At 37.0% G+C, this 109911-nt stretch overlaps 38 non-coding genes across 38 annotated transcripts; all 38 read right to left on the bottom strand.

Annotated features, from left to right (window-relative positions):
- Positions 1-4609: 4609 nt before the first annotated feature.
- Positions 4610-4683, bottom strand: TRNAI-AAU (transfer RNA isoleucine (anticodon AAU)). Its single transcript has one exon. It is a non-coding gene; the product is annotated as a tRNA-Ile (tRNA).
- Positions 4684-5514: 831 nt separating this feature from the next.
- On the bottom strand, positions 5515-5588 carry TRNAI-AAU (transfer RNA isoleucine (anticodon AAU)). The gene has a single exon. It is a non-coding gene; the product is annotated as a tRNA-Ile (tRNA).
- Positions 5589-8543: 2955 nt separating this feature from the next.
- TRNAI-AAU (transfer RNA isoleucine (anticodon AAU)) lies at positions 8544-8617 on the bottom strand. Its single transcript has one exon. It is a non-coding gene; the product is annotated as a tRNA-Ile (tRNA).
- An 824-nt stretch (positions 8618-9441) lies between these two features.
- TRNAI-AAU (transfer RNA isoleucine (anticodon AAU)) lies at positions 9442-9515 on the bottom strand. The gene has a single exon. It is a non-coding gene; the product is annotated as a tRNA-Ile (tRNA).
- Positions 9516-18014: 8499 nt separating this feature from the next.
- On the bottom strand, positions 18015-18088 carry TRNAI-AAU (transfer RNA isoleucine (anticodon AAU)). The gene has a single exon. It is a non-coding gene; the product is annotated as a tRNA-Ile (tRNA).
- Positions 18089-20762: 2674 nt separating this feature from the next.
- On the bottom strand, positions 20763-20836 carry TRNAI-AAU (transfer RNA isoleucine (anticodon AAU)). Its single transcript has one exon. It is a non-coding gene; the product is annotated as a tRNA-Ile (tRNA).
- Positions 20837-28032: 7196 nt separating this feature from the next.
- TRNAI-AAU (transfer RNA isoleucine (anticodon AAU)) lies at positions 28033-28106 on the bottom strand. The gene has a single exon. It is a non-coding gene; the product is annotated as a tRNA-Ile (tRNA).
- An 831-nt stretch (positions 28107-28937) lies between these two features.
- TRNAI-AAU (transfer RNA isoleucine (anticodon AAU)) lies at positions 28938-29011 on the bottom strand. Its single transcript has one exon. It is a non-coding gene; the product is annotated as a tRNA-Ile (tRNA).
- Positions 29012-31650: 2639 nt separating this feature from the next.
- TRNAI-AAU (transfer RNA isoleucine (anticodon AAU)) lies at positions 31651-31724 on the bottom strand. Its single transcript has one exon. It is a non-coding gene; the product is annotated as a tRNA-Ile (tRNA).
- Positions 31725-38004: 6280 nt separating this feature from the next.
- TRNAI-AAU (transfer RNA isoleucine (anticodon AAU)) lies at positions 38005-38078 on the bottom strand. Its single transcript has one exon. It is a non-coding gene; the product is annotated as a tRNA-Ile (tRNA).
- Positions 38079-38909: 831 nt separating this feature from the next.
- Positions 38910-38983, bottom strand: TRNAI-AAU (transfer RNA isoleucine (anticodon AAU)). The gene has a single exon. It is a non-coding gene; the product is annotated as a tRNA-Ile (tRNA).
- Positions 38984-41819: 2836 nt separating this feature from the next.
- On the bottom strand, positions 41820-41893 carry TRNAT-AGU (transfer RNA threonine (anticodon AGU)). Its single transcript has one exon. It is a non-coding gene; the product is annotated as a tRNA-Thr (tRNA).
- A 2815-nt stretch (positions 41894-44708) lies between these two features.
- TRNAT-AGU (transfer RNA threonine (anticodon AGU)) lies at positions 44709-44782 on the bottom strand. Its single transcript has one exon. It is a non-coding gene; the product is annotated as a tRNA-Thr (tRNA).
- An 831-nt stretch (positions 44783-45613) lies between these two features.
- On the bottom strand, positions 45614-45687 carry TRNAI-AAU (transfer RNA isoleucine (anticodon AAU)). The gene has a single exon. It is a non-coding gene; the product is annotated as a tRNA-Ile (tRNA).
- A 9465-nt stretch (positions 45688-55152) lies between these two features.
- TRNAI-AAU (transfer RNA isoleucine (anticodon AAU)) lies at positions 55153-55226 on the bottom strand. Its single transcript has one exon. It is a non-coding gene; the product is annotated as a tRNA-Ile (tRNA).
- Positions 55227-59816: 4590 nt separating this feature from the next.
- On the bottom strand, positions 59817-59890 carry TRNAI-AAU (transfer RNA isoleucine (anticodon AAU)). Its single transcript has one exon. It is a non-coding gene; the product is annotated as a tRNA-Ile (tRNA).
- A 1897-nt stretch (positions 59891-61787) lies between these two features.
- On the bottom strand, positions 61788-61861 carry TRNAI-AAU (transfer RNA isoleucine (anticodon AAU)). Its single transcript has one exon. It is a non-coding gene; the product is annotated as a tRNA-Ile (tRNA).
- A 2803-nt stretch (positions 61862-64664) lies between these two features.
- On the bottom strand, positions 64665-64738 carry TRNAI-AAU (transfer RNA isoleucine (anticodon AAU)). Its single transcript has one exon. It is a non-coding gene; the product is annotated as a tRNA-Ile (tRNA).
- Positions 64739-68434: 3696 nt separating this feature from the next.
- Positions 68435-68508, bottom strand: TRNAI-AAU (transfer RNA isoleucine (anticodon AAU)). The gene has a single exon. It is a non-coding gene; the product is annotated as a tRNA-Ile (tRNA).
- An 818-nt stretch (positions 68509-69326) lies between these two features.
- On the bottom strand, positions 69327-69400 carry TRNAI-AAU (transfer RNA isoleucine (anticodon AAU)). The gene has a single exon. It is a non-coding gene; the product is annotated as a tRNA-Ile (tRNA).
- Positions 69401-73097: 3697 nt separating this feature from the next.
- TRNAI-AAU (transfer RNA isoleucine (anticodon AAU)) lies at positions 73098-73171 on the bottom strand. Its single transcript has one exon. It is a non-coding gene; the product is annotated as a tRNA-Ile (tRNA).
- An 819-nt stretch (positions 73172-73990) lies between these two features.
- On the bottom strand, positions 73991-74064 carry TRNAI-AAU (transfer RNA isoleucine (anticodon AAU)). The gene has a single exon. It is a non-coding gene; the product is annotated as a tRNA-Ile (tRNA).
- A 1724-nt stretch (positions 74065-75788) lies between these two features.
- TRNAI-AAU (transfer RNA isoleucine (anticodon AAU)) lies at positions 75789-75862 on the bottom strand. The gene has a single exon. It is a non-coding gene; the product is annotated as a tRNA-Ile (tRNA).
- An 819-nt stretch (positions 75863-76681) lies between these two features.
- TRNAI-AAU (transfer RNA isoleucine (anticodon AAU)) lies at positions 76682-76755 on the bottom strand. The gene has a single exon. It is a non-coding gene; the product is annotated as a tRNA-Ile (tRNA).
- Positions 76756-78479: 1724 nt separating this feature from the next.
- TRNAI-AAU (transfer RNA isoleucine (anticodon AAU)) lies at positions 78480-78553 on the bottom strand. The gene has a single exon. It is a non-coding gene; the product is annotated as a tRNA-Ile (tRNA).
- A 3696-nt stretch (positions 78554-82249) lies between these two features.
- TRNAS-ACU (transfer RNA serine (anticodon ACU)) lies at positions 82250-82323 on the bottom strand. The gene has a single exon. It is a non-coding gene; the product is annotated as a tRNA-Ser (tRNA).
- Positions 82324-87064: 4741 nt separating this feature from the next.
- Positions 87065-87138, bottom strand: TRNAI-AAU (transfer RNA isoleucine (anticodon AAU)). The gene has a single exon. It is a non-coding gene; the product is annotated as a tRNA-Ile (tRNA).
- Positions 87139-89045: 1907 nt separating this feature from the next.
- Positions 89046-89119, bottom strand: TRNAS-ACU (transfer RNA serine (anticodon ACU)). The gene has a single exon. It is a non-coding gene; the product is annotated as a tRNA-Ser (tRNA).
- A 2797-nt stretch (positions 89120-91916) lies between these two features.
- On the bottom strand, positions 91917-91990 carry TRNAI-AAU (transfer RNA isoleucine (anticodon AAU)). The gene has a single exon. It is a non-coding gene; the product is annotated as a tRNA-Ile (tRNA).
- A 1887-nt stretch (positions 91991-93877) lies between these two features.
- Positions 93878-93951, bottom strand: TRNAI-AAU (transfer RNA isoleucine (anticodon AAU)). The gene has a single exon. It is a non-coding gene; the product is annotated as a tRNA-Ile (tRNA).
- Positions 93952-100340: 6389 nt separating this feature from the next.
- On the bottom strand, positions 100341-100414 carry TRNAI-AAU (transfer RNA isoleucine (anticodon AAU)). Its single transcript has one exon. It is a non-coding gene; the product is annotated as a tRNA-Ile (tRNA).
- Positions 100415-101244: 830 nt separating this feature from the next.
- TRNAI-AAU (transfer RNA isoleucine (anticodon AAU)) lies at positions 101245-101318 on the bottom strand. The gene has a single exon. It is a non-coding gene; the product is annotated as a tRNA-Ile (tRNA).
- An 820-nt stretch (positions 101319-102138) lies between these two features.
- On the bottom strand, positions 102139-102212 carry TRNAI-AAU (transfer RNA isoleucine (anticodon AAU)). The gene has a single exon. It is a non-coding gene; the product is annotated as a tRNA-Ile (tRNA).
- An 819-nt stretch (positions 102213-103031) lies between these two features.
- On the bottom strand, positions 103032-103105 carry TRNAI-AAU (transfer RNA isoleucine (anticodon AAU)). Its single transcript has one exon. It is a non-coding gene; the product is annotated as a tRNA-Ile (tRNA).
- A 1005-nt stretch (positions 103106-104110) lies between these two features.
- On the bottom strand, positions 104111-104184 carry TRNAI-AAU (transfer RNA isoleucine (anticodon AAU)). Its single transcript has one exon. It is a non-coding gene; the product is annotated as a tRNA-Ile (tRNA).
- An 820-nt stretch (positions 104185-105004) lies between these two features.
- TRNAI-AAU (transfer RNA isoleucine (anticodon AAU)) lies at positions 105005-105078 on the bottom strand. Its single transcript has one exon. It is a non-coding gene; the product is annotated as a tRNA-Ile (tRNA).
- Positions 105079-105897: 819 nt separating this feature from the next.
- Positions 105898-105971, bottom strand: TRNAI-AAU (transfer RNA isoleucine (anticodon AAU)). The gene has a single exon. It is a non-coding gene; the product is annotated as a tRNA-Ile (tRNA).
- A 1005-nt stretch (positions 105972-106976) lies between these two features.
- TRNAI-AAU (transfer RNA isoleucine (anticodon AAU)) lies at positions 106977-107050 on the bottom strand. Its single transcript has one exon. It is a non-coding gene; the product is annotated as a tRNA-Ile (tRNA).
- Between the last annotated feature and the right edge of the window lie 2861 nt (positions 107051-109911).

Raw genomic sequence — 109911 nt, 5'->3', positions numbered from 1 at the left:
GGCTCAGAAGGAAAGGACCACCATGTGGCCTACTGGGAATTTTCTGGTGCAAAGTCATGTATGCAGAAGCCCCTGAGGTACCAGTACAGTTGAAACCCCCGAGAAGTGACCCCGTTTTAAAAACGACACCCCTTAAGGAATTCATCTAGAGGTGTAGTGAGCATTTTGACCCCACAGGTATTGTGTAAAAGATAATGTGCAGCAGTTGGTGCAGAGTGAAATTTGCAATTTTCTATACATATATGCCAATTCAGTGTCCGATATATTGTGCCCAGCATGCGCCACCGAAGATATACACCTCATAAACTGTAATGTTGGCTCTCCCGGGTACGGCAACACCCTACATGTGGCTGTTATCAGCTGCCTGGGCACGCAGCAGGGCTCAGAGGGGAAAGATGAGGAGGGGTAAGCTGTGCGAAGTGGATCAGAGCGAGTAAAACTGGGGTAAATTAAAAATAAAGGGATGGATGATAAATTTGAAAACACTCTTTCATACAGAGCTCTGGTTTTTCGGGACACGCGTCACATTGATATATTGTGTCCTTCCTTATCCCCCTCTTATAGCAGACTCTGCACCTCTTTTGACTTTTTCCCTTCTTGCCAGTTTGGGGAACTTCCCCTAAAAAGTGTTGCCCTGGTACGATGCCTGTGGCCCCGCTTCCAGAAGTACTGTAAGGCTTCAGGACTTGATCTGACAAGTCCACCCCTCCCATGTACCTATTGTAGTCCAGGATGCAGTCTAGTTTGGGGGTCCCTGTACTGGTACCTTGTACAGGTACATGGGTACTGGTGTGGCATCTCCCTGGTCTTGTACTTGACCCACAATATGTTGCTGCTAGATTGTGCCCTGCTCTCACCCCTTCTGAGTGTTTGCCCAAGCAGAGTCGTAGGGAGGCCTCTCAGGTTTCTTCTAGCAGTGCCGCATGCCGCAGGACTTCTGGAAGCGAGGCAGTTGAAGAGTGGGACGCTGGTATAAAAATTATCCAGGTAGAGGTGGTAACCCTGGTCCAGCAGTGGGTGCACCAAATCCCACACAATTTTTGTATTAACTCCCAGTAAGGGGGGGCATTCTGGGGGCTGAGAACTGGTGTCCTTCCCTTCATATATCCTAAATCTGTAGGTATACCCTGATGCACTCTCGCAGCTTATACATCTTCACGCCATACCTTGCCCTCTTACCCGGCAGGTACTCGCGGAATTGAAGCCTCCCTTTCAAATGTACCAGGGATTCATCTATAGAAATACACTTCTCGGGGGTGAATGCTTGGGAAAACCGGGCACTGAAATGGTCTAATAGGGGTCTCCGTTTATACAAACGGTCAAAACTGGGGTCATCTCGGGGTGGGCACGGCTCATTATCAGTATAATGTAAGAAGCGAAGTATTGCCTCATTTTTATTTTATTTTTTAGTTTCCAGCTCAGTTCTGAAGTTGCTTTGAGGGGCCCATATATTAGACACCCTTATCAAACACCCCATTTCAGAAACTAGACCCCTCAAAGTATTCACAACAGCATTTAAAAAGTTTATTAACCCTTTAGGCGTTTCACAGGAATTTAGAGCAAAGTAGAGGTGACATTTAATTAATTTAATTTAATTTATTAGGCACCATGTCCGGTTTGAAGAGGTCTTGTGGTGCTAAAACAGTGGAAACCCCCCAAAAGTGACCCCTTTTTGGAAACTAGAGACCTTGAGGAATCCATTGCAGTTTTCTTGGGGTGCATGCGACTTTTTGATCAGTTTTTATTCTAATTTTAGGTGGCGTGGTGACTAAAAAAACAGCAATTTTACTATTGTTTTTTATTCAATTTTATTTACAGCGTTCACCGTGCGCTATAAATGACACATTCACTTTATTCTGCGGGGCGATACGATTACGGCGATACCAGATGTTTATAGTTTTATTTTATGTCTTATGGCGTTTGCACAATAAAATACATTTTGTAAAATATAATAAATTTTTTGTGTTACCTTATTCTAAGAGCCATAACTGTTTTATTTTTCCATCAGGAAAGTCGTGCGAGGACTTATTTTTTGCGTAACGAACTGTAGTTTTGATCAGTACCATTTTTAGGTACATGCGACGTTTTGATCTCTTTTTATTCCATTTTTTGGGAGGTGAAGTGACCAAACAATTGTGATTGTGGTACAGTTTATTATTATTTTCTCTTACGGCGTTCACCGCGCGGGATAAATAACGACATCGTTTTGTAGTTCAGGCCGTTACGGACGCGGCGATACCAATTATGTATAGTTTATTTGTTTATTTATATATTTTTATTAATAATAAAGAACTGATAAGGGAAAAAGGGGGACTTTTACTTTTATTACTTTTAAATCTTTTATTTTCTTATTTTTACACAACTTTTTTTTACTTTTTTACACTTTTTTTACTTTGTCCCACTAGGGGACATGAGGGCAGGAGGCTCTGATCGCTATTCTAATACACTGCACTACATGCCTAGTGCAGTGTATTAGAGCTGTCAGCTATTCGAATACAGCAAGCATAGTGGGTCCTGATTTTGTCGGGACCCACTAGGCTTCCGTCGATGGCGTAGCCAGAGTCCATTGTTAGGATTCTGGTTGCCATAGTAGCCATCACGGCCCGCTATCGTGTAGCAGGCCGGCGATGGCAGCTTAACCCCTAAGAAGCCGCGATCGCTATTGAACGCGGCTTCTAAGGGGTTAATCGGCGGGGACCACCGCGATCGGTCCCTGCACACTAAGCTGTGATAGCTTGCTGTCGGAAACAGCAGGTATCACAGCTCAGACACGCGCCGGGATTAAATGGCGCCGTGTTTACTCAGGTCAGTAATAGTACTGACCTGAGCGCGAACGTTCTACTTAGCAGGACGTACTATTACTGACCTGAGCGCGAAGGGGTTAAGGTTGAAATTGGACCTCTAAGATGATTTCATGCAACAAACTCTGCATTTCTATAAATCACCGGTTAGACCATACATGGAATATTGTGTACAGTTTTGAGCACCTGTGTATGAGAAGGACATTGCTGAACTAGAATGCGTGCAAAGAAGGGAAAGCAAGGTAATTAAAGGACCTCATCACAGACGGGGATTCTTTACTGTAAGAGCAGTTCGACGATTGAACTCTCTGCCACATTGATAAGTGTTTTTTTGAAAAATATAAAATTTCATCATATTTGTACCAGATTCTGGAGATGGAACTTTGATCCAGGAATTTATTCTAATAGCCATATTTGGAGTAAGGGAGGAATTTTTCCCCTAATGACAACATTGGAATGCACTCCAAGACAGTTTTTGCCTTCCTCTGGATCAACACGGCAGGTTTATAGGTTGAATTTGATGGACCTTTTTTCAATATTATCAACTATTCAACTCTGTAACAAGCATGTAACAAAAGTGAGCTTCCATGGCCCATACGGGGATCGAACCCATGACCTTGGCGTTATTAGCCCCACGCTCTAACCAACTGAGCTAACCGGCCACTTTTACACCAAAGATTCACGTCACGTCAGTAGAAAATACATGCAAACGTGTATTCATATTGATATCCTATTAACCTGAATAATAAAATAAACTTGCAATTTTTACTACTCAAAAAGCATTGGACAAATTGCTTTTGTGTTTTCCATTCCACCCCACAAAGAGTTTTCTTCAGTACATTATATGGTACATTAAATGCTGCCATTAAAAACAAGAACTTGTCTCGCTAAAAACAAGCCCTTATATGACTATGAGGACGGAAAAATAATAAAGTTATGACTATCGGAATACAAAGAGGCAAAATCAAGATATTATTTTTGTCCTTAAGGTTGAAATTGGACCTCTAAGATGATTTCATGCAACAAACTCTGCATTTCTATAAATCACCGGTTAGACCATACATGGAATATTGTGTACAGTTTTGAGCACCTGTGTATGAGAAGGACATTGCTGAACTAGAATGCGTGCAAAGAAGGGAAAGCAAGGTAATTAAAGGACCTCATCACAGACGGGGATTCTTTACTGTAAGAGCAGTTCGACGATTGAACTCTCTGCCACATTGAAAAGTGTTTTTTTGAAAATAATAAAGTTATGACTATCGGAATACAAAGAGGCAAAATCAAGATATTATTTTTGTCCTTAAGGTTGAAATTGGACCTCTAAGATGATTTCATGCAACAAACTCTGCATTTCTATAAATCACCGGTTACACCATACATGGAATATTGTGTACAGTTTTAAGCACCTGTGTATGAGAAGGACATTGCTGAACTAGAATGCGTGCAAAGAAGGGAAAGCAAGGTAATTAAAGGACCTCATCACAGACGGGGATTCTTTACTGTAAGAGCAGTTCAACGATTGAACTCTCTGCCACATTGAAAAGTGTTTTTTTGAAAAATATAAAATTTCATCATATTTGTACCAGATTCTGGAGATGGAACTTTGATCCAGGAATTTATTCTAATAGCCATATTTGGAGTAAGGGAGGAATTTTTCCCCTAATGACAACATTGGAATGCACTCCAAGACAGTTTTTGCCTTCCTCTGGATCAACACGGCAGGTTTATAGGTTGAATTTGATGGACCTTTTTTCAATATTATCAACTATTCAACTCTGTAACAAGCATGTAACAAAAGTGAGCTTCCATGGCCCGTACGGGGATCGAACCCGTGACCTTGGCGTTATTAGCACCACACTCTAACCAACTGAGCTAACCGGCCACTTTTACACCAAAGATTCACGTCACGTCAGTAGAAAATACATGCAAACGTGTATTCATATTGATATCCTATTAACCTGAATAATAAAATAAACTTGCAATTTTTACTACTCAAAAAGCATTGGACAAATTGCTTTTGTGTTTTCCATTCCACCCCACAAAGAGTTTTCTTTCAGTACATTATATGGTACATTAAATGCTGCCATTAAAAACAAGAACTTGTCTCGCTAAAAACAAGCCCTTATATGACTATGAGGACGGAAAAATAATAAAGTTATGACTATCGGAATACAAAGAGGCAAAATCAAGATATTATTTTTGTCCTTAAGGTTGAAATTGAACCTCTAAGATGATTTCATGCAACAAACTCTGCATTTCTATAAATCACCGGTTACACCATACATGGAATATTGTGTACAGTTTTGAGCACCTGTGTATGAGAAGGACATTGCTGAACTAGAATGCGTGCAAAGAAGGGAAAGCAAGGTAATTAAAGGACCTCATCACAGACGGGGATTCTTTACTGTAAGAGCAGTTCGACGATTGAACTCTCTGCCACATTGAAAAGTGTTTTTTTGAAAAATATAAAATTTCATCATATTTGTACCAGATTCTGGAGATGGAACTTTGATCCAGGAATTTATTCTAATAGCCATATTTGGAGTAAGGGAGGAATTTTTCCCCTAATGACAACATTGGAATGCACTCCAAGACAGTTTTTGCCTTCCTCTGGATCAACACGGCAGGTTTATAGGTTGAATTTGATGGACCTTTTTTCAATATTATCAACTATTCAACTCTGTAACAAGCATGTAACAAAAGTGAGCTTCCATGGCCCGTACGGGGATCGAACCCGTGACCTTGGCGTTATTAGCACCACACTCTAACCAACTGAGCTAACCGGCCACTTTTACACCAAAGATTCACGTCACGTCAGTAGAAAATACATGCAAACGTGTATTCATATTGATATCCTATTAACCTGAATAATAAAATAAACTTGCAATTTTTACTACTCAAAAAGCATTGGACAAATTGCTTTTGTGTTTTCCATTCCACCCCACAAAGAGTTTTCTTTCAGTACATTATATGGTACATTAAATGCTGCCATTAAAAACAAGAACTTGTCTCGCTAAAAACAAGCCCTTATATGACTATGAGGACGGAAAAATAATAAAGTTATGACTATCGGAATACAAAGAGGCAAAATCAAGATATTATTTTTGTCCTTAAGGTTGAAATTGAACCTCTAAGATGATTTCATGCAACAAACTCTGCATTTCTATAAATCACCGGTTACACCATACATGGAATATTGTGTACAGTTTTGAGCACCTGTGTATGAGAAGGACATTGCTGAACTAGAATGCGTGCAAAGAAGGGAAAGCAAGGTAATTAAAGGACCTCATCACAGACGGGGATTCTTTACTGTAAGAGCAGTTCGACGATTGAACTCTCTGCCACATTGAAAAGTGTTTTTTTGAAAAATATAAAATTTCATCATATTTGTACCAGATTCTGGAGATGGAACTTTGATCCAGGAATTTATTCTAATAGCCATATTTGGAGTAAGGGAGGAATTTTTCCCCTAATGACAACATTGGAATGCACTCCAAGACAGTTTTTGCCTTCCTCTGGATCAACACGGCAGGTTTATAGGTTGAATTTGATGGACCTTTTTTCAATATTATCAACTATTCAACTCTGTAACAAGCATGTAACAAAAGTGAGCTTCCATGGCCCATACGGGGATCGAACCCATGACCTTGGCGTTATTAGCCCCACGCTCTAACCAACTGAGCTAACCGGCCACTTTTACACCAAAGATTCACGTCACGTCAGTAGAAAATACATGCAAACGTGTATTCATATTGATATCCTATTAACCTGAATAATAAAATAAACTTGCAATTTTTACTACTCAAAAAGCATTGGACAAATTGCTTTTGTGTTTTCCATTCCACCCCACAAAGAGTTTTCTTCAGTACATTATATGGTACATTAAATGCTGCCATTAAAAACAAGAACTTGTCTCGCTAAAAACAAGCCCTTATATGACTATGAGGACGGAAAAATAATAAAGTTATGACTATCGGAATACAAAGAGGCAAAATCAAGATATTATTTTTGTCCTTAAGGTTGAAATTGAACCTCTAAGATGATTTCATGCAACAAACTCTGCATTTCTATAAATCACCGGTTACACCATACATGGAATATTGTGTACAGTTTTGAGCACCTGTGTATGAGAAGGACATTGCTGAACTAGAATGCGTGCAAAGAAGGGAAAGCAAGGTAATTAAAGGACCTCATCACAGACGGGGATTCTTTACTGTAAGAGCAGTTCGACGATTGAACTCTCTGCCACATTGAAAAGTGTTTTTTTGAAAAATATAAAATTTCATCATATTTGTACCAGATTCTGGAGATGGAACTTTGATCCAGGAATTTATTCTAATAGCCATATTTGGAGTAAGGGAGGAATTTTTCCCCTAATGACAACATTGGAATGCACTCCAAGACAGTTTTTGCCTTCCTCTGGATCAACACGGCAGGTTTATAGGTTGAATTTGATGGACCTTTTTTCAATATTATCAACTATTCAACTCTGTAACAAGCATGTAACAAAAGTGAGCTTCCATGGCCCATACGGGGATCGAACCCATGACCTTGGCGTTATTAGCCCCACGCTCTAACCAACTGAGCTAACCGGCCACTTTTACACCAAAGATTCACGTCACGTCAGTAGAAAATACATGCAAACGTGTATTCATATTGATATCCTATTAACCTGAATAATAAAATAAACTTGCAATTTTTACTACTCAAAAAGCATTGGACAAATTGCTTTTGTGTTTTCCATTCCACCCCACAAAGAGTTTTCTTCAGTACATTATATGGTACATTAAATGCTGCCATTAAAAACAAGAACTTGTCTCGCTAAAAACAAGCCCTTATATGACTATGAGGACGGAAAAATAATAAAGTTATGACTATCGGAATACAAAGAGGCAAAATCAAGATATTATTTTTGTCCTTAAGGTTGAAATTGGACCTCTAAGATGATTTCATGCAACAAACTCTGCATTTCTATAAATCACCGGTTAGACCATACATGGAATATTGTGTACAGTTTTGAGCACCTGTGTATGAGAAGGACATTGCTGAACTAGAATGCGTGCAAAGAAGGGAAAGCAAGGTAATTAAAGGACCTCATCACAGACGGGGATTCTTTACTGTAAGAGCAGTTCGACGATTGAACTCTCTGCCACATTGAAAAGTGTTTTTTTGAAAATAATAAAGTTATGACTATCGGAATACAAAGAGGCAAAATCAAGATATTATTTTTGTCCTTAAGGTTGAAATTGGACCTCTAAGATGATTTCATGCAACAAACTCTGCATTTCTATAAATCACCGGTTACACCATACATGGAATATTGTGTACAGTTTTAAGCACCTGTGTATGAGAAGGACATTGCTGAACTAGAATGCGTGCAAAGAAGGGAAAGCAAGGTAATTAAAGGACCTCATCACAGACGGGGATTCTTTACTGTAAGAGCAGTTCAACGATTGAACTCTCTGCCACATTGAAAAGTGTTTTTTTGAAAAATATAAAATTTCATCATATTTGTACCAGATTCTGGAGATGGAACTTTGATCCAGGAATTTATTCTAATAGCCATATTTGGAGTAAGGGAGGAATTTTTCCCCTAATGACAACTTTGGAATGCACTCCAAGACAGTTTTTGCCTTCCTCTGGATCAACACGGCAGGTTTATAGGTTGAATTTGATGGACCTTTTTTCAATATTATCAACTATTCAACTCTGTAACAAGCATGTAACAAAAGTGAGCTTCCATGGCCAGTACGGGGATCGAACCCGTGACCTTGGCGTTATTAGCACCACGCTCTAACCAACTGAGCTAACCGGCCACTTTTACACCAAAGATTCATGTCACGTCAGTAGAAAATACATGCAAACGTGTATTCATATTGATATCCTATTAACCTGAATAATAAAATAAACTTGAAATTTTTACTACTCAAAAAGCATTGGACAAATTGCTTTTGTGTTTTCCATTCCACCCCACAAAGAGTTTTCTTTCAGTACATTATATGGTACATTAAATGCTGCCATTAAAAACAAGAACTTGTCTCGCTAAAAACAAGCCCTTATATGACTATGAGGACGGAAAAATAATAAAGTTATGACTATCGGAATACAAAGAGGCAAAATCAAGATATTATTTTTGTCCTTAAGGTTGAAATTGGACCTCTAAGATGATTTCATGCAACAAACTCTGCATTTCTATAAATCACTGGTTAGACCATACATGGAATATTGTGTACAGTTTTGAGCACCTGTGTATGAGAAGGACATTGCTGAACTAGAATGCGTGCAAAGAAGGGAAAGCAAGGTAATTAAAGGACCTCATCACAGACGGGGATTCTTTACTGTAAGAGCAGTTCAACGATTGAACTCTCTGCCACTTTGAAAAGTGTTTTTTTGAAAAATATAATCATATTTGTACCAGATTCTGGAGATGGAACTTTGATCCAGGAATTTATTCTAATAGCCATATTTGGAGTAAGGGAGGAATTTTTCCCCTAATGACAACATTGGAATGCACTCCAAGACAGTTTTTGCCTTCCTCTGGATCAACACGGCAGGTTTATAGGTTGAATTTGATGGACCTTTTTTCAATATTATCAACTATTCAACTCTGTAACAAGCATGTAACAAAAGTGAGCTTCCATGGCCCGTACGGGGATCGAACCCGTGACCTTGGCGTTATTAGCACCACACTCTAACCAACTGAGCTAACCGGCCACTTTTACACCAAAGATTCACGTCACGTCAGTAGAAAATACATGCAAACGTGTATTCATATTGATATCCTATTAACCTGAATAATAAAATAAACTTGCAATTTTTACTACTCAAAAAGCATTGGACAAATTGCTTTTGTGTTTTCCATTCCACCCCACAAAGAGTTTTCTTTCAGTACATTATATGGTACATTAAATGCTGCCATTAAAAACAAGAACTTGTCTCGCTAAAAACAAGCCCTTATATGACTATGAGGACGGAAAAATAATAAAGTTATGACTATCGGAATACAAAGAGGCAAAATCAAGATATTATTTTTGTCCTTAAGGTTGAAATTGAACCTCTAAGATGATTTCATGCAACAAACTCTGCATTTCTATAAATCACCGGTTACACCATACATGGAATATTGTGTACAGTTTTGAGCACCTGTGTATGAGAAGGACATTGCTGAACTAGAATGCGTGCAAAGAAGGGAAAGCAAGGTAATTAAAGGACCTCATCACAGACGGGGATTCTTTACTGTAAGAGCAGTTCGACGATTGAACTCTCTGCCACATTGAAAAGTGTTTTTTTGAAAAATATAAAATTTCATCATATTTGTACCAGATTCTGGAGATGGAACTTTGATCCAGGAATTTATTCTAATAGCCATATTTGGAGTAAGGGAGGAATTTTTCCCCTAATGACAACATTGGAATGCACTCCAAGACAGTTTTTGCCTTCCTCTGGATCAACACGGCAGGTTTATAGGTTGAATTTGATGGACCTTTTTTCAATATTATCAACTTTTCAACTCTGTAACAAGCATGTAACAAAAGTGAGCTTCCATGGCCCATACGGGGATCGAACCCATGACCTTGGCGTTATTAGCCCCACGCTCTAACCAACTGAGCTAACCGGCCACTTTTACACCAAAGATTCACGTCACGTCAGTAGAAAATACATGCAAACGTGTATTCATATTGATATCCTATTAACCTGAATAATAAAATAAACTTGCAATTTTTACTACTCAAAAAGCATTGGACAAATTGCTTTTGTGTTTTCCATTCCACCCCACAAAGAGTTTTCTTCAGTACATTATATGGTACATTAAATGCTGCCATTAAAAACAAGAACTTGTCTCGCTAAAAACAAGCCCTTATATGACTATGAGGACGTAAAAATAATAAAGTTATGACTATCGGAATACAAAGAGGCAAAATCAAGATATTATTTTTGTCCTTAAGGTTGAAATTGGACCTCTAAGATGATTTCATGCAACAAACTCTGCATTTCTATAAATCACCGGTTAGACCATACATGGAATATTGTCTACAGTTTTGAGCACCTGTGTATGAGAAGGACATTGCTGAACTAGAATGCGTGCAAAGAAGGGAAAGCAAGGTAATTAAAGGACCTCATCACAGACGGGGATTCTTTACTGTAAGAGCAGTTCGACGATTGAACTCTCTGCCACATTGAAAAGTGTTTTTTTGAAAAATATAAAATTTCATCATATTTGTACCAGATTCTGGAGATGGAACTTTGATCCAGGAATTTATTCTAATAGCCATATTTGGAGTAAGGGAGGAATTTTTCCCCTAATGACAACATTGGAATGCACTCCAAGACAGTTTTTGCCTTCCTCTGGATCAACACGGCCACATTGAAAAGTGTTTTTTTGAAAAATATAAAATGTCATCATATTTGTACCAGATTCTGGAGATGGAACTTTGATCCAGGAATTTATTCTAATAGCCATATTTGGAGTAAGGGAGGAATTTTTCCCCTAATGACAACATTGGAATGCACTCCAAGACAGTTTTTGCCTTCCTCTGGATCAACACTGCAGGTTTATAGGTTGAATTTGATGGACCTTTTTTCAATATTATCAACTATTCAACTCTGTAACAAGCATGTAACAAGCATGTAACAAAAGTGAGCTTCCATGGCCCGTACGGGGATCGAACCCCTGACCTTGGCGTTATTAGCACCACGCTCTAACCACCTGAGCTAACCGGCCACTTTAACACCAAAGATTCACGTCACGTCAGTAGAAAATACATGCAAACGTGTATTCATATTGATATCCTATTAACCTGAATAATAAAATAAACTTGCAATTTTTACTACTCAAAAAGCATTGGACAAATTGCTTTTGTGTTTTCCATTCCACCCCACAAAGAGTTTTCTTTCAGTACATTATATGGTACATTAAATGCTGCCATTAAAAACAAGAACTTGTCTCGCTAAAAACAAGCCCTTATATGACTATGAGGACGGAAAAATAATAAAGTTATGACTATCGGAATACAAAGAGGCAAAATCAAGATACTATTTTTGTCCTTAAGGTTGAAATTGGACCTCTAAGATGATTTCATGCAACAAACTCTGCATTTCTATAAATCACCGGTTAGACCATACATGGAATATTGTGTACAGTTTTGAGCACCCGTGTATGAGAAGGACATTGCTGAACTAGAAAGCGTGCAAAGAAGGGAAAGCAAGGTAATTAAAAGACCTCATCACAGACGGGGATTCTTTACTGTAAGAGCAGTTCGACGATTGAACTCTCTGCCACATTGAAAAGTGTTTTTTTGAAAAATATAAAATTTCATCATATTTGTACCAGATTCTGGAGATGGAACTTTGATCCAGGAATTTATTCTAATAGCCATATTTGGAGTAAGGGAGGAATTTTTCCCCTAATGACAACATTGGAATGCACTCCAAGACAGTTTTTGCCTTCCTCTGGATCAACACGGCAGGTTTATAGGTTGAATTTGATGGACCTTTTTTCAATATTATCAACTATTCAACTCTGTAACAAGCATGTAACAAAAGTGAGCTTCCATGGCCCTTACGGGGATCGAACCCATGACCTTGGCGTTATTAGCCCCACGCTCTAACCAACTGAGCTAACCACCCACTTTTACACCAAAGATTCACGTCACGTCAGTAGAAAATACATGCAAACGTGTATTCATATTGATATCCTATTAACCTGAATAATAAAATAAACTTGCAATTTTTACTACTCAAAAAGCATTGGACAAATTGCTTTTGTGTTTTCCATTCCACCCCACAAAGAGTTTTCTTTCAGTACATTATATGGTACATTAAATGCTGCCATTAAAAACAAGAACTTGTCTCGCTAAAAACAAGCCCTTATATGACTATGAGGACGGAAAAATAATAAAGTTATGACTATCGGAATACAAAGAGGCAAAATCAAGATATTATTTTTGTCCTTAAGGTTGAAATTGGACCTCTAAGATGATTTCATGCAACAAACTCTGCATTTCTATAAATCACCGGTTAGACCATACATGGAATATTGTGTACAGTTTTGAGCACCTGTGTATGAGAAGGACATTGCTGAACTAGAATGCGTGCAAAGAAGGGAAAGCAAGGTAATTAAAGGACCTCATCACAGACGGGGATTCTTTACTGTAAGAGCAGTTCGACGATTGAACTCTCTGCCACATTGAAAAGTGTTTTTTTGAAAAATATAAAATGTCATCATATTTGTACCAGATTCTGGAGATGGAACTTTGATCCAGGAATTTATTCTAATAGCCATATTTGAAGTAAGGGAGGACTTTTTCCCCTAATGACAACATTGGAATGCACTCCAAGACAGTTTTTGCCTTCCTCTGGATCAACACGGCAGGTTTATAGGTTGAATTTGATGGACCTTTTTTCAATAATATCAACTATTCAACTCTGTAACAAGCATGTAACAAAAGTCAGCTTACATGGCACGTACGGGGATCGAACCCGTGACCTTGGCGTTATTAGCACCACGCTCTAACCAACTGAGCTAACCGACCACTTTTACACCAAAAATTCACGTCACGTCAGTAGAAAATACATGCAAACGTGTATTCATATTGATATCCTATTAACCTGAATAATAAAATAAACTTGCAATTTTTACTACTCAAAAAGCATTGGACAAATTGCTTTTGTGTTTTCCATTCCACCCCACAAAGAGTTTTCTTTCAGTACATTATATGGTACATTAAATGCTGCCATTAAAAACAAGAACTTGTCTCGCTAAAAACAAGCCCTTATATGACTATGAGGACGGAAAAATAATAAAGTTATGACTATCGGAATACAAAGAGGCAAAATCAAGATATTATTTTTGTCATTAAGGTTGAAATTAGACCTCTAAGATGATTTCATGCAACAAACTCTGCATTTCTATAAATCACCGGTTAGACCATACATGGAATATTGTGTACAGTTTTAAGCACCTGTGTATGAGAAGGACATTGCTGAACTAGAATGCGTGCAAAGAAGGGAAAGCAAGGTAATTAAAGGACCTCATCACAGACGGGGATTCTTTACTGTAAGAGAAGTTCGACGATTGAACTCACTGCCACATTGAAAAGTGTTTTTTTGAAAAATATAAAATGTCATCATATTTGTACCAGATTCTGGAGATGGAACTTTGATCCAGGAATTTATTCTAATAGCCATACTTGGAGTAAGGGAGGAATTTTTCCCCTAATGACAACATTGGAATGCACTCCAAGACAGTTTTTGCCTTCCTCTGGATCAACACGGCAGGTTTATAGGTTGAATTTGATGGACCTTTTTTCAATATTATCAACTATTCAACTCTGTAACAAGCACGTAACAAAAGTGAGCTTCCATGGCCCATACGGGGATCGAACCCATGACCTTGGCGTTATTAGCCCCACGCTCTAACCAACTGAGCTAACCGGCCACTTTTACACCAAAGATTCACGTCACGTCAGTAGAAAATACATGCAAACGTGTATTCATATTGATATCCTATTAACCTGAATAATAAAATAAACTTGCAATTTTTACTACTCAAAAAGCATTGGACAAATTGCTTTTGTGTTTTCCATTCCACCCCACAAAGAGTTTTCTTCAGTACATTATATGGTACATTAAATGCTGCCATTAAAAACAAGAACTTGTCTCGCTAAAAACAAGCCCTTATATGACTATGAGGACGTAAAAATAATAAAGTTATGACTATCGGAATACAAAGAGGCAAAATCAAGATATTATTTTTGTCCTTAAGGTTGAAATTGGACCTCTAAGATGATTTCATGCAACAAACTCTGCATTTCTATAAATCACCGGTTAGACCATACATGGAATATTGTCTACAGTTTTGAGCACCTGTGTATGAGAAGGACATTGCTGAACTAGAATGCGTGCAAAGAAGGGAAAGCAAGGTAATTAAAGGACCTCATCACAGACGGGGATTCTTTACTGTAAGAGCAGTTCGACGATTGAACTCTCTGCCACATTGAAAAGTGTTTTTTTGAAAAATATAAAATTTCATCATATTTGTACCAGATTCTGGAGATGGAACTTTGATCCAGGAATTTATTCTAATAGCCATATTTGGAGTAAGGGAGGAATTTTTCCCCTAATGACAACATTGGAATGCACTCCAAGTCAGTTTTTGCCTTCCTCTGGATCAACACGGCCACATTGAAAAGTGTTTTTTTGAAAAATATAAAATGTCATCATATTTGTACCAGATTCTGGAGATGGAACTTTGATCCAGGAATTTATTCTAATAGCCATATTTGGAGTAAGGGAGGAATTTTTCCCCTAATGACAACATTGGAATGCACTCCAAGACAGTTTTTGCCTTCCTCTGGATCAACACTGCAGGTTTATAGGTTGAATTTGATGGACCTTTTTTCAATATTATCAACTATTCAACTCTGTAACAAGCATGTAACAAGCATGTAACAAGCATGTAACAAGCATGTAACAAGCATGTAACAAAAGTGAGCTTCCATGGCCCGTACGGGGATCGAACCCCTGACCTTGGCGTTATTAGCACCACGCTCTAACCACCTGAGCTAACCGGCCACTTTAACACCAAAGATTCACGTCACGTCAGTAGAAAATACATGCAAACGTGTATTCATATTGATATCCTATTAACCTGAATAATAAAATAAACTTGCAATTTTTACTACTCAAAAAGCATTGGACAAATTGCTTTTGTGTTTTCCATTCCACCCCACAAAGAGTTTTCTTTCAGTACATTATATGGTACATTAAATGCTGCTATTAAAAACAAGAACTTGTCTCGCTAAAAACAAGCCCTTATATGACTATGAGGACGGAAAAATAATAAAGTTATGACTATCGGAATACAAAGAGGCAAAATCAAGATACTATTTTTGTCCTTAAGGTTGAAATTGGACCTCTAAGATGATTTCATGCAACAAACTCTGCATTTCTATAAATCACCGGTTAGACCATACATGGAATATTGTGTACAGTTTTGAGCACCCGTGTATGAGAAGGACATTGCTGAACTAGAAAGCGTGCAAAGAAGGGAAAGCAAGGTAATTAAAAGACCTCATCACAGACGGGGATTCTTTACTGTAAGAGCAGTTCGACGATTGAACTCTCTGCCACATTGAAAAGTGTTTTTTTGAAAAATATAAAATTTCATCATATTTGTACCAGATTCTGGAGATGGAACTTTGATCCAGGAATTTATTCTAATAGCCATATTTGGAGTAAGGGAGGAATTTTTCCCCTAATGACAACATTGGAATGCACTCCAAGACAGTTTTTGCCTTCCTCTGGATCAACACGGCAGGTTTATAGGTTGAATTTGATGGACCTTTTTTCAATATTATCAACTATTCAACTCTGTAACAAGCATGTAACAAAAGTGAGCTTCCATGGCCCATACGGGGATCGAACCCATGACCTTGGCGTTATTAGCCCCACGCTCTAACCAACTGAGCTAACCGGCCACTTTTACACCAAAGATTCACGTCACGTCAGTAGAAAATACATGCAAACGTGTATTCATATTGATATCCTATTAACCTGAATAATAAAATAAACTTGCAATTTTTACTACTCAAAAAGCATTGGACAAATTGCTTTTGTGTTTTCCATTCCACCCCACAAAGAGTTTTCTTCAGTACATTATATGGTACATTAAATGCTGCCATTAAAAACAAGAACTTGTCTCGCTAAAAACAAGCCCTTATATGACTATGAGGACGGAAAAATAATAAAGTTATGACTATCGGAATACAAAGAGGCAAAATCAAGATATTATTTTTGTCCTTAAGGTTGAAATTGGACCTCTAAGATGATTTCATGCAACAAACTCTGCATTTCTATAAATCACCGGTTAGACCATACATGGAATATTGTGTACAGTTTTGAGCACCTGTGTATGAGAAGGACATTGCTGAACTAGAATGCGTGCAAAGAAGGGAAAGCAAGGTAATTAAAGGACCTCATCACAGACGGGGATTCTTTACTGTAAGAGCAGTTCGACGATTGAACTCTCTGCCACATTGAAAAGTGTTTTTTTGAAAAATATAAAATGTCATCATATTTGTACCAGATTCTGGAGATGGAACTTTGATCCAGGAATTTATTCTAATAGCCATATTTGAAGTAAGGGAGGACTTTTTCCCCTAATGACAACATTGGAATGCACTCCAAGACAGTTTTTGCCTTCCTCTGGATCAACACGGCAGGTTTATAGGTTGAATTTGATGGACCTTTTTTCAATAATATCAACTATTCAACTCTGTAACAAGCATGTAACAAAAGTCAGCTTACATGGCACGTACGGGGATCGAACCCGTGACCTTGGCGTTATTAGCACCACGCTCTAACCAACTGAGCTAACCGACCACTTTTACACCAAAAATTCACGTCACGTCAGTAGAAAATACATGCAAACGTGTATTCATATTGATATCCTATTAACCTGAATAATAAAATAAACTTGCAATTTTTACTACTCAAAAAGCATTGGACAAATTGCTTTTGTGTTTTCCATTCCACCCCACAAAGAGTTTTCTTTCAGTACATTATATGGTACATTAAATGCTGCCATTAAAAACAAGAACTTGTCTCGCTAAAAACAAGCCCTTATATGACTATGAGGACGGAAAAATAATAAAGTTATGACTATCGGAATACAAAGAGGCAAAATCAAGATATTATTTTTGTCATTAAGGTTGAAATTAGACCTCTAAGATGATTTCATGCAACAAACTCTGCATTTCTATAAATCACCGGTTAGACCATACATGGAATATTGTGTACAGTTTTAAGCACCTGTGTATGAGAAGGACATTGCTGAACTAGAATGCGTGCAAAGAAGGGAAAGCAAGGTAATTAAAGGACCTCATCACAGACGGGGATTCTTTACTGTAAGAGAAGTTCGACGATTGAACTCACTGCCACATTGAAAAGTGTTTTTTTGAAAAATATAAAATGTCATCATATTTGTACCAGATTCTGGAGATGGAACTTTGATCCAGGAATTTATTCTAATAGCCATATTTGGAGTAAGGGAGGAATTTTTCCCCTAATGACAACATTGGAATGCACTCCAAGACAGTTTTTGCCTTCCTCTGGATCAACACGGCAGGTTTATAGGTTGAATTTGATGGACCTTTTTTCAATATTATCAACTATTCAACTCTGTAACAAGCACGTAACAAAAGTGAGCTTCCATGGCCAGTACGGGGATCGAACCCATGACCTTGGCGTTATTAGCCCCACGCTCTAACCAACTGAGCTAACCGGCCACTTTTACACCAAAAATTCACGCCACGTCAGTAGAAAATACATGCAAACGTGTAATCATATTGATATCCTATTAACCTGAATAATAAAATAAACTTGCAATTTTTACTACTCAAAAAGCATTGGACAAATTGCTTTTGTGTTTTCCATTCCACCCCACAAAGAGTTTTCTTTCAGTACATTATAGGGTACATTAAATGCTGCCATTAAAAACAAGAACTTGTCTCGCTAAAAACAAGCCCTTATATGACTATGAGGACGGAAAAATAATAAAGTTATGACTATCGGAATACAAAGAGGCAAAATCAAGATATTATTTTTGTCCTTAAGGTTGAAATTGGACCTCTAAGATGATTTCATGCAACAAACTCTGCATTTCTATAAATCACCGGTTAGATCATACATGGAATATTGTGTACAGTTTTGAGCACCTGTGTATGAGAAGGACATTGCTGAACTAGAATGCGTGCAAAGAAGGGAAAGCAAGGTAATTAAAGGACCTCATCACAGACGGGGATTCTTTACTGTAAGAGCAGTTCGACGATTGAACTCTCTGCCACATTGAAAAGTGTTTTTTTGAAAAATATAAAATGTCATCATATTTGTACCAGATTCTGGAGATGGAACTTTGATCCAGGAATTTATTCTAATAGCCATATTTGAAGTAAGGGAGGACTTTTTCCCCTAATGACAACATTGGAATGCACTCCAAGACAGTTTTTGCCTTCCTCTGGATCAACACGGCAGGTTTATAGGTTGAATTTGATGGACCTTTTTTCAATAATATCAACTATTCAACTCTGTAACAAGCATGTAACAAAAGTGAGCTTACATGGCACGTACGGGGATCGAACCCGTGACCTTGGTGTTATTAGCACCACGCTCTAACCAACTGAGCTAACCGGACACTTTTACACCAAAAATTCACGTCACGTCAGTAGAAAATACATGCAAACGTGTATTCATATTGATATCCTATTAACCTGAATAATAAAATAAACTTGCAATTTTTACTACTCAAAAAGCATTGGACAAATTGCTTTTGTGTTTTCCATTCCACCCCACAAAGAGTTTTCTTTCAGTACATTAAAGGGTACATTAAATGCTGCCATTAAAAACAAGAACTTGTCTCGCTAAAAACAAGCCCTTATATGACTATGAGGACGGAAAAATAATAAAGTTATGACTATCGGAATACAAAGAGGCAAAATCAAGATATTATTTTTGTCCTTAAGGTTGAAATTGGACCTCTAAGATGATTTCATGCAACAAACTCTGCATTTCTATAAATCACCGGTTAGATCATACATGGAATATTGTGTACAGTTTTGAGCACCTGTGTATGAGAAGGACATTGCTGAACTAGAATGCGTGCAAAGAAGGGAAAGCAAGGTAATTAAAGGACCTCATCACAGACGGGGATTCTTTACTGTAAGAGCAGTTCGACGATTGAACTCTCTGCCACATTGAAAAGTGTTTTTTTGAAAAATATAAAATGTCATCATATTTGTACCAGATTCTGGAGATGGAACTTTGATCCAGGAATTTATTCTAATAGCCATATTTGAAGTAAGGGAGGACTTTTTCCCCTAATGACAACATTGGAATGCACTCCAAGACAGTTTTTGCCTTCCTCTGGATCAACACGGCAGGTTTATAGGTTGAATTTGATGGACCTTTTTTCAATAATATCAACTATTCAACTCTGTAACAAGCATGTAACAAGCATGTAACAAGCATGTAACAAGCATGTAACAAAAGTGAGCTTCCATGGCCCGAACGGGGATCGAACCCGTGACCTTGGCGTTATTAGCACCACGCTCTAACCAACTGAGCTAACCGACCACTTTTACACCAAAGATTCACGTCACGTCAGTAGAAAATACATGCAAACGTGTATTCATATTGATATCCTATTAACCTGAATAATAAAATAAACTTGCAATTTTTACTACTCAAAAAGCATTGGACAAATTGCTTTTGTGTTTTCCATTCCACCCCACAAAGAGTTTTCTTTCAGTACATTATATGGTACATTAAATGCTGCCATTAAAAACAAGAACTTGTCTCGCTAAAAACAAGCCCTTATATGACTATGAGGACGGAAAAATAATAAAGTTATGACTATCGGAATACAAAGAGGCAAAATCAAGATATTATTTTTGTCATTAAGGTTGAAATTAGACCTCTAAGATGATTTCATGCAACAAACTCTGCATTTCTATAAATCACCGGTTAGACCATACATGGAATATTGTGTACAGTTTTAAGCACCTGTGTATGAGAAGGACATTGCTGAACTAGAATGCGTGCAAAGAAGGGAAAGCAAGGTAATTAAAGGACCTCATCACAGACGGGGATTCTTTACTGTAAGAGAAGTTCGACGATTGAACTCACTGCCACATTGAAAAGTGTTTTTTTGAAAAATATAAAATGTCATCATATTTGTACCAGATTCTGGAGATGGAACTTTGATCCAGGAATTTATTCTAATAGCCATATTTGGAGTAAGGGAGGAATTTTTCCCCTAATGACAACATTGGAATGCACTCCAAGACAGTTTTTGCCTTCCTCTGGATCAACACGGCAGGTTTATAGGTTGAATTTGATGGACCTTTTTTCAATATTATCAACTATTCAACTCTGTAACAAGCACGTAACAAAAGTGAGCTTCCATGGCCAGTACGGGGATCGAACCCATGACCTTGGCGTTATTAGCCCCACGCTCTAACCAACTGAGCTAACCGGCCACTTTTACACCAAAAATTCACGCCACGTCAGTAGAAAATACATGCAAACGTGTAATCATATTGATATCCTATTAACCTGAATAATAAAATAAACTTGCAATTTTTACTACTCAAAAAGCATTGGACAAATTGCTTTTGTGTTTTCCATTCCACCCCACAAAGAGTTTTCTTTCAGTACATTATAGGGTACATTAAATGCTGCCATTAAAAACAAGAACTTGTCTCGCTAAAAACAAGCCCTTATATGACTATGAGGACGGAAAAATAATAAAGTTATGACTATCGGAATACAAAGAGGCAAAATCAAGATATTATTTTTGTCCTTAAGGTTGAAATTGGACCTCTAAGATGATTTCATGCAACAAACTCTGCATTTCTATAAATCACCGGTTAGATCATACATGGAATATTGTGTACAGTTTTGAGCACCTGTGTATGAGAAGGACATTGCTGAACTAGAATGCGTGCAAAGAAGGGAAAGCAAGGTAATTAAAGGACCTCATCACAGACGGGGATTCTTTACTGTAAGAGCAGTTCGACGATTGAACTCTCTGCCACATTGAAAAGTGTTTTTTTGAAAAATATAAAATGTCATCATATTTGTACCAGATTCTGGAGATGGAACTTTGATCCAGGAATTTATTCTAATAGCCATATTTGAAGTAAGGGAGGACTTTTTCCCCTAATGACAACATTGGAATGCACTCCAAGACAGTTTTTGCCTTCCTCTGGATCAACACGGCAGGTTTATAGGTTGAATTTGATGGACCTTTTTTCAATAATATCAACTATTCAACTCTGTAACAAGCATGTAACAAAAGTGAGCTTACATGGCACGTACGGGGATCGAACCCGTGACCTTGGTGTTATTAGCACCACGCTCTAACCAACTGAGCTAACCGGACACTTTTACACCAAAAATTCACGTCACGTCAGTAGAAAATACATGCAAACGTGTATTCATATTGATATCCTATTAACCTGAATAATAAAATAAACTTGCAATTTTTACTACTCAAAAAGCATTGGACAAATTGCTTTTGTGTTTTCCATTCCACCCCACAAAGAGTTTTCTTTCAGTACATTAAAGGGTACATTAAATGCTGCCATTAAAAACAAGAACTTGTCTCGCTAAAAACAAGCCCTTATATGACTATGAGGACGGAAAAATAATAAAGTTATGACTATCGGAATACAAAGAGGCAAAATCAAGATATTATTTTTGTCCTTAAGGTTGAAATTGGACCTCTAAGATGATTTCATGCAACAAACTCTGCATTTCTATAAATCACCGGTTAGATCATACATGGAATATTGTGTACAGTTTTGAGCACCTGTGTATGAGAAGGACATTGCTGAACTAGAATGCGTGCAAAGAAGGGAAAGCAAGGTAATTAAAGGACCTCATCACAGACGGGGATTCTTTACTGTAAGAGCAGTTCGACGATTGAACTCTCTGCCACATTGAAAAGTGTTTTTTTGAAAAATATAAAATGTCATCATATTTGTACCAGATTCTGGAGATGGAACTTTGATCCAGGAATTTATTCTAATAGCCATATTTGAAGTAAGGGAGGACTTTTTCCCCTAATGACAACATTGGAATGCACTCCAAGACAGTTTTTGCCTTCCTCTGGATCAACACGGCAGGTTTATAGGTTGAATTTGATGGACCTTTTTTCAATAATATCAACTATTCAACTCTGTAACAAGCATGTAACAAGCATGTAACAAGCATGTAACAAGCATGTAACAAGCATGTAACAAGCATGTAACAAAAGTGAGCTTCCATGGCCCGAACGGGGATCGAACCCGTGACCTTGGCGTTATTAGCACCACGCTCTAACCAACTGAGCTAACCGGCCACTTTTACACCAGAGATTCACGTCACGTCAGTAGAAAATACATGCAAACGTGTATTCATATTGATATCCTATTAACCTGAATAATAAAATAAACTTGCAATTTTTACTACTCAAAAAGCATTGGACAAATTGCTTTTGTGTTTTCCATTCCACCCCACAAAGAGTTTTCTTTCAGTACATTATATGGTACATTAAATGCTGCCATTAAAAACAAGAACTTGTCTCGCTAAAAACAAGCCCTTATATGACTATGAGGACGGAAAAATAATAAAGTTATGACTATCGGAATACAAAGAGGCAAAATCAAGATATTATTTTTGTCCTTAAGGTTGAAATTGGACCTCTAAGATGATTTCATGCAACAAACTCTGCATTTCTATAAATCACCGGTTAGACCATACATGGAATATTGTGTACAGTTTTGAGCACCTGTGTATGAGAAGGACATTGCTGAACTAGAATGCGTGCAAAGAAGGGAAAGCAAGGTAATTAAAGGACCTCATCACAGACGGGGATTCTTTACTGTAAGAGCAGTTCGACGATTGAACTCTGCCACATTGAAAAGTGTTTTTTTGAAAAATATAAAATTTCATCATATTTGTACCAGATTCTGGAGATGGAACTTTGATCCAGGAATTTATTCTAATAGCCATATTTGGAGTAAGGGAGGAATTTTTCCCCTAATGACAACATTGGAATGCACTCCAAGACAGTTTTTGCCTTCCTCTGGATCAACACGGCAGGTTTATAGGTTGAATTTGATGGACCTTTTTTCAATATTATCAACTATTCAACTCTGTAACAAAAGTGAGCTTCCATGGCCCGTACAGGGATCGAACCCGTGACCTTGGCGTTATTAGCACCACGCTCTAACCAACTGAGCTAACCGGCCACTTTTACACCAACGATTCACGTCACATCAGTAGAAAATACATGCAAACGTGTATTCATATTGATATCCTATTAACCTGAATAATAAAATAAACTTGCAATTTTTACTACTCAAAAAGCATTGGACAAATTGCTTTTGTGTTTTCCATTCCACCCCACAAAGAGTTTTCTTTCAGTACATTATATGGTACATTAAATGCTGCCATTAAAAACAAGAACTTGTCTCGCTAAAAACAAGCCCTTATATGACTATGAGGACGGAAAAATAATAAAGTTATAACTATCGGAATACAAAGAGGCAAAATCAAGATATTATTTTTGTCCTTAAGGTTGAAATTGGACCTCTAAGATGATTTCATGCAACAAACTCTGCATTTCTATAAATCACCGGTTAGACCATACATGGAATATTGTGTACAGTTTTAAGCACCTGTGTATGAGAAGGACATTGCTGAACTAGAATGCGTGCAAAGAAGGGAAAGCAAGGTAATTAAAGGACCTCATCACAGACGGGGATTCTTTACTGTAAGAGAAGTTCGACGATTGAACTCTCTGCCACATTGAAAAGTGTTTTTTTGAAAAATATAAAATTTCATCATATTTGTACCAGATTCTGGAGATGGAACTTTGATCCAGGAATTTATTCTAATAGCCATATTTGGAGTAAGGGAGGAATTTTTCCCCTAATGACAATATTGGAATGCACTCCAAGACAGTTTTTGCCTTCCTCTGGATCAACACGGCAGGTTTATAGGTTGAATTTGATGGACCTTTTTTCAATATTATCAACTATTCAACTCTGTAACAAAAGTGAGCTTCCATGGCCCGTACGGGGATCGAACCCGTGACCTTGGCGTTATTAGCACCACGATCTAACCGAATGAGCTAACCGGCCACTTTAACACCAAAGATTCACGTCACGTCAGTAGAAAATACATGCAAACGTGTATTCATATTGATATCCTATTAACCTGAATAATAAAATAAACTTGCAATTTTTACTACTCAAAAAGCATTGGACAAATTGCTTTTGTGTTTTCCATTCCACCCCACAAAGAGTTTTCTTTCAGTACATTATATGGTACATTAAATGCTGCCATTAAAAACAAGAACTTGTCTCGCTAAAAACAAGCCCTTATATGACTATGAGGACGGAAAAATAATAAAGTTATGACTATCGGAATACAAAGAGGCAAAATGAAGATATTATTTTTGTCCTTAAGGTTGAAATTGGACCTCTAAGATGATTTCATGCAACAAACTCTGCATTTCTATAAATCACCGGTTAGACCATACATGGAATATTGTGTACAGTTTTAAGCACCTGTGTATGAGAAGGACATTGCTGAACTAGAATGCGTGCAAAGAAGGGAAAGCAAGGTAATTAAAGGACCTCATCACAGACGGGGATTCTTTACTGTAAGAGAAGTTCGACGATTGAACTCTCTGCCACATTGAAAAGTGTTTTTTTGAAAAATATAAAATTTCATCATATTTGTACCAGATTCTGGAGATGGAACTTTGATCCAGGAATTTATTCTAATAGCCATATTTGGAGTAAGGGAGGAATTTTTCCCCTAATGACAACATTGGAATGCACTCCAAGACAGTTTTTGCCTTCCTCTGGATCAACACGGCAGGTTTACAGGTTGAATTTGATGGACCTTTTTTCAATATTATCAACTATTCAACTCTGTAACAAGCATGTAACAAAAGTGAGCTTCCATGGCCCGTACAGGGATCGAACCCGTGACCTTAGCGTTATTAGCACCACGCTCTAACCAACTGAGCTAACCGACCACTTTTACACCAAAGATTCACGTCACGTCAGTAGAAAATACATGCAAACGTGTATTCATATTGATATCCTATTAACCTGAATAATAAAATAAACTTGCAATTTTTACTACTCAAAAAGCATTGGACAAATTGCTTTTGTGTTTTCCATTCCACCCCACAAAGAGTTTTCTTTCAGTACATTATATGGTACATTAAATGCTGCCATTAAAAACAAGAACTTGTCTCGCTAAAAACAAGCCCTTATATGACTATGAGGACGGAAAAATAATAAAGTTATGACTATCGGAATACAAAGAGGCAAAATCAAGATATTATTTTTGTCCTTAAGGTTGAAATTGGACCTCTAAGATGATTTCATGCAACAAACTCTGCATTTCTATAAATCACCGGTTAGACCATACATGGAATATTGTGTACAGTTTTAAGCACCTGTGTATGAGAAGGACATTGCTGAACTAGAATGCGTGCAAAGAAGGGAAAGCAAGGTAATTAAAGGACCTCATCACAGACGGGGATTCTTTACTGTAAGAGCAGTTCGACGATTGAACTCTCTGCCACATTGAAAAGTGTTTTTTTGAAAAATATAAAATTTCATCATATTACTACCAGATTCTGGAGATGGAACTTTGATCCAGGAATTTATTCTAATAGCCATATTTGGAGTAAGGGAGGAATTTTTCCCCTAATGACAACTTTGGAATGCACTCCAAGACAGTTTTTGCCTTCCTCTGGATCAACACGGCAGGTTTATATGTTGAATTTGATGGACCTTTTTTCAATATTATCAACTATTCAACTCTGTAACAAGCATGTAACAAAAGTGAGCTTCCATGGCCCATACGGGGATCAAACCCGTGACCTTGGCGTTATTAGCACCACGCTCTAACCAACTGAGCTAACCGGCCACTTTTACACCAAAGATTCACGTCACGTCAGTAGAAAATACATGCAAACGTGTATTCATATTGATATCCTATTAACCTGAATAATAAAATAAACTTGAAATTTTTACTACTCAAAAAGCATTGGACAAATTGCTTTTGTGTTTTCCATTCCACCCCACAAAGAGTTTTCTTTCAGTGCATTATATGGTACATTAAATGCTGCCATTAAAAACAAGAACTTGTCTCGCTAAAAACAAGCCCTTATATGACTATGAGGACGGAAAAATAATAAAGTTATGACTATCGGAATACAAAGAGGCAAAATCAAGATATTATTTTTATCCTTAAGGTTGAAATTGAACCTCTAAGATGATTTCATGCAACAAACTCTGCATTTCTATAAATCACCGGTTAGACCATACATGGAATATTGTGTACAGTTTCAAGCACCTGTGTATGAGAAGGACATTGCTGAACTAGAATGCGTGCAAAGAAGGGAAAGCAATGTAATTAAAGGACCTCATCACAGACGGGGATTCTTTACTGTAAGAGCAGTTCGACGATTGAACTCTCTGCCACATTGAAAAGTGTTTTTTTGAAAAATATAAAATTTCATCATATTTGTACCAGATTCTGGAGATGGAACTTTGATCCAGGAATTTATTCTAATAGCCATATTTGGAGTAAGGGAGGAATTTTTCCCCTAATGACAACATTGGAATGCACTCCAAGACAGTTTTTGCCTTCCTCTGGATCAACACGGCAGGTTTATAGGTTGAATTTGATGGACCTTTTTTCAATATTATCAACTATTCAACTCTGTAACAAAAGTGAGCTTACATTGCCCGTATGGGGATCGAACCCGTGACCTTGGCGTTATTAGCACCACGCTCTAACCAACTGAGCTAACCGGCCACTTTTACACCAAAGATTCACGTCACGTCAGTAGAAAATACATGCAAACGTGTATTCATATTGATATCCTATTAACCTGAATAATAAAATAAACTTGCAATTTTTACTACTCAAAAAGCATTGGACAAATTGCTTTTGTGTTTTCCATTCCACCCCACAAAGAGTTTTCTTCAGTACATTATATGGTACATTAAATGCTGCCATTAAAAACAAGAACTTGTCTCGCTAAAAACAAGCCCTTATATGACTATGAGGACGGAAAAATAATAAAGTTATGACTATCGGAATACAAAGAGGCAAAATCAAGATATTATTTTTGTCCTTAAGGTTGAAATTGGACCTCTAAGATGATTTCATGCAACAAACTCTGCATTTCTATAAATCACCGGTTAGACCATACATGGAATATTGTGTACAGTTTTGAGCACCTGTGTATGAGAAGGACATTGCTGAACTAGAATGCGTGCAAAGAAGGGAAAGCAAGGTAATTAAAGGACCTCATCACAGACGGGGATTCTTTACTGTAAGAGCAGTTCGACGATTGAACTCTCTGCCACATTGAAAAGTGTTTTTTTGAAAAATATAAAATTTCAACATATTTGTACCAGATTCTGGAGATGGAACTTTGATCCAGGAATTTATTCTAATAGCCATATTTGGAGTAAGGGAGGAATTTTTCCCCTAATGACAACATTGGAATGCACTCCAAGACAGTTTTTGCCTTCCTCTGGATCAACACGGCAGGTTTATAGGTTGAATTTGATGGACCTTTTTTCAATATTATCAACTATTCAACTCTGTAACAAGCATGTAACAAGCATGTAACAAAAGTGAGCTTCCATGGCCCGTACGGGGATCGAACCCGTGACCTTGGCGTTATTAGCACCACACTCTAACCAACTGAGCTAACCGGCCACTTTTACACCAAAGATTCACGTCACGTCAGTAGAAAATACATGCAAACGTGTATTCATATTGATATCCTATTAACCTGAATAATAAAATAAACTTGCAATTTTTACTACTCAAAAAGCATTGGACAAATTGCTTTTGTGTTTTCCATTCCACCCCACAAAGAGTTTTCTTCAGTACATTATATGGTACATTAAATGCTGCCATTAAAAACAAGAACTTGTCTCGCTAAAAACAAGCCCTTATATGACTATGAGGACGGAAAAATAATAAAGTTATGACTATCGGAATACAAAGAGGCAAAATGAAGATATTATTTTTGTCCTTAAGGTTGAAATTGGACCTCTAAGATGATTTCATGCAACAAACTCTGCATTTCTATAAATCACCGGTTAGACCATACATGGAATATTGTGTACAGTTTTAAGCACCTGTGTATGAGAAGGACATTGCTGAACTAGAATGCGTGCAAAGAAGGGAAAGCAAGGTAATTAAAGGACCTCATCACAGACGGGGATTCTTTACTGTAAGAGCAGTTCGACGATTGAACTCTCTGCCACATTGAAAAGTGTTTTTTTTGAAAAATATAAAATTTCATCATATTACTACCAGATTCTGGAGATGGAACTTTGATCCAGGAATTTATTCTAATAGCCATATTTGGAGTAAGGGAGGAATTTTTCCCCTAATGACAACTTTGGAATGCACTCCAAGACAGTTTTTGCCTTCCTCTGGATCAACACGGCAGGTTTATATGTTGAATTTGATGGACCTTTTTTCAATATTATCAACTATTCAACTCTGTAACAAGCATGTAACAAAAGTGAGCTTCCATGGCCCATACGGGGATCGAACCCGTGACCTTGGCGTTATTAGCACCACGCTCTACCCAACTGAGCTAACCGGCCACTTTTACACCAAAGATTCACGTCACGTCAGTAGAAAATACATGCAAACGTGTATTCATATTGATATCCTATTAACCTGAATAATAAAATAAACTTGCAATTTTTACTACTCAAAAAGCATTGGACAAATTGCTTTTGTGTTTTCCATTCCACCCCACAAAGAGTTTTCTTCAGTACATTATATGGTACATTAAATGCTGCCATTAAAAACAAGAACTTGTCTCGCTAAAAACAAGCCCTTATATGACTATGAGGACGGAAAAATAATAAAGTTATGACTATCGGAATACAAAGAGGCAAAATCAAGATACTATTTTTGTCCTTAAGGTTGAAATTGGACCTCTAAGATGATTTCATGCAACAAACTCTGCATTTCTATAAATCACCGGTTAGACCATACATGGAATATTGTGTACAGTTTTGAGCACCCGTGTATGAGAAGGACATTGCTGAACTAGAAAGCGTGCAAAGAAGGGAAAGCAAGGTAATTAAAAGACCTCATCACAGACGGGGATTCTTTACTGTAAGAGCAGTTCGACGATTGAACTCTCTGCCACATTGAAAAGTGTTTTTTTGAAAAATATAAAATTTCATCATATTTGTACCAGATTCTGGAGATGGAACTTTGATCCAGGAATTTATTCTAATAGCCATATTTGGAGTAAGGGAGGAATTTTTCCCCTAATGACAACATTGGAATGCACTCCAAGACAGTTTTTGCCTTCCTCTGGATCAACACGGCAGGTTTATAGGTTGAATTTGATGGACCTTTTTTCAATATTATCAACTATTCAACTCTGTAACAAGCATGTAACAAAAGTGAGCTTCCATGGCCCATACGGGGATCGAACCCATGACCTTGGCGTTATTAGCCCCACGCTCTAACCAACTGAGCTAACCGGCCACTTTTACACCAAAGATTCACGTCACGTCAGTAGAAAATACATGCAAACGTGTATTCATATTGATATCCTATTAACCTGAATAATAAAATAAACTTGCAATTTTTACTACTCAAAAAGCATTGGACAAATTGCTTTTGTGTTTTCCATTCCACCCCACAAAGAGTTTTCTTCAGTACATTATATGGTACATTAAATGCTGCCATTAAAAACAAGAACTTGTCTCGCTAAAAACAAGCCCTTATATGACTATGAGGACGGAAAAATAATAAAGTTATGACTATCGGAATACAAAGAGGCAAAATCAAGATATTATTTTTGTCCTTAAGGTTGAAATTGGACCTCTAAGATGATTTCATGCAACAAACTCTGCATTTCTATAAATCACCGGTTAGACCATACATGGAATATTGTGTACAGTTTTGAGCACCTGTGTATGAGAAGGACATTGCTGAACTAGAATGCGTGCAAAGAAGGGAAAGCAAGGTAATTAAAGGACCTCATCACAGACGGGGATTCTTTACTGTAAGAGCAGTTCGACGATTGAACTCTCTGCCACATTGAAAAGTGTTTTTTTGAAAAATATAAAATGTCATCATATTTGTACCAGATTCTGGAGATGGAACTTTGATCCAGGAATTTATTCTAATAGCCATATTTGAAGTAAGGGAGGACTTTTTCCCCTAATGACAACATTGGAATGCACTCCAAGACAGTTTTTGCCTTCCTCTGGATCAACACGGCAGGTTTATAGGTTGAATTTGATGGACCTTTTTTCAATAATATCAACTATTCAACTCTGTAACAAGCATGTAACAAAAGTCAGCTTACATGGCACGTACGGGGATCGAACCCGTGACCTTGGCGTTATTAGCACCACGCTCTAACCAACTGAGCTAACCGACCACTTTTACACCAAAAATTCACGTCACGTCAGTAGAAAATACATGCAAACGTGTATTCATATTGATATCCTATTAACCTGAATAATAAAATAAACTTGCAATTTTTACTACTCAAAAAGCATTGGACAAATTGCTTTTGTGTTTTCCATTCCACCCCACAAAGAGTTTTCTTTCAGTACATTATATGGTACATTAAATGCTGCCATTAAAAACAAGAACTTGTCTCGCTAAAAACAAGCCCTTATATGACTATGAGGACGGAAAAATAATAAAGTTATGACTATCGGAATACAAAGAGGCAAAATCAAGATATTATTTTTGTCATTAAGGTTGAAATTAGACCTCTAAGATGATTTCATGCAACAAACTCTGCATTTCTATAAATCACCGGTTAGACCATACATGGAATATTGTGTACAGTTTTAAGCACCTGTGTATGAGAAGGACATTGCTGAACTAGAATGCGTGCAAAGAAGGGAAAGCAAGGTAATTAAAGGACCTCATCACAGACGGGGATTCTTTACTGTAAGAGAAGTTCGACGATTGAACTCACTGCCACATTGAAAAGTGTTTTTTTGAAAAATATAAAATGTCATCATATTTGTACCAGATTCTGGAGATGGAACTTTGATCCAGGAATTTATTCTAATAGCCATATTTGGAGTAAGGGAGGAATTTTTCCCCTAATGACAACATTGGAATGCACTCCAAGACAGTTTTTGCCTTCCTCTGGATCAACACGGCAGGTTTATAGGTTGAATTTGATGGACCTTTTTTCAATATTATCAACTATTCAACTCTGTAACAAGCACGTAACAAAAGTGAGCTTCCATGGCCAGTACGGGGATCGAACCCATGACCTTGGCGTTATTAGCCCCACGCTCTAACCAACTGAGCTAACCGGCCACTTTTACACCAAAAATTCACGCCACGTCAGTAGAAAATACATGCAAACGTGTAATCATATTGATATCCTATTAACCTGAATAATAAAATAAACTTGCAATTTTTACTACTCAAAAAGCATTGGACAAATTGCTTTTGTGTTTTCCATTCCACCCCACAAAGAGTTTTCTTTCAGTACATTATAGGGTACATTAAATGCTGCCATTAAAAACAAGAACTTGTCTCGCTAAAAACAAGCCCTTATATGACTATGAGGACGGAAAAATAATAAAGTTATGACTATCGGAATACAAAGAGGCAAAATCAAGATATTATTTTTGTCCTTAAGGTTGAAATTGGACCTCTAAGATGATTTCATGCAACAAACTCTGCATTTCTATAAATCACCGGTTAGATCATACATGGAATATTGTGTACAGTTTTGAGCACCTGTGTATGAGAAGGACATTGCTGAACTAGAATGCGTGCAAAGAAGGGAAAGCAAGGTAATTAAAGGACCTCATCACAGACGGGGATTCTTTACTGTAAGAGCAGTTCGACGATTGAACTCTCTGCCACATTGAAAAGTGTTTTTTTGAAAAATATAAAATGTCATCATATTTGTACCAGATTCTGGAGATGGAACTTTGATCCAGGAATTTATTCTAATAGCCATATTTGAAGTAAGGGAGGACTTTTTCCCCTAATGACAACATTGGAATGCACTCCAAGACAGTTTTTGCCTTCCTCTGGATCAACACGGCAGGTTTATAGGTTGAATTTGATGGACCTTTTTTCAATAATATCAACTATTCAACTCTGTAACAAGCATGTAACAAGCATGTAACAAGCATGTAACAAGCATGTAACAAGCATGTAACAAAAGTGAGCTTCCATGGCCCGAACGGGGATCGAACCCGTGACCTTGGCGTTATTAGCACCACGCTCTAACCAACTGAGCTAACCGGCCACTTTTACACCAGAGATTCACGTCACGTCAGTAGAAAATACATGCAAACGTGTATTCATATTGATATCCTATTAACCTGAATAATAAAATAAACTTGCAATTTTTACTACTCAAAAAGCATTGGACAAATTGCTTTTGTGTTTTCCATTCCACCCCACAAAGAGTTTTCTTTCAGTACATTATATGGTACATTAAATGCTGCCATTAAAAACAAGAACTTGTCTCGCTAAAAACAAGCCCTTATATGACTATGAGGACGGAAAAATAATAAAGTTATGACTATCGGAATACAAAGAGGCAAAATCAAGATATTATTTTTGTCCTTAAGGTTGAAATTGGACCTCTAAGATGATTTCATGCAACAAACTCTGCATTTCTATAAATCACCGGTTAGACCATACATGGAATATTGTGTACAGTTTTGAGCACCTGTGTATGAGAAGGACATTGCTGAACTAGAATGCGTGCAAAGAAGGGAAAGCAAGGTAATTAAAGGACCTCATCACAGACGGGGATTCTTTACTGTAAGAGCAGTTCGACGATTGAACTCTGCCACATTGAAAAGTGTTTTTTTGAAAAATATAAAATTTCATCATATTTGTACCAGATTCTGGAGATGGAACTTTGATCCAGGAATTTATTCTAATAGCCATATTTGGAGTAAGGGAGGAATTTTTCCCCTAATGACAACATTGGAATGCACTCCAAGACAGTTTTTGCCTTCCTCTGGATCAACACGGCAGGTTTATAGGTTGAATTTGATGGACCTTTTTTCAATATTATCAACTATTCAACTCTGTAACAAAAGTGAGCTTCCATGGCCCGTACAGGGATCGAACCCGTGACCTTGGCGTTATTAGCACCACGCTCTAACCAACTGAGCTAACCGGCCACTTTTACACCAACGATTCACGTCACATCAGTAGAAAATACATGCAAACGTGTATTCATATTGATATCCTATTAACCTGAATAATAAAATAAACTTGCAATTTTTACTACTCAAAAAGCATTGGACAAATTGCTTTTGTGTTTTCCATTCCACCCCACAAAGAGTTTTCTTTCAGTACATTATATGGTACATTAAATGCTGCCATTAAAAACAAGAACTTGTCTCGCTAAAAACAAGCCCTTATATGACTATGAGGACGGAAAAATAATAAAGTTATAACTATCGGAATACAAAGAGGCAAAATCAAGATATTATTTTTGTCCTTAAGGTTGAAATTGGACCTCTAAGATGATTTCATGCAACAAACTCTGCATTTCTATAAATCACCGGTTAGACCATACATGGAATATTGTGTACAGTTTTAAGCACCTGTGTATGAGAAGGACATTGCTGAACTAGAATGCGTGCAAAGAAGGGAAAGCAAGGTAATTAAAGGACCTCATCACAGACGGGGATTCTTTACTGTAAGAGAAGTTCGACGATTGAACTCTCTGCCACATTGAAAAGTGTTTTTTTGAAAAATATAAAATTTCATCATATTTGTACCAGATTCTGGAGATGGAACTTTGATCCAGGAATTTATTCTAATAGCCATATTTGGAGTAAGGGAGGAATTTTTCCCCTAATGACAATATTGGAATGCACTCCAAGACAGTTTTTGCCTTCCTCTGGATCAACACGGCAGGTTTATAGGTTGAATTTGATGGACCTTTTTTCAATATTATCAACTATTCAACTCTGTAACAAAAGTGAGCTTCCATGGCCCGTACGGGGATCGAACCCGTGACCTTGGCGTTATTAGCACCACGATCTAACCGAATGAGCTAACCGGCCACTTTAACACCAAAGATTCACGTCACGTCAGTAGAAAATACATGCAAACGTGTATTCATATTGATATCCTATTAACCTGAATAATAAAATAAACTTGCAATTTTTACTACTCAAAAAGCATTGGACAAATTGCTTTTGTGTTTTCCATTCCACCCCACAAAGAGTTTTCTTTCAGTACATTATATGGTACATTAAATGCTGCCATTAAAAACAAGAACTTGTCTCGCTAAAAACAAGCCCTTATATGACTATGAGGACGGAAAAATAATAAAGTTATGACTATCGGAATACAAAGAGGCAAAATGAAGATATTATTTTTGTCCTTAAGGTTGAAATTGGACCTCTAAGATGATTTCATGCAACAAACTCTGCATTTCTATAAATCACCGGTTAGACCATACATGGAATATTGTGTACAGTTTTAAGCACCTGTGTATGAGAAGGACATTGCTGAACTAGAATGCGTGCAAAGAAGGGAAAGCAAGGTAATTAAAGGACCTCATCACAGACGGGGATTCTTTACTGTAAGAGAAGTTCGACGATTGAACTCTCTGCCACATTGAAAAGTGTTTTTTTGAAAAATATAAAATTTCATCATATTTGTACCAGATTCTGGAGATGGAACTTTGATCCAGGAATTTATTCTAATAGCCATATTTGGAGTAAGGGAGGAATTTTTCCCCTAATGACAACATTGGAATGCACTCCAAGACAGTTTTTGCCTTCCTCTGGATCAACACGGCAGGTTTACAGGTTGAATTTGATGGACCTTTTTTCAATATTATCAACTATTCAACTCTGTAACAAGCATGTAACAAAAGTGAGCTTCCATGGCCCGTACAGGGATCGAACCCGTGACCTTAGCGTTATTAGCACCACGCTCTAACCAACTGAGCTAACCGACCACTTTTACACCAAAGATTCACGTCACGTCAGTAGAAAATACATGCAAACGTGTATTCATATTGATATCCTATTAACCTGAATAATAAAATAAACTTGCAATTTTTACTACTCAAAAAGCATTGGACAAATTGCTTTTGTGTTTTCCATTCCACCCCACAAAGAGTTTTCTTTCAGTACATTATATGGTACATTAAATGCTGCCATTAAAAACAAGAACTTGTCTCGCTAAAAACAAGCCCTTATATGACTATGAGGACGGAAAAATAATAAAGTTATGACTATCGGAATACAAAGAGGCAAAATCAAGATATTATTTTTGTCCTTAAGGTTGAAATTGGACCTCTAAGATGATTTCATGCAACAAACTCTGCATTTCTATAAATCACCGGTTAGACCATACATGGAATATTGTGTACAGTTTTAAGCACCTGTGTATGAGAAGGACATTGCTGAACTAGAATGCGTGCAAAGAAGGGAAAGCAAGGTAATTAAAGGACCTCATCACAGACGGGGATTCTTTACTGTAAGAGCAGTTCGACGATTGAACTCTCTGCCACATTGAAAAGTGTTTTTTTGAAAAATATAAAATTTCATCATATTACTACCAGATTCTGGAGATGGAACTTTGATCCAGGAATTTATTCTAATAGCCATATTTGGAGTAAGGGAGGAATTTTTCCCCTAATGACAACTTTGGAATGCACTCCAAGACAGTTTTTGCCTTCCTCTGGATCAACACGGCAGGTTTATATGTTGAATTTGATGGACCTTTTTTCAATATTATCAACTATTCAACTCTGTAACAAGCATGTAACAAAAGTGAGCTTCCATGGCCCATACGGGGATCAAACCCGTGACCTTGGCGTTATTAGCACCACGCTCTAACCAACTGAGCTAACCGGCCACTTTTACACCAAAGATTCACGTCACGTCAGTAGAAAATACATGCAAACGTGTATTCATATTGATATCCTATTAACCTGAATAATAAAATAAACTTGAAATTTTTACTACTCAAAAAGCATTGGACAAATTGCTTTTGTGTTTTCCATTCCACCCCACAAAGAGTTTTCTTTCAGTGCATTATATGGTACATTAAATGCTGCCATTAAAAACAAGAACTTGTCTCGCTAAAAACAAGCCCTTATATGACTATGAGGACGGAAAAATAATAAAGTTATGACTATCGGAATACAAAGAGGCAAAATCAAGATATTATTTTTATCCTTAAGGTTGAAATTGAACCTCTAAGATGATTTCATGCAACAAACTCTGCATTTCTATAAATCACCGGTTAGACCATACATGGAATATTGTGTACAGTTTCAAGCACCTGTGTATGAGAAGGACATTGCTGAACTAGAATGCGTGCAAAGAAGGGAAAGCAATGTAATTAAAGGACCTCATCACAGACGGGGATTCTTTACTGTAAGAGCAGTTCGACGATTGAACTCTCTGCCACATTGAAAAGTGTTTTTTTGAAAAATATAAAATTTCATCATATTTGTACCAGATTCTGGAGATGGAACTTTGATCCAGGAATTTATTCTAATAGCCATATTTGGAGTAAGGGAGGAATTTTTCCCCTAATGACAACATTGGAATGCACTCCAAGACAGTTTTTGCCTTCCTCTGGATCAACACGGCAGGTTTATAGGTTGAATTTGATGGACCTTTTTTCAATATTATCAACTATTCAACTCTGTAACAAAAGTGAGCTTACATTGCCCATATGGGGATCGAACCCGTGACCTTGGCGTTATTAGCACCACGCTCTAACCAACTGAGCTAACCGGCCACTTTTACACCAAAGATTCACGTCACGTCAGTAGAAAATACATGCAAACGTGTATTCATATTGATATCCTATTAACCTGAATAATAAAATAAACTTGCAATTTTTACTACTCAAAAAGCATTGGACAAATTGCTTTTGTGTTTTCCATTCCACCCCACAAAGAGTTTTCTTCAGTACATTATATGGTACATTAAATGCTGCCATTAAAAACAAGAACTTGTCTCGCTAAAAACAAGCCCTTATATGACTATGAGGACGGAAAAATAATAAAGTTATGACTATCGGAATACAAAGAGGCAAAATCAAGATATTATTTTTGTCCTTAAGGTTGAAATTGGACCTCTAAGATGATTTCATGCAACAAACTCTGCATTTCTATAAATCACCGGTTAGACCATACATGGAATATTGTGTACAGTTTTGAGCACCTGTGTATGAGAAGGACATTGCTGAACTAGAATGCGTGCAAAGAAGGGAAAGCAAGGTAATTAAAGGACCTCATCACAGACGGGGATTCTTTACTGTAAGAGCAGTTCGACGATTGAACTCTCTGCCACATTGAAAAGTGTTTTTTTGAAAAATATAAAATTTCAACATATTTGTACCAGATTCTGGAGATGGAACTTTGATCCAGGAATTTATTCTAATAGCCATATTTGGAGTAAGGGAGGAATTTTTCCCCTAATGACCACATTGGAATGCACTCCAAGACAGTTTTTGCCTTCCTCTGGATCAACACGGCAGGTTTATAGGTTGAATTTGATGGACCTTTTTTCAATATTATCAACTATTCAACTCTGTAACAAGCATGTAACAAGCATGTAACAAAAGTGAGCTTCCATGGCCCGTACGGGGATCGAACCCGTGACCTTGGCGTTATTAGCACCACACTCTAACCAACTGAGCTAACCGGCCACTTTTACACCAAAGATTCACGTCACGTCAGTAGAAAATACATGCAAACGTGTATTCATATTGATATCCTATTAACCTGAATAATAAAATAAACTTGCAATTTTTACTACTCAAAAAGCATTGGACAAATTGCTTTTGTGTTTTCCATTCCACCCCACAAAGAGTTTTCTTCAGTACATTATATGGTACATTAAATGCTGCCATTAAAAACAAGAACTTGTCTCGCTAAAAACAAGCCCTTATATGACTATGAGGACGGAAAAATAATAAAGTTATGACTATCGGAATACAAAGAGGCAAAATGAAGATATTATTTTTGTCCTTAAGGTTGAAATTGGACCTCTAAGATGATTTCATGCAACAAACTCTGCATTTCTATAAATCACCGGTTAGACCATACATGGAATATTGTGTACAGTTTTAAGCACCTGTGTATGAGAAGGACATTGCTGAACTAGAATGCGTGCAAAGAAGGGAAAGCAAGGTAATTAAAGGACCTCATCACAGACGGGGATTCTTTACTGTAAGAGCAGTTCGACGATTGAACTCTCTGCCACATTGAAAAGTGTTTTTTTTGAAAAATATAAAATTTCATCATATTACTACCAGATTCTGGAGATGGAACTTTGATCCAGGAATTTATTCTAATAGCCATATTTGGAGTAAGGGAGGAATTTTTCCCCTAATGACAACTTTGGAATGCACTCCAAGACAGTTTTTGCCTTCCTCTGGATCAACACGGCAGGTTTATATGTTGAATTTGATGGACCTTTTTTCAATATTATCAACTATTCAACTCTGTAACAAGCATGTAACAAAAGTGAGCTTCCATGGCCCATACGGGGATCGAACCCGTGACCTTGGCGTTATTAGCACCACGCTCTACCCAACTGAGCTAACCGGCCACTTTTACACCAAAGATTCACGTCACGTCAGTAGAAAATACATGCAAACGTGTATTCATATTGATATCCTATTAACCTGAATAATAAAATAAACTTGCAATTTTTACTACTCAAAAAGCATTGGACAAATTGCTTTTGTGTTTTCCATTCCACCCCACAAAGAGTTTTCTTCAGTACATTATATGGTACATTAAATGCTGCCATTAAAAACAAGAACTTGTCTCGCTAAAAACAAGCCCTTATATGACTATGAGGACGGAAAAATAATAAAGTTATGACTATCGGAATACAAAGAGGCAAAATGAAGATATTATTTTTGTCCTTAAGGTTGAAATTGGACCTCTAAGATGATTTCATGCAACAAACTCTGCATTTCTATAAATCACCGGTTAGACCATACATGGAATATTGTGTACAGTTTTGAGCACCTGTGTATGAGAAAGACATTGCTGAACTAGAATGCGTGCAAAGAAGGGAAAGCAAGGTAATTAAAGGACCTCATCACAGACGGGGATTCTTTACTGTAAGAGAAGTTCGACGATTGAACTCTCTGCCACATTGAAAAGTGTCTTTTTGAAAAATATAAAATGTCCTCATATTTGTACCAGATTCTGGAGATGGAACTTTGATCCAGGAATTTATTCTAATAGCCATATTTGGAGTAAGGGAGGAATTTTTCCCCTAATGACAACATTGGAATGCACTCCAAGACAGTTTTTGCCTTCCTCTGGATCAACACAGCAGGTTTATAGGTTGAATTTGATGGACCTTTTTTCAATATTATCAACTATTCAACTCTGTAACAAGCATGTAACAAGCATGTAACAAAAGTGAGCTTCCACAGCCTGTACGGGGATCGAACCTGTGACCTTGGCGTTATTAGCACCACACTCTAACCAACTGAGCTAACCGGCCACTTTTACACCAAAGATTCACGTCACGTCAGTAGAAAATACATGCAAACGTGTATTCATATTGATATCCTATTAACCTGAATAATAAAATAAACTTGCAATTTTTACTACTCAAAAAGCATTGGACAAATTGCTTTTGTGTTTTCCATTCCACCCCACAAAGAGTTTTCTTCAGTACATTATATGGTACATTAAATGCTGCCATTAAAAACAAGAACTTGTCTCGCTAAAAACAAGCCCTTATATGACTATGAGGACGGAAAAATAATAAAGTTATGACTATCGGAATACAAAGAGGCAAAATCGAGATATTATTTTTGTCCTTAAGGTTGAAATTGGACCTCTAAGATGATTTCATGCAACAAACTCTGCATTTCTATAAATCACCGGTTAGACCATACATGGAATATTGTGTACAGTTTTGAGCACCTGTGTACGAGAAGGACATTGCTGAACTAGAATGCGTGCAAAGAAGGGAAAGCAAGGTAATTAAAGGACCTCATCACAGACGGGGATTCTTTACTGTAAGAGCAGTTCGACGATTGAACTCTCTGCCACATTGAAAAGTGTTTTTTTGAAAAATATAAAATTTCATCATATTTGTACCAGATTCTGGAGATGGAACTTTGATCCAGGAATTTATTCTAATAGCCATATTTGGAGTAAGGGAGGAATTTTTCCCCTAATGACAACATTGGAATGCACTCCAAGACAGTTTTTGCCTTCCTCTGGATCAACACGGCAGGTTTATAGGTTGAATTTGATGGACCTTTTTTCAATATTATCAACTATTCAACTCTGTAACAACCATGTAACAAAAGTGAGCTTCCATGGCCCGGACGGGGATTGAACTTGTGACCTTGGCGTTATTAGCACCACGCTCTAACCAACTGAGCTAACCGGCCACTTTTACACCAAAGATTCACGTCACGTCAGTAGAAAATACATGCAAACGTGTATTCATATTGATATCCTATTAACCTGAATAATAAAATAAACTTGCAATTTTTACTACTCAAAAAGCATTGGACAAATTGCTTTTGTGTTTTCCATTCCACCCCACAAAGAGTTTTCTTCAGTACATTATATGGTACATTAAATGCTGCCATTAAAAACAAGAACTTGTCTCGCTAAAAACAAGCCCTTATATGACTATGAGGACGGAAAAATAATAAAGTTATGACTATCGGAATACAAAGAGGCAAAATCAAGATATTATTTTTCAATTTCCACCCCACAAAGAGTTTTCTTTCAGTACATTATATGGTACATTAAATGCTGCCATTAAAAACAAGAACTTGTCTCGCTAAAAACAAGCCCTTATATGACTATGAGGACGGAAAAATAATAAAGTTATGACTATCGGAATACAAAGAGGCAAAATCAAGATATTATTTTTATCCTTAAGGTTGAAATTGAACCTCTAAGATGATTTCATGCAACAAACTCTGCATTTCTATAAATCACCGGTTAGACCATACATGGAATATTGTGTACTGTTTTAAGCACCTGTGTATGAGAAGGACATTGCTGAACTAGAATGCGTGCAAAGAAGGGAAAGCAAGGTAATTAAAGGACCTCATCACAGACGGGGATTCTTTACTGTAAGAGCAGTTCGACGATTGAACTCTCTGCCACATTGAAAAGTGTTTTTTTGAAAAATATAAAATTTCATCATATTTGTACCAGATTCTGGAGATGGAACTTTGATCCAGGAATTTATTCTAATAGCCATATTTGGAGTAAGGGAGGAATTTTTCCCCTAATGAGAAAATTGGAATGCACTCCAAGACAGTTTTTGCCTTCCTCTGGATCAACACGGCTGGTTTATAGGTTGAATTTGATGGACCTTTTTTCAATATTATCAACTATTCAACTCTGTAACAAGCATGTAACAAGCATGTAACAAAAGTGAGCTTCCATGGCCCGTACGGGGATCGAACCCGTGACCTTGGCGTTACTAGCACCACGCTCTAACCAACTGAGCTAACCGGCCACTTTTACACCAAAGATTCACGTCACGTCAGTAGAAAATACATGCAAACGTGTATTCATATTGATATCCTATTAACCTGAATAATAAAATAAACTTGCAATTTTTACTACTCAAAAAGCATTGGACAAATTGCTTTTGTGTTTTCCTTTCCACCCCACAAAGAGTTTTCTTTCAGTACATTATATGGTACATTAAATGCTGCCATTAAAAACAAGAACTTGTCTCGCTAAAAACAAGCCCTTATATGACTATGAGGACGGAAAAATAATAAAGTTATGACTATCGGAATACAAAGAGGCAAAATCAAGATATTATTTTTGTCCTTAAGGTTGAAATTGGACCTCTAAGATGATTTCATGCAACAAACTCTGCATTTCTATAAATCACCGGTTAGACCATACATGGAATATTGTGTACAGTTTTGAGCACCTGTGTATGAGAAAGACATTGCTGAACTAGAATGCGTGCAAAGAAGGGAAAGCAAGGTAATTAAAGGACCTCATCACAGACGGGGATTCTTTACTGTAAGAGAAGTTCGACGATTGAACTCTCTGCCACATTGAAAAGTGTCTTTTTGAAAAATATAAAATGTCCTCATATTTGTACCAGATTCTGGAGATGGAACTTTGATCCAGGAATTTATTCTAATAGCCATATTTGGAGTAAGGGAGGAATTTTTCCCCTAATGACAACATTGGAATGCACTCCAAGACAGTTTTTGCCTTCCTCTGGATCAACACAGCAGGTTTATAGGTTGAATTTGATGGACCTTTTTTCAATATTATCAACTATTCAACTCTGTAACAAGCATGTAACAAAAGTGAGCTTCCACGGCCTGTACGGGGATCGAACCTGTGACCTTGGCGTTATTAGCACCACACTCTAACCAACTGAGCTAACCGGCCACTTTTACACCAAAGATTCACGTCACGTCAGTAGAAAATACATGCAAACGTGTATTCATATTGATATCCTATTAACCTGAATAATAAAATAAACTTGCAATTTTTACTACTCAAAAAGCATTGGACAAATTGCTTTTGTGTTTTCCATTCCACCCCACAAAGAGTTTTCTTCAGTACATTATATGGTACATTAAATGCTGCCATTAAAAACAAGAACTTGTCTCGCTAAAAACAAGCCCTTATATGACTATGAGGACGGAAAAATAATAAAGTTATGACTATCGGAATACAAAGAGGCAAAATCAAGATATTATTTTTGTCCTTAAGGTTGAAATTGGACCTCTAAGATGATTTCATGCAACAAACTCTGCATTTCTATAAATCACCGGTTAGACCATACATGGAATATTGTGTACAGTTTTGAGCACCTGTGTATGAGAAGGACATTGCTGAACTAGAATGCGTGCAAAGAAGGGAAAGCAAGGTAATTAAAGGACCTCATCACAGACGGGGATTCTTTACTGTAAGAGCAGTTCGACGATTGAACTCTCTGCCACATTGAAAAGTGTTTTTTTGAAAAATATAAAATTTCATCATATTTGTACCAGATTCTGGAGATGGAACTTTGATCCAGGAATTTATTCTAATAGCCATATTTGGAGTAAGGGAGGAATTTTTCCCCTAATGACAACATTGGAATGCACTCCAAGACAGTTTTTGCCTTCCTCTGGATCAACACGGCAGGTTTATAGGTTGAATTTGATGGACCTTTTTTCAATATTATCAACTATTCAACTCTGTAACAACCATGTAACAAAAGTGAGCTTCCATGGCCCGGACGGGGATTGAACTCGTGACCTTGGCGTTATTAGCACCACGCTCTAACCAACTGAGCTAACCGGCCACTTTTACACCAAAGATTCACGTCACGTCAGTAGAAAATACATGCAAACGTGTATTCATATTGATATCCTATTAACCTGAATAATAAAATAAACTTGCAATTTTTACTACTCAAAAAGCATTGGACAAATTGCTTTTGTGTTTTCCATTCCACCCCACAAAGAGTTTTCTTCAGTACATTATATGGTACATTAAATGCTGCCATTAAAAACAAGAACTTGTCTCGCTAAAAACAAGCCCTTATATGACTATGAGGACGGAAAAATAATAAAGTTATGACTATCGGAATACAAAGAGGCAAAATCAAGATATTATTTTTCAATTTCCACCCCACAAAGAGTTTTCTTTCAGTACATTATATGGTACATTAAATGCTGCCATTAAAAACAAGAACTTGTCTCGCTAAAAACAAGCCCTTATATGACTATGAGGACGGAAAAATAATAAAGTTATGACTATCGGAATACAAAGAGGCAAAATCAAGATATTATTTTTATCCTTAAGGTTGAAATTGAACCTCTAAGATGATTTCATGCAACAAACTCTGCATTTCTATAAATCACCGGTTAGACCATACATGGAATATTGTGTACAGTTTTAAGCACCTGTGTATGAGAAGGACATTGCTGAACTAGAATGCGTGCAAAGAAGGGAAAGCAAGGTAATTAAAGGACCTCATCACAGACGGGGATTCTTTACTGTAAGAGCAGTTCGACGATTGAACTCTCTGCCACATTGAAAAGTGTTTTTTTGAAAAATATAAAATTTCATCATATTTGTACCAGATTCTGGAGATGGAACTTTGATCCAGGAATTTATTCTAATAGCCATATTTGGAGTAAGGGAGGAATTTTTCCCCTAATGAGAAAATTGGAATGCACTCCAAGACAGTTTTTGCCTTCCTCTGGATCAACACGGCTGGTTTATAGGTTGAATTTGATGGACCTTTTTTCAATATTATCAACTATTCAACTCTGTAACAAGCATGTAACAAAAGTGAGCTTCCATGGCCCGTACGGGGATCGAACCCGTGACCTTGGCGTTACTAGCACCACGCTCTAACCAACTGAGCTAACCGGCCACTTTTACACCAAAGATTCACGTCACGTCAGTAGAAAATACATGCAAACGTGTATTCATATTGATATCCTATTAACCTGAATAATAAAATAAACTTGCAATTTTTACTACTCAAAAAGCATTGGACAAATTGCTTTTGTGTTTTCCTTTCCACCCCACAAAGAGTTTTCTTTCAGTACATTATATGGTACATTAAATGCTGCCATTAAAAACAAGAACTTGTCTCGCTAAAAACAAGCCCTTATATGACTATGAGGACGGAAAAATAATAAAGTTATGACTATCGGAATACAAAGAGGCAAAATCAAGATATTATTTTTGTCCTTAAGGTTGAAATTGAACCTCTAAGATGATTTCATGCAACAAACTCTGCATTTCTATAAATCACCGGTTAGACCATACATGGAATATTGTGTACAGTTTTAAGCACCTGTGTATGAGAAGGACATTGCTGAACTAGAATGCGTGCAAAGAAGGGAAAGCAAGGTAATTAAAGGACCTCATCACAGACGGGGATTCTTTACTGTAAGAGCAGTTCGACGATTGAACTCTCTGCCACATTGAAAAGTGTTTTTTTGAAAAATATAAAATTTCATCATATTTGTACCAGATTCTGGAGATGGAACTTTGATCCAGGAATTTATTCTAATAGCCATATTTGGAGTAAGGGAGGAATTTTTCCCCTAATGACAACATTGGAATGCACTCCAAGACAGTTTTTGCCTTCCTCTGGATCAACACGGCAGGTTTATAGGTTGAATTTGATGGACCTTTTTTCAATATTATCAACTATTCAACTCTGTAACAAGCATGTAACAAAAGTGAGCTTCCATGGCCCGTACGGGGATCGAACCCGTGACCTTGGCGTTATTAGCACCACGCTCTAACCAACTGAGCTAACCGGCCACTTTTACACCAAAGATTCACGTCACGTCAGTAGAAAATACATGCAAACGTGTATTCATATTGATATCCTATTAACCTGAATAATAAAATAAACTTGCAATTTTTACTACTCAAAAAGCATTGGACAAATTGCTTTTGTGTTTTCCATTCCACCCCACAAAGAGTTTTCTTTCAGTACATTATATGGTACATTAAATGCTGCCATTAAAAACAAGAACTTGTCTCGCTAAAAACAAGCCCTTATATGACTATGAGGACGGAAAAATAATAAAGTTATGACTATCGGAATACAAAGAGGCAAAATCAAGATATTATTTTTCCATTCCACCCCACAAAGAGTTTTCTTTCAGTACATTATATGGTACATTAAATGCTGCCATTAAAAACAAGAACTTGTCTCGCTAAAAACAAGCCCTTATATGACTATGAGGACGGAAAAATAATAAAGTTATGACTATCAGAATACAAAGAGGCAAAATCAAGATATTATTTTTGTCCTTAAGGTTGAAATTGAACCTCTAAGATGATTTCATGCAACAAACTCTGCATTTCTATAAATCACCGGTTAGACCATACATGGAATATTGTGTACAGTTTTAAGCACCTGTGTATGAGAAGGACATTGCTGAACTAGAATGCGTGCAAAGAAGGGAAAGCAAGGTAATTAAAGGACCTCATCACAGACGGGGATTCTTTACTGTAAGAGCAGTTCGACGATTGAACTCTCTGCCACATTGAAAAGTGTTTTTTTGAAAAATATAAAATTTCATCATATTTGTACCAGATTCTGGAGATGGAACTTTGATCCAGGAATTTATTCTAATAGCCATATTTGGAGTAAGGGAGGAATTTTTCCCCTAATGAGAAAATTGGAATGCTTTCTGTGATCGCAATGAGGTCACTTTACGCCTTGATCTCCATGCAGGTTCAAATCAGGTGGGGGGGTGCGAGCTCGGAGAAGCAAAGACACACTGAGACGTTTCTCAAGGCAAAAATACTTCTGACTTTATTTGCAGAGACACAGAGTTTATATAGTAAAAATATCATATAATTACGTGCAGACACATATGAGTCATTTAGACATATACATTCTTGTGGTTTCTTTCCTCATTATTCTTATCTCTACATACATTGTTTCTTATTCCTTACATCTAATTTTTAATCCGGTGTTCTACCCATATCTATCTTGGCTGTACGCCCAGAACCCAAAAATGCTGGTAACAAACTCCCTAGTTCCTGGTAGTACACTCATAACATAATGAATTCGCAATTCCCAGTTTCAGCAGAACATCTGCAGATTATCACATTCCATAACCTTTCAATAATACCCAAAATATAGACTCGTTTATCCTTCTACCTTGAAGTAGTACATACATTACACTTATATCATTGATTATAGGTTGTTCTATACCATCACAATCCCTCCTTTTGTGATTTTACCAACACCTAAATTCCAATGCTACTTCTATCTCCTGATAGCAAGGCTTCGATCCATTTCTTCACTTGATTCACACAGGTATGTAGGTGGGGTAATCTCACAACACTCTTTCATCATAATATATAGGCCTCTGACTGAATGCTTCCCTTATCTTGCAAAATACATAACAATTGAAACATGTAAGCAATACAAATAATATCATTAAACAAATCAATGGTTGGAAAAGCACATGCAATATCTTAGTGGCAGTGGGAGAAAATCCTGTAAAAACGTCATACCAATGATGGGCACTGGCATCTTTTATTGCTGACAATAAATTTATTACTTCCCTAGCTGCTATTGTAGCCAATACTTTCACTTTACTTAGAGTTACATTATGGGCTGCTATCAATTTCTTTACGTCTTTAGACTTTTGTAACACTTGTTTTAACTCTTCCAGTGGCAAACTAAAATTTCCATAGGGCAAAGGTTCAGGTACCCATACAGTGGACATTATTTCTTCTAAAGTAGGCAGGAACACTATAGTTTGGTTCCCCCAAGTCAAATGCGTCACATTGTATAGACATCCTGAAAATGGTCCTGTGAGATTAAACTGGCTAAGGGTCTGCTTGTTGTTAGTTATTAAACATACATGCTGTGGACCTACTTCAATATAAACCTGTAGGTTAACTTCTGGGATTATAGTGAGTGCGCATACATTATCCTGGTGCTGCATTAGACAGGGTTCATATATCCCTGACTGTTCATTACATACATATCCTTGCTCTGTTAACTGGCACAAATCTATATTCCTTGTCTTATTTTGAGAATCTATGTGTGTTCCTTTCATTTCCAGGATACAATATTGTCCTAATAATGTCACCCAATCAATCATTACCATTGGCATAACAATAAATTTGCATAATAGAGTAGGATTTTTCACATGAAATGCTATTAGTCTTCCTGCACACCATTTAGGTGTACACTCAGTATACTCAGGCTGGAACAATAACCACGTATCATTTCTCTTTCCTATGGGCAGAATGTCTGTCCATTGCCTAACATGACTACTAAACAATTTATTCTTACAATTATTCATCTGTTCTTGTTGCCACATCGTTTTAAGCGTACATACTGTCCAATTTACTAAAGTTGATACATTCTGTAATGTTCTATATTCGGTTAGCATACTTTCATTAAAAACATTTAGAAACAGTTCATCTATAGCTAACCCTTTTTGCTGTAAGTGAAAGGTAGTAGGTAACCATGAGGCACCTATCCTTAATGCAGTAGATGTGTCATCTCCCACTGAGTTTAATTTGTTCATAACTGTTTCTAACTGTATACCATTCAATACTCCTAATCCCGTTCCTACCCCTCCTAATAGCGGGTCATACCATTCTCTTTTTTGTCTATGACAGCTGGGGGATTCAGGGAAGGAAATATTGAAGTGTACATTCTTTTTCTGCTGTTGGGTTACAGCGCTCTTACAAGTGTGTGGGATTCTTTCCAGACTTTGTACTGTTATATGTGGCTTAAAACTATCTCTTAAAATTATTATCAAGAATACAAAATATCTTCTATTTCTTATTTGGCTATTATTCATACATAATATAATCCCATCAGTTTCTTTTATTACAATCGTAGAGTTGAGCCTCTCCTTGTTGCATCTTTCATAAGTCTTATTTATCATTTCGTTTCTATTTTTCCTGGTTGTATATTTCTGTCGATACTGTAAATCTGGTTCATAACAACAAAGCAACAGCCCCGGCGTCTCTTCTTGTATGCTAATGTTGGCTGTTTTGTCTATGTGAAGGTACACAGTCCCTCCATGTGGTCCCTTCGGTTGTAGTCACATTTGTAGTATAACACGGGGCATTGGCCTTACAGGTGTAGTTACCCTGCTTTCTATCCACTGTGGCATTCGCCCACCCTGTCCTGAACTGTTCCAGTGATTCTGTACTGATTACGTGTACAGGAGTAGCAGTTCTGCCTTTTTGTATAAGAGCACACGCAACAACCGCCGCAACAACCACAAAGATCTTCATTCTTCTGGCTGAAGAACCTTTTTACAATGACTGGCGTGAATCCAGCTTGCCTTTCCTTCGAGCTTCACTGAGGTGCTTGTAACGAGTAAAACTTGAAAAGGACCATCAAACCGTGGCTCAAGGCTCTTCCTCACGTGTCTTTTGACAACGACCCAATCTCCTGGTTCTAGCTTATACGTCCCTTCAACTGAATCAGGACCTGGAATGGAAGCAAAGACTTGTGCATGCACCTTGGTCAATTGTTTGTTCAGCGTTGATACATAATCTGTTAGTCTACCATACTGCATTTGGAGCACCTGTGGAAAATAACATCCTAATCTGGGAGCCGACCCAAATAAGATCTCATATGGGCTGAGACCTGTTCTTTTTGTGGGCGTGTATCTTACTGAGAACAAGGCTAATGGTAGACACTCGGTCCATGGTTTCCCGGTTTCTACCATTGCTTTTTGGATTTTCAATTTGAGAGTCCCATTTAGTCTCTCAACCTTCCCACTGCTTTGTGGATGGTATGGTGTATGTAGGGCTTGACTTATGCCTAGAGCTGACAACACATGGTTCATGATTTCACCCGTAAAATGAGTTCCTCTGTCGCTCTCGATCACCTCTGGTACTCCATATCTGCACACCACCTCGTTGATCAGTTTCTTTGCTGTGGCTACGGCTGTAGCTTTGGTTACTGGAAAAGCTTCTGGCCATCCTGAAAAGAGATCAATACAAACAAGCACATACTCATAGGTACCGACTTTTGGTAATTGAATATAGTCTATCCGTAGTCTCTGGAATGGGTAAATTGGTCTGGGTGTGTGCTTCTGTGGTACTTTTACAGTTCTTCCAATATTATGTGTTGCACAGATCATGCATCCTTGTGTAAAACTGCTGGCCATCACACTAAACCCTGGAGCATACCACACCTTGTTTACCAAGTCCATCATTGCCGTTTTTGATTGGTGAGTCGCTCCATGTGTTATTTGGCCCATCATTGGGAACATTGTCTTAGGCAGGCACAGTTTATTCTGGCATTGCCAGAGGCCATCTTTTCGTAGCGTTGCTCCTTGGGCCGTCCACTTGTCTTTTTCTTCTTTTGTTGCTTGTCCTTGAAGTTTTTGCAGTAGTTCCGGGCTTACAGCTGGTCTTGTTTCCTCTGGATCGTTTATCTGAAATACGGCTGCTAACACGGGTAGCTTCTGTGCTGCTTGCTTTGCCGCTTCGTCTGCCAGGGCATTTCCTTTTGTCTCTGGTGAACTCACCTTAGTGTGAGCTTTTATCTTTATTACTACTGCTACTTCTGTGGGTAACATCAGGGTCTCCATCAAGTAGTTTACAAAGTCTGCATTCTTTACAGGTGTACCTGCAGAGGTCAAAAACTGTCTAGCCTTCCATATAGGGCCATAATCGTGTGCAATCCCAAATGCATACCGAGAGTCAGTGTATATATTTGCTGTCTTTCCTTCTGCATGTTGGCATGCTGCTGCCAGGGCCTTAAGCTCCGCTTCTTGTGCTGAGCGGGACGCTGGTAAGGAGGCTGCTTCTAGGACTACATCTTCGGTGGTTACTGCATATCCTGTAAGAAAAGATCCTTCTACAAAATACCTTGAACCATCCACAAAGAGTATTAGGTCTGGGTTTTGGAGTGGGGTATCTTTTACATGTGCGAACCCCACTGTTTCCTGGGCCATAAGGGCCATACAATCATGTTCATCAGTTTCAGACAAAAATTGTGACCATACTTTACCTACGTCTTCTCCCCCTTGCTCCAAAGGCAGTAAGGTAGCTGGGTTCAATGTAGTACAGCGGTATAAAGTAACCTGCTCAGAAAGAAGAAGTGCACAGGTTAATCTCAAATGTCTTGCAGTGGACAAATGCTTAGGTTGTACTTGAGTAAGAATAGCAGTAATATCATGTGGTGCAAAAACTTGGACTGGAAATGCCAGGACCAAATCTGAGGCCTTGTTTAACATTGAATTTACAGCAATGATAGCTCTCACACATGATGGGGAACCTCGGGCCACAGGGTCTAGTCTAGCTGAATAATATGCTACCGGGCGCTGCTGTGGTCCATGACTTTGTGTGAGAACTGCAGTGGCATGTCCATTTTGTTCAGTACAGTACAAAGTATATGCTTGCGTAGAGGTACTCCATGGATTGGTGTCACGAGCCGCTACCAAACACAACTCCTCCTCATTCAGCTGATAATCCAGAATACTTTGAGAATCTCACTTTTATCAGGTTCTGCAAATACTTGATTAATACAAAAACAAATAAAAATAAAACATCCCTAAAAACTTTACATCAAATTAACAATGTCCAGACAAGTTTTGTTTTGCCTTCTCCCTCATCTAAATCCATAAAAACTCGTGTGAGTGATGTCACATCGCCTCCTGTGTAACTTTGCTGGAGGGGGATGGTCTCTTACACATAAACCACAATTGTACCTGATCAGTTCCTTCACCCTTCCCCCCTTTGTGGACTCTGCGAGAGTGATGTAGCAGAGTTCAAAACTACATCTCAACATAACACTAATTTAACCCCCTGTAATGTACAACAGCCTGAAACAAAAATAACTTTTTCGTGACAAACATTTGATCTTTACAATAACATAACTCATGTGTGAAATCAAAAATAAAACAATTGTAGTTAGTTATTCAATAAAACAGAAAATATTATCTCTGATAACATTAATTACTGCAAACCAATAAACAGTATATAAAAATAAGGAACGGTGGGGGCACATACATTTTCAAAACCCCGTCTCTCACAGTATCTGTAGTTTAATACATCTGAATTAACATCAAAACACATGAAATCTGATCACATCATAGCACATAAATATCGTAACTTTTATAAACAACAGCGCTTGCGCAAAAGAGAAGAAATGTATTTCGGTTTGTAGACATTACTGATATATATATATCTCAGCAGTGCATATTGAGATCCCTTTGTCTCATCAGCCCTGCAGACTGCACCCAGTCAGCCCCCCTCCTCCTCCTCCCAAACACAGCACACTTTAGGGGGGAGGGAGGGGGGGGGGTCACTAACTCACAGCTTCTCACAACTTCTCACAACTTCTCACAATCTTAACACTTTCAATGCCGGCAAAACAACATACGTATCTGCAATCATTTATCACACCATTGTACAGGAATTATCTACGTTAATGTTTAACAGTACAATCTGTTGGCCACCATCTCTATATTATGATTACGTGTTGCTTCATCAGTGAACTAGACTGGAACTTCTGTAAATAGAAAAAACACTACAAATGACAAAATTAACAAGGTGATTATTTCATACTGATTTGGTTGGGCCGGGCGTGGCCACATCAGGGGCAGGGGGGGCAGCCTCTCCCATTGGAAACAGTGCGCAGGGGGTTTCCCACCAACAATGAGGACACACTCAACATGAGGTACGGACGCCATTACCGGGCGTCGGCTGGTCCTGTTCTCTAATACATACAATACCTTTCTTATTCCTAACTTCCTCTTCTGCAAATCCCTCTAAAGCACTTTTCATCAACTTTCTACCTTCCAACTTCCCTTTGTTCTCCAGTATACCTTTTGCCCAATCTGCGGCTTGGAGCCGCCCTCCTCTTTTTCCCTCTGCCAGTTTACATGCCTTGATCAGGGCAAACAACTGCACTCTGTGCAGAATGTATGACAGGATCAAGGGTCTCATCATATAAGACAGAGGTGTCTGGTGGTTTGGCTGTGAAGGACTGCTTATACATTATTACATTTATCACTTTTCCTGATTCAATCTACAAAATGACACAAAGTCATACAAAATATCTATATCAGCATTTAATGTTGTGTTCATTCATTTTAAAAACAAGATTACATTTCTTATCTCACTAGCAGCTGTTCTTCACCTCCCCCTTCTCTTGTCACACTAGTTAATTCTAAATTATACCATATGGGAATTTACTATAAGGTCATTTGCAACATTAAAACAACTACTACTTCTATAACTTCCTTTGCTTTAAACTTTACTTTATAAAATATGAATTTCCTCTGGCAACCTCCTTGTACTACTTCTTCTGACACTTTTCTCCATGCTTCTGCTTTCCCCTGTAACTTTTTATCTTTCAACCATCCACGTTTTGTGTCACAACATTCATTCCATTTTTCTGCGTCTAACCGTCCATGGGATTCTAGACCACATGCTTTCATTATTTTATTTTTTTTTCTTCGTTCCCTGCGTTGCCTTTTTACCTTCTCTTTCTGCTACTGCCTGTTTGGCGGTTTGTCCTTTGGGGTGCTCATCTCGTACTCTTGTTACAGATTTTAGCTACTGACAGATGAATTCCATTCTCATCTGTTTTAGACAGTTTCTAGTTTCCGTACTTACTCTTGTTACAGATTTTAGCTACTGACAGATGAATTCCATTCTCATCTGTTTTAGACAGTTTCTAGCTTCCGTACTTAATAGGGACACCAAGTTCAACATTGTTGCCTAGTTATAAGTGGTCGCCTATAGGCAGACCCTAAGTTATGTAGGGGGTAATTTTCCTGATAGGTGAATTCCTTTCTCACCTATTTTAGACAGTTACTTATCCCCTCGAAACTCCTTTTCAAATTCTACTCTGGCCAGAGAATTAAATTCCTTTTATAACTAGCTTACTTTCTTCTTATTCACTTTAAACACCACTCAAGGAGATATCCTCCACACCATAACAGTAATATGACAAATATTACTAATCCAAATAACAAGGCAAACGTAAAATCAAGCTATTCATTTGACATGCCGGATTATCGGATTGCAGAAAATTCTGGAATTTTGAGCTGAAAATCAGTGCATGATAATCCCCGCAAGTACTCCAATCGTGTACACACATTTTCGGTATTTTTCCGGATTATCAGATTGCACAAAATTTTCGATTTCCGGGCTTAAATTTAGCCTATCATAATCCCCGTAGTCACCTGAAGCATGTACACATGTTTCTGGTAATTTGCCGGATTATCGGAAGTTTTTTCCAAAAACAATTTCCTTATTCTAAAATGCATTTGTGACACAAAACTGGGTTTCTACAACATTCATACAAATACTGCCATGGAGATCAGGCACTTTATCCTGAGGGTAGGATTACATATAGACTTGACCAGATTTTTACACTAAAAACACCCTCATGTGGCCCCTCTATTCCTCAGGAGTACTACCGGGAAGGTGACCTACCAGACAGGAAGGTGCAGAGCAGAGTTTGTAAGAATTAAGTCTTCTTACCTTGCTGCAGCTGTGGTCTGCACGTTCCTTCGTCCGGGAGGTCGCCATTCAAGTCCCGGGAGATCCCCTAGGTGGGGTGCCGTCCTTCTGGTCAAGTCCCTGTTCGGGCGCCAATTTCTGTGATCGCAATGAGGTCACTTTACGCCTTGATCTCCATGCAGGTTCAAATCAGGTGGGGGGGGTGCGAGCTCGGAGAAGCAAAGACACACTGAGACGTTTCTCAAGGCAAAAATACTTCTGACTTTATTTGCAGAGACACAGAGTTTATATAGTAAAAATATCATATAATTACATGCAGACACATATGAGTCATTTAGACATATACATTCTTGTGGTTTCTTTCCTCATTATTCTTATCTCTACATACATTGTTTCTTATTCCTTACATCTAATTTTTAATCCGGTGTTCTACCCATATCTATCTTGGCTGTACGCCCAGAACCCAAAAATGCTGGTAACAAACTCCCTAGTTCCTGGTAGTACACTCATAACATAATGAATTCGCAATTCCCAGTTTCAGCAGAACATCTGCAGATTATCACATTCCATAACCTTTCAATAATACCCAAAATATAGACTCGTTTATCCTTCTACCTTGAAGTAGTACATACATTACACTTATATCATTGATTATAGGTTGTTCTATACCATCACAACTCCAAGACAGTTTTTGCCTTCCTCTGGATCAACACGGCAGGTTTATAGGTTGAATTTGATGGACCTTTTTTCAATATTATCAACTATTCAACTCTGTAACAAGCATGTAACAAAAGTGAGCTTCCATGGCCCGTACGGGGATCGAACCCGTGACCTTGGCGTTATTAGCACCACGCTCTAACCAACTGAGCTAACCGGCCACTTTTACACCAAAGATTCACGTCACGTCAGTAGAAAATACATGCAAACGTGTATTCATATTGATATCCTATTAACCTGAATAATAAAATAAACTTGCAATTTTTACTACTCAAAAAGCATTGGACAAATTGCTTTTGTGTTTTCCATTCCACCCCACAAAGAGTTTTCTTTCAGTACATTATATGGTACATTAAATGCTGCCATTAAAAACAAGAACTTGTCTCGCTAAAAACAAGCCCTTATATGACTATGAGGACGGAAAAATAATAAAGTTATGACTATCGGAATACAAAGAGGCAAAATCAAGATATTATTTTTATCCTTAAGGTTGAAATTGAACCTCTAAGATGATTTCATGCAACAAACTCTGCATTTCTATAAATCACCGGTTAGACCATACATGGAATATTGTGTACAGTTTCAAGCACCTGTGTATGAGAAGGACATTGCTGAACTAGAATGCGTGCAAAGAAGGGAAAGCAAGGTAATTAAAGGACCTCATCACAGACGGGGATTCTTTACTGTAAGAGCAGTTCGACGATTGAACTCTCTGCCACATTGAAAAGTGTTTTTTTGAAAAATATAAAATTTCATCATATTTGTACCAGATTCTGGAGATGGAACTTTGATCCAGGAATTTATTCTAATAGCCATATTTGGAGTAAGGGAGGAATTTTTCCCCTAATGACAACATTGGAATGCACTCAAAGACAGTTTTTGCCTTCCTCTGGATCAACACGGCAGGTTTATAGGTTGAATTTGATGGACCTTTTTTCAATATTATCAACTATTCAACTCTGTAACAAAAGTGAGCTTCCATGGCCCATACGGGGATCGAACACGTGACCTTGGCATTATTAGCACCACGCTCTAACCAACTGAGCTAACCAGCCACATTTACACCAAAGATTCACGTCACGTCAGTAGAAAATACATGCAAACGTGTATTCATATTGATATCCTATTAACCTGAATAATAAAATAAACTTGCAATTTTTACTACTCAAAAAGCATTGGACAAATTGCTTTTGTGTTTTCCATTCCACCCCACAAAGAGTTTTCTTCAGTACATTATATGGTACATTAAATGCAGCCATTAAAAACAAGAACTTGTCTTGCTAAAAACAAGCCCTTATATGACTATGAGGACGGAAAAATAATAAAGTTATGACTATCGGAATACATAGAGGCAAAATCAAGATATTATTTTTCCATTCCACCCCACAAAGAGTTTTCTTTCAGTACATTATATGGTACATTAAATGCTGCCATTAAAAACAAGAACTTGTCTCGCTAAAAACAAGCCCTTATATGACTATGAGGACGGAAAAATAATAAAGTTATGACTATCAGAATACAAAGAGGCAAAATCAAGATATTATTTTTGTCCTTAAGGTTGAAATTGAACCTCTAAGATGATTTCATGCAACAAACTCTGCATTTCTATAAATCACCGGTTAGACCATACATGGAATATTGTGTACAGTTTTAAGCACCTGTGTATGAGAAGGACATTGCTGAACTAGAATGCGTGCAAAGAAGGGAAAGCAAGGTAATTAAAGGACCTCATCACAGACGGGGATTCTTTACTGTAAGAGCAGTTCGACGATTGAACTCTCTGCCACATTGAAAAGTGTTTTTTTGAAAAATATAAAAGTTCATCATATTTGTACCAGATTCTGGAGATGGAATTTTGATCCAGGAATTTATTCTAATAGCCATATTTGGAGTAAGGGAGGAATTTTTCCCCTAATGACAACATTGGAATGCACTCCAAGACAGTTTTTGCCTTCCTCTGGATCAACACGGCAGGTTTATAGGTTGAATTTGATGGACCTTTTTTCAATATTATCAACTATTCAACTCTGTAACAAGCATGTAACAAAAGTGAGCTTCCATGGCCCGTACGGGATCGAACCCGTGACCTTGGCGTTATTAGCACCACGCTCTAACCAACTGAGCTAACCGGCCACATTTACACCAAAGATTCACGTCACGTCAGTAGAAAATACATGCAAACGTGTATTCATATTGATATCCTATTAACCTGAATAATAAAATAAACTTGCAATTTTTACTACTCAAAAAGCATTGGACAAATTGCTTTTGTGTTTTCCATTCCACCCCACAAAGAGTTTTCTTTCAGTACATTATATGGTACATTAAATGCTGCCATTAAAAACAAGAACTTGTCTCGCTAAAAACAAGCCCTTATATGACTATGAGGACGGAAAAATAATAAAGTTATGACTATCGGAATACAAAGAGGCAAAATCAAGATATTATTTTTATCCTTAAGGTTGAAATTGAACCTCTAAGATGATTTCATGCAACAAACTCTGCATTTCTATAAATCACCGGTTAGACCATACATGGAATATTGTGTACAGTTTCAAGCACCTGTGTATGAGAAGGACATTGCTGAACTAGAATGCGTGCAAAGAAGGGAAAGCAAGGTAATTAAAGGACCTCATCACAGACGGGGATTCTTTACTGTAAGAGCAGTTCGACGATTGAACTCTCTGCCACATTGAAAAGTGTTTTTTTGAAAAATATAAAATTTCATCATATTTGTACCAGATTCTGGAGATGGAACTTTGATCCAGGAATTTATTCTAATAGCCATATTTGGAGTAAGGGAGGAATTTTTCCCCTAATGACAACATTGGAATGCACTCCAAGACAGTTTTTGCCTTCCTCTGGATCAACACGGCAGGTTTATAGGTTGAATTTGATGGACCTTTTTTCAATATTATCAACTATTCAACTCTGTAACAAAAGTGAGCTTACATTGCCCGTATGGGGATCGAACCCGTGACCTTGGCGTTATTAGCACCACTCTCTAACAAACTGAGCTAACCGGCCACTTTTACACCAAAGATTCACGTCACGTCAGTAGAAAATACATGCAAACGTGTATTCATATTGATATCCTATTAACCTGAATAATAAAATAAACTTGCAATTTTTACTACTCAAAAAGCATTGGACAAATTGCTTTTGTGTTTTCCATTCCACCCCACAAAGAGTTTTCTTCAGTACATTATATGGTACATTAAATGCTGCCATTAAAAACAAGAACTTGTCTCGCTAAAAACAAGCCCTTATATGACTATGAGGACGGAAAAATAATAAAGTTATGACTATCGGAATACAAAGAGGAAAAATCAAGATATTATTTTTGTCCTTAAGGTTGAAATTGGACCTCTAAGATGATTTCATGCAACAAACTCTGCATTTCTATAAATCACCGGTTAGACCATACATGGAATATTGTGTACAGTTTTGAGCACCTGTGTATGAGAAGGACATTGCTGAACTAGAATGCGTGCAAAGAAGGGAAAGCAAGGTAATTAAAGGACCTCATCACAGACGGGGATTCTTTACTGTAAGAGCAGTTCGACGATTGAACTCTCTGCCACATTGAAAAGTGTTTTTTGGAAAAATATAAAATTTCAACATATTTGTACCAGATTCTGGAGATGGAACTTTGATCCAGGAATTTATTCTAATAGCCATATTTGGAGTAAGGGAGGAATTTTTCCCCTAATGACAACATTGGAATGCACTCCAAGACAGTTTTTGCCTTCCTCTGGATCAACACGGCAGGTTTATAGGTTGAATTTGATGGACCTTTTTTCAATATTATCAACTATTCAACTCTGTAACAAGCATGTAACAAAAGTGAGCTTCCATGGCCCGTACGGGGATCGAAGCCGTGACCTTGGCGTTATTAGCACCACGCTCTAACCAACTGAGCTAACCGGCAACTTTTACACCAAAGATTCACGTCACGTCAGTAGAAAATACATGCAAACGTGTATTCATATTGATATCCTATTAACCTGAATAATAAAATAAACTTGCAATTTTTACTACTCAAAAAGCATTGGACAAATTGCTTTTGTGTTTTCCATTCCACCCCACAAAGAGTTTTCTTTCAGTACATTATATGGTACATTAAATGCTGCCATTAAAAACAAGAACTTGTCTCGCTAAAAACAAGCCCTTATATGACTATGAGGACGGAAAAATAATAAAGTTATGACTATCAGAATACAAAGAGGCAAAATCAAGATATTATTTGTGTCCTTAAGGTTGAAATTGAACCTCTAAGATGATTTCATGCAACAAACTCTGCATTTCTATAAATCACCGGTTAGACCATACATGGAATATTGTGTACAGTTTTAAGCACCTGTGTATGAGAAGGACATTGCTGAACTAGAATGCGTGCAAAGACGGGAAAGCAAGGTAATTAAAGGACCTCATCACAGACGGGGATTCTTTACTGTAAGAGCAGTTCGACGATTGAACTCTCTGCCACATTGAAAAGTGTTTTTTTGAAAAATATAAAATTTCATCATATTTGTACCAGATTCTGGAGATGGAACTTTGATCCAGGAATTTATTCTAATAGCCATATTTGGAGTAAGGGAGGAATTTTTCCCCTAATGACAACATTGGAATGCACTCCAAGACAGTTTTTGCCTTCCTCTGGATCAACACGGCAGGTTTATAGGTTGAATTTGATGGACCTTTTTTCAATATTATCAACTATTCAACTCTGTAACAAAAGTGAGCTTCCATGGCCCATACGGGGATCGAACCCGTGACCTTGGCGTTATTAGCACCACGCTCTAACCAACTGAGCTAATCGGCCACTTTTACACCAAAGATTCACGTCACGCAGTAGAAAATACATGCAAACGTGTATTCATATTGATATCCTATTAACCTGAATAATAAAATAAACTTGCAATTTTTACTACTCAAAAAGCATTGGACAAATTGCTTTTGTGTTTTCCATTCCACCCCACAAAGAGTTTTCTTCAGTACATTATATGGTACATTAAATGCTGCCATTAAAAACAAGAACTTGTCTCGCTAAAAACAAGCCCTTATATGACTATGAGGACGGAAAAATAATAAAGTTATGACTATCGGAATACAAAGAGGCAAAATCAAGATATTATTTTTGTCCTTAAGGTTGAAATTGGACCTCTAAGATGATTTCATGCAACAAACTCTGCATTTCTATAAATCACCGGTTAGACCATACATGGAATATTGTGTACAGTTTCAAGCACCTGTGTATGAGAAGGACATTGCTGAACTAGAATGCGTGCAAAGAAGGGAAAGCAAGGTAATTAAAGGACCTCATCACAGACGAGGATTCTTTACTGTAAGAGCAGTTCGACGATTGAACTCTCTGCCACATTGAAAAGTGTTTTTTTGAAAAATATAAAATTTCATCATATTTGTACCAGATTCTGGAGATGGAACTTTGATCCAGGAATTTATTCTAATAGCCATATTTGGAGTAAGGGAGGAATTTTTCCCCTAATGACAACATTGGAATGCACTCCAAGACAGTTTTTGCCTTCCTCTGGATCAACACGGCAGGTTTATAGGTTGAATTTGATGGACCTTTTTTCAATATTATCAACTATTCAACTCTGTAACAAAAGTGAGCTTTCATGGCCCGTACAGGGATCGAACCCGTGACCTTGGCGTTATTAGCACCACGCTCTAACCAACTGAGCTAACCAGCCACTTTTACACCAAAGATTCACGTCACGTCAGTAGAAAATACATGCAAACGTGTATTCATATTGATATCCTATTAACCTGAATAATAAAATAAACTTGCAATTTTTACTACTCAAAAAGCATTGGACAAATTGCTTTTGTGTTTTCCATTCCACCCCACAAAGAGTTTTCTTCAGTACATTATATGGTACATTAAATGCTGCCATTAAAAACAAGAACTTGTCTCGCTAAAAACAAGCCCTTATATGACTATGAGGACGGAAAAATAATAAAGTTATGACTATCGGAATACAAAGAGGCAAAATCAAAATATTATTTTTCCATTCCACCCCACAAAGAGTTTTCTTTCAGTACATTATATGGTACATTAAATGCTGCCATTAAAAACAAGAACTTGTCTCGCTAAAAACAAGCCCTTATATGACTATGAGGACGGAAAAATAATAAAGTTATGACTATCAGAATACAAAGAGGCAAAATCAAGATATTATTTTTGTCCTTAAGGTTGAAATTGAACCTCTAAGATGATTTCATGCAACAAACTCTGCATTTCTATAAATCACCGGTTAGACCATACATGGAATATTGTGTACAGTTTTAAGCACCTGTGTATGAGAAGGACATTGCTGAACTAGAATGCGTGCAAAGAAGGGAAAGCAAGGTAATTAAAGGACCTCATCACAGACGGGGATTCTTTACTGTAAGAGCAGTTCGACGATTGAACTCTCTGCCACATTGAAAAGTGTTTTTTTGAAAAATATAAAATTTCATCATATTTGTACCAGATTCTGGAGATGGAACTTTGATCCAGGAATTTATTCTAATAGCCATATTTGGAGTAAGGGAGGAATTTTTCCCCTAATGACAACATTGGAATGCACTCCAAGACAGTTTTTGCCTTCCTCTGGATCAACACGGCAGGTTTATAGGTTGAATTTGATGGACCTTTTTTCAATATTATCAACTATTCAACTCTGTAACAAGCATGTAACAAAAGTGAGCTTCCATGGCCCGTACGGGGATCGAACCCGTGACCTTGGCGTTATTAGCACCACGCTCTAACCAACTGAGCTAACCGGCCACTTTTACACCAAAGATTCACGTCACGTCAGTAGAAAATACATGCAAACGTGTATTCATATTGATATCCTATTAACCTGAATAATAAAATAAACTTGCAATTTTTACTACTCAAAAAGCATTGGACAAATTGCTTTTGTGTTTTCCATTCCACCCCACAAAGAGTTTTCTTTCAGTACATTATATGGTACATTAAATGCTGCCATTAAAAACAAGAACTTGTCTCGCTAAAAACAAGCCCTTATATGACTATGAGGACGGAAAAATAATAAAGTTATGACTATCGGAATACAAAGAGGCAAAATCAAGATATTATTTTTATCCTTAAGGTTGAAATTGAACCTCTAAGATGATTTCATGCAACAAACTCTGCATTTCTATAAATCACCGGTTAGACCATACATGGAATATTGTGTACAGTTTCAAGCACCTGTGTATGAGAAGGACATTGCTGAACTAGAATGCGTGCAAAGAAGGGAAAGCAAGGTAATTAAAGGACCTCATCACAGACGGGGATTCTTTACTGTAAGAGCAGTTCGACGATTGAACTCTCTGCCACATTGAAAAGTGTTTTTTTGAAAAATATAAAATTTCATCATATTTGTACCAGATTCTGGAGATGGAACTTTGATCCAGGAATTTATTCTAATAGCCATATTTGGAGTAAGGGAGGAATTTTTCCCCTAATGACAACATTGGAATGCACTCCAAGACAGTTTTTGCCTTCCTCTGGATCAACACGGCAGGTTTATAGGTTGAATTTGATGGACCTTTTTTCAATATTATCAACTATTCAACTCTGTAACAAAAGTGAGCTTCCATGGCCCATACGGGGATCGAACACGTGACCTTGGCGTTATTAGCACCCCGCTCTAACCAACTGAGCTAACCAGCCACATCTACACCTAAGATTCACGTCAGGTCAGTAGAAAATACATGCAAACGTGTATTCATATTGATATCCTATTAACCTGAATAATAAAATAAACTTGCAATTTTTACTACTCAAAAAGCATTGGACAAATTGCTTTTGTGTTTTCCATTCCACCCCACAAAGAGTTTTCTTCAGTACATTATATGGTACATTAAATGTAGCCATTAAAAACAAGAACTTGTCTCGCTAAAAACAAGCCCTTATATGACTATGAGGACGGAAAAATAATAAAGTTATGACTATCGGAATACATAGAGGCAAAATCAAGATATTATTTTTCCATTCCACCCCACAAAGAGTTTTCTTTCAGTACATTATATGGTACATTAAATGCTGCCATTAAAAACAAGAACTTGTCTCGCTAAAAACAAGCCCTTATATGACTATGAGGACGGAAAAATAATAAAGTTATGACTATCAGAATACAAAGAGGCAAAATCAAGATATTATTTTTGTCCTTAAGGTTGAAATTGAACCTCTAAGATGATTTCATGCAACAAACTCTGCATTTCTATAAATCACCGGTTAGACCATACATGGAATATTGTGTACAGTTTTAAGCACCTGTGTATGAGAAGGACATTGCTGAACTAGAATGCGTGCAAAGAAGGGAAAGCAAGGTAATTAAAGGACCTCATCACAGACGGGGATTCTTTACTGTAAGAGCAGTTCGACGATTGAACTCTCTGCCACATTGAAAAGTGTTTTTTTGAAAAATATAAAATTTCATCATATTTGTACCAGATTCTGGAGATGGAACTTTGATCCAGGAATTTATTCTAATAGCCATATTTGGAGTAAGGGAGGAATTTTTCCCCTAATGACAACATTGGAATGCACTCCAAGACAGTTTTTGCCTTCCTCTGGATCAACACGGCAGGTTTATAGGTTGAATTTGATGGACCTTTCTTCAATATTATCAACTATTCAACTCTGTAACAAGCATGTAACAAAAGTGAGCTTCCATGGCCCGTACGGGATCGAACCCGTGACCTTGGCGTTATTAGCACCACGCTCTAACCAACTGAGCTAACCGGCCACATTTACACCAAAGATTCACGTCACGTCAGTAGAAAATACATGCAAACGTGTATTCATATTGATATCCTATTAACCTGAATAATAAAATAAACTTGCAATTTTTACTACTCAAAAAGCATTGGACAAATTGCTTTTGTGTTTTCCATTCCACCCCACAAAGAGTTTTCTTTCAGTACATTATATGGTACATTAAATGCTGCCATTAAAAACAAGAACTTGTCTCGCTAAAAACAAGCCCTTATATGACTATGAGGACGGAAAAATAATAAAGTTATGACTATCGGAATACAAAGAGGCAAAATCAAGATATTATTTTTGTCATTAAGGTTGAAATTAGACCTCTAAGATGATTTCATGCAACAAACTCTGCATTTCTATAAATCACCGGTTAGACCATACATGGAATATTGTGTACAGTTTTAAGCACCTGTGTATGAGAAGGACATTGCTGAACTAGAATGCGTGCAAAGAAGGGAAAGCAAGGTAATTAAAGGACCTCATCACAGACGGGGATTCTTTACTGTAAGAGAAGTTCGACGATTGAACTCACTGCCACATTGAAAAGTGTTTTTTTGAAAAATATAAAATGTCATCATATTTGTACCAGATTCTGGAGATGGAACTTTGATCCAGGAATTTATTCTAATAGCCATATTTGGAGTAAGGGAGGAATTTTTCCCCTAATGACAACATTGGAATGCACTCCAAGACAGTTTTTGCCTTCCTCTGGATCAACACGGCAGGTTTATAGGTTGAATTTGATGGACCTTTTTTCAATATTATCAACTATTCAACTCTGTAACAAGCATGTAACAAAAGTGAGCTTCCATGGCCCGTACGGGGATCGAACCCGTGACCTTGGCGTTATTAGCACCACGCTCTAACCAACTGAGCTAACCGGCCACTTTTACACCAAAGATTCACGTCACGTCAGTAGAAAATACATGCAAACGTGTATTCATATTGATATCCTATTAACCTGAATAATAAAATAAACTTGCAATTTTTACTACTCAAAAAGCATTGGACAAATTGCTTTTGTGTTTTCCATTCCACCCCACAAAGAGTTTTCTTTCAGTACATTATATGGTACATTAAATGCTGCCATTAAAAACAAGAACTTGTCTCGCTAAAAACAAGCCCTTATATGACTATGAGGACGGAAAAATAATAAAGTTATGACTATCGGAATACAAAGAGGCAAAATCAAGATATTATTTTTATCCTTAAGGTTGAAATTGAACCTCTAAGATGATTTCATGCAACAAACTCTGCATTTCTATAAATCACCGGTTAGACCATACATGGAATATTGTGTACAGTTTCAAGCACCTGTGTATGAGAAGGACATTGCTGAACTAGAATGCGTGCAAAGAAGGGAAAGCAAGGTAATTAAAGGACCTCATCACAGACGGGGATTCTTTACTGTAAGAGCAGTTCGACGATTGAACTCTCTGCCACATTGAAAAGTGTTTTTTTGAAAAATATAAAATTTCATCATATTTGTACCAGATTCTGGAGATGGAACTTTGATCCAGGAATTTATTCTAATAGCCATATTTGGAGTAAGGGAGGAATTTTTCCCCTAATGACAACATTGGAATGCACTCCAAGACAGTTTTTGCCTTCCTCTGGATCAACACGGCAGGTTTATAGGTTGAATTTGATGGACCTTTTTTCAATATTATCAACTATTCAACTCTGTAACAAAAGTGAGCTTCCATGGCCCATACGGGGATCGAACACGTGACCTTGGCGTTATTAGCACCCCGCTCTAACCAACTGAGCTAACCAGCCACATCTACACCTAAGATTCACGTCAGGTCAGTAGAAAATACATGCAAACGTGTATTCATATTGATATCCTATTAACCTGAATAATAAAATAAACTTGCAATTTTTACTACTCAAAAAGCATTGGACAAATTGCTTTTGTGTTTTCCATTCCACCCCACAAAGAGTTTTCTTCAGTACATTATATGGTACATTAAATGTAGCCATTAAAAACAAGAACTTGTCTCGCTAAAAACAAGCCCTTATATGACTATGAGGACGGAAAAATAATAAAGTTATGACTATCGGAATACATAGAGGCAAAATCAAGATATTATTTTTCCATTCCACCCCACAAAGAGTTTTCTTTCAGTACATTATATGGTACATTAAATGCTGCCATTAAAAACAAGAACTTGTCTCGCTAAAAACAAGCCCTTATATGACTATGAGGACGGAAAAATAATAAAGTTATGACTATCAGAATACAAAGAGGCAAAATCAAGATATTATTTTTGTCCTTAAGGTTGAAATTGAACCTCTAAGATGATTTCATGCAACAAACTCTGCATTTCTATAAATCACCGGTTAGACCATACATGGAATATTGTGTACAGTTTTAAGCACCTGTGTATGAGAAGGACATTGCTGAACTAGAATGCGTGCAAAGAAGGGAAAGCAAGGTAATTAAAGGACCTCATCACAGACGGGGATTCTTTACTGTAAGAGCAGTTCGACGATTGAACTCTCTGCCACATTGAAAAGTGTTTTTTTGAAAAATATAAAATTTCATCATATTTGTACCAGATTCTGGAGATGGAACTTTGATCCAGGAATTTATTCTAATAGCCATATTTGGAGTAAGGGAGGAATTTTTCCCCTAATGACAACATTGGAATGCACTCCAAGACAGTTTTTGCCTTCCTCTGGATCAACACGGCAGGTTTATAGGTTGAATTTGATGGACCTTTCTTCAATATTATCAACTATTCAACTCTGTAACAAGCATGTAACAAAAGTGAGCTTCCATGGCCCGTACGGGATCGAACCCGTGACCTTGGCGTTATTAGCACCACGCTCTAACCAACTGAGCTAACCGGCCACATTTACACCAAAGATTCACGTCACGTCAGTAGAAAATACATGCAAACGTGTATTCATATTGATATCCTATTAACCTGAATAATAAAATAAACTTGCAATTTTTACTACTCAAAAAGCATTGGACAAATTGCTTTTGTGTTTTCCATTCCACCCCACAAAGAGTTTTCTTTCAGTACATTATATGGTACATTAAATGCTGCCATTAAAAACAAGAACTTGTCTCGCTAAAAACAAGCCCTTATATGACTATGAGGACGGAAAAATAATAAAGTTATGACTATCGGAATACAAAGAGGCAAAATCAAGATATTATTTTTATCCTTAAGGTTGAAATTGAGCCTCTAAGATGATTTCATGCAACAAACTCTGCATTTCTATAAATCACCGGTTAGACCATACATGGAATATTGTGTACAGTTTCAAGCACCTGTGTATGAGAAGGACATTGCTGAACTAGAATGCGTGCAAAGAAGGGAAAGCAAGGTAATTAAAGGACCTCATCACAGACGGGGATTCTTTACTGTAAGAGCAGTTCGACGATTGAACTCTCTGCCACATTGAAAAGTGTTTTTTTGAAAAATATAAAATTTCATCATATTTGTACCAGATTCTGGAGATGGAACTTTGATCCAGGAATTTATTCTAATAGCCATATTTGGAGTAAGGGAGGAATTTTTCCCCTAATGACAAGATTGGAATGCACTCCAAGACAGTTTTTGCCTTCCTCTGGATCAACACGGCAGGTTTATAGGTTGAATTTGATGGACCTTTTTTCAATATTATCAACTATTCAACTCTGTAACAAAAGTGAGCTTACATTGCCCGTATGGGGATCGAACCCGTGACCTTGGCGTTATTAGCACCACGCTCTAACCAACTGAGCTAACCGGCCCCTTTTACACCAAAGATTCACGTCACGTCAGTAGAAAATACATGCAAACGTGTATTCATATTGATATCCTATTAACCTGAATAATAAAATAAACTTGCAATTTTTACTACTCAAAAAGCATTGGACAAATTGCTTTTGTGTTTTCCATTCCACCCCACAAAGAGTTTTCTTCAGTACATTATATGGTACATTAAATGCTGCCATTAAAAACAAGAACTTGTCTCGCTAAAAACAAGCCCTTATATGACTATGAGGACGGAAAAATAATAAAGTTATGACTATCGGAATACAAAGAGGCAAAATCAAGATATTATTTTTGTCCTTAAGGTTGAAATTGGACCTCTAAGATGATTTCATGCAACAAACTCTGCATTTCTATAAATCACCGGTTAGACCATACATGGAATATTGTGTACAGTTTTGAGCACCTGTGTATGAGAAGGACATTGCTGAACTAGAATGCGTGCAAAGAAGGGAAAGCAAGGTAATTAAAGGACCTCATCACAGACGGGGATTCTTTACTGTAAGAGCAGTTCGACGATTGAACTCTCTGCCACATTGAAAAGTGTTTTTTTGAAAAATATAAAATTTCAACATATTTGTACCAGATTCTGGAGATGGAACTTTGATCCAGGAATTTATTCTAATAGCCATATTTGGAGTAAGGGAGGAATTTTTCCCCTAATGACAACATTGGAATGCACTCCAAGACAGTTTTTGCCTTCCTCTGGATCAACACGGCAGGTTTATAGGTTGAATTTGATGGACCTTTTTTCAATATTATCAACTATTCAACTCTGTAACAAGCATGTAACAAAAGTGAGCTTCCATGGCCCATACGGGGATCGAACCCGTGACCTTGGCGTTATTAGCACCACGCTCTAACCAACTGAGCTAATCGGCCACTTTTACACCAAAGATTCACGTCACGCAGTAGAAAATACATGCAAACGTGTATTCATATTGATATCCTATTAACCTGAATAATAAAATAAACTTGCAATTTTTACTACTCAAAAAGCATTGGACAAATTGCTTTTGTGTTTTCCATTCCACCCCACAAAGAGTTTTCTTCAGTACATTATATGGTACATTAAATGCTGCCATTAAAAACAAGAACTTGTCTCGCTAAAAACAAGCCCTTATATGACTATGAGGACGGAAAAATAATAAAGTTATGACTATCGGAATACAAAGAGGCAAAATCAAGATATTATTTTTGTCCTTAAGGTTGAAATTGGACCTCTAAGATGATTTCATGCAACAAACTCTGCATTTCTATAAATCACCGGTTAGACCATACATGGAATATTGTGTACAGTTTCAAGCACCTGTGTATGAGAAGGACATTGCTGAACTAGAATGCGTGCAAAGAAGGGAAAGCAAGGTAATTAAAGGACCTCATCACAGACGAGGATTCTTTACTGTAAGAGCAGTTCGACGATTGAACTCTCTGCCACATTGAAAAGTGTTTTTTTGAAAAATATAAAATTTCATCATATTTGTACCAGATTCTGGAGATGGAACTTTGATCCAGGAATTTATTCTAATAGCCATATTTGGAGTAAGGGAGGAATTTTTCCCCTAATGACAACATTGGAATGCACTCCAAGACAGTTTTTGCCTTCCTCTGGATCAACACGGCAGGTTTATAGGTTGAATTTGATGGACCTTTTTTCAATATTATCAACTATTCAACTCTGTAACAAAAGTGAGCTTTCATGGCCCGTACGGGGATCGAACCCGTGACCTTGGCGTTATTAGCACCACGCTCTAACCAACTGAGCTAACCAGCCACTTTTACACCAAAGATTCACGTCACGTCAGTAGAAAATACATGCAAACGTGTATTCATATTGATATCCTATTAACCTGAATAATAAAATAAACTTGCAATTTTTACTACTCAAAAAGCATTGGACAAATTGCTTTTGTGTTTTCCATTCCACCCCACAAAGAGTTTTCTTCAGTACATTATATGGTACATTAAATGCTGCCATTAAAAACAAGAACTTGTCTCGCTAAAAACAAGCCCTTATATGACTATGAGGACGGAAAAATAATAAAGTTATGACTATCGGAATACAAAGAGGCAAAATCAAGATATTATTTTTCCATTCCACCCCACAAAGAGTTTTCTTTCAGTACATTATATGGTACATTAAATGCTGCCATTAAAAACAAGAACTTGTCTCGCTAAAAACAAGCCCTTATATGACTATGAGGACGGAAAAATAATAAAGTTATGACTATCAGAATACAAAGAGGCAAAATCAAGATATTATTTTTGTCCTTAAGGTTGAAATTGAACCTCTAAGATGATTTCATGCAACAAACTCTGCATTTCTATAAATCACCGGTTAGACCATACATGGAATATTGTGTACAGTTTTAAGCACCTGTGTATGAGAAGGACATTGCTGAACTAGAATGCGTGCAAAGAAGGGAAAGCAAGGTAATTAAAGGACCTCATCACAGACGGGGATTCTTTACTGTAAGAGCAGTTCGACGATTGAACTCTCTGCCACATTGAAAAGTGTTTTTTTGAAAAATATAAAATTTCATCATATTTGTACCAGATTCTGGAGATGGAACTTTGATCCAGGAATTTATTCTAATAGCCATATTTGGAGTAAGGGAGGAATTTTTCCCCTAATGAGAAAATTGGAATGCACTCCAAGACAGTTTTTGACTTCCTCTGGATCAACACGGCAGGTTTATAGGTTGAATTTGATGGACCTTTTTTCAATATTATCAACTATTCAACTCTGTAACAAGCATGTAACAAAAGTGAGCTTCCATGGCCCGTACGGGGATCGAACCTGTGACCTTGGCGTTATTAGCACCACGCTCTAACCAACTGAGCTAACCGGCCACTTTTACACCAAAGATTCACGTCACGTCAGTAGAAAATACATGCAAACGTGTATTCATATTGATATCCTATTAACCTGAATAATAAAATAAACTTGCAATTTTTACTACTCAAAAAGCATTGGACAAATTGCTTTTGTGTTTTCCATTCCACCCCACAAAGAGTTTTCTTTCAGTACATTATATGGTACATTAAATGCTGCCATTAAAAACAAGAACTTGTCTCGCTAAAAACAAGCCCTTATATGACTATGAGGACGGAAAAATAATAAAGTTATGACTATCGGAATACAAAGAGGCAAAATCAAGATATTATTTTTATCCTTAAGGTTGAAATTGAACCTCTAAGATGATTTCATGCAACAAACTCTGCATTTCTATAAATCACCGGTTAGACCATACATGGAATATTGTGTACAGTTTCAAGCACCTGTGTATGAGAAGGACATTGCTGAACTAGAATGCGTGCAAAGAAGGGAAAGCAAGGTAATTAAAGGACCTCATCACAGACGGGGATTCTTTACTGTAAGAGCAGTTCGACGATTGAACTCTCTGCCACATTGAAAAGTGTTTTTTTGAAAAATATAAAATTTCATCATATTTGTACCAGATTCTGGAGATGGAACTTTGATCCAGGAATTTATTCTAATAGCCATATTTGGAGTAAGGGAGGAATTTTTCCCCTAATGACAACATTGGAATGCACTCCAAGACAGTTTTTGCCTTCCTCTGGATCAACACGGCAGGTTTATAGGTTGAATTTGATGGACCTTTTTTCAATATTATCAACTATTCAACTCTGTAACAAAAATGAGCTTACATTGCCCGTATGGGGATCGAACCCGTGACCTTGGCATTATTAGCACCACGCTCTAACCAACTGAGCTAACCGGCCACTTTTACACCAAAGATTCACGTCACGTCAGTAGAAAATACATGCAAACGTGTATTCATATTGATATCCTATTAACCTGAATAATAAAATAAACTTGCAATTTTTACTACTCAAAAAGCATTGGACAAATTGCTTTTGTGTTTTCCATTCCACCCCACAAAGAGTTTTCTTCAGTAAATTATATGGTACATTAAATGCTGCCATTAAAAACAAGAACTTGTCTCGCTAAAAACAAGCCCTTATATGACTATGAGGATGGAAAAATAATAAAGTTATGACTATCGGAATACAAAGAGGCAAAATCAAGATATTATTTTTGTCCTTAAGGTTGAAATTGGACCTCTAAGATGATTTCATGCAACAAACTCTGCATTTCTATAAATCACCGGTTAGACCATACATGAAATATTGTGTACAGTTTTGAGCACCTGTGTATGAGAAGGACATTGCTGAACTAGAATGCATGCAAAGAAGGGAAAGCAAGGTAATTAAAGGACCTCATCACAGACGGGGATTCTTTACTGTAAGAGCAGTTCGACGATTGAACTCTCTGCCACATTGAAAAGTGTTTTTTTGGAAAATATAAAATTTCATCATATTTGTACCAGATTCTGGAGATGGAACTTTGATCCAGGAATTTATTCTAATAGCCATATTTTGAGTAAGGGAGGAATTTTTCCCCTAATGACAACATTGGAATGCACTCCAAGACAGTTTTTGCCTTCCTCTGGATCAACACGGCAGGTTTATAGGTTGAATTTGATGGACCTTTTTTCAATATTATCAACTATTCAACTCTGTAACAAGCATGTAACAAAAGTGAGCTTCCATGGCCCGTACGGGGAACGAACCCGAGACCTTGGCGTTATTAGCACCACGCTCTAACCAACTGAGCTAACCGGCCACTTTTACACCAAAGATTCACGTCACGTCAGTAGAAAATACATGCAAACGTGTATTCATATTGATATCCTATTAACCTGAATAATAAAATAAACTTGCAATTTTTACTACTCAAAAAGCATTGGACAAATTGCTTTTGTGTTTTCCATTCCACCCCACAAAGAGTTTTCTTTCAGTACATTATATGGTACATTAAATGCTGCCATTAAAAACAAGAACTTGTCTCGCTAAAAACAAGCCCTTATATGACTATGAGGACGGAAAAATAATAAAGTTATGACTATCGGAATACAAAGAGGCAAAATCAAGATATTATTTTTATCCTTAAGGTTGAAATTGAACCTCTAAGATGATTTCATGCAACAAACTCTGCATTTCTATAAATCACCGGTTAGACCATACATGGAATATTGTGTACAGTTTCAAGCACCTGTGTATGAGAAGGACATTGCTGAACTAGAATGCGTGCAAAGAAGGGAAAGCAAGGTAATTAAAGGACCTCATCACAGACGGGGATTCTTTACTGTAAGAGCAGTTCGACGATTGAACTCTCTGCCACATTGAAAAGTGTTTTTTTGAAAAATATAAAATTTCATCATATTTGTACCAGATTCTGGAGATGGAACTTTGATCCAGGAATTTATTCTAATAGCCATATTTGGAGTAAGGGAGGAATTTTTCCCCTAATGACAACATTGGAATGCACTCCAAGACAGTTTTTGCCTTCCTCTGGATCAACACGGCAGGTTTATAGGTTGAATTTGATGGACCTTTTTTCAATATTATCAACTATTCAACTCTGTAACAAACGTGAGCTTCCATGGCCCATACGGGGATCGAACCCGTGACCTTGGCGTTATTAGCACCACGCTCTAACCAACTGAGCTAATCGGCCACTTTTACACCAAAGATTCACGTCACGTCAGTAGAAAATACATGCAAACGTGTATTCATATTGATATCCTATTAACCTGAATAATAAAATAAACTTGCAATTTTTACTACTCAAAAAGCATTGGACAAATTGCTTTTGTGTTTTCCATTCCACCCCACAAAGAGTTTTCTTCAGTACATTATATGGTACATTAAATGCTGCCATTAAAAACAAGAACTTGTCTCGCTAAAAACAAGCCCTTATATGACTATGAGGACGGAAAAATAATAAAGTTATGACTATCGGAATACAAAGAGGCAAAATCAAGATATTATTTTTGTCCTTAAGGTTGAAATTGGACCTCTAAGATGATTTCATGCAACAAACTCTGCATTTCTATAAATCACCGGTTAGACCATACATGGAATATTGTGTACAGTTTCAAGCACCTGTGTATGAGAAGGACATTGCTGAACTAGAATGCGTGCAAAGAAGGGAAAGCAAGGTAATTAAAGGACCTCATCACAGACGAGGATTCTTTACTGTAAGAGCAGTTCGACGATTGAACTCTCTGCCACATTGAAAAGTGTTTTTTTGAAAAATATAAAATTTCATCATATTTGTACCAGATTCTGGAGATGGAACTTTGATCCAGGAATTTATTCTAATAGCCATATTTGGAGTAAGGGAGGAATTTTTCCCCTAATGACAACATTGGAATGCACTCCAAGACAGTTTTTGCCTTCCTCTGGATCAACACGGCAGGTTTATAGGTTGAATTTGATGGACCTTTTTTCAATATTATCAACTATTCAACTCTGTAACAAAAGTGAGCTTCCATGGCCCGTACGGGGATCGAACCCGTGACCTTGGCGTTATTAGCACCACGCTCTAACCAACTGAGCTAACCAGCCACTTTTACACCAAAGATTCACGTCACGTCAGTAGAAAATACATGCAAACGTGTATTCATATTGATATCCTATTAACCTGAATAATAAAATAAACTTGCAATTTTTACTACTCAAAAAGCATTGGACAAATTGCTTTTGTGTTTTCCATTCCACCCCACAAAGAGTTTTCTTCAGTACATTATATGGTACATTAAATGCTGCCATTAAAAACAAGAACTTGTCTCGCTAAAAACAAGCCCTTATATGACTATGAGGATGGAAAAATAATAAAGTTATGACTATCGGAATACAAAGAGGCAAAATCAAGATATTATTTTTGTCCTTAAGGTTGAAATTGGACCTCTAAGATGATTTCATGCAACAAACTCTGCATTTCTATAAATCACCGGTTAGACCATACATGAAATATTGTGTACAGTTTTGAGCACCTGTGTATGAGAAGGACATTGCTGAACTAGAATGCATGCAAAGAAGGGAAAGCAAGGTAATTAAAGGACCTCATCACAGACGGGGATTCTTTACTGTAAGAGCAGTTCGACGATTGAACTCTCTGCCACATTGAAAAGTGTTTTTTTGGAAAATATAAAATTTCATCATATTTGTACCAGATTCTGGAGATGGAACTTTGATCCAGGAATTTATTCTAATAGCCATATTTTGAGTAAGGGAGGAATTTTTCCCCTAATGACAACATTGGAATGCACTCCAAGACAGTTTTTGCCTTCCTCTGGATCAACACGGCAGGTTTATAGGTTGAATTTGATGGACCTTTTTTCAATATTATCAACTATTCAACTCTGTAACAAGCATGTAACAAAAGTGAGCTTCCATGGCCCGTACGGGGAACGAACCCGAGACCTTGGCGTTATTAGCACCACGCTCTAACCAACTGAGCTAACCGGCCACTTTTACACCAAAGATTCACGTCACGTCAGTAGAAAATACATGCAAACGTGTATTCATATTGATATCCTATTAACCTGAATAATAAAATAAACTTGCAATTTTTACTACTCAAAAAGCATTGGACAAATTGCTTTTGTGTTTTCCATTCCACCCCACAAAGAGTTTTCTTTCAGTACATTATATGGTACATTAAATGCTGCCATTAAAAACAAGAACTTGTCTCGCTAAAAACAAGCCCTTATATGACTATGAGGACGGAAAAATAATAAAGTTATGACTATCGGAATACAAAGAGGCAAAATCAAGATATTATTTTTATCCTTAAGGTTGAAATTGAACCTCTAAGATGATTTCATGCAACAAACTCTGCATTTCTATAAATCACCGGTTAGACCATACATGGAATATTGTGTACAGTTTCAAGCACCTGTGTATGAGAAGGACATTGCTGAACTAGAATGCGTGCAAAGAAGGGAAAGCAAGGTAATTAAAGGACCTCATCACAGACGGGGATTCTTTACTGTAAGAGCAGTTCGACGATTGAACTCTCTGCCACATTGAAAAGTGTTTTTTTGAAAAATATAAAATTTCATCATATTTGTACCAGATTCTGGAGATGGAACTTTGATCCAGGAATTTATTCTAATAGCCATATTTGGAGTAAGGGAGGAATTTTTCCCCTAATGACAACATTGGAATGCACTCCAAGACAGTTTTTGCCTTCCTCTGGATCAACACGGCAGGTTTATAGGTTGAATTTGATGGACCTTTTTTCAATATTATCAACTATTCAACTCTGTAACAAACGTGAGCTTCCATGGCCCATACGGGGATCGAACCCGTGACCTTGGCGTTATTAGCACCACGCTCTAACCAACTGAGCTAATCGGCCACTTTTACACCAAAGATTCACGTCACGTCAGTAGAAAATACATGCAAACGTGTATTCATATTGATATCCTATTAACCTGAATAATAAAATAAACTTGCAATTTTTACTACTCAAAAAGCATTGGACAAATTGCTTTTGTGTTTTCCATTCCACCCCACAAAGAGTTTTCTTCAGTACATTATATGGTACATTAAATGCTGCCATTAAAAACAAGAACTTGTCTCGCTAAAAACAAGCCCTTATATGACTATGAGGACGGAAAAATAATAAAGTTATGACTATCGGAATACAAAGAGGCAAAATCAAGATATTATTTTTGTCCTTAAGGTTGAAATTGGACCTCTAAGATGATTTCATGCAACAAACTCTGCATTTCTATAAATCACCGGTTAGACCATACATGGAATATTGTGTACAGTTTCAAGCACCTGTGTATGAGAAGGACATTGCTGAACTAGAATGCGTGCAAAGAAGGGAAAGCAAGGTAATTAAAGGACCTCATCACAGACGAGGATTCTTTACTGTAAGAGCAGTTCGACGATTGAACTCTCTGCCACATTGAAAAGTGTTTTTTTGAAAAATATAAAATTTCATCATATTTGTACCAGATTCTGGAGATGGAACTTTGATCCAGGAATTTATTCTAATAGCCATATTTGGAGTAAGGGAGGAATTTTTCCCCTAATGACAACATTGGAATGCACTCCAAGACAGTTTTTGCCTTCCTCTGGATCAACACGGCAGGTTTATAGGTTGAATTTGATGGACCTTTTTTCAATATTATCAACTATTCAACTCTGTAACAAAAGTGAGCTTCCATGGCCCGTACGGGGATCGAACCCGTGACCTTGGCGTTATTAGCACCACGCTCTAACCAACTGAGCTAACCAGCCACTTTTACACCAAAGATTCACGTCACGTCAGTAGAAAATACGTGCAAACGTGTATTCATATTGATATCCTATTAACCTGAATAATAAAATAAACTTGCAATTTTTACTACTCAAAAAGCATTGGACAAATTGCTTTTGTGTTTTCCATTCCACCCCACAAAGAGTTTTCTTCAGTACATTATATGGTACATTAAATGCTGCCATTAAAAACAAGAACTTGTCTCGCTAAAAACAAGCCCTTATATGACTATGAGGACGGAAAAATAATAAAGTTATGACTATCGGAATACAAAGAGGCAAAATCAAGATATTATTTTTGTCCTTAAGGTTGAAATTGAACCTCTAAGATGATTTCATGCAACAAACTCTGCATTTCTATAAATCACCGGTTAGACCATACATGGAATATTGTGTACAGTTTCAAGCACCTGTGTATGAGAAGGACATTGCTGAACTAGAATGCGTGCAAAGAAGGGAAAGCAAGGTAATTAAAGGACCTCATCACAGACGGGGATTCTTTACTGTAAGAGCAGTTCGACGATTGAACTCTCTGCCACATTGAAAAGTGTTTTTTTGAAAAATATAAAATTTCATCATATTTGTACCAGATTCTGGAGATGGAACTTTGATCCAGGAATTTATTCTAATAGCCATATTTGGAGTAAGGGAGGAATTTTTCCCCTAATGACAACATTGGAATGCACTCCAAGACAGTTTTTGCCTTCCTCTGGATCAACACGGCAGGTTTATAGGTTGAATTTGATGGACCTTTTTTCAATATTATCAACTATTCAACTCTGTAACAAGCATGTAACAAAAGTGAGCTCCCATGGCCCGTACGGGGATCGAACCCGTGACCTTGGCATTATTAGCACCACGCTCTAACCAACTGAGCTAACCAGCCACTTTTACACCAAAGATTCACGTCACGTCAGTAGAAAATACATGCAAACGTGTATTCATATTGATATCCTACTAACCTGAATAATAAAATAAACTTGCAATTTTTACTACTCAAAAAGCATTGGACAAATTGCTTTTGTGTTTTCCATTCCACCAAACAAAGAGTTTTCTTTCAGTACATTATATGGTACATTAAATGCTGCCATTAAAAACAAGAACTTGTCTCGCTAAAAACAAGCCCTTATATGACTATGAGGACGGAAAAATAATAAAGTTATGACTATCAGAATACAAAGAGGCAAAATCAAGATATTATTTGTGTCCTTAAGGTTGAAATTGAACCTCTAAGATGATTTCATGCAACAAACTCTGCATTTCTATAAATCACCGGTTAGACCATACATGGAATATTGTGTACAGTTTTAAGCACCTGTGTATGAGAAGGACATTGCTGAACTAGAATGCGTGCAAAGACGGGAAAGCAAGGTAATTAAAGGACCTCATCACAGACGGGGATTCTTTACTGTAAGAGCAGTTCGACGATTGAACTCTCTGCCACATTGAAAAGTGTTTTTTTGAAAAATATAAAATTTCATCATATTTGTACCAGATTCTGGAGATGGAACTTTGATCCAGGAATTTATTCTAATAGCCATATTTGGAGTAAGGGAGGAATTTTTCCCCTAATGACAACATTGGAATGCACTCCAAGACAGTTTTTGTCTTCCTCTGGATCAACACGGCAGGTTTATAGGTTGAATTTGATGGACCTTTTTTCAATATTATCAACTATTCAACTCTGTAACAAAAGTGAGCATCCATGGCCCATACGGGGATCGAACCCGTGACGTTGGCGTTATTAGCACCACGCTCTAACCAACTGAGCTAATCGGCCACTTTTACACCAAAGATTCACGTCACGTCAGTAGAAAATACATGCAAACGTGTATTCATATTGATATCCTATTAACCTGAATAATAAAATAAACTTGCAATTTTTACTACTCAAAAAGCATTGGACAAATTGCTTTTGTGTTTTCCATTCCACCCCACAAAGAGTTTTCTTCAGTACATTATATGGTACATTAAATGCTGCCATTAAAAACAAGAACTTGTCTCGCTAAAAACAAGCCCTTATATGACTATGAGGACGGAAAAATAATAAAGTTATGACTATCGGAATACAAAGAGGCAAAATCAAGATATTATTTTTGTCCTTAAGGTTGAAATTGGACCTCTAAGATGATTTCATGCAACAAACTCTGCATTTCTATAAATCACCGGTTAGACCATACATGGAATATTGTGCACAGTTTCAAGCACCTGTGTATGAGAAGGACATTGCTGAACTAGAATGCGTGCAAAGAAGGGAAAGCAAGGTAATTAAAGGACCTCATCACAGACGAGGATTCTTTACTGTAAGAGCAGTTCGACGATTGAACTCTCTGCCACATTGAAAAGTGTTTTTTTGAAAAATATAAAATTTCATCATATAAGTACCAGATTCTGGAGATGGAACTTTGATCCAGGAATTTATTCTAATAGCCATATTTGGAGTAAGGGAGGAATTTTTCCCCTAATGACAACATTGGAATGCACTCCAAGACAGTTTTTGCCTACCTCTGGATCAACACGGCAGGTTTATAGGTTGAATTTGATGGACCTTTTTTCAATATTATCAACTATTCAACTCTGTAACAAAAGTGAGCTTCCATGGCCCGTACGGGGATCGAACCTGTGACCTTGGCGTTATTAGCACCACGCTCTAACCAACTGAGCTAACCAGCCACTTTTACACCAAAGATTCACGTCACGTCAGTAGAAAATACATGCAAACGTGTATTCATATTGATATCCTATTAACCTGAATAATAAAATAAACTTGCAATTTTTACTACTCAAAAAGCATTGGACAAATTGCTTTTGTGTTTTCCATTCCACCCCACAAAGAGTTTTCTTCAGTACATTATATGGTACATTAAATGCTGCCATTAAAAACAAGAACTTGTCTCGCTAAAAACAAGCCCTTATATGACTATGAGGACGGAAAAATAATAAAGTTATGACTATCGGAATACAAAGAGGCAAAATCAAGATATTATTTTTCCATTCCACCCCACAAAGAGTTTTCTTTCAGTACATTATATGGTACATTAAATGCTGCCATTAAAAACAAGAACTTGTCTCGCTAAAAACAAGCCCTTATATGACTATGAGGACGGAAAAATAATAAAGTTATGACTATCGGAATACAAAGAGGCAAAATCAAGATATTATTTTTATCCTTAAGGTTGAAATTGAACCTCTAAGATGATTTCATGCAACAAACTCTGCATTTCTATAAATCACCGGTTAGACCATACATGGAATATTGTGTACAGTTTCAAGCACCTGTGTATGAGAAGGACATTGCTGAACTAGAATGCGTGCAAAGAAGGGAAAGCAAGGTAATTAAAGGACCTCATCACAGACGGGGATTCTTTACTGTAAGAGCAGTTCGACGATTGAACTCTCTGCCACATTGAAAAGTGTTTTTTTGAAAAATATAAAATGTCATCATATTTGTACCAGATTCTGGAGATGGAACTTTGATCCAGGAATTTATTCTAATAGCCATATTTGGAGTAAGGGAGGAATTTTTCCCCTAATGACAACATTGGAATGCACTCCAAGACAGTTTTTGCCTTCCTCTGGATCAACACGGCAGGTTTATAGGTTGAATTTGATGGACCTTTTTTAAATATTATCAACTATTCAACTCTGTAACAAAAATGAGCTTACATTGCCCGTATGGGGATCGAACCCGTGACCTTGGCGTTATTAGCACCACGCTCTAACCAACTGAGCTAACCGGCCACTTTTACACCAAAGATTCACGTCACGTCAGTAGAAAATACATGCAAACGTGTATTCATATTGATATCCTATTAACCTGAATAATAAAATAAACTTGCAATTTTTACTACTCAAAAAGCATTGGACAAATTGCTTTTGTGTTTTCCATTCCACCCCACAAAGAGTTTTCTTCAGTAAATTATATGGTACATTAAATGCTGCCATTAAAAACAAGAACTTGTCTCGCTAAAAACAAGCCCTTATATGACTATGAGGACGGAAAAATAATAAAGTTATGACTATCGGAATACAAAGAGGCAAAATCAAGATATTATTTTTGTCCTTAAGGTTGAAATTGGACCTCTAAGATGATTTCATGCAACAAACTCTGCATTTCTATAAATCACCGGTTAGACCATACATGGAATATTGTGTACAGTTTTGAGCACCTGTGTATGAGAAGGACATTGCTGAACTAGAATGCATGCAAAGAAGGGAAAGCAAGGTAATTAAAGGACCTCATCACAGACGGGGATTCTTTACTGTAAGAGCAGTTCGACGATTGAACTCTCTGCCACATTGAAAAGTGTTTTTTTGAAAAATATAAAATTTCATCATATTTGTACCAGATTCTGGAGATGGAACTTTGATCCAGGAATTTATTCTAATAGCCATATTTTGAGTAAGGGAGGAATTTTTCCCCTAATGACAACATTGGAATGCACTCCAAGACAGTTTTTGCCTTCCTCTGGATCAACACGGCAGGTTTATAGGTTGAATTTGATGGACCTTTTTTCAATATTATCAACTATTCAACTCTGTAACAAGCATGTAACAAAAGTGAGCTTCCATGGCCCGTACGGGGATCAAACCCGTGACCTTGGCGTTATTAGCACCACGCTCTAACCAACTGAGCGAACCGGCCACTTTTACACCAAAGATTCACGTCACGTCAGTAGAAAATACATGCAAACGTGTATTCATATTGATATCCTATTAACCTGAATAATAAAATAAACTTGCAATTTTTATTACTCAAAAAGCATTGGACAAATTGCTTTTGTGTTTTCCATTCCACCCCACAAAGAGTTTTCTTTCAGTACATTATATGGTACATTAAATGCTGCCATTAAAAACAAGAACTTGTCTCGCTAAAAACAAGCCCTTATATGACTATGAGGACGGAAAAATAATAAAGTTATGACTATCGGAATACAAAGAGGCAAAATCAAGATATTATTTTTATCCTTAAGGTTGAAATTGAACCTCTAAGATGATTTCATGCAACAAACTCTGCATTTCTATAAATCACCGGTTAGACCATACATGGAATATTGTGTACAGTTTCAAGCACCTGTGTATGAGAAGGACATTGCTGAACTAGAATGCGTGCAAAGAAGGGAAAGCAAGGTAATTAAAGGACCTCATCACAGACGGGGATTCTTTACTGTAAGAGCAGTTCGACGATTGAACTCTCTGCCACATTGAAAAGTGTTTTTTTGAAAAATATAACATTTCATCATATTTGTACCAGATTCTGGAGATGGAACTTTGATCCAGGAATTTATTCTAATAGCCATATTTGGAGTAAGGGAGGAATTTTTCCCCTAATGACAACATTGGAATGCACTCCAAGACAGTTTTTGCCTTCCTCTGGATCAACACGGCAGGTTTATAGGTTGAATTTGATGGACCTTTTTTCAATATTATCAACTATTCAACTCTGTAACAAGCATGTAACAAAAGTGAGCTTCCATGGCCCGTACGGGGATCGAACCCGAGACCTTGGCGTTAGTAGCACCACGCTCTAACCAACTGAGCTAACCGGCCACTTTTACACCAAAGATTCACGTCACGTCAGTAGAAAATACATGCAAACGTGTATTCATATTGATATCCTATTAACCTGAATAATAAAATAAACTTGCAATTTTTACTACTCAAAAAGCATTGGACAAATTGCTTTTGTGTTTTCCATTCCACCCCACAAAGAGTTTTCTTCAGTACATTATATGGTACATTAAATGCTGCCATTAAAAACAAGAACTTGTCTCGCTAAAAACAAGCCCTTATATGACTATGAGGACGGAAAAATAATAAAGTTATGACTATCGGAATACAAAGAGGCAAAATCAAGATATTATTTTTGTCCTTAAGGTTGAAATTGGACCTCTAAGATGATTTCATGCAACAAACTCTGCATTTCTATAAATCACCGGTTAGACCATACATGGAATATTGTGTACAGTTTTGAGCACCTGTGTATGAGAAGGACATTGCTGAACTAGAATGCGTGCAAAGAAGGGAAAGCAAGGTAATTAAAGGACCTCATCACAGACGGGGATTCTTTACTGTAAGAGCAGTTCGACGATTGAACTCTCTGCCACATTGAAAAGTGTTTTTTTGAAAAATATAAAATTTCAACATATTTGTACCAGATTCTGGAGATGGAACTTTGATCCAGGAATTTATTCTAATAGCCATATTTGGAGTAAGGGAGGAATTTTTCCCCTAATGACAACATTGGAATGCACTCCAAGACAGTTTTTGCCTTCCTCTGGATCAACACGGCAGGTTTATAGGTTGAATTTGATGGACCTTTTTTCAATATTATCAACTATTCAACTCTGTAACAAAAGTGAGCTTCCATGGCCCGTACGGGGATCGAACCCATGACCTTGGTGTTATTAGCACCACGCTCTAAACAACTGAGCTAACCAGCCACATTTACACCAAAGATTCACGTCACGTCAGTAGAAAATACATGCAAACGTGTATTCATATTGATATCCTATTAACCTGAATAATAAAATAAACTTGCAATTTTTACTACTCAAAAAGCATTGGACAAATTGCTTTTGTGTTTTCCATTCCACCCCACAAAGAGTTTTCTTCAGTAAATTATATGGTACATTAAATGCTGCCATTAAAAACAAGAACTTGTCTCGCTAAAAACAAGCCCTTATATGACTATGAGGACGGAAAAATAATAAAGTTATGACTATCGGAATACAAAGAGGCAAAATCAAGATATTATTTTTGTCCTTAAGGTTGAAATTGGACCTCTAAGATGATTTCATGCAACAAACTCTGCATTTCTATAAATCACCGGTTAGACCATACATGGAATATTGTGTACAGTTTTGAGCACCTGTGTATGAGAAGGACATTGCTGAACTAGAATGCATGCAAAGAAGGGAAAGCAAGGTAATTAAAGGACCTCATCACAGACGGGGATTCTTTACTGTAAGAGCAGTTCGACGATTGAACTCTCTGCCACATTGAAAAGTGTTTTTTTGAAAAATATTAAATTTCATCATATTTGTACCAGATTCTGGAGATGGAACTTTGATCCAGGAATTTATTCTAATAGCCATATTTGGAGTAAGGGAGGAATTTTTCCCCTAATGACAACATTGGAATGCACTCCAAGACAGTTTTTGCCTTCCTCTGGATCAACACGGCAGGTTTATAGGTTGAATTTGATGGACCTTTTTTCAATATTATCAACTTTTCAACTCTGTAACAAAAGTGAGCTTACATTGCCCGTATGGGGATCGAACCCGTGACCTTGGCGTTATTAGCACCACGCTCTAACCAACTGAGCTAACCGGCCACTTTTACACCAAAGATTCACGTCACGTCAGTAGAAAATACATGCAAACGTGTATTCATATTGATATCCTATTAACCTGAATAATAAAATAAACTTGAAATTTTTACTACTCAAAAAGCATTGGACAAATTGCTTTTGTGTTTTCCATTCCACCCCACAAAGAGTTTTCTTCAGTACATTATATGGTACATTAAATGCTGCCATTAAAAACAAGAACTTGTCTCGCTAAAAACAAGCCCTTATATGACTATGAGGACGGAAAAATAATAAAGTTATGACTATCGGAATACAAAGAGGCAAAATCAAGATATTATTTTTGTCCTTAAGGTTGAAATTGGACCTCTAAGATGATTTCATGCAACAAACTCTGCATTTCTATAAATCACCGGTTAGACCATACATGGAATATTGTGTACAGTTTTGAGCACCTGTGTATGAGAAGGACATTGCTGAACTAGAATGCGTGCAAAGAAGGGAAAGCAAGGTAATTAAAGGACCTCATCACAGACGGGGATTCTTTACTGTAAGAGCAGTTCGACGATTGAACTCTCTGCCACATTGAAAAGTGTTTTTTTGAAAAATATAAAATTTCAACATATTTGTACCAGATTCTGGAGATGGAACTTTGATCCAGGAATTTATTCTTATAGCCATATTTGGAGTAAGGGAGGAATTTTTCCCCTAATGACAACATTGGAATGCACTCCAAGACAGTTTTTGCCTTCCTCTGGATCAACACGGCAGGTTTATAGGTTGAATTTGATGGACCTTTTTTCAATATTATCAACTTTTCAACTCTGTAACAAAAGTGAGCTTATATTGCCCGTATGGGGATCGAACCCGTGACCTTGGCGTTATTAGCACCACGCTCTAACCAACTGAGCTAACCGGCCACTTTTACACCAAAGATTCACGTCACGTCAGTAGAAAATACATGCAAACGTGTATTCATATTGATATCCTATTAACCTGAATAATAAAATAAACTTGCAATTTTTACTACTCAAAAAGCATTGGACAAATTGCTTTTGTGTTTTCCATTCCACCCCACAAAGAGTTTTCTTCAGTACATTATATGGTACATTAAATGCAGCCATTAAAAACAAGAACTTGTCTCGCTAAAAACAAGCCCTTATATGACTATGAGGACGGAAAAATAATAAAGTTATGACTATCGGAATACATAGAGGCAAAATCAAGATATTATTTTTCCATTCCACCCCACAAAGAGTTTTCTTTCAGTACATTATATGGTACATTAAATGCTGCCATTAAAAACAAGAACTTGTCTCGCTAAAAACAAGCCCTTATATGACTATGAGGACGGAAAAATAATAAAGTTATGACTATCGGAATACAAAGAGGCAAAATCAAGATATTATTTTTGTCCTTAAGGTTGAAATTGGACCTCTAAGATGATTTCATGCAACAAACTCTGCATTTCTATAAATCACCGGTTAGACCATACATGGAATATTGTGTACAGTTTTGAGCACCTGTGTATGAGAAGGACATTGCTGAACTAGAATGCGTGCAAAGAAGGGAAAGCAAGGTAATTAAAGGACCTCATCACAGACGGGGATTCTTTACTGTAAGAGCAGTTCGACGATTGAACTCTCTGCCACATTGAAAAGTGTTTTTTTGAAAAATATAAAATTTCAACATATTTGTACCAGATTCTGGAGATGGAACTTTGATCCAGGAATTTATTCTAATAGCCATATTTGGAGTAAGGGAGGAATTTTTCCCCTAATGACAACATTGGAATGCACTCCAAGACAGTTTTTGCCTTCCTCTGGATCAACACGGCAGGTTTATAGGTTGAATTTGATGGACCTTTTTTCAATATTATCAACTATTCAACTCTGTAACAAAAGTGAGCTTCCATGGCACGTACGGGGATCGAACCCATGACCTTGGTGTTATTAGCACCACGCTCTAAACAACTGAGCTAAACAGCCACATTTACACCAAAGATTCACGTCAAGTCAGTAGAAAATACATGCAAACGTGTATTCATATTGATATCCTATTAACCTGAATAATAAAATAAACTTGCAATTTTTACTACTCAAAAAGCATTGGACAAATTGATTTTGTGTTTTCCATTCCACCCCACAAAGAGTTTTCTTCAGTACATTATATGGTACATTAAATGCAGCCATTAAAAACAAGAACTTGTCTCGCTAAAAACAAGCCCTTATATGACTATGAGGACGGAAAAATAATAAAGTTATGACTATCGGAATACATAGAGGCAAAATCAAGATATTATTTTTCCATTCCACCCCACAAAGAGTTTTCTTTCAGTACATTATATGGTACATTAAATGCTGCCATTAAAAACAAGAACTTGTCTCGCTAAAAACAAGCCCTTATATGACTATGAGGACGGAAAAATAATAAAGTTATGACTATCAGAATACAAAGAGGCAAAATCAAGATATTATTTTTGTCCTTAAGGTTGAAATTGAACCTCTAAGATGATTTCATGCAACAAACTCTGCATTTCTATAAATCACCGGTTAGACCATACATGGAATATTGTGTACAGTTTTAAGCACCTGTGTATGAGAAGGACATTGCTGAACTAGAATGCGTGCAAAGAAGGGAAAGCAAGGTAATTAAAGGACCTCATCACAGACGGGGATTCTTTACTGTAAGAGCAGTTCGACGATTGAACTCTCTGCCACATTGAAAAGTGTTTTTTTGAAAAATATAAAATTTCATCATATTTGTACCAGATTCTGGAGATGGAACTTTGATCCAGGAATTTATTCTAATAGCCATATTTGGAGTAAGGGAGGAATTTTTCCCCTAATGACAACATTGGAATGCACTCCAAGACAGTTTTTGCCTTCCTCTGGATCAACACGGCAGGTTTATAGGTTGAATTTGATGGACCTTTTTTCAATATTATCAACTATTCAACTCTGTAACAAAAGTGAGCTTCCGTGGCCCGTACGGGGATCGAACCCGTGACCTTGGCGTTATTAGCACCACGCTCTAACCAACTGAGCTAACCAGCCACTTTTACACCAAAGATTCACGTCACGTCAGTAGAAAATACATGCAAACGTGTATTCATATTGATATCCTATTAACCTGAATAATAAAATAAACTTGCAATTTTTACTACTCAAAAAGCATTGGACAAATTGCTTTTGTGTTTTCCATTCCACCCCACAAAGAGTTTTCTTCAGTACATTATATGGTACATTAAATGCAGCCATTAAAAACAAGAACTTGTCTCGCTAAAAACAAGCCCTTATATGACTATGAGGACGGAAAAATAATAAAGTTATGACTATCGGAATACATAGAGGCAAAATCAAGATATTATTTTTCCATTCCACCCCACAAAGAGTTTTCTTTCAGTACATTATATGGTACATTAAATGCTGCCATTAAAAACAAGAACTTGTCTCGCTAAAAACAAGCCCTTATATGACTATGAGGACGGAAAAATAATAAAGTTATGACTATCAGAATACAAAGAGGCAAAATCAAGATATTATTTTTGTCCTTAAGGTTGAAATTGAACCTCTAAGATGATTTCATGCAACAAACTCTGCATTTCTATAAATCACCGGTTAGACCATACATGGAATATTGTGTACAGTTTTAAGCACCTGTGTATGAGAAGGACATTGCTGAACTAGAATGCGTGCAAAGAAGGGAAAGCAAGGTAATTAAAGGACCTCATCACAGACGGGGATTCTTTACTGTAAGAGCAGTTCGACGATTGAACTCTCTGCCACATTGAAAAGTGTTTTTTTGAAAAATATAAAATTTCATCATATTTGTACCAGATTCTGGAGATGGAACTTTGATCCAGGAATTTATTCTAATAGCCATATTTGGAGTAAGGGAGGAATTTTTCCCCTAATGAGAAAATTGGAATGCACTCCAAGACAGTTTTTGCCTTCCTCTGGATCAACACGGCAGGTTTATAGGTTGAATTTGATGGACCTTTTTTCAATATTATCAACTATTCAACTCTGTAACAAGCATGTAACAAAAGTGAGCTTCCATGGCCCGTACGGGATCGAACCCGTGACCTTGGCGTTATTAGCACCACGCTCTAACCAACTGAGCTAACCGGCCACATTTACACCAAAGATTCACGTCACGTCAGTAGAAAATACATGCAAACGTGTATTCATATTGATATCCTATTAACCTGAATAATAAAATAAACTTGCAATTTTTACTACTCAAAAAGCATTGGACAAATTGCTTTTGTGTTTTCCATTCCACCCCACAAAGAGTTTTCTTTCAGTACATTATATGGTACATTAAATGCTGCCATTAAAAACAAGAACTTGTCTCGCTAAAAACAAGCCCTTATATGACTATGAGGACGGAAAAATAATAAAGTTATGACTATCGGAATACAAAGAGGCAAAATCAAGATATTATTTTTATCCTTAAGGTTGAAATTGAACCTCTAAGATGATTTCATGCAACAAACTCTGCATTTCTATAAATCACCGGTTAGACCATACATGGAATATTGTGTACAGTTTCAAGCACCTGTGTATGAGAAGGACATTGCTGAACTAGAATGCGTGCAAAGAAGGGAAAGCAAGGTAATTAAAGGACCTCATCACAGACGGGGATTCTTTACTGTAAGAGCAGTTCGACGATTGAACTCTCTGCCACATTGAAAAGTGTTTTTTTGAAAAATATAAAATTTCATCATATTTGTACCAGATTCTGGAGATGGAACTTTGATCCAGGAATTTATTCTAATAGCCATATTTTGAGTAAGGGAGGAATTTTTCCCCTAATGACAACATTGGAATGCACTCCAAGACAGTTTTTGCCTTCCTCTGGATCAACAAGGCAGGTTTATAGGTTGAATTTGATGGACCTTTTTTCAATATTCAACTATTCAACTCTGTAACAAGCATGTAACAAAAGTGAGCTTCCATGGCCCATACGGGGATCGAACCCGGGACCTTGGCGTTAGTAGCACCACGCTCTAACCAACTGAGCTAACCGGCCACTTTTACACCAAAGATTCACGTCACGTCAGTAGAAAATACATGCAAACGTGTATTCATATTGATATCCTATTAACCTGAATAATAAAATAAACTTGCAATTTTTACTACTCAAAAAGCATTGGACAAATTGCTTTTGTGTTTTCCATTCCACCCCACAAAGAGTTTTCTTTCAGTACATTATATGGTACATTAAATGCTGCCATTAAAAACAAGAACTTGTCTCGCTAAAAACAAGCCCTTATATGACTATGAGGACGGAAAAATAATAAAGTTATGACTATCGGAATACAAAGAGGCAAAATCAAGATATTATTTTTATCCTTAAGGTTGAAATTGAACCTCTAAGATGATTTCATGCAACAAACTCTGCATTTCTATAAATCACCGGTTAGACCATACATGGAATATTGTGTACAGTTTCAAGCACCTGTGTATGAGAAGGACATTGCTGAACTAGAATGCGTGCAAAGAAGGGAAAGCAAGGTAATTAAAGGACCTCATCACAGACGGGGATTCTTTACTGTAAGAGCAGTTCGACGATTGAACTCTCTGCCACATTGAAAAGTGTTTTTTTGAAAAATATAAAATTTCATCATATTTGTACCAGATTCTGGAGATGGAACTTTGATCCAGGAATTTATTCTAATAGCCATATTTGGAGTAAGGGAGGAATTTTTCCCCTAATGACAATATTGGAATGCACTCCAAGACAGTTTTTGCCTTCCTCTGGATCAACACGGCAGGTTTATAGGTTGAATTTGATGGACCTTTTTTCAATATTATCAACTTTTCAACTCTGTAACAAAAGTGAGCTTATATTGCCCGTATGGGGATCGAACCCGTGACCTTGGCGTTATTAGCACCACGCTCTAACCAACTGAGCTAACCGGCCACTTTTACACCAAAGATTCACGTCACGTCAGTAGAAAATACATGCAAACGTGTATTCATATTGATATCCTATTAACCTGAATAATAAAATAAACTTGCAATTTTTACTACTCAAAAAGCATTGGACAAATTGCTTTTGTGTTTTCCATTCCACCCCACAAAGAGTTTTCTTCAGTACATTATATGGTACATTAAATGCTGCCATTAAAAACAAGAACTTGTCTCGCTAAAAACAAGCCCTTATATGACTATGAGGACGGAAAAATAATAAAGTTATGACTATCGGAATACAAAGAGGCAAAATCAAGATATTATTTTTGTCCTTAAGGTTGAAATTGGACCTCTAAGATGATTTCATGCAACAAACTCTGCATTTCTATAAATCACCGGTTAGACCATACATGGAATATTGTGTACAGTTTTGAGCACCTGTGTATGAGAAGGACATTGCTGAACTAGAATGCGTGCAAAGAAGGGAAAGCAAGGTAATTAAAGGACCTCATCACAGACGGGGATTCTTTACTGTAAGAGCAGTTCGACGATTGAACTCTCTGCCACATTGAAAAGTGTTTTTTTGAAAAATATAAAATTTCAACATATTTGTACCAGATTCTGGAGATGGAACTTTGATCCAGGAATTTATTCTAATAGCCATATTTGGAGTAAGGGAGGAATTTTTCCCCTAATGACAACATTGGAATGCACTCCAAGACAGTTTTTGCCTTCCTCTGGATCAACACGGCAGGTTTATAGGTTGAATTTGATGGACCTTTTTTCAATATTATCAACTATTCAACTCTGTAACTCTGTAACTCTGTAACAAAAGTGAGCTTCCATGGCACGTACGGGGATCGAACCCATGACCTTGGTGTTATTAGCACCACGCTCTAAACAACTGAGCTAACCAGCCACATTTACACCAAAGATTCACGTCAAGTCAGTAGAAAATACATGCAAACGTGTATTCATATTGATATCCTATTAACCTGAATAATAAAATAAACTTGCAATTTTTACTACTCAAAAAGCATTGGACAAATTGATTTTGTGTTTTCCATTCCACCCCACAAAGAGTTTTCTTCAGTACATTATATGGTACATTAAATGCAGCCATTAAAAACAAGAACTTGTCTCGCTAAAAACAAGCCCTTATATGACTATGAGGACGGAAAAATAATAAAGTTATGACTATCGGAATACATAGAGGCAAAATCAAGATATTATTTTTCCATTCCACCCCACAAAGAGTTTTCTTTCAGTACATTATATGGTACATTAAATGCTGCCATTAAAAACAAGAACTTGTCTCGCTAAAAACAAGCCCTTATATGACTATGAGGACGGAAAAATAATAAAGTTATGACTATCAGAATACAAAGAGGCAAAATCAAGATATTATTTGTGTCCTTAAGGTTGAAATTGAACCTCTAAGATGATTTCATGCAACAAACTCTGCATTTCTATAAATCACCGGTTAGACCATACATGGAATATTGTGTACAGTTTTAAGCACCTGTGTATGAGAAGGACATTGCTGAACTAGAATGCGTGCAAAGACGGGAAAGCAAGGTAATTAAAGGACCTCATCACAGACGGGGATTCTTTACTGTAAGAGCAGTTCGACGATTGAACTCTCTGCCACATTGAAAAGTGTTTTTTTGAAAAATATAAAATTTCATCATATTTGTACCAGATTCTGGAGATGGAACTTTGATCCAGGAATTTATTCTAATAGCCATATTTGGAGTAAGGGAGGAATTTTTCCCCTAATGACAACATTGGAATGCACTCCAAGACAGTTTTTGCCTTCCTCTGGATCAACACGGCAGGTTTATAGGTTGAATTTGATGGACCTTTTTTCAATATTATCAACTATTCAACTCTGTAACAAAAGTGAGCTTCCATGGCCCATACGGGGATCGAACCCGTGACCTTGGCGTTATTAGCACCACGCTCTAACCAACTGAGCTAATCGGCCACTTTTACACCAAAGATTCACGTCACGTCAGTAGAAAATACATGCAAACGTGTATTCATATTGATATCCTATTAACCTGAATAATAAAATAAACTTGCAATTTTTACTACTCAAAAAGCATTGGACAAATTGCTTTTGTGTTTTCCATTCCACCCCACAAAGAGTTTTCTTCAGTACATTATATGGTACATTAAATGCTGCCATTAAAAACAAGAACTTGTCTCGCTAAAAACAAGCCCTTATATGACTATGAGGACGGAAAAATAATAAAGTTATGACTATCGGAATACAAAGAGGCAAAATCAAGATATTATTTTTCCATTCCACCCCACAAAGAGTTTTCTTTCAGTACATTATATGGTACATTAAATGCTGCCATTAAAAACAAGAACTTGTCTCGCTAAAAACAAGCCCTTATATGACTATGAGGACGGAAAAATAATAAAGGTATGACTATCGGAATACAAAGAGGCAAAATCAAGATATTATTTTTGTCCTTAAGGTTGAAATTGAACCTCTAAGATGATTTCATGCAACAAACTCTGCATTTCTATAAATCACCGGTTAGACCATACATGGAATATTGTGTACAGTTTTAAGCACCTGTGTATGAGAAGGACATTGCTGAACTAGAATGCGTGCAAAGAAGGGAAAGCAAGGTAATTAAAGGACCTCATCACAGACGGGGATTCTTTACTGTAAGAGCAGTTCGACGATTGAACTCTCTGCCACATTGAAAAGTGTTTTTTTGAAAAATATAAAATTTCATCATATTTGTACCAGATTCTGGAGATGGAACTTTGATCCAGGAATTTATTCTAATAGCCATATTTGGAGTAAGGGAGGAATTTTTCCCCTAATGAGAAAATTGGAATGCACTCCAAGACAGTTTTTGCCTTCCTCTGGATCAACACGGCAGGTTTATAGGTTGAATTTGATGGACCTTTTTTCAATATTATCAACTATTCAACTCTGTAACAAAAGTGAGCTTACATTGCCCGTATGGGGATCGAACCCGTGACCTTGGCGTTATTAGCACCACGCTCTAACCAACTGAGCTAACCGGCCACTTTTACACCAAAGATTCACGTCACGTCAGTAGAAAATACATGCAAACGTGTATTCATATTGATATCCTATTAACCTGAATAATAAAATAAACTTGCAATTTTTACTACTCAAAAAGCATTGGACAAATTGCTTTTGTGTTTTCCATTCCACCCCACAAAGCGTTTTCTTCAGTACATTATATGGTACATTAAATGCTGCCATTAAAAACAAGAACTTGTCTCGCTAAAAACAAGCCCTTATATGACTATGAGGATGGAAAAATAATAAAGTTATGACTATCAGAATACAAAGAGGCAAAATCAAGATATTATTTGTGTCCTTAAGGTTGAAATTGAACCTCTAAGATGATTTCATGCAACAAACTCTGCATTTCTATAAATCACCGGTTAGACCATACATGGAATATTGTGTACAGTTTTAAGCACCTGTGTATGAGAAGGACATTGCTGAACTAGAATGCGTGCAAAGACGGGAAAGCAAGGTAATTAAAGGACCTCATCACAGACGGGGATTCTTTACTGTAAGAGCAGTTCGACGATTGAACTCTCTGCCACATTGAAAAGTGTTTTTTTGAAAAATATAAAATTTCATCATATTTGTACCAGATTCTGGAGATGGAACTTTGATCCAGGAATTTATTCTAATAGCCATATTTGGAGTAAGGGAGGAATTTTTCCCCTAATGACAACATTGGAATGCACTCCAAGACAGTTTTTGCCTTCCTCTGGATCAACACGGCAGGTTTATAGGTTGAATTTGATGGACCTTTTTTCAATATTATCAACTATTCAACTCTGTAACAAAAGTGAGCTTCCATGGCCCATACGGGGATCGAACCCGTGACCTTGGCGTTATTAGCACCATGCTCTAACCAACTGAGCTAATCGGCCACTTTTACACCAAAGATTCACGTCACGTCAGTAGAAAATACATGCAAACGTGTATTCATATTGATATCCTATTAACCTGAATAATAAAATAAACTTGCAATTTTTACTACTCAAAAAGCATTGGACAAATTGCTTTTGTGTTTTCCATTCCACCCCACAAAGAGTTTTCTTCAGTACATTATATGGTACATTAAATGCTGCCATTAAAAACAAGAACTTGTCTCGCTAAAAACAAGCCCTTATATGACTATGAGGACGGAAAAATAATAAAGTTATGACTATCGGAATACAAAGAGGCAAAATCAAGATATTATTTTTCCATTCCACCCCACAAAGAGTTTTCTTTCAGTACATTATATGGTACATTAAATGCTGCCATTAAAAACAAGAACTTGTCTCGCTAAAAACAAGCCCTTATATGACTATGAGGACGGAAAAATAATAAAGGTATGACTATCGGAATACAAAGAGGCAAAATCAAGATATTATTTTTGTCCTTAAGGTTGAAATTGAACCTCTAAGATGATTTCATGCAACAAACTCTGCATTTCTATAAATCACCGGTTAGACCATACATGGAATATTGTGTACAGTTTTAAGCACCTGTGTATGAGAAGGACATTGCTGAACTAGAATGCGTGCAAAGAAGGGAAAGCAAGGTAATTAAAGGACCTCATCACAGACGGGGATTCTTTACTGTAAGAGCAGTTCGACGATTGAACTCTCTGCCACATTGAAAAGTGTTTTTTTGAAAAATATAAAATTTCATCATATTTGTACCAGATTCTGGAGATGGAACTTTGATCCAGGAATTTATTCTAATAGCCATATTTGGAGTAAGGGAGGAATTTTTCCCCTAATGAGAAAATTGGAATGCAGTCCAAGACAGTTTTTGCCTTCCTCTGGATCAACACGGCAGGTTTATAGGTTGAATTTGATGGACCTTTTTTCAATATTATCAACTATTCAACTCTGTAACAAGCATGTAACAAAAGTGAGCTTCCATGGCCCGTACGGGGATCGAACCCGTGACCTAGGCGTTATTAGCACCACGCTCTAACCAACTGAGCGAACCGGCCACTTTTACACCAAAGATTCACGTCACGTCAGTAGAAAATACATGCAAACGTGTATTCATATTGATATCCTATTAACCTGAATAATAAAATAAACTTGCAATTTTTATTACTCAAAAAGCATTGGACAAATTGCTTTTGTGTTTTCCATTCCACCCCACAAAGAGTTTTCTTTCAGTACATTATATGGTACATTAAATGCTGCCATTAAAAACAAGAACTTGTCTCGCTAAAAACAAGCCCTTATATGACTATGAGGACGGAAAAATAATAAAGTTATGACTATCGGAATACAAAGAGGCAAAATCAAGATATTATTTTTATCCTTAAGGTTGAAATTGAACCTCTAAGATGATTTCATGCAACAAACTCTGCATTTCTATAAATCACCGGTTAGACCATACATGGAATATTGTGTACAGTTTCAAGCACCTGTGTATGAGAAGGACATTGCTGAACTAGAATGCGTGCAAAGAAGGGAAAGCAAGGTAATTAAAGGACCTCATCACAGACGGGGATTCTTTACTGTAAGAGCAGTTCGACGATTGAACTCTCTGCCACATTGAAAAGTGTTTTTTTGAAAAATATAAAATTTCATCATATTTGTACCAGATTCTGGAGATGGAACTTTGATCCAGGAATTTATTCTAATAGCCATATTTGGAGTAAGGGAGGAATTTTTCCCCTAATGACAACATTGGAATGCACTCCAAGACAGTTTTTGCCTTCCTCTGGATCAACACGGCAGGTTTATAGGTTGAATTTGATGGACCTTTTTTCAATATTATCAACTATTCAACTCTGTAACAAAAGTGAGCTTACATTGCCCGTATGGGGATCGAACCCGTGACCTTGGCGTTATTAGCACCACGCTCTAACCAACTGAGCTAACCGGCCACTTTTACACCAAAGATTCACGTCACGTCAGTAGAAAATACATGCAAACGTTTATTCATATTGATATCCTATTAACCTGAATAATAAAATAAACTTGTAATTTTTACTACTCAAAAAGCATTGGACAAATTGCTTTTGTGTTTTCCATTCCACCCCACAAAGAGTTTTCTTTCAGTACATTATATGGTACATTAAATGCTGCCATTAAAAACAAGAACTTGTCTCGCTAAAAACAAGCCCTTATATGACTATGAGGACGGAAAAATAATAAAGTTATGACTATCAGAATACAAAGAGGCAAAATCAAGATATTATTTGTGTCCTTAAGGTTGAAATTGAACCTCTAAGATGATTTCATGCAACAAACTCTGCATTTCTATAAATCACCGGTTAGACCATACATGGAATATTGTGTACAGTTTTAAGCACCTGTGTATGAGAAGGACATTGCTGAACTAGAATGCGTGCAAAGACGGGAAAGCAAGGTAATTAAAGGACCTCATCACAGACGGGGATTCTTTACTGTAAGAGCAGTTCGACGATTGAACTCTCTGCCACATTGAAAAGTGTTTTTTTGAAAAATATAAAATTTCATCATATTTGTACCAGATTCTGGAGATGGAACTTTGATCCAGGAATTTATTCTAATAGCCATATTTGGAGTAAGGGAGGAATTTTTCCCCTAATGACAACATTGGAATGCACTCCAAGACAGTTTTTGCCTTCCTCTGGATCAACACGGCAGGTTTATAGGTTGAATTTGATGGACCTTTTTTCAATATTATCAACTATTCAACTCTGTAACAAAAGTGAGCTTCCATGGCCCATACGGGGATCAAACCCGTGACCTTGGCGTTATTAGCACCACGCTCTAACCAACTGAGCTAATCGGCCACTTTTACACCAAAGATTCACGTCACGTCAGTAGAAAATACATGCAAACGTGTATTCATATTGATATCCTATTAACCTGAATAATAAAATAAACTTGCAATTTTTACTACTCAAAAAGCATTGTACAAATTGCTTTTGTGTTTTCCATTCCACCCCACAAAGAGTTTTCTTCAGTACATTATATGGTACATTAAATGCTGCCATTAAAAACAAGAACTTGTCTCGCTAAAAACAAGCCCTTATATGACTATGAGGACGGAAAAATAATAAAGTTATGACTATCAGAATACAAAGAGGCAAAATCAAGATATTATTTGTGTCCTTAAGGTTGAAATTGAACCTCTAAGATGATTTCATGCAACAAACTCTGCATTTCTATAAATCACCGGTTAGACCATACATGGAATATTGTGTACAGTTTTAAGCACCTGTGTATGAGAAGGACATTGCTGAACTAGAATGCGTGCAAAGACGGGAAAGCAAGGTAATTAAAGGACCTCATCACAGACGGGGATTCTTTACTGTAAGAGCAGTTCGACGATTGAACTCTCTGCCACATTGAAAAGTGTTTTTTTGAAAAATATAAAATTTCATCATATTTGTACCAGATTCTGGAGATGGAACTTTGATCCAGGAATTTATTCTAATAGCCATATTTGGAGTAAGGGAGGAATTTTTCCCCTAATGACAACATTGGAATGCACTCCAAGACAGTTTTTGCCTTCCTCTGGATCAACACGGCAGGTTTATAGGTTGAATTTGATGGACCTTTTTTCAATATTATCAACTATTCAACTCTGTAACAAAAGTGAGCTTCCATGGCCCATACGGGGATCAAACCCGTGACCTTGGCGTTATTAGCACCACGCTCTAACCAACTGAGCTAATCGGCCACTTTTACACCAAAGATTCACGTCACGTCAGTAGAAAATACATGCAAACGTGTATTCATATTGATATCCTATTAACCTGAATAATAAAATAAACTTGCAATTTTTACTACTCAAAAAGCATTGGACAAATTGCTTTTGTGTTTTCCATTCCACCCCACAAAGAGTTTTCTTCAGTACATTATATGGTACATTAAATGCTGCCATTAAAAACAAGAACTTGTCTCGCTAAAAACAAGCCCTTATATGACTATGAGGACGGAAAAATAATAAAGTTATGACTATCGGAATACAAAGAGGCAAAATCAAGATATTATTTTTGTCCTTAAGGTTGAAATTGGACCTCTAAGATGATTTCATGCAACAAACTCTGCATTTCTATAAATCACCGGTTAGACCATACATGGAATATTGTGTACAGTTTCAAGCACCTGTGTATGAGAAGGACATTGCTGAACTAGAATGCGTGCAAAGAAGGGAAAGCAAGGTAATTAAAGGACCTCATCACAGACGGGGATTCTTTACTGTAAGAGCAGTTCGACGATTGAACTCTCTGCCACATTGAAAAGTGTTTTTTTGAAAAATATAAAATTTCATCATATTTGTACCAGATTCTGGAGATGGAACTTTGATCCAGGAATTTATTCTAATAGCCATATTTGGAGTAAGGGAGGAATTTTTCCCCTAATGAGAAAATTGGAATGCACTCCAAGACAGTTTTTGCCTTCCTCTGGATCAACACGGCAGGTTTATAGGTTGAATTTGATGGACCTTTTTTCAATATTATCAACTATTCAACTCTGTAACAAGCATGTAACAAAAGTGAGCTTCCATGGCCCGTACGGGGATCGAACCCGTGACCTTGGCGTTATTAGCACCACGCTCTAACCAACTGAGCGAACCGGCCACTTTTACACCAAAGATTCACGTCACGTCAGTAGAAAATACATGCAAACGTGTATTCATATTGATATCCTATTAACCTGAATAATAAAATAAACTTGCAATTTTTATTACTCAAAAAGCATTGGACAAATTGCTTTTGTGTTTTCCATTCCACCCCACAAAGAGTTTTCTTTCAGTACATTATATGGTACATTAAATGCTGCCATTAAAAACAAGAACTTGTCTCGCTAAAAACAAGCCCTTATATGACTATGAGGACGGAAAAATAATAAAGTTATGACTATCGGAATACAAAGAGGCAAAATCAAGATATTATTTTTATCCTTAAGGTTGAAATTGAACCTCTAAGATGATTTCATGCAACAAACTCTGCATTTCTATAAATCACCGGTTAGACCATACATGGAATATTGTGTACAGTTTCAAGCACCTGTGTATGAGAAGGACATTGCTGAACTAGAATGCGTGCAAAGAAGGGAAAGCAAGGTAATTAAAGGACCTCATCACAGACGGGGATTCTTTACTGTAAGAGCAGTTCGACGATTGAACTCTCTGCCACATTGAAAAGTGTTTTTTTGAAAAATATAAAATTTCATCATATTTGTACCAGATTCTGGAGATGGAACTTTGATCCAGGAATTTATTCTAATAGCCATATTTGGAGTAAGGGAGGAATTTTTCCCCTAATGACAACATTGGAATGCACTCCAAGACAGTTTTTGCCTTCCTCTGGATCAACACGGCAGGTTTATAGGTTGAATTTGATGGACCTTTTTTCAATATTATCAACTATTCAACTCTGTAACAAAAGTGAGCTTACATTGCCCGTATGGGGATCGAACCCGTGACCTTGGCGTTATTAGCACCACGCTCTAACCAACTGAGCTAACCGGCCACTTTTACACCAAAGATTCACGTCACGTCAGTAGAAAATACATGCAAACGTGTATTCATAATGATATCCTATTAACCTGAATAATAAAATAAACTTGTAATTTTTACTACTCAAAAAGCATTGGACAAATTGCTTTTGTGTTTTCCATTCCACCCCACAAAGAGTTTTCTTTCAGTACATTATATGGTACATTAAATGCTGCCATTAAAAACAAGAACTTGTCTCGCTAAAAACAAGCCCTTATATGACTATGAGGACGGAAAAATAATAAAGTTATGACTATCAGAATACAAAGAGGCAAAATCAAGATATTATTTGTGTCCTTAAGGTTGAAATTGAACCTCTAAGATGATTTCATGCAACAAACTCTGCATTTCTATAAATCACCGGTTAGACCATACATGGAATATTGTGTACAGTTTTAAGCACCTGTGTATGAGAAGGACATTGCTGAACTAGAATGCGTGCAAAGACGGGAAAGCAAGGTAATTAAAGGACCTCATCACAGACGGGGATTCTTTACTGTAAGAGCAGTTCGACGATTGAACTCTCTGCCACATTGAAAAGTGTTTTTTTGAAAAATATAAAATTTCATCATATTTGTACCAGATTCTGGAGATGGAACTTTGATCCAGGAATTTATTCTAATAGCCATATTTGGAGCAAGGGAGGAATTTTTCCCCTAATGACAACATTGGAATGCACTCCAAGACAGTTTTTGCCTTCCTCTGGATCAACACGGCAGGTTTATAGGTTGAATTTGATGGACCTTTTTTCAATATTATCAACTATTCAACTCTGTAACAAGCATGTAACAAAAGTGAGCTTCCATGGCCCGTACGGGGATCGAACCCGTGACCTTGGCGTTATTAGCACCACGCTCTAACCAACTGAGCTAACCGGCCACTTTTACACCAAAGATTCACGTCACGTCAGTAGAAAATACATGCAAACGTGTATTCATATTGATATCCTATTAACCTGAATAATAAAATAAACTTGCAATTTTTACTACTCAAAAAGCATTGGACAAATTGCTTTTGTGTTTTCCATTCCACCCCACAAAGAGTTTTCTTCAGTAAATTATATGGTACATTAAATGCTGCCATTAAAAACAAGAACTTGTCTCGCTAAAAACAAGCCCTTATATGACTATGAGGACGGAAAAATAATAAAGTTATGACTATCGGAATACAAAGAGGCAAAATCAAGATATTATTTTTGTCCTTAAGGTTGAAATTGGACCTCTAAGATGATTTCATGCAACAAACTCTGCATTTCTATAAATCACCGGTTAGACCATACATGGAATATTGTGTACAGTTTTGAGCACCTGTGTATGAGAAGGACATTGCTGAACTAGAATGCATGCAAAGAAGGGAAAGCAAGGTAATTAAAGGACCTCATCACAGACGGGGATTCTTTACTGTAAGAGCAGTTCGACGATTGAACTCTCTGCCACATTGAAAAGTGTTTTTTTGAAAAATATAAAATTTCATCATATTTGTACTAGATTCTGGAGATGGAACTTTGATCCAGGAATTTATTCTAATAGCCATATTTTGAGTAAGGGAGGAATTTTTCCCCTAATGACAACATTGGAATGCACTCCAAGACAGTTTTTGCCTTCCTCTGGATCAACACGGCAGGTTTATAAGTTGAATTTGATGGACCTTTTTTCAATATTATCAACTATTCAACTCTGTAACAAGCATGTAACAAAAGTGAGCTTCCATGGCCCGTACGGGGATCGAACCCGTGACCTTGGCGTTATTAGCACCACGCTCTAACCAACTGAGCTAACCGGCCACTTTTACACCAAAGATTCACGTCACGTCAGTAGAAAATACATGCAAACGTGTATTCATATTGATATCCTATTAACCTGAATAATAAAATAAACTTGCAATTTTTACTACTCAAAAAGCATTGGACAAATTGCTTTTGTGTTTTCCATTCCACCCCACAAAGAGTTTTCTTTCAGTACATTATATGGTACATTAAATGCTGCCATTAAAAACAAGAACTTGTCTCGCTAAAAACAAGCCCTTATATGACTATGAGGACGGAAAAATAATAAAGTTATGACTATCGGAATACAAAGAGGCAAAATCAAGATATTATTTTTATCCTTAAGGTTGAAATTGAACCTCTAAGATGATTTCATGCAACAAACTCTGCATTTCTATAAATCACCGGTTAGACCATACATGGAATATTGTGTACAGTTTCAAGCACCTGTGTATGAGAAGGACATTGCTGAACTAGAATGCGTGCAAAGAAGGGAAAGCAAGGTAATTAAAGGACCTCATCACAGACGGGGATTCTTTACTGTAAGAGCAGTTCGACGATTGAACTCTCTGCCACATTGAAAAGTGTTTTTTTGAAAAATATAAAATTTCATCATATTTGTACCAGATTCTGGAGATGGAACTTTGATCCAGGAATTTATTCTAATAGCCATATTTGGAGTAAGGGAGGAATTTTTCCCCTAATGACAACATTGGAATGCACTCCAAGACAGTTTTTGCCTTTCTCTGGATCAACACGGCAGGTTTATAGGTTGAATTTGATGGACCTTTTTTCAATATTATCAACTATTCAACTCTGTAACAAAAGTGAGCTTCCATGGCCCATACGGGGATCGAACCCGTGACCTTGGCGTTATTAGCACCACGCTCTAACCAACTGAGCTAATCGGCCACTTTTACACCAAAGATTCACGTCACGTCAGTAGAAAATACATGCAAACGTGTATTCATATTGATATCCTATTAACCTGAATAATAAAATAAACTTGCAATTTTTACTACTCAAAAAGCATTGGACAAATTGCTTTTGTGTTTTCCATTCCACCCCACAAAGAGTTTTCTTCAGTACATTATATGGTACATTAAATGCTGCCATTAAAAACAAGAACTTGTCTCGCTAAAAACAAGCCCTTATATGACTATGAGGACGGAAAAATAATAAAGTTATGACTATCGGAATACAAAGAGGCAAAATCAAGATATTATTTTTGTCCTTAAGGTTGAAATTGGACCTCTAAGATGATTTCATGCAACAAACTCTGCATTTCTATAAATCACCGGTTAGACCATACATGGAATATTGTGTACAGTTTCAAGCACCTGTGTATGAGAAGGACATTGCTGAACTAGAATGCGTGCAAAGAAGGGAAAGCAAGGTAATTAAAGGACCTCATCACAGACGAGGATTCTTTACTGTAAGAGCAGTTCGACGATTGAACTCTCTGCCACATTGAAAAGTGTTTTTTTGAAAAATATAAAATTTCATCATATTTGTACCAGATTCTGGAGATGGAACTTTGATCCAGGAATTTATTCTAATAGCCATATTTGGAGTAAGGGAGGAATTTTTCCCCTAATGACAACATTGGAATGCACTCCAAGACAGTTTTTGCCTTCCTCTGGATCAACACGGCAGGTTTATAGGTTGAATTTGATGGACTTTTTTTCAATATTATCAACTATTCAACTCTGTCACAAAAGTGAGCTTCCATGGCCCGTACGGGGATCGAACCCGTGACCTTGGCGTTATTAGCACCACGCTCTAACCAACTGAGCTAACCAGCCACTTTTAAAACAAAGATTCACGTCACGTCAGTAGAAAATACATGCAAACGTGTATTCATATTGATATCCTATTAACCTGAATAATAAAATAAACTTGCAATTTTTACTACTCAAAAAGCATTGGACAAATTGCTTTTGTGTTTTCCATTCCACCCCACAAAGAGTTTTCTTCAGTACATTATATGGTACATTAAATGCTGCCATTAAAAACAAGAACTTGTCTCGCTAAAAACAAGCCCTTATATGACTATGAGGACGGAAAAATAATAAAGTTATGACTATCGGAATACAAAGAGGCAAAATCAAGATATTATTTTTCCATTCCACCCCACAAAGAGTTTTCTTTCAGTACATTATATGGTACATTAAATGCTGCCATTAAAAACAAGAACTTTTCTCGCTAAAAACAAGCCCTTATATGACTATGAGGACGGAAAAATAATAAAGTTATGACTATCAGAATACAAAGAGGCAAAATCAAGATATTATTTTTGTCCTTAAGGTTGAAATTGAACCTCTAAGATGATTTCATGCAACAAACTCTGCATTTCTATAAATCACCGGTTAGACCATACATGGAATATTGTGTACAGTTTTAAGCACCTGTGTATGAGAAGGACATTGCTGAACTAGAATGCGTGCAAAGAAGGGAAAGCAAGGTAATTAAAGGACCTCATCACAGACGGGGATTCTTTACTGTAAGAGCAGTTCGACGATTGAACTCTCTGCCACATTGAAAAGTGTTTTTTTGAAAAATATAAAATTTCATCATATTTGTACCAGATTCTGGAGATGGAACTTTGATCCAGGAATTTATTCTAATAGCCATATTTGGAGTAAGGGAGGAATTTTTCCCCTAATGAGAAAATTGGAATGCACTCCAAGACAGTTTTTGCCTTCCTCTGGATCAACACGGCAGGTTTATAGGTTGAATTTGATGGACCTTTTTTCAATATTATCAACTATTCAACTCTGTAACAAGCATGTAACAAAAGTGAGCTTCCATGGCCCGTACGGGGATCGAACCCGTGACCTTGGCGTTATTAGCACCACGCTCTAACCAACTGAGCTAACCGGCCACTTTTACACCAAAGATTCACGTCACGTCAGTAGAAAATACATGCAAACGTGTATTCATATTGATATCCTATTAACCTGAATAATAAAATAAACTTGCAATTTTTACTACTCAAAAAGCATTGGACAAATTGCTTTTGTGTTTTCCATTCCACCCCACAAAGAGTTTTCTTTCAGTACATTATATGGTACATTAAATGCTGCCATTAAAAACAAGAACTTGTCTCGCTAAAAACAAGCCCTTATATGACTATGAGGACGGAAAAATAATAAAGTTATGACTATCGGAATACAAAGAGGCAAAATCAAGATATTATTTTTATCCTTAAGGTTGAAATTGAACCTCTAAGATGATTTCATGCAACAAACTCTGCATTTCTATAAATCACCGGTTAGACCATACATGGAATATTGTGTACAGTTTCAAGCACCTGTGTATGAGAAGGACATTGCTGAACTAGAATGCGTGCAAAGAAGGGAAAGCAAGGTAATTAAAGGACCTCATCACAGACGGGGATTCTTTACTGTAAGAGCAGTTCGACGATTGAACTCTCTGCCACATTGAAAAGTGTTTTTTTGAAAAATATAAAATTTCATCATATTTGTACCAGATTCTGGAGATGGAACTTTGATCCAGGAATTTATTCTAATAGCCATATTTGGAGTAAGGGAGGAATTTTTCCCCTAATGACAACATTGGAATGCACTCCAAGACAGTTTTTGCCTTTCTCTGGATCAACACGGCAGGTTTATAGGTTGAATTTGATGGACCTTTTTTCAATATTATCAACTATTCAACTCTGTAACAAAAGTGAGCTTCCATGGCCCATACGGGGATCGAACCCGTGACCTTGGCGTTATTAGCACCACGCTCTAACCAACTGAGCTAATCGGCCACTTTTACACCAAAGATTCACGTCACGTCAGTAGAAAATACATGCAAACGTGTATTCATATTGATATCCTATTAACCTGAATAATAAAATAAACTTGCAATTTTTACTACTCAAAAAGCATTGGACAAATTGCTTTTGTGTTTTCCATTCCACCCCACAAAGAGTTTTCTTCAGTACATTATATGGTACATTAAATGCTGCCATTAAAAACAAGAACTTGTCTCGCTAAAAACAAGCCCTTATATGACTATGAGGACGGAAAAATAATAAAGTTATGACTATCGGAATACAAAGAGGCAAAATCAAGATATTATTTTTGTCCTTAAGGTTGAAATTGGACCTCTAAGATGATTTCATGCAACAAACTCTGCATTTCTATAAATCACCGGTTAGACCATACATGGAATATTGTGTACAGTTTCAAGCACCTGTGTATGAGAAGGACATTGCTGAACTAGAATGCGTGCAAAGAAGGGAAAGCAAGGTAATTAAAGGACCTCATCACAGACGAGGATTCTTTACTGTAAGAGCAGTTCGACGATTGAACTCTCTGCCACATTGAAAAGTGTTTTTTTGAAAAATATAAAATTTCATCATATTTGTACCAGATTCTGGAGATGGAACTTTGATCCAGGAATTTATTCTAATAGCCATATTTGGAGTAAGGGAGGAATTTTTCCCCTAATGACAACATTGGAATGCACTCCAAGACAGTTTTTGCCTTCCTCTGGATCAACACGGCAGGTTTATAGGTTGAATTTGATGGACTTTTTTTCAATATTATCAACTATTCAACTCTGTCACAAAAGTGAGCTTCCATGGCCCGTACGGGGATCGAACCCGTGACCTTGGCGTTATTAGCACCACGCTCTAACCAACTGAGCTAACCAGCCACTTTTAAAACAAAGATTCACGTCACGTCAGTAGAAAATACATGCAAACGTGTATTCATATTGATATCCTATTAACCTGAATAATAAAATAAACTTGCAATTTTTACTACTCAAAAAGCATTGGACAAATTGCTTTTGTGTTTTCCATTCCACCCCACAAAGAGTTTTCTTCAGTACATTATATGGTACATTAAATGCTGCCATTAAAAACAAGAACTTGTCTCGCTAAAAACAAGCCCTTATATGACTATGAGGACGGAAAAATAATAAAGTTATGACTATCGGAATACAAAGAGGCAAAATCAAGATATTATTTTTCCATTCCACCCCACAAAGAGTTTTCTTTCAGTACATTATATGGTACATTAAATGCTGCCATTAAAAACAAGAACTTTTCTCGCTAAAAACAAGCCCTTATATGACTATGAGGACGGAAAAATAATAAAGTTATGACTATCAGAATACAAAGAGGCAAAATCAAGATATTATTTTTGTCCTTAAGGTTGAAATTGAACCTCTAAGATGATTTCATGCAACAAACTCTGCATTTCTATAAATCACCGGTTAGACCATACATGGAATATTGTGTACAGTTTTAAGCACCTGTGTATGAGAAGGACATTGCTGAACTAGAATGCGTGCAAAGAAGGGAAAGCAAGGTAATTAAAGGACCTCATCACAGACGGGGATTCTTTACTGTAAGAGCAGTTCGACGATTGAACTCTCTGCCACATTGAAAAGTGTTTTTTTGAAAAATATAAAATTTCATCATATTTGTACCAGATTCTGGAGATGGAACTTTGATCCAGGAATTTATTCTAATAGCCATATTTGGAGTAAGGGAGGAATTTTTCCCCTAATGAGAAAATTGGAATGCACTCCAAGACAGTTTTTGCCTTCCTCTGGATCAACACGGCAGGTTTATAGGTTGAATTTGATGGACCTTTTTTCAATATTATCAACTATTCAACTCTGTAACAAGCATGTAACAAAAGTGAGCTTCCATGGCCCGTACGGGGATCGAACCCGTGACCTTGGCGTTATTAGCACCACGCTCTAACCAACTGAGCTAACCGGCCACTTTTACACCAAAGATTCACGTCACGTCAGTAGAAAATACATGCAAACGTGTATTCATATTGATATCCTATTAACCTGAATAATAAAATAAACTTGCAATTTTTACTACTCAAAAAGCATTGGACAAATTGCTTTTGTGTTTTCCATTCCACCCCACAAAGAGTTTTCTTTCAGTACATTATATGGTACATTAAATGCTGCCATTAAAAACAAGAACTTGTCTCGCTAAAAACAAGCCCTTATATGACTATGAGGACGGAAAAATAATAAAGTTATGACTATCGGAATACAAAGAGGCAAAATCAAGATATTATTTTTATCCTTAAGGTTGAAATTGAACCTCTAAGATGATTTCATGCAACAAACTCTGCATTTCTATAAATCACCGGTTAGACCATACATGGAATATTGTGTACAGTTTCAAGCACCTGTGTATGAGAAGGACATTGCTGAACTAGAATGCGTGCAAAGAAGGGAAAGCAAGGTAATTAAAGGACCTCATCACAGACGGGGATTCTTTACTGTAAGAGCAGTTCGACGATTGAACTCTCTGCCACATTGAAAAGTGTTTTTTTGAAAAATATAAAATTTCATCATATTTGTACCAGATTCTGGAGATGGAACTTTGATCCAGGAATTTATTCTAATAGCCATATTTGGAGTAAGGGAGGAATTTTTCCCCTAATGACAACATTGGAATGCACTCCAAGACAGTTTTTGCCTTCCTCTGGATCAACACGGCAGGTTTATAGGTTGAATTTGATGGACCTTTTTTCAATATTATCAACTATTCAACTCTGTAACAAAAACGAGCTTACATTGCCCGTATGGGGATCGAACCCGTGACCTTGGCGTTATTAGCACCACGCTCTAACCAACTGAGCTAACCGGCCACTTTTACACCAAAGATTCACGTCACGTCAGTAGAAAATACATGCAAACGTGTATTCATATTGATATCCTATTAACCTGAATAATAAAATAAACTTGCAATTTTTACTACTCAAAAAGCATTGGACAAATTGCTTTTGTGTTTTCCATTCCACCCCACAAAGAGTTTTCTTTCAGTACATTATATGGTACATTAAATGCTGCCATTAAAAACAAGAACTTGTCTCGCTAAAAACAAGCCCTTATATGACTATGAGGACGGAAAAATAATAAAGTTATGACTATCAGAATACAAAGAGGCAAAATCAAGATATTATTTGTGTCCTTAAGGTTGAAATTGAACCTCTAAGATGATTTCATGCAACAAACTCTGCATTTCTATAAATCACCGGTTAGACCATACATGGAATATTGTGTACAGTTTTAAGCACCTGTGTATGAGAAGGACATTGCTGAACTAGAATGCGTGCAAAGACGGGAAAGCAAGGTAATTAAAGGACCTCATCACAGACGGGGATTCTTTACTGTAAGAGCAGTTCGACGATTGAACTCTCTGCCACATTGAAAAGTGTTTTTTTGAAAAATATAAAATTTCATCATATTTGTACCAGATTCTGGAGATGGAACTTTGATCCAGGAATTTATTCTAATAGCCATATTTGGAGTAAGGGAGGAATTTTTCCCCTAATGACAACATTGGAATGCACTCCAAGACAGTTTTTGCCTTCCTCTGGATCAACACGGCAGGTTTATAGGTTGAATTTGATGGACCTTTTTTCAATATTATCAACTATTCAGCTCTGTAACAAGCATGTAACAAAAGTGAGCTTCCATGGCCCATACGGGGATCGAACCCGTGACATTGGCGTCATTAGCACCACGCTCTAACCAACTGTGCTAACCGGCCACTTTTACACCAAAGATTCACGTCACGTCAGTAGAAAATACATGCAAACGTGTATTCATATTGATATCCTATTAACCTGAATAATAAAATAAACTTGCAATTTTTACTACTCAAAAAGCATTGGACAAATTGCTTTTGTGTTTTCCATTCCACCCCACAAAGAGTTTTCTTTCAGTACATTATATGGTACATTAAATGCTGCCATTAAAAACAAGAACTTGTCTCGCTAAAAACAAGCCCTTATATGACTATGAGGACGGAAAAATAATAAAGTTATGACTATCGGAATACAAAGAGGCAAAATCAAGATATTATTTTTGTCCTTAAGGTTGAAATTGAACCTCTAAGATGATTTCATGCAACAAACTCTGCATTTCTATAAATCACCGGTTACACCATACATGGAATATTGTGTACAGTTTTGAGCACCTGTGTATGAGAAGGACATTGCTGAACTAGAATGCGTGCAAAGAAGGGAAAGCAAGGTAATTAAAGGACCTCATCACAGACGGGGATTCTTTACTGTAAGAGCAGTTTGACGATTGAACTCTCTGCCACATTGAAAAGTGTTTTTTTGAAAAATATAAAATTTCATCATATTTGTACCAGATTCTGGAGATGGAACTTTGATCCAGGAATTTATTCTAATAGCCATATTTGGAGTAAGGGAGGAATTTTTCCCCTAATGACAACATTGGAATGCACTCCAAGACAGTTTTTGCCTTCCTCTGGATCAACACGGCAGGTTTATAGGTTGAATTTGATGGACCTTTTTTCAATATTATCAACTATTCAACTCTGTAACAAAAGTGAGCTTCCATGGCCCGTACGGGGATCGAACCCGTGACATTGGCGTTATTAGCACCATGCTCTAACCAACTGTGCTAACCGGCCACTTTTACACCAAAGATTCACGTCACGTCAGTAGAAAATACATGCAAACGTGTATTCATATTGATATCCTATTAACCTGAATAATAAAATAAACTTGCAATTTTTACTACTCAAAAAGCATTGGACAAATTGCTTTTGTGTTTTCCATTCCACCCCACAAAGAGTTTT

Source organism: Rhinoderma darwinii, chromosome 3 (genome assembly GCF_050947455.1).
Source record: "Rhinoderma darwinii isolate aRhiDar2 chromosome 3, aRhiDar2.hap1, whole genome shotgun sequence".
In the NCBI taxonomy this organism is placed as follows: Eukaryota; Metazoa; Chordata; class Amphibia; order Anura; family Rhinodermatidae; genus Rhinoderma; species Rhinoderma darwinii.
The sequence above is the reverse complement of the archived record's forward strand: the minus strand, read 5'-3'. Positions and strand labels throughout refer to the sequence as shown.